Here is a 144,179-nt window from a genome sequence, read left to right on the forward strand (position 1 = left end):
TCACACATCTGACTCACACTCAGCTAGTTGTTCTTTAGGCCTTCCACATAATACACATCATGTTCTTTTTGTTTTCCATCAATGTTTAGAGTACCTTTTCCCTTTATTTTGATGGTTGTGTTGTCTCTTAATCTCACTAAACCACCATTCCAATCTTCAAGCTTGATGAATTTCTTTTTATCACCGGTCATGTGGTTGGAATAACCACTGTCTACAACCCATAAATTTTTCCTTTCATCATGTAGGGCAGTCTGCACTATCAGACTTGATTATGCCCTATCCTTTTCTTTCTCAACCCATACTGGTTTAGTTTTCTTCTTCTTGTCAACTACAATTTTGTGCTTTGGTTTAACTACCAGTTCTTTATCAGGATCTGTCATCTTCTGCTTGATTTTTTTTTTCTTACAAAACTTTAATATATGTCCAAACTCTTGAGAGTTATAGCAATTCACATTTTAATTGAAGGATGGATCTTTGAAACTAATGTAGGACACCAGTTTACTCTTCCTACATTAAAAAATCCTATGACCAAATCCATTACACTGATAATAGATAACATTCATATCCCAGAGTGTATTAAATGGATTTCTACTTTCACAACTCATAGTGGGTTTATTGGTTAATCTACAGTCATCTAGCCTATGTCCAAATTTGTTACACCGGTAACAATAACCATGAAAATTTGGAACATACTGGTTAGGTTGCCTTGGTCTTACAAACGTCTTCCTCATCCGGGGTCTTCCTTTCATGCTGCCGAATCTGGTAAATCCTTCATGATCAACTCTTTCATTTTTCCTAGGATCTGCATGTTGGTACATTGAGTGTGGCCTTTGGTTCATTGATTGTGTGTACCAGTTTGTGTGGCAGTTTCTAACAACATCTGCATGTCTTCTTACTGGTATCCTTGCTTACCGTTAATTTCTTCTTATCTTCACCTTCACTTGAAGAAGTGAACTGTATCTCCTTATTAGATGTGTCTTTGTTGTTTGAACTTTGTCCTTCTTCAAATCCTAAGCCACTGGTATCTTTATATGGCTTATGTTTGCTCAACATCTTGTCTAAGGGTTCAGTGTTGCCTTCATATTTGCTTCTCACTTTCATTTCTTCCTTACTTTTTTCAATCTCCTTTCCGAGCTTCACTATTTCTGCTTCCAGATCTTGATTCTCCTTTTCATTCTTCATCAGATCAGAGGATGTAAGTTCACATATCCTCTTGGCTTCTTCCAACTAGAGTTTCAAGTCAGGTATAACTTTATTGGACTCATCTAGGGATTGCTTCAAGAGACCTTGTTCTTCTACTAAAGCAAGCTTGAACTTCTTGAGTTCTCTTCTTGTTTTTCTCAGCTCCTCAAGAAAACTTATGAGCTCACCTACAAGATCCACTTTGGCCTCAATGTCTTCTTCTTCCTCATCTTCACCAACTGGTTCATCAAGTTCCATAAAGATATTAACTTCTCTTTCATTCTCATGGTAGTCATATTCTCATGTACTTTCTTCATCTATGGCATCATCCTCAATAGTATATTATAGGTTTTTCTGCTTCTGGTATCCTCTTCTTCCTTTCCATAAGACATTTCTTTCTTTGTCTTTACCAGCAGATCTACTAAAACTTCTTTGTTCATCTCCCTATGTTTCATTATAAGGATATTTTTCAAAAAAGTGTCCAACTTTACCACAATTGAAACATTTGAGTGGTAACTTTCCTTTATACTTGCCAGATGCTCTCTTGAGCTTTCTGCAAAAAAAATCTACCTCTACATCTGAGTCCTCATTGGATCCTTAATGAGCAACCTCTTCCTTTCCCTTTTTGGTGGAGTTGAAGGCTAACTCTTTCCTCGAGGATGCTTCACTGGTTGTTCTCATTTCATAGGCTGTTAGAGAGCCAAATAACTCATCTATTGTGAAAGTCTTCATATCCTTGGCTTCCACTATGGAAGAAACCTTAGTATCATACTTAAATATGTGAGAGATCTAAGTACCTTGTTGATAATAATCTAATCTGCAATTTCTTCTCCAAGTCCTCTGATGGTGTTCACAATTTCATCTATTCTATGAAGGCAGTCTGCAATGTTTTCTTCATCCTTCATCTTGATGCCTTCAAGTTGATCCCTTAGTGATTGCATCTTGGCCTCTTTGACTTTGGCATCTCCTTCAAATAACATTTGCATTTTATCCCAAGTCTCCTTAGCGGATGCATAGTGCATGACCTTGACAAACTTATTATCAGACAACTTGATTAAGATAGCATGTTTATCCTTTTCATTATTCTCATACTCCTTAGCATCCAGATCAATGAGAGTAACACTAGGGATAGTATACCCATTCTCGATAGACATCCACACATCAAAACCAAGGGAAGAAATATAGGTCTCCATTCTTCTGCTCCAGAAGTCATAATTAGATCCATCAAACATGGGGGCTTTTGAGGAGGCAAACTCATTTATTGCCATTGTGTTATAAGACTAGAATCTACCCAAGCTTTAATCAACCAAGAACCTAGGCTTTGATACCAATTGTTGAACATAATGTACCACTGAGAGGGGGGTGAATTAGTGGTTCTTGAAATCTTTTATTTTTTAATCAACCTTGGAATATCGATTATCACCCTAAGCACTAAATGATCAAATCGCTAAGATAAATGTGGATACCAAAATATGCAAACACACAAATGCAACCCACAACACTAGATGTATGAGGAAAACCCAATATGGGAAAAACCTCGGTGAGAAATACTGGTGGAGTCTACGACTCCAATACAACCTCACAATGAAACAATGGATTACAATGATTTACGACACCAACCCAAGGAGCACCAACTCCTGCACCCCTGCACCAAACTCCAACTCAGTGTTGTATAATGAAATAAAAATTTTGATACAGTTATAGCACCTGGTTGCAAATGAGTTCTGCAACACCTGATCAATGGATTTCTATCGATTAACAACCTCCTCTTCTTCACTAGTTCTCACCCTGCTGGTTATCAAATTACTCTCTTTGATCACTCATTGGTTACTCTTAGCCTCTCTTCTATCTTCCTCAGCCTCACACAATAATGTGTCACACTTGGATGCCTTCTTGACCAATCACACCTCACCGGTTAGCTTGACTGTTAGAACTACAACAATTTACCAATTACTTTGTCTCTACTGGTTAGACCCTCTCACTGGTTTTCCTGCTAACTCACTCTATAAATTTCTCAGAATAAAATCTAAGGAAGATGATCTTTCTCCTTTCTCAGAATCTCTTCTCTCTCACTCTTTTCATCAAGCATCAACTGATTCCAGTCTCGAGCTCACATATTTATCTTCTAGGGTTCCGCCAAAAAGCATTCAAACAGTGTCGTGTTAGGCTTTTCCTTCACCAACTCAATTTGTATTAGATTTGATCCAATATTGTTTTCCAGAGAGATTATTTGCACATCATTGATCAACACTACCAACACCTCGCATTCCAATGTGCATTTTCTATATTTAGATGTCTACACTATGCTTTTCTGCATTTCTCTATCACAAGCCATTAATAGCTTGACTGTTTCCTTCAGCAAATGGGTTCAAAGATCAGATATTTTTGTAGGATTAGTTCAATCTCTTGCCACCTTGTCTTCCTTGAGCTGTAATCTTCTACCATCCTCCCATGACTTGTAGGTTCTTCATAAAAGTCAACCTACTTGCTGACTGCTACGTCTATGAACACTTCACTACCATGTGCATGATCACTACCTAGCTTCCAGTTGTCATCTTTATCAACATCCACCTCTGCTTGGTTTTTAATGTCAGTTTTACACTCTTCATTGACCAAGATTGACTACTAGTTTGACTCACCTTATCGCTATAACCTAAATTTACCAGTGGGACTTCATACTTGCAAATCGTTTTTCTATCGGTGGATCAACTTGTCCTTCCATCAAACATGCTGGTCCTACTACTCAGTCCATTTACTAGTAACAATAATATTTTTTGAGTATATTGGTTTACATCCTTTAGTTCTTCTCTTTCTTTCTTGCTTTGACTTGTTGGTGGTCCCGCTTTACTGGTAGATGTTGCATTTCATGTGTACCAGTAACCTTCCTTCTATCTTCTTATACACATATGAATTTTCATCATCATGTCTGACTTCTCCCATATCGGTCACCTCTTCTTACTCACCTGTGACCATGCCAAACCAGTTGACATCAATGACAACTTAATACCAATAATTCCAATAATTAACTGATTATCATATGAGCACCATCTCCCGAGCAAAGATTTGACTATTTTCACATGAATACCATCTCTCCCCCTTTGTCATCAATGAAAAAGGATGGATACCATTCCAAAAATACTGAACCAAACAACTGACTACTCCCCCTGAGTAGTAGCATCATCTCATCAACTTGGATCAAAGAAAATATCTTATAAGCTTACCGGTTTGATGTATTCATGCATCTCTAAGTCTCTTCTAGAGGGTTGGTAACCCCCAACTGATCTTTGAGATATTCAAAAGTATCTTTAGGCAATGGTTTTGTTAGAATATCTGCAATCTACTCCTTAGTAGGCACATAAACCAATCTGAATTCCTTTGCTTCAACTTTTTCTTTCAAGAAATTATACCTTATAAAAATGTGTTTTGATTTAGAATGATATACCATATTCTTTGACATATCAATAGCAACAATATTATCACAATGAATAACAATAGGCTCATCATAACTTATCCTTATATCTTTCAACATCTGTTTCATCTATAAAATCCGAGTACAGTTGGTTTCACTAGCTACATATTCCGCTTCAGTAGTAGATAATGAAGTACATGATTGTTTCTTACTAAGCCATGAAACCAATTTATTTCCAAGAAATAATGCACCACCAGTGGTGCTCTTTGGGTCATCTACATCTCCTACCCAATCAAAGTCTGTATAGGCACATAGTCTAAAATCATCATTCTTTGGATACCATAACCCAAGGTCTGTTATACCTTCCAAATATTTGAATATCCTCTTGGCAATAATAACATGAATTCCTCTAGGATCTGACTGAAATCTAGAACTGATACAAACAACATTCATTATATTAGGTCTATTTTGAGTTAAGTACAATTATCCACCAATCATTGATTTGCATATACTTGGATTCACTTTAGGAGATTCATCATACTTTGACAATTTACAATGGGTTATCATAGGAGTACCGACAGGTTTAGAATTCTCAAGTCAAAATTTCTTAATAAATTCCTTCACATACTTAGTTTGACAAATGAAAATACCTTTAAAAGTCTATGTAATCTGCAAACCTAAGAAAAATTTCATCTCACCAATCATAGACATTTCAAATTCATTCTTCATATCATCAGAAAATTTCATGCATAGGCTCTCTTCTCCTCCAAAAATAATATCATCCACAAAGACTTCAATAGTTAGTATGTCATCATGCTAAATTTTATAATATAGGTTATTGTTAGCATTACCTTTGCTAAAACAGAGCTTAGAAAAATATCTATCCAATCTAGCATACCATGATCTAGGGGCATGCTTTAATCCATATAAAGATTTCTTTGATTTGCATACCATGTCCTTGTCTTCTGATAAAGAAAATCCATTAGGTTGCTCAATGTAGACTTCCTCCTCAAGATCTTCATTCAGAAATGCACATTTTACATCCATCTAATATACTTTGTAGTTCTTGGGTGCAACATAGGCAAGAAATAGTCTTACCTCTTCAATTCTTGCAACCGGAGCATAAGTCTCACCATAATCATCTCCTTCTTCTTGTGAATAACCTCTGCAAGCCAATCTAGCCTTGTTTCTTTGACCTTCCTCATTCAATTTATTCCTAAAAACCCATTTAGTTCCAATAATATTCTTATCTTTACGTCTGGGAACTAATTCTTGCGTCTTATTATTTTCTATTTGATCTAATTCTTCTTCCATTGCTTTCATCCAATTTTCATCTTTACTTGCTTCAATAAATGATTTTGGTTCAATTTGAGAAATCAAACATACATCTTCAGTAGCTAGCCTTCTTCTAGTCATCACACCTTTGCTTTATCTCCAATGATTTAGTTTCACATACCTGGGAGTCCTTGAATTTTCTTGATTTACTGACTCTTTTTGCTATTCAACAGTCACAATTAAATTTTCTAATGTTGTCAGAGTCACTGATTCAATGCTTTGAATAGATATAAAACACAAGATGCCATTGAGAGGGGGGTGAATCAATGGTTTCCAAACTTAACTCTTTTTAATTCTAAAAGTGTGTACCGATTAACAGATCTAACACAAAGTGAATATATCAATGAGATAAGGAGAAGACCAAAATGCAAGTACACACAAAGGGCACATCACATAACACCAGATATATGCAGAAAACCCAACATGGGAAAAACTTCGGTGATGATTACTGCTGGAGTCTACTGCTCCAATCTAGCCTCACAATAAACACTATATTATAAAGTTTAGGGCACCAACCTAAGGAGCACCAACCCCTGCACTGAGCACCAACTCAATGATTATAATGTTTGTAAACAATACAAAAGTAATACCCCGATTACAAATGAGTTCTCAATTGGTCTTCCTCTGCTCTATTCTTTGCTGGTTCTCTGCTGACACCAATCCTCCTCTCCTTCACTCACTATTGCAAACTTACCAGTTGAGTTCTCTTTCTATCACTTTGCCTCTTCTCTGTTGGTTCTCTAATCACTCTGACCTACTGCTCACTTTGCTAGTTCTGATTCCTCTTCTGCTCAATCTCTGCCTTGTCTGACCTCCCCCGATTCTCACTTTAAATTGCTTCACACTCTACTGCCTCCTTACTGGTTGAAACACTACTAGTTCAATTGACTGCTACAATTAATTTGGCCTCATTGATTTAACCCTCTGTTAAACCCTCTTATTGGTTTACTCTCCAAGCTCTTCGTCACTTCAATGTTCTTCATTGAATTCTTTGACTGATTGAATCTCTGATGCATTCACACTCCCTACCTCGACCTCCTTCCTCTACCAGCATCAATCCACTTAGATCTTTGGTTTACCTATTTATCTCTGCACGTTCCCGCCAAAACATCACTTCAAATTTGGTGTGATAGGGTTTCTCCACTAACCATGAGGCGCATCATGTCACATCAGATCTTGTTGTAGGGATGAACAACATGCAACAAATCATGCAACTACGCCATATTTTATTCTTACAATGCACGTCTACTATTTTTAACAAACACCAATCTTGCTTTTGTCAATCACATTAAATGGTCTAGCATTTTCCTTCTCCAGGTCGACAAGATGATCAGATGTCCTGCTTTGATCAAGATGTCAAAGAATCAAATCTCTGTCCTTTGAATTCTTTGAGCCACAATCCTCTATAGCTCCTCCATGATTTTTGTAGTCTTTATTTAATGGAGTCTTAATCGGCAACCACCTCACTGATGCAATCTTCACCACTACACATTAGTCACCTGAATCCTATGTGTCATCTTCGTCGGCATCCACCTCAGTCAGTTCAGACTTAGTCACCAAACACAACACACAACCGATATACATCATATTACTAACCTTCTTACCATACTGGTCATGCAGTAACCAGTCAACCTTTGAACCATACAGTCTCTTGTTCTTCCAGGGGGATCATACCAGCCCGATCACCAACGTTGTCAATCCACAATATGCTCATCTTCATCTGATGGGAGCCTTTCACTTCTGCACTTTCTTGCATACCGGTAGTTCTTTTTACCGGTTGCCACTACTCCTGCCTTCATACTGGTAACATGCATGATAACATCATGCTAGAAGCCTTTAACTATCATTGCATCAATTTGCATCTGTATTCCAGTTGACATCAACATCTCGGAGTGAGTTCATGTCTACAAATACCAAACCTTCCTTCTCCTTCATTTGTCCAGACATCATCTCGACCAATTTGTCAAAGTGACAAACTCATCACAACTTACTCTTCCTCTTCTATCCTAGTAGCACATCATGCTTACTCCTGCTGATCTAGTGCACATCTCTGGTTTCACATGCTAGAGGCTTCTGATGTTTTACATTGGTCATCCAGTGTGAGCTCATAATCACCTTCCTTTAACTTCCTGACTAACCTATCCCAAAGAATTATAATGCATTCCATGCATGTTGGGAGATAAGATAATCGTTATCACTTACCGGTGGGAGTGGATAAATAGTTGCACTCAACTTGTCAATCATTCGGTGAGAGAGGATCCTTTTCTCTTGCTAGCCAATATATTGTTCTCTCTGCTTCCAGTATAGCACTGATATGACTTTGTTGTTTGAGCAGATACATCTTCAATCAAAACTCATAACCCGATAAACATCTCTATTGTCTACCTTACTATATGCCAATATTCTCTTCATCTGGTGACACCGTCTTCATTCAATGGGAGTCCTACTGATTGACATCCAACTTCTTACCGGTTGTCTGCACATTCTTTATGGACCATCCTTCCTTTCTTAATGGTCATATGATTACTAGTCTTCAATACTTTCTCACTGGTCAACACTCCATATTGGTTGACATCAATGACACCATTATTGGTTGACATCAATGACAACACAATGCCAACAACAGATTCTTGCATTACCGGTTCTGGTTTGATAAATTCATCTTTCGGTCCACATTCATATGATTTAATCTGATTACTGCCTTGTTCATCCACCTTAACATTTATGCTCTCCATTATCCTATTCAATCTTTTCTTATAACATCTATATACTTTACTCTTATTAGAATAGCCCAAAAATATTCCTTCATCACACCTAGGATTAAATTTTCCTAATGCATCATCTCTTCTAATGTAGCATTTATTTCCAAATTTTTTGAAATATCTAACAGTAGGAGTATGACCAAAAAATAATTCATAAGGATTCTTATCAGTATCACCTTTTATGTGCACTTTGTTGAAAGTGTATACCATGGTATTGATAACTTCTCTCCAATAGATATCAGACAATTCAACTTAAGCCATCATTGTCCTTGCCACATCCAATATGGTTTTATTTTTCCTTTCCACTAATCCATTCTGCTATGGAGTTCTAGGTGCAAAAAGTTGTTTTTTGATTCCATTCTTCTCACAAAATTTGTTGAACTCACCAGATGTAAAATCACCGCCTTGATTTGATCTTAACTATTTTATCTTCAGTCCTGTCTCAGTCTCAACCATAGCTTTTAAGATTCTAAAATTCTCAAGAGCTTTTGATTTTTCTTTTAAAAATGCAACCCACATCATTCTAGAGTAGTCATCAATAAGTAACATAAAATATCTATCACCTTGAAAACTTTTAGTCCTTGCCAGTCCACACATATCAGTATGAATAAGATCAAGAACTTCATTAGATTTATCAGGTATGCTTCTAAAAGAACTTCTATCTTTCTTGCCCATTTGACATTATCTACATACCAGATTATGAGGTTTGACAATCTTGGGCAAATCTCTGACAGCTTGTGTTGAACTGATATTTACTATGCAATCAAAATTTACATGACACATCCTCTTATGCCATAACCAACATTCTTTAATCTGAGCAATCAAACAAACTTTCTCACCAGAGTTCAAATGAAAGATGCTTCCTTTGGTTTGGGTTCTGGAAGCAATTTCCAATCCAGACCTATTGATGATCTTGCATTTTCCATCCTTTAATTGCAAATGAAATCCTCTATCCACCATCTGACCTACACTTAAAAGATTATGCTTCAAGCCTTCAACATAATAAACATTATAAATATCAGTCATACCATCCAATGATATTGTTCCTTTGCCTTTGATCCTAGATGCCTTGTTGTCTCCAAATCTAACTAGTCTGCCATCAAATTCTTATAGTGTTAGAAATTTTCTCTTGTCACTGGTCATGTGATGTGAGCATCCATTGTCTATAACCCATTTATCCCTTTCTTCACTTTTAGCAGCTAAAGCCTTCTCCTCCATATGAGTTTCTTCAATGATAGGCTCCAGAGAATCATCCTTGATAGAAATAAAGACCCAATCTTTACTGGAGCTTCCATTGTTGGCTCCACATACAGGTTCATCATCATCATCATCAGTAATACCAAAATCATCATCACCAACAAAATAGCATGATTTATCATTATTCCTTCTAAATCTAGGTTTGTTATGATATTTCGGATTAGGCTTATAACTCTTCGCAAATCTTTCATGATTCCTAGCAGCTCTTTCAGAGCATCTAGAAGCAAAATGACCAATCTCATTGCATGAAAAACATTTAAAAGACACTTTTCCTTCATACTTACTTCCAGTCGATCCTTTAGGAATTCTTCTAGCTATTAGGGCTTCCAACTCTTCAAGTTATTTGTCTTCCCTTTCAATGTCCTCCAAATCTTTAACATACAATTCCTTCCAATCTATCTTCTGCTTACCAAAAGCAGATGCTTTAAATACAGTTTTAGTTTTAGTAGCACTCCATCTCCGAGTTCATCAAGTTCAAAAGTAGTCAATTTCCCAAGTAATGTATCTCTGGTACCAGGGGTACTTGACATTGTCCAACGTTCATTAATTGCAATAGCCTTCATCTTGTAAGCTGGAGGTAGAACTCTTAGAATCTTTGATACAACCTCATCCTCACTAACTAATCCGCTGCAACATTTGATTCCCATAACAATTTCATTTACTTTGTCCATGAAAGAACTAATCTTCTCATCTTCTTCTATTTTCAAAGTTTCATATCTTACTCGGAAACCTTCAAGTTTTGCAATTTTTACTGCTTGGTTGCCTTTATAAAAAGTTTCAAGGTTTGTCCCGATCTGCTTTGTATTGTCTAGCTCTATAACATCCAATAAATTTTCATTATATAAGGCGCTCAACAATGCTTCCTTCGCTCTAACATCATTTTCATCTCCCTTTTGTTCATCAACAAGTGTCGGTGTTCCAGAATTAGGATCATGAGGTATATACCCTTTCTCCACTATCTCCCAAACTTTAGCTCCAAGACATCTCAAATGAATCTTCATTCACTCCTTCCATATTTTGTAATTTGTACCATCAAATCTAGGAATCTCCTTCCAATAGGGGTTGACTGTAGAACTAGATGCAGTTTCCATCAGATCTCCTCAAGTAGTTAAGTTTTTGTGGAGAGGACCTTTCTCTGATACCAATTATTAGATAGATTTGATACCAAGAGTAAAATGAGAGGGGGGGGGGGGGCTGAATCAATTTACTATCAGAAATTTGAACTATTGCATATCAAAACCTTTAAACCAAAGCACACAGAAACCAACACAATGAGAGATAAAACATGAAAGCACAGTACACAAAACACCAATATTTTTGATGTGGAAAACCCGATAAAGGGAAAAATTATGGCAGGAAACCGTACCCACAATCAGATAATACTTTTGCAACAGTATGTGAAATAATTACAATAAAGATTGCACTTGCAATTAGGGCAAAAACCTAGAGGTCACTTCTCATCCCAAAAGGGAAGTCTCACTTTCTTACAATAGCATCAAACTACAATCCAGAAAGAATGAACTGTGAAAGTAGCATCTCCTAATGCTTGATATAGTTTTAGATAAGCACATATGTCTTCCCTCCAACACCAAAAACCTTCTATGGAATGATATATCACTTGTTCACACATAAACCTTCTTGTGATCATGCAAACATAACCATCGATCCCACATATAACATATTACATGAATAGGTCACTTATAAATACAAATCTGTCATGCCCAAAATTTTGGGCACGAACGGAATAATTTTTTTTTTAATACTCAACTAAGTACGATTAACTTAAATAAAATAATGCAACTAGTTTGGTCTTAACTATGTTTTGAGTGAATCAAACAATTAAATTAATCGTGCGATAAAATTTTCCAAGTTATAAGCGGGCTAATATTTCTCCACACAAGTATTCACTATTCCTCCTTAAATAAATGATTAAACTCTCTTAGCAATTAATCTCAACTTATTTTATGATCTTTAAAATTAATTGTCCATTAATCTCTTATAATTCTTAAATTACCTAGGGACTGACTAAATAATCCTTAGCTTAGTTTAACAATAAAAATAATTTATCTAACACTTGTCTAGAGGGTCAAAAATTAACCCCCATAATAGCATTTGTGCTATGAAATTATTTTAATGAAGACCAAGATAATTTAACTTCTAAAGCTTCCTAATACAAGGGTAGTTATCAATATTTCCCCCTAGCCTTAACTCAAATCAACCTGAGTCTGGCACTTAAATGAAGCTATAAGAAAACTCTGATTAGTTTTACAACTAACTATTTCAATAATAAATATAAGAGTCTAACTAACTATATATATATATATATATATATATATATATATATATATATATATATATATATGTTTACCTATAATTGTTTATATAAATGCTTATAAGTATATTCTAATAGGAAGGGGGGGTATTTTTACTTAATTTAAAATAACAACCCCCTTTTAAACATCCCACACACAATTTTTTTCTTTTAAAATGTAACCAAGTGAATTTGCCCTAACCCAAAATTAGGGTTAGGGTATGTGTTTATTTTTTTTTACATACATGTGTTCTTTATTTTCTCTTTTTTTTATGTGTGGGCTGGGTGTTTGTGTGTGTGCAGGTGAAAGAGTGGCGGTGGCCATGGGAGGCGGCGCGTAAGGCCGAACCGGAAGCGGATTCCCCTTTTTTTTATGGCGGTGGGTGGAGAGCCGAGCGGCCAAAGGAACAGCTGCGAAAATAGGGAATGGCAGCAGAGGTTTTTTTTTTATTGAGCGGAAGTGAGCGGCAGTGGGCGGGGTACTGCGGGCTATGGACAGTGCCGCCCGCAGTCTGCGGCTTCCACAGGCTGCGGACTGCGTCGCCCACAGTTGTGGGCACCGCCGGCCAAGGCTGCGACCCCCAACATAAACTTCGTTGTTTTTTTTAAAGAAAACCCCTTTTTTTTAAAATTTTTTTTTATTTTTTTCTATATATATATATAAAGGTAAGACAATATAGTTTTGTTTGAAATATGCAGATTTTTCACATATAGTTTTATTTCGAATATATACAGATTTCATAAGAAAGAATTATATTTATATATATATATATATATATATATATATATATATATATATATATATATATATATATATATATATATATATATATATATTTGAATGGTTTATTCAACAAGCTTATTAGATTTCTCTTTCTTTTTTTTTATAAACAGAATTATCAAAATAACATTTAAAGAACTAAAATATTTTAAATATATATATATTTTGCTACCCCCTTTTTTTTTCTCTTTTCTATAACCCATATAGGCTTTCTTTTTGAGTTTATTATTATTTCGTGTATCTCTAAAATGCATGCAAGGATTTCCTAATGTGATTTGTAGATTTAATAATGAAGAAAAAATATATTTTTTGTAGGCAAATAACTAAGACTAAATGCTAATTTTTTTTTGAAAAGAAATAGATTACTATAATAAGTTTCATTTTCTGCATTAAATGGGAAAATAAATGACTGTTTTTATTTATTTGCAGCAGCATTAATATAGCTAAATGATCATGTAGAAACAGAAATAAAATTTTCATTTGCCAAATAAACATAAATGCAACAACATTTTTTTTTGAAAATTTAAATACAAACTAATTCATTTCCTCTTCTTTTTGCAAAACTAGCCAAGTAGGAGAAATATTTATATTTCTTTAGCAAGTGTAAATACAAAGTATATTTGAAATACAAATGGGTTTGAAAATAAAACAACCATATCTTCCTTCCATGGAAATATGAATACATTATATGCACTTCTCTTTTTTTTTAAAAATAAATACAACAAAACACTTCTTTTTTTTTCAAGCTAATATTGAATACATATTTTTCTTCAAACTTTTCTGCAACACAAAAATAGCAACTAGGCTCTTTATTCTTTCTTTTCCCATCCAAAGCAACCTGCAATAAAACACAACTTTGACCATGGAGAGCTCACCTCCCAGCCTAGGCTTACTAGAAGCCACCCCCGAGCTTGGGGAACCAATAACTAGATGGGTTACAAACAAGCAAACAACACAACATATAGGCATACACTCAACAAACATCTTCCCATCCCAAGCTACACTTCACCACACTTTGTGATGTTCATTCCACGGGTGGAAGTGGACCAAGTACCATTGGGGAGATTGCAAGCCAAAACACAACTCAAGCCACCTCATGGCAATACAAATGCAACAAAAATACACCTCCCTACCTTATGCCCCCCAAAGGCTCAAAGGCCATATTTTCTCCCCTTATGACCCCCAAATGCATACACAAGGCTATGCAGCAAGGGTCACAAAGGACACCCTTGAGATCACTCTCCATAAGGAGAGCCTCTCACCCAAGGCTGTCATACTCCTTCCACCCCAAGACCATCCTACTCTCCCAAGAGTAGGAGGTCTTGGACACTCCCAAAACAAGAACACAAAACAAAAAGAAACATAGAATGAAAACTTACATTTTCCTCCTACAACAATTTACATGCACACAACTCTTCAACAAGCATTTCTTTCTTTCAAAAAAAAAACAACTTAAACAACATAAGCAAAAGAGAATTATAACCATCCTTAATCTGCCAATAGGTATGTTAGATATAGTTGGGGATGAGTTGCCCAAATCCACACTAACTTTTTTTCCACCAATCTTTCCCAAAAATTCTATCCTACCACTAAATTTTCAAAGCAAGTGCATAATCTCCAACAATGGAGAGTGGGTGATTACTCACTAAGTCTCCAATTCTTGCCTACGAAGGCCTCTCACACACTCCCCAACCCCTTGGGTGAGGTGAGAGTTCCCATTGGTTGCTCTTCCCAAACTCTTACACATTACTAAAACTGGAAAGGGAAACGGTGAGAGGAGGTGGGGAAGAGAGTTTGACATCAAAAGGGAAGGTTGTCTATCCTAGGAGGAACCTTCTAAGTTGAATTTTCGTTCACCTTGGAAACACCACTTTTTGAGGTGACTAAACAGTCACATGGGAGTAGTCACGTGTTTCAAAATACCCCTAACCCATAGGTATACCCTTTGGACCTTTGGAAAAGCCTTAAAACTGACCCTAAGAGTCCATTTAACCCCTTAGAAACCCAACTGAAGTTTACCTACGGGTCAACCTGAGTTGACTACTCCCAAGACTCCCTACCCAAGGCAAATTTGGGACCACAGTCATGTTTTTTGAATGGCTTTGGTAGAAACAAAACTCCCTCCAAGAGACAAGTCAAAATCAATGACACTAATCAACACATGTGTCAAGTGACACAATAAAAATACAATATAAAAATCACACATGGAATTTGTCTCTTGTAGGATTACACATATACATAAAAATTAATTTTAACACTCAAGCATCATACACTTCACAAATAAAATACATTACAAACGGGGTGTTGTCTCTCCAAATAGACAACCCCTGGCTTAACAAACGTACATTGGTCTAGGTTTGGTTCTCAATATGAATTCCATGGTCACATGGATAATTTTCCTGCGCATCTCAATTAACACATTAGTAATTCCAAATAATCACAATTATACATAATTAAATACATGGATTTCATTGCACATCAAACACTCATACATTGTCAACAATAATTCAATATCTCATTCAATTAAATCCAATTTCACATAAGCAATTAACATAATTCACAAAATTGAACCATTGATAAAATAAGCATCATTTTTCTATCATCAAAATGAAGTCCTGCAATTCCAATAATGACATTCACCATTTCAAAATAATTCTATTCTAACAACATATAAAGTTTCATAATCATCATGCATAGAATAAAGCATCAATATATGTCAATGTGTTCCAATCATGATATCATATAGGTTCTAAATCCATAAAGCATAAAATAAAACATCCATAATAGTCTCAATATGCAAATAACTGAAAATATCAAACTAAGTTGGGGTAGGGCCTCACACCCTCCCCCTCTAGGCATGAACTTCCTCCTGGAGTTCATCAAAAAGGTGGGGGTACTGTGATCTCATACATGTTGCATCCTCTCATGAGGCTGTGACCTCATCATAGCAATCCCACTGGACCCTAACCTGGTCCAGCTCTCGACCTCAAAGGCCCAGCGTCCGGCATGCCAAAATGCGAATGGGCTCCAATGCTAGCTGCCCGTCCGACTCCACCTGCAAGGCATCCCAATCTAGAATATGAGACTCATCATAGATATACTTCCTCAAAACTGAAACATGAAACACATCGTGGATGCGTGACGGGCTAGGTGGCAATGCTAGACGGTAGGCAACTGGTCCTATCCTCTCAAGGATCTCAAATGGTCCTACAAATTGAGGTGTGAGCTTAGAACCCTTTCCATATCAGATTGGACTCTTATGCGGTCGCACTCTCAAGAAGACTCTGTCTCTAACCAAGTAGCTACGATCTACCCTCTTTGCATCTGCATATTTCTTCTGTCTATCCTGTGCCTCTCTAAGATGCTGCCTAATCAAATCCACCTACTACTCCATATCCCGAACTATCTCTGGACCAATAGCAACTCTATCCTCTATGCGGTCCCAACTCAATGGTGTCCTACAAGGTCTGCCATATAATGCCTGATAGGGTGGCATCCCTAAGGACGTGTGATGCCCATTGTTATAGGCAAACTCCACTAAGGGAAGGTACTCTTCCCATCGGGTCTGGTGATCCATGACATACATGCGAAGCATATCCTCCAACACCTGATTAACTCTCTCTATCTGGCCATCCATTTCCGGATGATAGGCTGTACTGAAATTGAGCTTGGTACCCATTGCTGCCTATAATGCCTTCCAAAAGGAAGATGTGAAGAGGGAATCCCTGTCGAAAATGATCTTGCATGGAACTCCATGAAGTCGGACAATGTCTCGCAAAAACACCTGTGCTACTGCTGGTGCTGTGAAGGTGGTACGAACTGGTGAAAAGTGGGCCACTTTGGTCAACTTGTCAACCGTCACCAAGATGGCATCATGGCGACGAGATGACATGGGGAGACCAATGATGAAATCCATGGATATAGTATCCCACTTCCACTCTGGTATAGCATGAGATTGGAGCAACCCACCTGGATGGCGGTGCTCCGCCTTGACTCTCTGACACTCAAGGCATCGAGCTACCAACTCGGCAATAAGTTGTTGGATTCCTGGCCAATGGTATAATTCCCTCAAGTCTGCGTGCATTTTCTTGACCCTGGGATGTGTTGCATAAGGAGCTCTATGAGCCTCTATGATAATGAACTCCCGCAATCCCCCGGAAGAAGGTACATAGATGCGCCCTCTATGGCATAATAACCCATCGGACTCTAAGGAATAATCCACATATTTCCCTTCTAAAGTTTCCTGGGATCGTATAGCTTGACAAACCTCTAAATACCATCTGTCCTCTGGCAACTGCTACATGATCCGATCTCTCAAATCCGTGCTCATAGACATGGGGTATACCTCATGACGTCTCCTACTCAAAGAATCTGCAACCACATTTTCTTTCCCTTTGATGTAGTGAATGTCAAAATCATACTCGCACAAGAATTCCATCCATCTCCTCTGATGTGCATTAAGATTCGGCTGAGTGAATATGTACTGAAGGCTCTGATGGTTTGAGTGCAACTCAAAATGATGACCCAAAAGGAAATGTCTCCATCTCACAAGTGCATGCACTACTACTGCAAGCTCAAGGTCATGAGTAGGGTAATTAAGCTCGTGAGTCTTGAGTTTCCTAGACTCAAAAGCTATAGCTCTGCCACTCTGCATAAGTACTGTTCCTAAACCCTCTAGGGAAGCATCTGTGCAAACCATGAAATCAGCTGAAGGATCTGGTACTACAAGGATAGGTGTGGTAGTAAGTGCCTTTTTAAGTTCCTGAAAGGCCTTCTCGCACTTCTCCATCCACTCGAACTTCTTCCCTTTGCGCTGAAGAGAAGTGATAGGATGAGCAACTCTAGAGAATCCCTCAACAAAATGTCAATAATAGCCTGCTAAGCCCATGAAGCTCCTGACCTCTGTCACACTGGTAGGTGCCGGCCAACCCATAATGGCTCTGATCTTTGATGGGTCTACTGAGATCCCATCACCAGATATAACATGACCAAGGTACTTGACCTCTGTTCTAAAGAAAGCACACTTCGACAAACTGCCATACAACTGATTATCCCTCAAACACTGCAAAACCTATCTCAAGTGCTCCTCATGTTCCTCCTCATTTCGTGAATATATCAATATGTCATCGAGAAACACAATCACAAAATGGTCGAGGAATGTACGGAATACTCTATTCATGAGACTCATGAAAACTACTGGGGCATTCGTAAGACTGAATGGGACCACGGTGAACTCATAGTGGCCATATCTAGTGCGAAATGCGGTCTTGTGGATATCACTATCCACTATCCTCAACTGATGGTACCCGGACTTTAGATCAATCTTGGAAAATACTTTGGCACCCTGAAGTTGGTCGAACAGATCATCGATCCTGGGCAACGGATAACGGTTCTTGATAGTTACTTTGTTCAACTGATGGTAATCCATGTATAATCGGAGAGATCCATCCTTCTTCTTCATGAAGATGACTGGTGCACCCCAAGGGGATACACTAGGGCGAATGTGGCCCTTCTCTAGGAGTTCCTCAAGCTGTATCTTGAGCTCATTAAGCTCATTTGTGGTCATTCTATATGGTGCTCTTGAAATTGGTTCGGCTCCTGGAACAAGGTCTATATGAAAATCAATCTCTCTACGGGGGGGCATACCTGGTAACTCTGAAGGAAATACATCTAAAAATTCCTTAAGGATAGGATGGTCGTCAATAGATGTTTCCTTTTCCTCTTCTTCTTCTCTATCACTAAGGGTGATGGCAAATAACTGACATCCCTTTCGCATGCTCCGCTTAAGCTGCATGGCGGAGATCATACGAAGAGATACGGGTCTCTGAATTCCAGTGATCACTATGGGAGAACCATGATCATCCTCACACTCGATCCTTTTCAGGCGACAATCCATCTTGGCTCTGTGGGCATAAAGCCAATCCATGCCAAGTACGATGCCGTATGATCTGAGTGGTGTAACTCTAAGGTCTACTAAGGTGGTGGTGTTACCAATCTGAAGCTGACAACCCTTAACCTCTGATTCCACTGACACTCTAGCCCCTGAAGCTAATTCCACTTCCCAACTGACCTCTTGTCTAATTGCCATTAGCCCGTAATGCTCCACAACCAATGGAGATATAAAAGAGTCAGTAGCTCCTGAATCAAATAATATAGATACACTACTACCTCTGACCATACCTGCTACCTCAATAACCGTGCCTGATGCTCTGCCTGGCGGTTGTCAACCGCTGTGAAGACCCTATGGGACTTGCCCATATCCCCAACTGTCAGCTCTGATGCTTCCATCCTCTGATTCCCTGCCATCTGACCCTGAGGACACACTCTCGCCATGTGTCCCATGGCTCCACATGTGAAGCAAGCGCCACGTGCCTGAAACTGTACTCCCTGTGATCTGGAGAAAGACTGTCCCCCTGTCCTGCTAGAACCACTGTACCCACCTCTGGAGGACTGCTGAGTCCTCGCGGGAGGTGTGTAAGGAGCCTGAGATCTCTGATCTCGCCTCTGACCCTGTGACTGCCACTGCTTGGGCTTCGTGCCCTGCTGACTCTGCGAAGGCCTTTGCCTCTGGTTTTGCTGTGACTGCTGCAGAGGAGGGGGTTTGGAGAACCCTGATGTGTGTCTGTTGTTACCTTTCCAATGGGGTTTTTGAAATCCATAAGTCTGTGGTGTAGGGTTACGATTCTGGAACCGATCCTTCGAGTCCTGTGGTCTGACCTGAATCTCCTCAGCTATCAAAGCCTTCTCCACGGCAACCCGAAGGCTCCCTGGAGCGGCCATTCTCACAGGTCCTACTATGCTGGAATTCAATCCTCTGATAAATCGGTTGACGAGAAGCTTCTCATCTTTTAGGTAGTCTACATAAGGTAAGAGTTCAAAGAACTTGTTCTCGTACTGGGTCACTGAAAGACCCTTCTGCTGGAGGTCATGAAACTCATCCACCCTACGCTGTTTGAAATGCTCTGATAAGTACCTCTCCCTGAATCTCTCTGTGAAAATCTCCCAAGTGAGGGTCTCTATCTCTAAGCCACACTTATATTCTTCCTGTCTCCACCATGTGGAGGCTGTTCCTCGCAATAGGTGAACTGCTGCACGTGCTTTTAGATTGCTCTCATAAGAGCGTAAAGCAAAGCACCTATCTAGGCTTAAAAGCCATGCCTCTGCCTCTACCCCATCAGTAGATCCCCCAAAAGATGGTGGCTGAAGACGCATAACCTCCCTGATTAGATCCCCTGGATCCCGACGTGCCCTCTCAATATACACTGGTGCTACGGCTGGAGGTGGTGCTGGTAGGTGAATGGACTCGGGCTCATGCCCAGCCTGACTCTCTACGGGATTAGGAGGTGGACTCCTACTCCGTTCCCATTCTACTGTTCTACGGCTTCCTGAGTTCTAGTTCTCAACATTATGATCTACTGTCGGAAGCCTATCCTGAACTATGCCAATCAAGTTCTGTAGAGCTACCAAGATATCTCGGTTTGGGTCAATTGATCGTTCAGGAGGAGCTGCTGGGTTCACTTCCTGAACTGATTCCTCCCTAATGACCTCTTCGCGTGCCATGCGTTCACGCCTAGGGCCTCTACCACGTTTGCGAGCTTGTCGCGTAGTTGGAGGCATCTTTTTTAAGAAAATGAAATAAAATGAAATAAATAAATATTCTAGGAGAAATATTTTAGCTAATTTAAAAATAAATATAATAAAATTAAATATAATTTAATTAATCAAATGATTATAGCGAAACGTAATGGAGTAAGGTTCCTAGTGTTGGTAACCTTGCTCTGATACCAAAATGTCATGCCCAAACTTTTGGGCATGAACGGAATAAATTTTTTTTAAGTATGATTAACTTAAATAAAATAATGCAACTAGTTTGGTCTTAACTATGTTTTGAGTGAATCAAACAATTAAATTAATCGGGTGATAAAATTTTCCAGGTTATAAGCGGGCTAATATTTCTCCACACGAGTATTCACTATTCCTCCTTAAATAAATGATTAAACTCTCTTAGCAATTAATCTCAACTTATTTTATGATCTTTAAAATTAATTGTCCATTAATCTCTTATAGTTCTTAAATTACCTAGGGACTGACTAAATAATCCTTAGCTTAGTTTAACAATAAAAATAATTTATCTAACACTTGTCTAGAGGGTCAAAAATTAACCCCCATAATAGCATTTGTGCTATGAAATTATTTTAATGAAGACCAAGATAATTTAACTTCTAAAGCTTCCTAATACAAGGGTAGTTATCAATATTTCCCCCTAGCCTTAACTCAAATCAACCTGAGTCTGGCACTTAAATGAAGCTATAAGAAAACTCTGATTAGTTTTACAACTAACTATTTCAATAATAAATATAAGAGTTTAACTATATATATATATATATATATATACCTATAATTGTTTATATAAATGCTTATAAGTATATTCTAATAGGAGGGGGGGGGGGGGGGGTATTTTTACTTAATTTAAAATAACAACCCCCTTTTAAACATCCCACACACAATTTTTTTCTTTTAAAATGTAACCAAGTGAATTTGCCCTAACCCGAAATTAGGGTTAGGGTATGTGTTTATTTTTTTTTACATACATGTGTTCTTTTTTTTCTCTTTTTTTTATGTGTGGGCTGGGTGTGTGCAGGTGAAAGAGTGGCGGCGGCCATGGGAGGCGGTGCGCAGGGCTGAACCGGAAGCAGATTCCCCTTTTTTTTTATGGCGATGGGTGGAGAGCCGAGCGGCCAAAGGAACGACGGCGAAAATGGGGAATGGCGGCGGAGGTTTTTTTTTTTATTGAGCGGAAGTGAGCGGCAGTGGGCGGGGTACCGCGGGCTGCGGACAGCGCTGCCCGCAGTCTGCGGCTTCCACAGGCTGCGGACTGCGCCGCCCACAGTCTGCGGCTCCCGCAGGCTACGGGCGTCGCCGCCCACAGTCTGCGGGTTCCGCAGCTTGTGGATGGCGCCGCCCACAGCTACGGGCACCCGTAGGCTGTGGGCACCGCCGCCCAAGGCTACGACCCCCAACATAAACTTCGTTGTTTTTTTTAAAGAAAACCCCTTTTTTTAAAAAAAAAAAAAAATTATTTTTTTCTATTTTTATATATATGTATATATACATATATACATATATATTTATATATATGCATATATACATATATATATATATGTATATATGCATATATACATATATATATATATATATATGCATATATATTTATATATATGCATATATATATATATATATATATATATATATATATATATATATATATATATATATATATAAAGGTAAGACAATATAGTTTTGTTTGAAATATGCAAATTTTTCACATATAGTTTTATTTCGAACATATATAGATTTCATAAGAATGAATTTAATATATATATATATATATATATATATATATATATATATATATATATATATATATATATATATATTTGAATGGTTTATTCAACAAGCTTATTAGTTTTCTCTTTATTTTTTTTTATAAACAGAATTATCAGAATAACATTTAAAGAACTAAAATATTTTATATATATATATATATATATATATATATATATATATTTTGCTACCCCTTTTTTTTTTTCTCTTTTCTATAGCTCATATAGGCTTTCTTTTTGAGTTTATTATTATTTTGTGTATCTCTAAAATGCATGCAAGGATTTCCTAATGTGATTTGTAGATTTAATAATGAGGAAAATATATATTTTTTGTAGGCAAATAACTAAGACTAAATGTTTTTTTTTTTTTGAAAAGAAATAGACTACTATAGTAAGTTTCATTTTCTGCATTAAATGGGAAAATAAATGACTGTTTTTATTTATTTGCAGCAGCATTAATATAGCTAAATGATCATGTAGAAACAGAAATAAAATTTTCATTTGCCAAATAAACATAAATGCAACAACATTTTTTTTTGAAAATTTAAATACAAACTAATTCATTTCCTCTTCATTTTGCAAAACTAGCCAAGTAGGAGAAATATTTATATTTCTTTAGCAAGTGTAAATACAAAGTATATTTGAAATACAAATGGGTTTGAAAATAAAACAACCATATCTTCCTTCCATGGAAATATGAATACATTATATTCACTTCTCTTTTTTTTTTAAATAAATACAACAAAACACTTTTTTTTTTTTCAAGCTAATATTGAATACATATTTTTCTTCAAACTTTTCTGCAACACAAAAATAGCAACTAGGCTCTTTATTCTTTCTTTTCCCATCCAAAGCAACCTGCAATAAAACACAACTTTGACCGTGGAGAGCTCACCTCCCAGCCTAGGCTTACTAGAAGCCACCCCCGAGCTTGGGGAACCAAGCACTAGACGGGTTACAAACAAGCAAACAGCACAACATATAGGCATACACTCAACAAACATCTTCCCATCCCAAGCTACACTTCACCACACTTTGTGATGTTCATTCCACGGGTGGAAGTGGACCAAGTACCATTGGGGAGATTGCAAGCCAAAACACAACTCAAGCCACCTCATGGCAATACAAATGCAACAAAAATACACCTCCCTACCTTCTGCCCCCCAAAGGCTCAAAGGCCATATTTTCTCCCCTTATGACCCCCAAATGCATACACAAGGCTATGCAGCAAGGGTCACAAAGGACACCCTTGAGATCACTCTCCATAAGGAGAGCCTCTCACCCAAGGCTGTCATACTCCTTCCACCCCAAGACCATCCTACTCTCCCAAGAGTAGGAGGTCTTGGACACTCCCAAAACAAGAACACAAAACAAAAAGAAACATAGAATGAAAACTTACATTTTCCTCCTACAACAATTTACATGCACACAACTCTTCAACAAGCATTTCTTTCTTTAAAAAAAAAAACAACTTAAACAACATAAGCAAAAGAGAATTATAACCAACCTTAATCTGCCAATAGGTATGTTAGATATAGTTGGGGATGAGCTGCCCAAATCCACACTAACTTTTTTTCCACCAATCTTTCCCAAAAATTCTATCCTACCACTAAATTTTCAAAGCAAGTGCATAATCTCCAACAATGGAGAGTGGGTGATTACTCACTAAGTCTCCAATTCTTGCCTAAGAAGGCCTCTCACACACTCCTCAACCCCTTGGTTGAGGTGAGAGTTCCCATTGGTTGCTCTTCCCAAACTCTTACACATTACTAAAACTGGAAAGGGAAAAGGTGAGAGGAGGTGGGGAAGAGAGTTTGACATCAAAAGGGAAGGTTGTCTATCCTAGGAGGAACCTTCTAAGTTGAATTTTCGTTCACCTTGGAAACACCACTTTTTGAGGTGACTAAACAGTCACATGGGAGTAGTCAAATGTTTCAAAATATCCCTAACCCATAGGTATACCCTTTGGACCTTTGGAAAAGCCTTAAATTTGACCCTAAGAGTCCATTTAACCCCTTAGAAACCCAACTGAAGTTTACCTACGGGTCAACCTGAGTTGACCACTCCCAAGACTCCCTACCCAAGGCAAATTTGGGACCACACTCATGTTTTTTGAATGGCTTTGGTAGAAATAAAACTCCCTCCAAGAGACAAGTCAAAATCAATGACACTAATCAGCACATGTGTCAAGTGACACAATAAAAATACAATATAAAAATTACACATGGAATTTGTCTCTTGTAGGATTACACATATACATAAAAATTAACTTTAACACTCAAGCATCATACACTTCACAAATAAAATACATTACAAACGGAGTGTTGTCTCTCCAAATAGACAACCCCTGGCTTAACAAACATACATTGGTCTAGGTTTGGTTCTCCATATAAATTCCATGGTCACATGGATAATTTTCCTGTGCATCTCAATTAACACATTAGTAATTCCAAATAATCACAATTATACATAATTAAATACATGGATTTCATTGCACATCAAACACTCATACATTGTCAACAATAATTCAATATCTCATTCAATTAAATCCAATTTCACATAAGCAATTAACATAATTCACAAAATTGAACCATTCATAAAATAAGCATCATTTTTCTATCATCAAAATGAAGTCCTGCAATTCCAATAATGACATTCACCATTTCAAAATAATTCTATTCTAACAACATATAAAGTTTCATAATCATCATGCATAGAATAAAGCATCAATATATGTCAATGTGATCCAATCATGAAATCATATAGGTTCTAAATCCATAAAGCATAAAATAAAGCATCCATAATAGTCTCAATATGCAAATAACTGAAAATATCAAACTGAGTTGGGGTAGGGCCTCACAAAATCATCAACCTTTTGATAAGGTCGACTAAAACCTAAACCCAAAAATCATAATTACAAAAATTACATCACATGGTACTGTTAGACGGTTCAAATAACCGAAAGACAACTCAGAGTGGGGTGAATCAGTTATCACAGATTACAAGAACATTTAGTAATTAAAACTTTAATAATGAAACCCAAAACATTAATACCAAAATGCTTAAACCAAATACTGGAATAACAAATAAATCAATTAAGCATAAACAATAATCAAAAAATAAATACCATCCATATGACACCAAGATTTATACATGGAAAACCCAATAAAGAGAAAAACCATGGTGGGAAGCCTACCCACATTCAGATAATACTTCTGTAGTAAGTATGTGAATTAGAATTGAGGGGCCTGCACTTGCAAGAAGGCCAACAACCTAGAGTGTACTGCTCATCACAAAAGGAGTCTCACTGACTACATAAAAATCCATACTACAATCCAAAAGAATGAATGAAGTGCAAAGATAATATCTCCTATGCCTGAATACAGTTCTGGTTAATCTCAATACCGAAGGACTAAATCTTCTTACATACACCCAATTCGATCTCTAATGATCAACCAAAACCTTTGCTTGAATGATATTAGATTATTCACACATTACGTATCCATATGCATTTTTTATATCCTAATATCAACTACAATGAGATCTTATATCATATATATACAAACCCTCGACTAGAAACAATCAGGTCGGCCACCAAACAATAAACTAATTAAATAATTACAAAAAATGCCGGCCTTGGACCAAACAAATAATATCCAACCCATAAGACATCCCAGAAACATATCGAGAGGTTCAATCCACACGTTATATTAAGCCAGTCCATAACCTAGATAACATCGAGACCCAATTTAGGTCCACACACGCTAATGTAATGATCCCAATCAATCAAGTCTTGAACATGATCACCATTAGTATCCTGAATCTCCACTAGAAGCCGCACCAATACAACTTATGCATAACATCAAAGATCTTCAACAAAGCTCTGCCGGTGAAACCCTCACTAGAACCACAATTCAAGCTTCTAAACAAGCAAGATAGCATCCAATCACTAGACCAAAACCAACTGACTGAATATGAACATGAGTAGCATGAATAAGACAATTCCATAACCAAATCATACCAAAGCATACTAAATCAAATCCAACTAGAAACCAAACAACCTACCGGGACTAGAAGGGTTCCGGTAAAACAACCAAAATAGCTAGTGTTGACATCAATGACAAAACATCAATGCAACACCTAATCAAGTCCTACAAATGGCCAACAATCTCCTCATTTGGCATTGATGGCAACACTAGATGTGAAAAATATCTAAGTTCCAAGAAATTCTAAGCAATTCTCTGATGAATAATGATGAACATTAAATACTCAACAGATATTGAGAGGGGGGAGGGGGTGAATCAGTATAGACAAAAAATTCCTTAAACAACTTAAACTGCAAAGACTGTACTAACTGGTAAACAACATCGCTGATCTAAATCAGAGCACTACCAGTAAAACACATTATGACAGAGAAAGACATAAACCAGTAACACTTAGGTCTTCACAATACCGAATATCTCATTTCCACTTCACCCATATGCATAAACAAGTAATACATCAAAAATATAATGACCACTACATCAACATGCTTTACTTCTTAATTAAAAACACTAATCATCACATAAAAAAGCATCACACATGACACACTTATTTTTCACGTGGAAACCCAACTAGGAAAAACCACGGTGGGGATGAATTGTGAGGCCGTACCCCGACCCATCCTAGTATTTCAATGATTTTCATGTTGGAACTATTATGGATGTTCTATTTTATTGCATTATGGATGTAGGACTTTATATGATCACAGGAATTTGATAACATTGATCTATTGGTGCTTCATTTCTATGCTTTGTGGATATAGAATTTTATATGATTCTAGAATAGGGTAAGATTGAGACGTTGTATGTCATTATTTGATTTGCAGGACTTTATTATGATGCTAGAAATATGGTTGCATATCTTATGAATGGATTAGATTATGAAGATTATGATGAATTTCTTATGTGAATTGCCTTGATATGTGGTAAATTGTATTGTATAATGTCAATTCTATGCAGAGTGATTGAATTGTATTCTTAATTATGTGTTTAATGTTATATGAGGCTATTAGAAAGTACTAATGTTTAAATTGAGATGCATAAGAAATTATCCATGTGACCATGAAAATATTATGGAGAATCAAGCCTAGTCCTATGTACGTTCGTAAAACTAGGGGTTGCTATTTGGAGAGACAACACCCCGTATGTATTGTATTTTATTCATAAACGTAATTGTTTGCATGTGTGTAAATTGTATTCATTAAATTTGTTTAAATCATTCAAGGGACAATTGCCATGTGTATAATTGTGATGTGGAATTATTTTTGTAGTGTCACTTGACACATATGTTGTATGTTGTGTTGGCAATTGTCATGTCACTTTTTGGAGAGATTTATTTTTGTTTAATTGGTATAGCTCCTAATTATCCTTGAAGGTTCGAAGAAATCTAGGATAGTGAGCCATAAGGAGGGTCAACTCAGAGTTGACCCATAGGTTAACTTTAGGTGGACTTTCAAAGGGTTAAATCAACTCCTAGAGTCAGTTTTGGGGCATTTTTATTAGGCCTCATGGGGTAACTATGGGTGAAGGCCAAATTTGGCCATGTGTCTTTCCCCTAGGGCTTGTTTAACCAACCAAAAAAGTGGGTTTTATTAGATGGTCAAATTTCATCTTTAGGAGTGCCATCCTTGGTTAGATAACCTTCTTGGTTGGTGTAATTCCTTTTCCCCATTTCATTCCTCTTCTTGAGGTGCCTTCGTTAGGGAGTGCGTAAGACTTAGGGAAGGCCAACCAATGGGAGTCCCTCAATCTATCCAAGAGGTTGGAAGGAATGAGAGAAACCTTCTTAGGCTAGAGATTTAGACTTAGTGAGTTAATCACCCACTCTCCATCTTTGGAGATCTGAAATTTTGAAAAAGAACCAGTTTTGGAATAGGAATTTTGGCTAAGTGTTGCAGAAAAGATTTGTGAATTGGGCTACTCTTCTCCAAGCTTTCCCTAGAAAACCCCTTGGCAGATTCAAGGTTGGTGTTTTTCTTACTTGTTTATTTGAAATCTGTTTGTAGGATGCTTGAATGTAAATGTTGTATCCTTCCTTGCATTGTATTTGTGAAAGTTTTATGTGATTCTTTTCCTATTACTGTTTATGCATTTTGTGTGTTTTGGGAGTATCCAAGACCTTCTTACCCTTGGGAGGGCAAAGTGGTCTTGGGGGTGGAAGGAGTTTGATAGCCTTAGACTGAGAGGCTCTCATTTTGAGAGTGATCACAAGGGTTTGTTTATGTGACCCTTGCTGCATAAGTTTTGTTTATCCATTCGGGGGTCATAAGGGGAGAAAATATGGCATATACGCCTTTGGGGGTCATAAGCATATGGGGGTTAAGATGAGTTTTGTTGTGTTTCTTGGATGCCATGAGTTTGCTGTGAGTTACTATCTAGCAGATCTCCTCAAAGGTACTTGGTCCACTTCCACCCTAGTAAAACATCACAGTATGTGCTGAAGTTTCAGCCTTGGGAATGAGAATGTGTTTGTTGTGTTTTTCCCCTTGCTTGTTTGAGTTTTCTTGAGTGTAACTTGCCTAGGACTTGGTTCTCCAAGCTCGGGGGTGGCTTCTAGTAAGCCTAGGCTGGGAGGTGAGCACCCCATGGTCACAGCCTTATATTTTGTATGCAGGTTGCTTGGAAAGAGGAAGGAAAGCTAGGATGTTGCAGATTTGTTTTTAGTTGAAGAAAGAAATAAGAATGTATTTGATGTAATTATTTTAAAGAAAGAAATGTGTTATTTAGTTAAGTCCTCATTCATTAGGAATGCGAGACTAATTGGGTATTTTTCCCATTTGTAAAAGTTGACAACTTGTGTTCAAACCATTCGTATAAGAAAAATATTTTTATTTAAATCCTGTAAAATATTATGCTGTCGTTATTATTATTTAATTATGTCTTAAAATAAAATCTGTTGTTATTTATCTCTGCAATTTATATATAAAAAAGATGCAGAAAAAGAAATGAAAATGTTTTAAGTATTTCCCTGCAAATATTTAAATGTTGTTGTTTACTATCTTTTTATTTTACTTAGAACAAAAAAAAAAGCTAAAGTAGAACCATGTAAATTTACTTTTCCTATGGATATCTAATTGAAGTTAAAACTGCTACTACAATCATATTTATTACTACCATTTATATTCCTGTTTATTCATTGCAAAAAATTAATCTATAAACAAAACATAAATAATAAATAAACCTATTTAAAGTTTTTTAAGCTTGCTGCTATCATTACTGTCATAAAATGTATTGTTGTTTTAAAAAAAATTATTTATTGCAGATTTAGTCTTAGGCATGAGGATATAAGTTAATCTATTCATGTTAGATATATCATTTCAAAAAAAAAAATTATATAACTATATCTATCTAAGGGTTGCCTGTACTTTTCTAAACATTCCTACATGTTAATGTCTAAATTTATTCTTCGGAAAAAAAAAAGAAATCCTAACCCTAAGAGTTTGATATACATATATGGATTTATATATATATATATATATTTTTAAAAAAATGCACATAAATATAAACAAAGATATATGTTTGAGTCTGTTTATGCATATATATATATATATACATATATACATATATATATATACATATATATATACATATGTATATGTATATATATATATATATACATATACATATGTATATACATACATACATATATGTATGTATATATATATGTATATATATATATATACATATGTATATATATACATAGATATATGTATGTATGTATATATATACATATATGTATGTATGTATATATATATGTATATATATATATATATATATATATATTTACGTTTTAAATACTATAAAAAATAAAAATAAATAAATAAATAAGGGGCATAGGGCCGAACCACTGTGTTTACACACAGTGGACGACACCGCTCGCCATTGTGTTTACGTACAATGGACGACAGCGGCCGCCACTGTGTGTAGGCATAGTGGTGTCCGGAGGAGCCCCTCACTGCAAACTCCCAACCTTCCCTCGACCTTCGCCCCTTCCTTCGGCCGCCGCCTTGCCTCAATTCGGCCACCGCCTCATGGCCATCAAACCTGCACGCCACACACAATACACACACACTCTCAAAATTAAAATAAAATATTATAAACCCTAACCCCATTTCGAGTTAGGGTAAAAACAATAAAAAAAGAGAGTAGAATACTTGATGCAAAGAAATGAAACCCTAACCCAATTTTGGGTTAGGGTTAGCATTTAAATAACAAAGTAAAATCAAAATGCAACCCTAGCCCATATTCGGGTTACGGTTTGCATGTAAAAATATATGAGAGGGAATTTGAATTAAGTTTTTAAATTATAACTTAAAATTTAGGGTTATTATGAGTGGCATTTTAATATTTGATGCGCATAGTTGATTCATTTTATTAAAGAAATATACATGTATAAATAAGTTTAAATATAGATTTGTTCATTCAAATTGCTTATATATATATATATAATTTATAATTTATATATATGCTATATTTTTACATATATATATATATATATATATATATATTTGTTTATTTATTTATTTGAGGTTAAGTGAAAACCTATTTAATTTTATTTTATTAATTTTTATATAGTTCTCATATCGCATAATTGACGTAATTTTATCAAGTGTTTTTTTTAATAAGGATATTTCATGGGTAATTTTTGTATTTAATTAAATAGGGACATCAAGATAAAATTAATTTGGGGAAAATTTGTAAATGAGAAATACTAATTATTCTAAACGAATTTTTAGCCTATAAGGCCAATTTTGGCCAAATGATTTATTAGTCAAAAGTTGACGGTTTGGGGGAGATTAAAATTGGCTATAGTATAATTTAGATTCTTTTGGCAAATAACAGTATTAAATTTGTAACCTTATTGGTTAAATTAAAATAACAAATTTGCATGCACCCAATTAATTAAATTTTAAATTTAGGATAGCATATCCTTGTTTTTGGCCTAGGATGTCTTAAATGCAATTGAGATATTTAAATACCCCTTGACTTTAATTAGCGGCAATTTATTTAAGATAATTAAATTTAACTAATTAAATTTATGAGGACCTTTTAGGGAATAATCAGCCCATCATTATTAATGTCGCCTTTTTGAGTGAGTTCGTTAATCCAATATTAGTGAACAATTCTACTTACATCTTAGTTGAGACAAAACCCTATTGATTCCATTTTAATGTAGACTATGTTATGAGTTTATGTTGTTCAAAAATAAATTTGTTGTTCCGTTTTGTGCCCAAAAGTTTGGGCATGACATTTTGGTATCAGAGCAAGGTCTCCAACACTAGGAACCTTTTTCCATTACTTTTCGCCTTAATTATTTAATTTATTAAATTTTTTCCCAAAAATTATTTATTTATTTGATTTGATTTGATTTTCTCATAAGGATGCCTCCGACTATGCGACAAGCTCGCAAGCGCGGAAGGGGTCCTAAGCATACGCGTATGGCACGTGAAGATGTTGTCAGGGAGGAACTGGTTCCCGAAGGGAACCCAGAGGCCCCTCCCGAACCACCGGTTGATTCAAACCGAGACATCTTATTAGCACTTCAGAACCCGATTGGGATAGTGCAGGATAGACTTCCAACAGTTGACCGTCATGCAGAAAATGAGAACTCAAGGAGCCTTAGATCAGCAGATAGGGAATGAAGTAGGAGTCCACCTCCTAATTCCTTAGGGGGCTAGGCTAAGCATGAGCCTGAGTCCGTTCATCTATCTGGACCACCTCCAGTAGCTGCACCTGTTTATATTGAGAGGACACATTGAGAACTAGGGGATCTGATCAGAGAGGTTTTGCGCCTCCAACCACCATCTTTTGGGGGATTTAGCGACGGGGTAGAAGCTGAGGCTTGGCTTTTGAGCCTAGATTGGTGCTTCCTATTGCATTCTTATGAAAGTAATCTGAAGGCACGAGTTGCAGTCCACCTTTTGAGATCGACGGCCTCCACATGGTGGAGACAGGAGGAATACAAGTGTGGTCTAGCTGCAGACACCCTCACATGAGAGATCTTCACATAGAGGTTCAGGGAGAGATACTTGTCAGAGTACTTCAGGCACCGTAGGATAGATGAGTTCCATGACCTCCAGCAGAAGGGTCTCTTAGTGACCCAGTACGAGAGCAAGGTCATTGAGCTCCTACCTAATGTAGACTACCTAAAGGATGAGAAGCTTCTCGTCAACCGATTTATCAATGGACTTAATGCCGGGATAGCAGGATCGGTGAGGATGGTCACTCTAGGGAGCCTTTGGGTTTCCATGGAGAAGGCCTTGATAGCCGAGGAGATTCAGGTCAGGCCACAGGACACAAGGGGTCAGTTTCAGTACCGAAACCTGACACCCCAGTCTTTCGGGTTTCAGAAACCCCATTGGAAAGGCAACCACAAAAATGCATCGGGGTCCTATAAAACCCCTCCTCCATAGCAGTCACCGTAGAGTCAAAGACAGAGGCCCCCTTAGGGACAACAGGGATTTAAGCCCAAGCAGTGGTAGTCACAGGGTCCTAGATGCAACCAGAGAGCACAGGGTACATACACACCTCTGGCACGGACTCAGCAGTCCTCCAGGGGTGGGTACAGTGGTTCGAGCAGAACAGGTGGGCAACTTTTCTCTAGGCCTTAGGGTGCACAGTTTCAGGCACACGATGCTTGTTTCACATGTGGAGCCATGGGGCACATGGTGAGAGATTGTCTGCAGGGTCAGATGACAGGTAGTTAGAGGATGGCAACATCAGATCCTACATTTGCAGATATGGGCAAGTCCCATAGGGTCTTCGCAGCGGTTGACAACCGCCAAGTAGAGCACCAGGCCACAGTCATTGAGGCTATAGGTATGATCAGAGATATTGGTATTTCTATATTATTTGACTCAGGAGCTACTGACTCCTTTATATCTCCATTGGTTGTGGAGCGTTGCGGGCTAGTGGCAATTAGGCAAGGTGTCAGCTGGGAAGTGGAGTTAGCTTCAGGGGCTAGAGTATCAATGGATTCAGAGGTTAGGAGATGTCCACTCTAGATTGGTAATACCACCACCCTAGTATACCTTAGAGTTACACCACTCAGATCTTGTGGCGTCGTACTTGGCATGGATTGGATTTATGCCACAGAGCCAAGATGGATTTTCGCCTGAAAAAGATCGAGTGTGAGGATGATCATGGTGCTCCCATAGTAATCATTGGGATTCAAAGGCTCATGTCTCTTCATATGATTTCCTCTATGCAGCTTAAGCGGAGCATGCGAAAGGGATGCTAGTTGTTTGCTATCACTATCAGTGATAGAGTGGAAGAAAATGAGACAGAGCCTTCCCTAGATGATCATCCCATCCTTGAGGAGTTTACAGATGTGTTTCCATCCAAGCTACTTGGTATGCCATCTAGTAGAGGGATTGACTTCCACATAGATCTGGTACTAGGAGCCGAGCCAGTTTCGAGAGAACCTTATAGGATGACCACACATGAGCTTAATGAGCTCAGGATGCAGCTAGAGGAACTCTTAGAGAAGGGTCACATTCATCCTAGAGTCTCCCCTTGGGGCGCACCAGTCATCTTCGTGAAGAATAAGGATGGGTCCCTTCGGTTATGCATGGATTACAGGCAACTACATAAAGTAACCATCAAGAACTGCTATCCCTTGCCTAGGATCAATGTTTTGTTTGATCAGCTTCAGGGTGCTAAAGTGTTTTCTAAAATAGATCTGAAGTCAAGGTATCATTAGTTGAGGATTGTGGAGAGTGATATCCACAAGACCGCATTTCACACCAGATATAGCCACTATGAGTTCATTGTGGTCCCATTCGGTCTTACGAATGGTCTAGTTGTATTCATGAGTCTCATGAATGGGTTATTTCGCACTTTCCTCAATCGATTTGTGATTGTGTTCCTCAATAACATATTGATATATTCTCAGAATGAGAAGGAGCATGAGGAGCATTTGAGGCAGGTTTTGCAGTGTTTGAAGGACAACCAGTTGTTTGGTAGTTTGTCAAAGTGTGCTTTCTTTAGATCAGAGGTCAAGTACCTTGGGCATGTTATATCTGGTGATGGGATCTCAGTTGGCACATCAAAGATCAGAGCTATTATGGATTGGCCAGCGCCAACGAGTGTGAAAGAGGTCAGGAGCTTCATGGGTTTAGCAGGATACTACAGACGCTTTGTTGAGAGATTTTCCAGAGTTGCACACCCCATCACATCCCTCCAGCGAAAGGGAAATAAATTCGAGTGGACAAAGAGGTGTGAGAGGGATTTTTAGGATCTAAAAAGGGCACTCACTAGTGCACCTATTCTTATTGTGCCAGACCCCACGGCTGATTTCATGGTATGCACAAATACTTCCTTGGATGGATTAGGAGCAGTCCTTATGTAGGAGGGTCGAGTTATAGCTTACGAGTCTAGGAAACTTAAGACTCATGAGCTTAACTACCCTATGCATGACCTAGAGCTTGCAGAAGTAGTACATGCACTTGTGAGGTGGGGACACTTCCTTTTGGGTCATCACTTCAAGCTTCATTTAGACCATCAGAGTTTGTAGTACATCTTCACCCAGCCTAATCTTAATGCCTGTTAGAGGAGATGGACTGAATTCCTATGCGAGTATGATTTTGATGTCCACTAGATCAAGGGGAAAGAGAACGTAGTTGCAGATGCCTTGAGTAGGAGATGACATGAGGTATACTCCATATCTATGAGCACAGATTTGAGAGACCGTATATTGCAGTGATTGCTAGAGAATGGATGGTATCTAGAGGTTTGTTAGAGGATGCGATCTCAAGAGACCTTGGAGGGGAAGTATGTGGATTACTCTTTAGAGTCCGATGGGCTGTTACGCCATAGAGGGCACATCTATGTACCTTCTCCCAGGGGATTGTGAGAGTTCAGTGTCATGGAGGCTCATAGAGCTCCTCATGCAACACATCCTAAGGTTAAGAAGATGCATGCAAAATTGAGGTAGTTATATCATTGGCCAAGTATGTGGAAGCTTATTGCCAAATTAGTAGCTTGATGCCTTGAGTGTGAGAGAGTCAAGGCAGAGCACCACCATCTAAGTGGGTTGCTCCAGTCTCATGCTATACCAGAGTGGAAGTGGGATACTATATCCATGGATTTCATCATTGGTCTTCCCATGTCATCTCGTTGCCATGATGCTATCTTGGTGACAGTTGACAAGTTGACCAAAGTGGCCCACTTCTCACCAGTCCAAACTACATTCACAGCACCACCAGTGGCATAGGTGTTCTTGCGAGACATTGTCAGGCTTCATGGTGTTCCACGCAAGATTATTTCTGATAGGGATTCCCTCTTCACTTCTTCCTTTTGGAAGGCATTACAGGTAGCAATGGGCACCAAGCTCAATTTTAGCACAACCTATCATCCCGAAATGGATGGATAGATAGAGCAGGTTAACCAAGTGTTAGAGGATATGCTCTGCGTGTACATCATGGATCATCAGACCAGATGGGAGGAGTACCTTTATTTAGTAGATTTTGCCTATAATAATAGGCATCACACTTCTTTGGGGATGCCACCTTTTCAGGCATTGTATGGCAGACCTTGCAAGACACCTCTGAGTTGGGACTGTATTGAGGAAAGAGTGGCCATAGGCCCTGAGATGGTTTGGGATATAGAGGAGTAGGTAATTTTGATTAGACAACACCTTAGAGAGGCACAAGATAGGCAGAAGAAATATACAGATGCAAAGAGGATAGACCAGAGTTACATGGTTGGGGATAGAGTTTTTCTGAGAGTGCGGTCGCATAAAAGTCCAATCCATTATGGAAAGGGTTCTAAGCTCGCACCTCGCTTTGTCGGACCTTTTGAGATCCTTGAGTGGATAGGACCAGTTTCTTATCATCTAGCTTGCTTCCTAGTCTATCACACATCCACGATGTGTTTCATGTATCAGTTTTGAGGAAGTATATCTATGATGAGACTCATATTTTAGATTGGGATGCCTTGCAGGTGGAGTCGGATGGGCAGCTAGCTTTGGAGCCCATTCGCATTTTGGCTCACCGGACGTTGGCCCTTCGAGGTTGAGAGCTGCACCAGGTTAGGGTGCACTGGGATTTCTATGATGAGGTTACGGCTTCATGGGAGGATGCAACATGTATGAGATCATGATACCCTCATCTTTTTGATGAACTCCAGGAGAAAGTTCATGCCTACAGGGGGAGGGTGTGAGGCCCTACCCTAACCCATCCTAGTATTTTAGTGATTTTCATGTTGGAACTATTATGGATGCTCTATTTTATTGCATTATGGATGTAGGACTTTATATGATCACATGAATTTGATAACATTGATATATTGATGATTCATTTCTATGCTTTGTGGATATAGAATTTTATATGATTCTAGAATAGGGTAACATTGAGACGTTGTATGTCATTATTTGATTTGCAGGACTTTATTATGATGCTAGAAATATGGTTGCATATCTTATGAATGGATTAGATTATGTGGATTATGATGAATTGCGTATGTGAATTGCCTTGATATGTGGTAAATTGTATTGTATAATGTCAATTCTATGCAAAGTGATTGAATTGCATTCTTAATTATGTGTTTAATGTTATATGAGGCTATTGGAAAGTACTAATGTTTAAATTGAGATGCGCAGGAAATTATCCATGTGACCATGGAAATATTATGGAGAATCAAGCCTAGTCCTATGTACGTTCGTAAAACCAGGGGTTGTCTACTTGGAGAGACAACACCCTGTATGTATAGTATTTTATTTGTAAACATAATTGTTTGCATGTGTGTAAATTGTATTCATTAAATTTGTTTAAATCATTCAAGGGACAATTGCCATGTGTATAATTGTGATGTGGAATTATTTTTGTTGTGTCACTTGACACATATGTTGTATGTTGTGTTGGCAATTGTCATGTCACTTTTTGGAGAGATTTATTTTCGTTTAATTGGTATAGCTCCTAATTAACCTTGAAGGTTCGAAGAAATCTAGGATAGTGAGCCATAAGGAGGGTCAACTCAAAGTTGACCCGTAGGTTAACTTTAGGTGGACTTTCAAAAGGTTAAATCAACTCCTAGAGTCAGTTTTGGGGCATTTTTATTGGGCCTCATGGGGTACCTATGGGTGAAGGCCAAATTTGGCCATGTGTCTTTCCTCTAGGGCTTGTTTAACCACCCAAAAAAGTGGGTTTTCCTAGATGGTCGAATTTCATCTTTAGGAGTGCCATCCTTGGTTAGATAACCTTCTTGGTAGGTGTAATTTTTTTTCTCCATTTCATTCCTCTTCTTGAGGTGCCTTGGTTAGGGAGTGTGTAAGACCTAGGGAAGACCAACCAATGGGAGTCCCTCACTCTATCCAAGAGGTTGGAAGGAGTGAGAGAAGCCTTATTAGGCTAGAGATTCAAACTTAGTGAGTTAATCACCCACTCTCCATCTTTGGAGATTTGGAATTTTGAAAAAGAACCAGTTTTGGAATAGGAATTTTGGCTAAGTGTTGCAGAAAAAATTAGTGGATTGGGCTACTCTTCTCCAAGTTTTCCCTAGAAAACCCCTTGGTAGATTCAAGGTTGGTGTTTTTCTTACTTGTTTATTTGAAATCTGTTTGTAGGATGCTTGAATGTAAATGTTGTATCCTTCCTTGCATTGTATTTGTGAAAGTTTTATGTGATTCTTTTCATATTTTTGTTTATGCATTTTGTGTTTTTTGGGAGTATCCAAGACCTTCTTACCCTTGGGAGGGCAAAGTGTTCTTGGGGGTGGAAGGAGTTTGACAGCCTTAGAGTGAGAGGCTCTCATTTTGAGAGTGATCACAAGGGTTTGTTTATGTGACCCTTGTTGCATAAGTTTTGTTTATGCATTCGGGGGTCATAAAGGGGAGAAAATATGGCATGTATGCCTTTGGGGGTCATAAGGATATGGGGGTTAAGATGAGTTTTTCTATGTTTCTTGGATGCCATGAGTTGGCTGTGAGTTACTATCTAGCAGATCTCCTCAAAGGTACTTGGTCCACTTCCACCCTAGTAAAACATCACAATATGTGATGAAGTTTTAGCCTTGGGAATGGGAATGTGTTTGTTGTGTTTTTCCCCTTTTGTGTTTGAGTTTTCTTGAGTGTAACCCATCTAGGACTTGGTTCTCCAAGCTCGGGGGTGGCTGGGAGGTGAGCACCCCATGGTCACAACCTTATATTTTGTATGCAGGTTGCTTGGAAAGAGGAAAGAAAGCTAGGATGTTGCAGATTTGTTTTTAGTTGAAGGAAGAAATAAGAATGTATTTGTTGTAATTATTTTAAAGAAAGAAATGTGTTATTTAGTTAAGTGCTCATTCATTAGGAATGAGAGACTAAGTGGGTATTTTACCCATTTGTAAAAGTTGACAACTTGTGTTCAAACCATTCATATCAGAAAAACATTTTTATTTAAATTCTGTAAAATATTATGCTGTTGTTATTCTTATTTAATTCTGTCTTAAACTGAAATATGTTGTTATTTGTCTCTGCAATTTATATATTAAAAAAAAAGATGCAGAAAAAGAAATGAAAATGTTTTAATTATTTTCCTGCAAATATTTAAATGTTGTTGTTTACTGTCATTTTATTTTACTTAGAACAAAAAAAAAAGCTAAAGTAGAACCATGTAAATTTACTTTTCCTATGGATATCTATTTGAAGTTAAAAGTGCTCCTACAGTCATATTTATTACTGTCATTTTTATTCCTGTTTATTCATTGCAGAAAATTAGTCTATAAACAAAACAAAAATAATAAATAAACTTATTTAAAGTTTTTTAAGCTTGCTGCTATCATTACTGTCATAAAATGTATTGTTGTTTAAAAAAAAAGAAATTATTGTAGATTTAGTCTTAGGCATGAGGATATAAGTTAATCTGTTCATGTTAGATAAATCATTTCAAAAAAAAATTATATAACTATATCTATCTAAGGGCTGCCTGTATATCTATCTATGTTAATGTCTAAATTTATTCTTTGAAAAAAAATAAAAATCCTAACCTTAAGAGTTTGATATGCATATATATATATATATATATAAAATGTACATAAATATAAACAAAGATATATGTTTGAATCTGTTTATGCACACACACACACACACACACACACACACACACACACACACACACACACACACACATATATGCATACATCTATATATGTATATGTATGTATACGTTTTAAATACTATAAAAAAAAAAAAGCAAAAAAAATTAAATAAATAAAGGGCATAGGGCCGAACCACTGTGTGTTAACACAGTGGACAGCTCACGGGCCGAACCACTATATTTACACACAGTGGACGATACCACCCGCCACTGTGTTTACACATAGTGGATGGCACTGCCCATCATTATGTGTACGCACAGTGGACTACACCGACCGCCACTGTGTGTACGCATAGTGGCGTCCGTGGGAGCCCATCACTGTGAACTCCCAACCCTCCCTCGACCTCTGCCCCTTCCTTCGGTCGTCGCCTTGCCTCAATTCGGTTGTCGCCTCATGGCCATCAAACCTACACACTACACACAGTACACACAAAAACTCTCATAATTAAAATAAAATATTATAAACCCTAACCCCATTTCGGGTTAAGGTAAAAAGAATAAAAAAAAGATAGTAGAATACTTGATGCAAAGAAATGCAACCCTAACCCAATTACGGGTTAGGGTTAGCATTTAAATAACAAAGTAAAATAAAAATGCAACCCTAGCCCATATTCGGGTTAGGGTTTGCATGTAAAAATATATGAGAGAGAATTTGAATTAAGTTTTTAAATTATAACTTAAAATTTAGGGTTATTTATGAGTTGACTTTTAATATTTAATGGGCATAGTTGGTTCATTTTATTAAAGAAATATACATGTATAAATAAGTTTAAATATAGATTTGTTCATCCAAATTGTTTATATATATATAATTTATATATATGCTATATTTTTACATACATACATACATACACACATACATACATACATATATATATATATATATATATATATATATATTTGAGGTTAAGTGAAAACCTATTTTATTTTATTTTATTAATTTTTATATAGTTCTCATATCGCATAATTGACGTAATTTTATCAAGTGTTTTTTTTAATAAAGATATTTCATAGGTAATTTTTATATTTAATTAAATAGGGACGTCAAGATAAAATTAATTTGGGGAAAATTTGTAAATGAGAAATACTAATTATTCTAAACGAATTTTTAGCCTATATGGCCAATTTTGGCCAAATGATTTATTAGTCGAAAGTTGAAGGTTTGGGGGAGATTAAAATTGGCTATAGTATAATTTAGATTTATTTGGCAAATAACAATATTAAATTTGTAACCTTATTAGTTAAATTTAAATAACGAATTTGCATGCGCCCAATTAATAAATTTTTTAATTTAGGATAGCATATCCTTGTTTTTGGCATGGGATGTCTTATATGCAATCAAGATATTTAAATACCCCTCAACTTTAATTAGCGGCAATTTATTTAAGATAATTAAATTAACTAATTAAATTTGCGAGGACCCTCTTAGGGAATAATCAACCCTCATTATTAATGTCCCCTTTTTGAGTGAGTTAGTTAATCCAATATTAGTGAACAATTCTACTTACATCTTAGTTGAGACAAAACCCTATTGATTCCATTTTAATGTAGACTATGAAAAAAAATTTGTTGTTCTATTTTTTGTCCAAAAGTTTGGGCACAACATGAATACCCACAAGTTGTTCTTGAACTCATCTGAAGTCCGCTCTGTTAGGAGCCTAATCCGGTTAAGGACTTTACAATAGGTTCTGCTAGAAACCGATCCTTCTAGGGATCACCTGGTTAAGGGATGGCTAAATACCTGGTTAAAGGTTAAAACCATTTTAAAGGTTACCCTGTCAAAGGATTTAAAGAACTCAATGATTTTGAGTCACCCTGTTAAAGGATTTACAAAAATCCTGTTAAAGCTACCTGGTAAAGGGATTTTCCAACTGCTGAAATGGTTAGAAGTCAACAGGTAATACACTGATCTGAAAACAACACTCAATGCCAAGGAAGATGCACTTTAGTTCCTTTACATATGCAATCACACTCTACAGATCTCTACTCACTACACCGGTCTGGCAAGAATCAAGTATCTCTTCACTTGGATACACACACAACATTTGCCAACAACTTCAAATGAGAATCATCATCGACCTTATAGACAACAATTAGGTCGGTAGCCAAAACCTAAAACCCTAATCATCTAGGTTAACAATACAGTCGGTCTGATCCTGACCATTCAATCACATTGCATAATGTAAAACAATCTTGAACAAATCTCAAGACGTTCTCCATCATTCGTTCTTTGCCGCTTCTGGAAGTTGATAACCCATCACGCACTCTCCACTATTTACTAAGACTTCGCACATTCCCAAGGTAGATAGAATCAATCTTCTTCATGCAACACGATTTGATCTTCATTTCAATGCTAACCCATCATAGGATGTCATCGGTCGAATCACACAGACTTGGAATGCATCAATCGGTAACCCTAAAGCCAAATCTACCAACCGGTAGTCATATCAAATGAAACCCTGATACAAACTTTGCATATACCAGTTCACATTCCAATATACTGCTTCACCTTTTCACATATACCGGTTCACATCATCATACCAGCTCACTTCATACCATCATACTGGTTCTCTTGCCAGTTTGCTTACTTCAATATACCAGTTCATACTTCAGCATATTGGCATCAATGACAACATACAATATCATCATTTCATCAAACTCTGCACATATGCCAACAATCTCCCCCTTTGGCATTGATGGCAATATACAAAGATATCTTTCTGCTTCACATCTTCTCCCCAATCTCTTCCATATTATGTGTAGCCAATACTGCAGATATCTTCTCTGCTTCACATCTTCTCCCCCTTTGACAACAATGCCAAAGTGGAGGCACAAACATCCATGTTCCACTATGTTGGTCCCCCTAAGGATTAGCATCCTTCAACACACCAATCCTGAAAAGATTTGACAATGCAATACCTGACTGATGTGGAGCACATACCTCTAGTTCACCTCTTGAAGGGGCAACACCCCTAATTCACCTCTTAAATAGGTAAATGTAGCCTTCGGTAGAGGCTTGGTGAATATATATGCTAACTACTCCTTACTGGAAACATGTTCCAATACAACCTCTTTGTTCTAAAATTTCTCCCTCAAGAAATGATACTTGAAAGTGAAGTGCTTGGTTGTAGCATGCAATACTGGATTCTTGGAAATATTAATTGCACTTGTGTTGTCACAAAATATACTCACCGGTTCAGATATAGGGACTTTTAAACCACTTAATACATGCTTCATCCAAATTGTCTGAGTGTAGTTTATAAATGCTGCTACATATTCTGCTTCTGCTGTAAACTGAGAGATACAACTCTTCTTCTTACTCATCGATGAGACTAGTCTACCACCAAGAAAGAATGCACCATCGGTTGTGCTCTTCTAGTCGTCCACATTACCAGCCTAATCGGCATCTGTAAATACTTTGAGAGTGGAATCATTACTATATGGATACCACAATCCATGATCTATAGTTCCCTTCAGATATCTAAGAATCCATTTGACTGCTACCAAGTGAGATTCTCTTGGACTTTTCTGGAAACGTGTAGCAATACCCACTACATGTGCAATGTCCAATCTGCTGTGTAATACATAGTGCAACTTACCAATCATTGACCAATATTCCTTCTCATTCACCAATGTTGAGTCATCTTCTTTTGACAATTTATAACCAGTCATCATTGGTGTACCAACCGGTTTGCTGTCTTCCATGCCAAAGGTCTTCAACACCTCTTTGACATACTTGGACTGAGTGATAAAGATATCATCTTTCATTTTTTGAATCTATAGTCCAATTAAGAACCTAATCTCTCTGATTAGTGACATCTCAAATTCCTTCTTCATCCCATCTGCAAATACATGGCTCATCTTGTCATCTCCACCAAAAATTATGTCATCAACAAACACTTCACAGATCAGAATCTGATCTCCTTTTGACTTCAGATAGATATTGCTATCTTCACTTGTTCTTTCAAATCTGATCTTCAAAAGATGGGAGTGTAAACATTCGTACCATGCTCTAGGTGCTTGCTTCAATCCATATAAGCCTTTATGTAGCCTACATACCATATCACTATCTTCTGATAGGGAAAACCCATCTAGTTGCTCCATATACACTTCATCTTCAAGTATTCCATTCAGGAATGCAGATTTAACATCCATTTGATACACTTTGAATCCCTTGAAGGTTACATATGCAAGTAGAATTCGAACTCCTTCCAATCTAGATACTGGAGCAAAGGTTTCTCCATAGTCGTCTCCTTCTTCTTGAGCATATCCCTTACATACCAATCTTGCTTTGTTTCTTACCACTGTGCCATCTTCATTCAACTTGTTTCTAAAAACCCATTTGGTGCCAATAACATTTTTATACTCAAGTCTGGGTACCAAAGACCATGTACCATTTTTTTCTATCTGGTCAAGTTCCTCTTCCATGGCCTTAATCCAGTCTTCATCTTTATGTGCCTCTTTAAATGTTTTATTCTCAAATTCAGAAATCATGTAAGAATTTTCTTTGACCTTTCTTCTTGTAAGAATTCCTACATCCTTATCTCCTATTATCTACATTGGATCATGATGTAGCTTTACACACCTAGGAATGATCTTAACTGATTCCTCTTGCTTTTCCTCTTCATCCTCATCTTCATCAACATCTACAGGTGTAGGAGCACTATTACTGGTACTTGGTTGTTTTGCAACCGGTTCCTAGAAGGTTACATCTAATTCATCTACTACTCACTCACTCCCAGTTTCCTCAGGTTTCTCAAAGGTTTCATCAACTCTAACATTCATACTTTCAACAATTCTTTGAGTCCTATTGTTAAAACACTTAAGAGCTTTGCTCTTGGTGGAATACCCTAGGAATATTCCCTCATCACATTTTGCATCAAACTTGCTTTGGTGTTCACTTCTCTTAATATAACACTTGCTACCAAACACTCTAAAGTAGCTTACTACAGGAGTCTTACCTATCCAATACTCATAAGGATTTTTATCCTTACCTTTCTTGATGAGTACCTAGTTCATAGTGTAGACTGCAATGCTCACCACTCCTCTCCAAAAAGTGTGAGCAACCTTCCCTTGAATCAGCATTGTTCCGACTGCTTCAACTACAATTCGGTTGTTTCTTTCTGCTAGGCCATTCTACTGTAGAGTCTGAGGGGTAGACAGTTGCCTCTTGATGTCATTCTCTTCATAGTACTTATTGAATTGTCCAGAAGTGAACTCACCTCCTTGGTCGGTTCTAAGGCACTTGATCCTCTTACCGCTTTCCTTTTCACCTAGTACTCTGAAGGCTTTGAACTTTCCAAAAGCTTCAAACTTGTCTTTCAAGAATGTGACCCACATCATTCTTGAGCAATCATCAGTAAGAATCATAAAGTACCTATCTCCCTGAACACTCCTAGTTTTCATAGGACAACACAAATCAGTATGCACAAGATAAAGTAAATTATATGTTGTGAAAGATTTACCTTTGAAGGTTGAGGAAGACATTTTCCCTAGTTGACATTCTCTGCACAAAGGATTCTCTGATTTGTTCATCACAGGCAATCCTCTAACTTCCTTGATCTTACTGGCCTTCACAATATTATCAAAATTTACATGGTAGAGTTTCCTATGCCATATCCAACTGTCATCAAACTTAGCAATTAGACATTGAGTGATATTTGTATTTAACTGAAATAAGTTACCTTTGGTCTGCATATCGGTGGCCATCAGTTCACCACTCTTTCCCTTTATTTTGCATACTCCATCTTTGAATTCCAGAGTGAGCCCTTTATCATTCAGCTGAGCAACACTCAAAAGGTTATGCCTGAGACCTTCTACCCAATACACATTATCAACACTGCTTTTTCCATTTAAAGAGATAGACCCTTTTCCTTTTACCATACATGGTGCATCATTACCAAATTGGACTACACCTTCATCATACTCTTCCAAAGATAAAAACTTTCTCCGGTCACTAGTCATGTGGTGAGAACAACCACTGTCAATAATCCACTCATTATAATTATCAAAGCAGGAGAGAAGAGCCTTCTTATCTGACACATCTTCCTTAACAGCTACAAACACTATGTCTTCACTTTCTTCATCTTCTAATTCATCATCAGTGACACCTTCATCAACTTCAACAAGACAGTTTCTCCTATTTCCTCCTTTGAACATTTTGAACTTCTTCGGTTTGTCCTTGTTATCACTATTAGGATAGTTGACAGCAATGTGTCCTATCCTATTGCAAGAAAAACATTTCAAAGGAAGCTTACCTATGTATTTTCCAGTTCCCTTAGGAAGTCTCTTTGTCAGAAGAGCTTCAAATTCCATCAAGATCTCCTCATCATCCATATCTCTGCTTTGTCTAGGTTCATAGCTGGTACTAGCTTCTTTTCCCTTTCTAGATAGTGCAACAGATGCTCTAAAGGCTGAATCAGTCTTCTAAACACTGCCATCATAACTGTTTAGCTCATATGTGGTCAACTTAGTAATGATGGAATCTAGGACACCATTGTCTTGTCAATAGATCTCAACTCCTGAATAACAACAACCCTTATTGCATAGACCGGTAATAAGGATCTCAAAACTTTGCTAACAATGGTGGAATCATCCATTGTACCTCCTGCACTCTTGATGTCTCCAACAATAGTTTTAATCCTTAGATCCCATATTGTTGAATGGTCTCTCCTTCAACCATCCACATGTCTTCAAAATTTCCTCTAAGGCTTTCTTCCTTAGCTTGCTTCACATGCTCATCACTGCTATAGATAGACTCCAAAGTATCCCATACATCTTTGGGATTGTCTTTTTCCTGAACATCTATAAACTCAACATAAGATAAACTGCTGATAAGAGCTTCCATGACTTTCCCATTCTCCTGAATTTCTCTTCTTTGATCATCGGTGAGAGTACCAGTAGGGACAACATAAGTATTCTCAACATAGTTCCAGTGTTGAGCACCCATGCTTTTAATGTATATCTTCATTCTGTCCTTCCATATCTTAAAGTTATCTCTGTTGAACTTAGGACCTTCCCTCTTCATCATTAGAATAGGATCTTTTCCTCAAGCGGTTAAGCCTGAAACATAGAGGACCTAGAGGACGCTCTGATACCAATTGATGAATAACGATGAACAATAAATACTCAACAAATACTGAGAGGGGGGGGGGCTAAATCAGTATACACAAAAACTTCCTTAAACAACTTAAACAACAAAGACTGCACTAACTGGTAAACAACATCACCGATCTAAATCAGGGCAATACTCGTAAAACACATTACGACTGAGAAAGACATAAACCGGTAACACTTAGATCTTCACAAAACCTAATATCTCATTTTGACTTCACCCATATGCATAAACAAGTAATACATCAGATAAAAAATGACCACTGGATCATCATGCTTTACCACTTAACAGAAAATACTAATCATCACATGAAAAATCATCACACATGACACACTTATTTTTCACATGGAAACCCAACTGGGAAAAACCACGGTGGGGATGAATACCCACAAGTTGTTCTTGAACTCTTCTGAAGTCCGCTTTGTTAGGAGCCTAATCTGGTTAAGGACTTTACAACAAGTTCTTCTAGGAACTAATCTTGCTAGGGATCACCCGGTTAAGGGATGGATAAATACCCGGTTAAAGGTTAAAACCTTGTTAAAGGTTACCTTGTCAGAGGATTTAAAAAAATCAATGATTTTGAGTCACCCTGTTAAAGGATTTATCAAAATCCTGTTAAAGCTACCTGGTAAAGGGATTTTCCAACTATTGAAATGGTTAGAAGTCAACAGGTAATACACTGATCTTGATAACAACACTCAATTCCAAGGCATATCCACTTTAGTTCCTTTACATCTGCAATCACACTCTACAGATCTATACTCACTGCACCGGTCTCACAAGAATCAAGTATCTCTTCACTTGGATACACAAACAACATTTGCCAACAACTTCAAATGAGAATCATCATCGACCTTATAGACAACAATTAGGTTGGTAGCCAAAATCTAAAACCCTAAGCATCTAGGTTAACAATACAATCGGTCCAATCTTGACTGTTCAATCACATTGCATAATGTAAAACAATCTTGAACAAATATCAAGACATTCTCCATCATTCATTCTTTGCCACTTCTGGAAGTTGATAACCCATCACGCGCTCTCCATCGTTTACTGAGACTTCGCACATTCCCAAGGTAGATAGAATCAATCTTCTTCATGCAAGATCCTCAAGGAAATCCTTCACACGCACAAGGCTGACATGGAAACACAATTTGTTCTTCATTTCAATGCTAACCCATCACAGGATGTCATCGATCGAATCACACAGACTTGGAATGCACTATCCAGAAACCCTGAAGCCAAGACTACCAACTAGTAGTCATATCAAATGAAACCCTGATACAAACTTTGCATATACTGGTTCACATTCCAACATACCACTTCACCTTTTCACATATACCGATTCACATCATCATACTGGTTCACTTCATACCATCATACTGGTTCTCTTGCCAATTTGCTTACTTCAATATAGCGGTTCATACTTAAGCATATTGACATCAATGACAACATACAATATCATCATATCATCAAACTCTGCACATATGCCAACAGTTTCCCCCAATGGAAGACAACCAACAATCTCCCACTTAACGATATAGCAATGAAGTATTGAAACAAAGACCAAACTCCCCCTATGAATAATATCTTTGTAAAGCTCTATTTTTTACATATATCACTCCCCCTTTGACATCAATGCCGAAAATCTGACAAAAACACCAAAGTAAAAACTACTCCCTTGAGCAATAGCATCCTCACATCAAGGACATAATGAATAATATAACTGATAATGCATACCAAACTCATAAATAACATCAATCAATTCTCTCTCAGAGGGGCAAAAACCCCTAGTCTCTCAAGTACTCAAATTATTCTTCAGGCAAAGGTTTGCTGAAAATATCTACAATCTTCTCTTTAGTGTTCAGATAAACCAGTCTAACTTCATTTTCTTCCACCTTCTCCTTCAAAAAGTTATACTTGATAGATATGTGCTTTGTATTATAGTGAAATACTGGTTTCTTTGATATGTCAATAGTAACAGAGTTATCACAGTGAATAACTACTAGTTCTGTGCAATGCACTTTGATATCCTTCAACATTTGCTTCATCCATAGAACTTGTGTACAGTTAGTAGAAGCATCAACATACTCATCTTCAGTAGTAGATAAAGAAGTACATGATTGCTTCTTTCTAATCCATGAAACCAATTTCTTTCCAAGAAAGAAAGCTCCACCAGACGTACTTTTTCAGTCATCAATATCACCAACCCAATCTACATCTGTATATGCACATAAAGTAAAGTCATCATCCTTAGGGTACCACAAACCATATTCAGATGTACCTTGCAAGTATCTAAAAATCCTTTTGACCACACTCATGATTTTCTCTAGGATCACTATGAAATCTAGATGCAATACAAACAACATTCATTATGTCACGCCTAATCTGAGTCAAATATAGAAGACCTCCAATCATAGATTTGTATCTTGTAGGCTTTACTGATACAGAAACATCTTTCCTTGTCATTTTATCACATGCAACCATAAGAGTACTTACCGGTTTAGAATCTACCATACAAAATTTCTTCAACAATTCCCTAGCATACTTAGTTTGACAGATGAAAATACCTTTATCAGTCTGAGTAATCTGCAAACCTAAGAAAAATTTCATTTCCCCAATCATAGACATTTCAAATTCCTTCTACATATTTTTAGAAAATTTCATGCATAACTTATCTTCACCTCCAAAAAAATGTCATCAAAAAATACTTGAATAATCAGTATATCATCATCAGTGACCTTATAATATAGATTACTCTAAGCATTACCCTTAGTAAAGCCAAGCTTCAAAAGATATTTATCCAACCTTTCATACCAAGCTCTAGGTGCCTGTTTCAATCCATATAAAGCTTTCCTTAACTTGCAAAACATGTTTGTTTCATATGAAAGTGCAAAACCATCAGGTTGCTCAATCTAAACTTCCTCATGAAGATCCTCATTCAGAAATGCACACTTAACATCCATCTGATAAACCTTGTAGTTTTTATGGGCAACATAGGCAAGAAATAATCTTATAGCTTCAATCCTAGCTACAGGTGCAAAAGTCTCACCATAATCAATTCTTTCCTTCTGAGAATATCCTTTACAAACCAATCTAGCCTTATTCCTTACAACTTGACAATCTTCATTCAATTTATTCCTAAAAACCCATTTAGTTCCAATAACATTCTTATTTTTAGGTCAGGGAACTAAAGTCCATGTGTTATTTTTCTCAATCTGATCTAATTCATCTTCCATAGCTTTCAACCAACATTCATCTTTACATGCTTCAATTACTGATACCGGTTCAACTTGAGAAATTAAACATACCTCATTAGTTTCCATTCTTCTTCTTGTCATCACTACATTGTTTATATCCCCAATGATATGATCTTCAAAACGATTCAATCTCACATACCTAGGGGTCTTATGACTCTCTGTTCCTCTTCCCGGTTCTTTAGTTACCATTGAATTTTCTGATACTGCTAGAGTAACTGGTTGAACAATCTATTCTGGTAAAGGTGCTACTAGTTCAGTTATAATCTTTTCCACCGCCGGTTCTTGCTCATAAAATCTGATTTGACTTCTATTCAGCTCATCCATCTTGACATTAGCACTCTCCACAATTCTCTGCAATCTCTTGTTATAACATCTATATTCTTTGCTTTCATTAGAATAACTAAGAAATATGCCTTCATCACATCTAGATCAAATTTGCCAATGATATCATCTCTCCTGATATAACATTTACTACCAGAGATTCTAAAATACTTAACTATAGGTGTATTGCCAAACCATAATTCATAAGGTGTCTTATCAGTTTCTCCTTTGATATGTACTATGTTGAATGTATAAACCATTGTGCTCACCATCTCTCTCCAGTAGATATGAGGTATACTATCTTCCATCATCATTGTTCCAGTAGCATCTAAGATAGTTTTGTTCTTCCTTTCCACAACTCCATTCTGCTCAGGTGTTTGGGGAGTAAAAAATTGTCTCCTTATACCATGATTCTCATAAAAGTTATTAAACTCACCGGATGTGAATTCTCCACCATGATGTGACCTTAAACATTTAATCTTCAATCCTGTCTCTGTCGCAACTTTATCTTTAAAATTTTTAAAATTTTCAAAAGCCTCAGATTTCTCCCTTAGAAAAGTAACCCACATCATTCTGGAATAATCATCAATGATTAACATAAAATATCTATAAACTTGAAAACTTTTAACTCTACCAGGGCCACACAAATTAGTATGAATAATATCAAGAACATCATTAGATTTATCTTGTATACTCTTAAGAGAGTTTCTGACCTATTATCCATTTGAAATTCTTTACATACCAAATTATAGGGCTTCACAATCTTAGCTATATCTCTAACTGCCTTAGTTGAACTAATCTTTACAATGCAATCAAAATTCACATGACATAGCCTTTTATGCCATAGTGAAATCTCATCAATTTTTGCAATCAAACATGTCTTGTCACCAAAATTTAAATGAAATATATTACCTTTTGTCTGTGTACCGGTTGTAATATCCAAACCAGATTTGTTAATGATTTTTCATTTTCCATCCTTGAACTATAATTGAAATCCCTTATCCACCAATTGACCTACACTCAAAAGATTATGCCTCAAACCTTCAACCTAATAAACATTATCAGTATTGTGCTTACCATCCAATGATATAGTTCCTTTTCCTTTGATCATACATGCTTTGTCATCTCCAAATCTAACTAGTCTGCCATCACATTCTTGCAAAGATAGAAACTTCCCTTTATCTCCAGTCATATGATGTGAAAATCCATTATCAATTACCCATTCATCCTTATCTTCAATTTTAGCAACAAGTGCCTTCTCTTCAGGTACATTCTCTTCCAGTGCCAGAGCATCTTCCTTGATAGCCAAGAACACCCATTCCTTCCCATTTCTGGAACCACAAGCAGAGTCTGATACCTTAGGATCTTCTTCAAGTTGTTAAGCTTTCTGTAGAGAGGACAAGAGCTCTGATACCAATTGTTAGACAGTTTAAATAACTGAAAGATAACTAAGAGTGGGGGATGAATCAGTTGTCACAAATTACCAAAACATTTAGCAATTAAAAATTTAATACTAGAATGCTTAAACCAAATACCGGAATAACGGATAAATCAATTAAGCATAAACAATAATCAGAGAATAAATACCATCCACATGACACCAAGATTTATACGTGGAAAACCCAGTAAAGGGAAAAACCATGGTGGGAAGCCTACCCACAATCAGATAATACTTCTGCAGCAAGTATGTGAATTACAATTGAGGGGCCTACACTTGTAGGAAGGCCAAAAACTTAGAGTGCACTGCTCATCACAAAAGGAGTCTCACTGACTACATAGAAATCCAGACTACAATGCAGAAGAACGAATGAACTCCAAAGATAGCATCTCCTATTCCTGAATATAGTTCTAGTTAAGCTCAATACCGAAGGACTAAATCCTCTTAGATAGAGCCAATTTGATCTCCAATGATTGACCAAAACCTCTTTCTGAATGATATTACATTATTTGCACATTACATATCCATATGCCTTTCCTATATTCTGATATCATCTACAATGAGATCTTGGATCATATATATACATACCCTTGACCATAAGCAATCAAGTCGGCCACCAGACAATAAACCAATTACATAATTACAAAACATGTCGGCCTTAGACCAAAAAATTAGTATCCAAACCATAAGACATCTTGTTAACACATCGAGAGGTCCAATCCACACGTTACATTAAGCCAGTCCATAACATCAAATATCTTCAACTCATGTTCATTATCATGAAAATAGCTAGTGTTGACATCAATGACAAAACATTAATGCAACACATAATCAATTCCTCCAAATGGCCAACAGGTACCACCAGACCAATATTATGATTTACATTACATATCATGGACCTAATTCAAATATCCAAACAATTATTTCCATCGGAAATTCCATTAAGACCAAAATTCAGCACGTTTCACCAACCGGTAGAAACCCTTAGTGTAATAACACAAAAAGTTAAACTGGATCCAAATAGGACCACCATAACAACACACCAACTAATACAAAGTCACCAAACACTCAAGACATGATCAAGAAGAACCTTCAACATGATAGAAACTGATTCCATAAGCCAGACCAAAATCATTTGATCAAAACATCAAATATTGCTAAGCGATAAAGCTAACCAGTACCAAGAAATATCAACCGGGAACATAAGCGATAGTTACTGGAGCACCAAAACATGAACCAATAGAATATGGAAAGCATATAAACATCCTGAATAAGTATCCAAAACCACATCTAAGGATCTGATCATACAGGATCAAAATCAAAGCCAATACCAAGATAAACACCAAGTCTAACTGGGATATGTCCAACCAGGATACAGTGTTGACATCAATAACAACACTTAACCAAATCCAACATATGCCAACACACCTATCTCCTTTCCTAATTGGTGTATATCCAAATGAGAGGGGAAGACCTCTTTATATACTTGTCTGTCGTCAAACATATTAATTTTTGACATAGGCTGACATGGGAAGGAGATTCCTACCCAAATCTTGGATAGGGAAAAGGGTTCGAATTAGCGGCCACCTAAAGAGGACAATGGCATGGCACCATAGTCCCAGTGGGGACCAAGGCACCACACCCTGGTCCTACCACATATTTGGGCTAGGGTTAAGGTGTTATGCAAGTTGAAATGATATAATATGAACAATTTTGCATGGTAGAGGCATAAATAGGTCCGGATCAAGCATGAGGATGAGAACACTAAGGTTAGGGCCCCAAATATAGTCAAAATTGCAAAGGGGTGCAATTTTAGGATGCTACAATCATTTATTTAAAAATATCTTCTTTCAACTTTATTCTTACAAGTTTCCATTTAAGTTCTTTTTGCTATATATTTTTTTTCTTTCTTAATTCTTATATGAAAGTCATTTTCATTCATAAAAAAAATAATAAGAATAGTCTTTCTTTATATATCTAGTGTAGTCTTAAAACAATTTGATAAACAAAAATTTAATTTTTTTTCAAAATAATGTATTGTGTCAAAAAAATTTAATTATTTTCAATCTTATTTCAACAAAGGGGAGAATTATGAAGACTATCTCAGGTCCCTATACTAGGACCAGGAGCTGGAGCAAGGACCAAGGTATCTCTAGATTCATCATTAAGGATCTGGAGAAAATCAACAAGAAGATTATTCAGAAGAATTCTGAACTAGTGCACTCTCTCAATTGAGTTCTTTTTCCTATTTTTGGGGGCTTTTCGTGTTGTTTTTGGCTTTGGGATTGTGTGGCGTTTGTCCCCTATTTCTCTTTTGTTTAATTTTTGTTTGGCTGTTGGCCTTGGTCTATAAAACTTTGGGTTTCGGGTCCTTGTAAAACCTGTTTATCTTTATAAAAAATAAAGGGGATGATTATTATTTTTTCAATCTAATCTATTATTCAAAATTTTGCAAATATGTTAGCATTAACTTAGAAATTACAAAGATATGTACCATATTATTGATCCAAAACCTATAATGTCATTGCTAATGCTATATTATAATTTGCTCAAGTATTATGAGTTTTCTCACAATTTTGCTTTGATGAGTATTATTATTGATTTCTATGATTAGCATGAAATGCTAACAATTTTACCTTTTTGCAAAATTTCTAATATGGTATTATACCATCTCATTGTATGCACATAGATACATGTTTTTTTTGTAAGATGTGTAGGGAGCCCTCTTTTTTTAAGGTTAACCATGGAGGGCACTTCAATTGCATCTCATTCATGGTAACCTTTTTGGGACCCATGGACAATACCTCCATCCAAATTATGGTATGCACTTACATTTATTGATGATTATGAACTTGGATCTCTTTTCTTCATAGTAAGGATCATGTTCTTGAAATTATTTTTGTTGAATTTCTTATATTTTTTGAAAGGCAATATGATTTTAAACTCATAATTCTTATAATGGATTATGATAAGGCATCTGTCAATAATTTTGTCAATGGTTCTTTAAAACAACTTGGTTTTGATCATGAGCTACCCATTCCCTATACACCTCGACACATTGGTGTAATGGAAAGTAAGCATTTGATTTTGGTTTAGCTTATCGATTCATCTCTAAACCTCATAAATCTTATTTTGAGTGACAAAGAGAATTCTAAAATTTATTAAAGGTACTCCTCATGTTGGTCTGTTTTATTATGCAAATTGTGAATTTACAAAAAAATTATATTTTGATTCAAATGTAGGGGGAGATCCCAATGATGGGAGATCTACTTGTGGATATTGTTTTCTTGTTGTATCAAGTGTTATCTCATGGAATAGTAAACAACATCAATCTACTTGTCTTGTCTCTACCGAAGTTGGAATAAAGGTTGTAAAAATATTCAAAGAATCTTTATGGCTAACAAGTTTACTTGAAGATTTGGGGCTACCGCATTACTCTTTGACAATATTTCATTACAGATCAAATTGAAGACAAACACATTTATCTTCTATAATATAAAGGTGTAGATCAAGATTCAAATTTTCTCACCAAACCACTTTTTTACTATTCTTGGATTGCAACCCATTGAAGGTTTTGATGTAAACTCCCTAAGTAAAGCTTAAGGGGGGGTGTTGGGAATTAATATTTACTTGGTAAAGTCAATTTCATTTTAGTTGTTACTTGTAGGAATATTCTTAAGGAATCCCTACAAGTCCTTTGTCTTATTTGAGTTATCACAACTCATTTTATTTATTCTGAATATGTGGATTATTATATTTCCTCCTTAAGAGGATTGTGACATATTGCACACAAATATTATGAATGGTGGAATTCATAGAGTTGGGAGTTATAATGTAAGTCCTCTCCTCATCTCTATTTAAGAGATACTTCTCCTATCTTTTCTTCCATGGAAGCATCTCTATGCTAAGCTCATTCTCTCTTTCTGTCATTTTATTTTATTAGGCTTTATGCCATCTTCATAATCATGGGGATTTTTTCTTATCTTTTTCCCCCTTAAAAATCATGTCTCTTTCTTGGATTATGGTGTGCCTTCTCTTGATTTTGGCTTCTCATTTTTTTGGTAATATTATACCTTCAAACAATTGCTCATTGATTAGCTCTTTCTTGGTACTGCATGTTATTTTCCCTTTCAAAGATATATAGAGAAAGAGAATGGGAGAGGGGAGATAGTGATATGTTGAGAGGGGGAAAATAGAAATAGAGAGATATAAAGGGAAGAAGAGAGATAGAGAGAGGTGAGATAGACAAAAGGGGAGAGGGGAGTTGGAGTGAGGGAGGGAAGGAGAGGTATTGAAAGAGAGGGAGATTAGATAAAGATAAGTAATTAGAGATAGAAAGAGTATGCAAAGTGAAGGAGAGAGAGAGAGAGAGAGAGAGAGAGAGAGAGAGAGAGAGAGAGAGAGAGAGAGATCTTGGTGTGGAGAGGAGAGTGAGATAGAGAGGTAGAGAGGGGTAGTGATAGGGAGAGATATGTATACAACTTTGGGGAGATAAAGAGTGAGATAAAGAGAAATAGAGGAAAGGAGGGAGGGAAAATGAGGGAGAGAGGGAGATTTATGTAGATAAATAAAGGTTGGGAAGGTGGGACAAAGAGAAAGGGAAAGAGAGAGAGAGAGGGAGAGGTATATAGAGAAGTAGAGGTAGGAAGGGAGTGAGGGGAGGTATTTGTAGCATCGTAAATTGTACTCACCTATAATTTTGTCCTCGCTTAGGCCTCACTTTGGCGTATCATCATCTTAGGCCCATTGATTCTAGTCACACCAACTATCAAGCACAACTTTTCACCATCATCATTGTCTCCCCTTGATCTTGGAGCCTTGATTTATAGGACCATGGTGTTGGGCGCCATCCTAAATTAGGACCATGGCAACCAGTACCATGGTCCTCTAAAAAGGGCCCATTTTGGGGCCTCATAACGGTCACCTAATTAGGGCGGGGACCTAGACCCATGTCAGCATGTGTCAGAAATTCAATTAGTTTTTTAACATGGCAAGTATAAAAGGAGGTCTACCCCTCTCATTTGAAACCTAATAAATCAACTAGTGAATTCAAAATCAAGATCTACACTCTAAAAAATTCAAGTAATCAGTCTTCTATCAAGCATTAGAGCAGAAGTGAAGTCAAGATTCAACCATCAGAGATGTTATTCATGTTATATGTTTTATGAAAAATATACTTCAAACCCTAATTCCTTGGTGGAGACAAATGAAACTTCATTAAAGGTATATCGTTAGTGTTTCATTAAATTTTACTATTTCCCTCGAAAGGAAGTTATTTTAATGTAGTACAAGTCATTTACACTTTCAATTCAATTTTATGGTTAATTCCAAAACTGTGGTTTGACCTAAGGAAAACCCCTATTCCCAACAATTTCCCCCTTCTTTCTATGGGCAAGAAAAAGGTACATAGATGCGTTTAGGAGGATCTACAGGATTTGCAAGGATAAACAGGTTCACCTTTTTATAGCGAGAAATCCAGAGGACTGAGATGAATTGGAGCAACACAATCTCGAAATATTAGGTCAAACTTCCTAGAATAGATATGAATCATCTTGATATACTTAGATTGAGTTTGGTGGCTCTGTACAACATTTTTAGCTCACTGTTTCTATTAAAATTCTTCAATAATTAATTATCTTTCCCCAATATTCAACAATTCAATTTAATTCAATCAAAGGAGGATAGAGCCCCATCTAGGAGGTCTGCAATTTCATCAAAATCTAGATTTATCAAGATTAGATCTATTGGATTCGTCTCCTCCTTAATGTATTGGTAAATTAGGTTACTTAGTGGTTTTATTATCTTAATTTAACCCTAACCCTAATTGTTCTCCTCTACAATATGTAGGGAGATGAAGAGAGGAGATAGAGATAAGTAGAGAGAGGGAAGGAGAGAGAGGTGGGGAGGGAGAGAGGTTAAATAGAGAGGAGAGAATTTGTTTGAGTTAGGTAGATAATAAAGGGGAGATACAGAGTAGAAGGGTGAGAGATAGGTTTAGATATGGGTTTGTGCAAGAAGTTGAGTCCACTTTTTAGCTAAAAAGTGGGTATTTTTCTTGTTTTTTAGAATTCATCCCAATTGACCTAAAATTTGAAATTGTTGGAAACCAATAACACTGAGAGGGGGGGGGGGGGGGGGAATCATTGTTATACTAAAATAGTAGATTTTAGCCTTAACAAAACATTCATACAACAACTGATATACCAGTATAAACAGAATTGAAAGAAGTAATGCAACCAATAAGCCAAACACAAAAATGAGAAACATAACACACAAATTTATATGTGGAAAACCTCAAAGAGGAAAAAACATGGTGGGATTTGTGACCCACAATATTAATTCACTAGCCATATGAAGAGATATTACAATATATGATGGGCCTGCACTTGCAGGAAGGCTTACAGCCTAGAGCACACTGCTCATCACAATATGAGCCTTATTGACTACATAACAATCCAGACAACAATCAAGAGAAGTATGAACTACTTAATATAGCATTTCCTATGCTAGAGTACAATTTTGGTTTAACCTCTATCTGTTCCGGTTAAAACCCTAAACCTTAGTACCAGAATAACCCTTATAATGAATTCCTCACATACATAGTCTCTCAGAATGATTTCACATCATATTACATTTTCATGTCCATAACCATATCCATATCTATTACAAAATGATCTATTAAGTTGACCTATATATATACCCTATACAATTTACATGCCTTATTTCAACTTACAAAGGTATACACAATATCATATTACATGTTGGCCATATAAATGAATAAGCATTAAAACAATTTGCTGATGCTGGATCCAAGATATGTTAGCCTCCAATACCGACGACCTTTTCTATACCAAGTCGGCCTGCATTGCTGGTGACCAAAAAAATATTCTATCCTGTCGGTGCCAATGTTGGTGTAGAGTCTGTGAAGTGCCTGTCGGTACACCATATGAAGCCGAAACCCAAAATCATGTTGCCAACATAATGAAACCTAACGAATAGAAAGTCAATTTCCAACAATCTCCCCCTTTGTCATTGATGGCAACACTCATGTAAAAAATGGTCATGGTTTCAACTGTCAGTTTCATCCTACCCTACTCCCCCTAAGCTGAATATGCAAAATGCTTTAATAATTCAAAAATTCTATAAACTCTGTAACTCCCCCTATTGTATGCAACCCTTTATTCTTTTTTACATCTATACTACTCCCCCTTTGACATCAATGTCCAAAAATTGTAAAAAGAATGTCAAAGAATAATAATTGTATACTGAATACCTCCAAAAATGTCTTATTAGAGCTTGACCAATTTCAAGATTTATAGGTAAGCTTTCTCTAATAACTCCATATAGGTATCACAACTAGTTTTGGATGTGCCAGAGATAGATACAAGTCTACTCAATAAATATGCAAGTGATTCTTTCTCATTAACTTCTCCTGGTGTGGGCTTACCAAGCATATCCATGCATTCCCTCTTATGTACACCAAGTGAATCCAATCTTGGACTCACCAAAACTCTGAGACTTCTGGCCCTCTAAATGATCTTATCTCTTTCCTTTTCAAGAGCAGAAATTTGGTTCTCAAAAGTCAAAATTTTTCCATCAATAGATGTTGTCAGTGAAACTAGTCCATCAAAAGAGTTAGCAATACTAGCAATTTTGTCCTGTATCTCTTTTATCTTTTCATCTACTTTTGTTGTAATAATCTTAGTATTGCAACATACCCTGTATATGTTATTACCTTGTTTCAAATAATTTTCTATCAAAATTAGTTTCTCCTCAATCTTTTTCTTCTCTCTCTCAATGATCTGATCAAAAGTGACTCTTTTAGCCAAAGTGAATATTTCAAGTGCTTGCAGGTCAGAGATCTACTTTAATGATTGAAAATCTTTAGAGATGTGCTATATTATTACCTTAAGCTTCCTAGAAGGGCTCACTTCATTCTCAATCTTACATTCTGGGACCAATCTGTGCAAAATAGTTATGGATTGATCTATAATCTCTTTGTTTGTGGTTCCTTCCTTCATTAGTTTCTCAACAACCATCATCATTAGTTATGTGGGACTCATCTCTGTGATGTTTTTATTTTCCACTAGAGAAGTGTCAATTTTCAATAATGATGTGCCAGCAACTAGTTCCCTATCAGATTCCCTTGTTTTCTCTGGTGAATTAAATTTTATTGCCTCCTCACTTGCACTGGTGGCTTTGCCACTTGGTGCAATTTGTGCAACTGTTGGTTCCTCTCTAGGAACAGTATCCTCAACCTGTACATTAGTATCTGGAGGACAAGTGTCCTCAATGTTAGTATCCTATACAATGTTCTCAGTCTTAACCGGTGTCACAATATCTGTTTGTACATTTGTGTTAACCGGTGGCTCAATTTCCACTATCTTGATATTCTTCAAAACTGAGGGTGGAGTACCCATAATCCCTTTACCTTTCCCTTCAACCGATGTATCTATAGTATCAGTCTTTGTCTCCGATGAAGTGAAGAATCCTCTATTCTCTCCCAAAAATTTTATCCAAGCCTTATGTGTTTCCTTTACTATCTTATTCATCCTTCCTAACATCAAGCTATTTATTCTATGTTTTCTATTGAATACCTTCCTATCTGCAACCTCGATTGTGTTTTCCATCTCATTTGGAGTTATAGCAACACATATAGCTAAAAGTTCTTGCATCTTAATGTGTTTGTCTTCTTGCATTGCAGATAAGCTTCTAGCATCTAACATGTTGTATAGCTCTGTCAGTATTTGAATTTCTATTTCAATTAATGCTTTCTTATAGATATCCAAATATAGAAGAATTGCTTCCTCTACCTCTCTCAGTTGATCATCTTCAAATGTATCATAAAAAGACTTAACATTTTTCAGCATCCCATCCTTAGTAATTTCATCAACAATTTCAGCACAAGTATTAGGCGAAATAATTGTTACATTACCAATCTCTAGTGCCAAATCAATGTCAATATTCTTCCTCCTTCTGACAGTACCAGATGTAGCTAATAGTGTAGCCTTGGGTGCCTGATTTTGTGTCGGTAATTTGATGGTGACCTTCCTAACCAGTTGTTTCTTTGCTTCCAATTTAGGTTCTTCCAGTTTCTTCCTCACAACCCTTTTGAATGCTAATGGTGTGTCATCTTCAGGCTTAGATACTACAGTCACAGGTTCAATGTGAACTACCAGATCCTTCCTCTTTCTCCCTTTCTCCGGGACAACATCAATAAGAGTCTTAATGTCCTTAGAAACTTCCTATACAAATTTGGTTGCCTTACCTTCTTGGTTTTTCCTCTTCTTTTAGTTGAAATCAGTTTCAACCTCAAGAGTCTTTTGTTGTGGTATTCCACAAGGTTTTTTCGCTTCATCTATATCTGCATCAAGTAGAATTTTTGCATACGCCTCAAGAATTAATGCATCCACCTCATAGCCCATTTTAGCTATCCAAATCTTTTGGGGCTTGACTGCCTCCATGAGGGTCTCATCTTTCTTGATCATGAAACATATGTCGGTAGAGTATTTCTCTACTATATGCTCAAGTACTCTTATTCTAGACCTCATAGATTTCTAAAAAGCCTTGAAGTAACCCCATACCTTATCATCTCTAAGACTTCCCAATGTAGCAATTGATTGTTTTAGCTGTCTTCCTATCGAGATGTCAAATTCCCATTGCTTCCTTCGATAACCAGGAATATCATGGGCAAGTGCAAGGTAATGAGTCACAAATTTGCGGAAGTCTGCGCGTTGGAAAACACGCTCCTCAAAATGGGGGCCCGTTTAAAAAAATTGGGGGACCGTTTATGCTTCGAGCTCTTGAGCCGAAAGGTGATGGGGCCCGAAGCTAAAATAAACAAGCCCCCGCTTTTAAACAAAACGGGAGCCCGTTTCCAAAAATGGTCCCCCATTTGTAAATTGTATTTTTACCCTTATTTTGGGGAGAATTTTTTCATTTTCACTTTGACAGTGAAGTGAGAACAAGAGATCAAAAATGGGCCCCCGTGCTGTGGATTCCATTTCAAGCCTCCACCACTATCCCAGGTACACATTCAATCATCTATTTTCACATTTCGTAGTTTTCTTGTATATTTTTCCTTTTTTTGTGTAATATTTAGATTTTTTTGGTATTATTTTAGTTTTTTTTAAAGTAGCCTATAAATAAATTTGTTTTTACATTTGTAAATTCTTGATTTTGATCTAAAATATTCTTCAACAGTTAACCCTAAACCCTAATCAACAAATTCACAAATGAAAACCAAACCTAGATAGTTAACAAAACAAAATATCAAATTAGATATCTCAGAAAAATCAAAACGAAAACAAAATCGAAACAAAAACAAAAATGAAAATGAAATCGAAACAAAACTGAACATATGTACCAAAATTGTTCTTAATCCTCATTAGGCAATACAAAAGTTACCACTATTAGTATAACCTTAAAAGTAATTAACATTACTCTTCAAATTTTAGATATCAAAGTTTAGGCTTAGGTTTATGCCATGTAATGGCATAAACTCTTATTGTCCTATTATGTCATGTGATGGTATAAAAGGACCAATTATGGACACATTCTGCCATGTCATGGCATAATAGGACACATTATGCCATGATGACATAATATGTCCTATTATGCCATGACATTGCATAATGGGTCCATAGTTGGTCCTATTATATAATGCCATGGCATAATAGGACCTATTATGCCATAGGTCCTATTATGCCATGACATTTCATAATAGTCCACCTATTATGCCATCATGGCATAACATGTCCATAATAGGACCTATTAAGCCACAACATGACATGATTTTCTTGAATTGCCAACTTCACCATCTAATTCATCTCCAACACTGAAACTATGCTAATTCGACATGTTTACTTAGTATGATAGGACCAATTATGGACCTATTATGTCATGATGGCATAATATGTCCTATTATGCCATGACATTGCATAATAGGTCCATAGTTGGTCCTATTATATCATGTCATTGCATAATAGGACCTATTATGTCATCATGGCATAAATAGGTCCTATTATGCCATCATGGCATAATATTTCCTATTATGCCATGACATTGCATAATAGTCCACCTATTATGCCATCATGGCATAACATGTCCATAATAGGACCTATTAAGCCACAACATGACTTTCTTGAATTGCCAACTTCATCATCTAATTCATCTCCAACACTGAAACTATGCTAATTCGACATGTTTACTTAGTATGACACCATTCTTATGACACCATCGACAACTACCATGATGAAGACCAAATTCTTGCATCATGTATAATCTATTTTTTAAAAGCACCCTACACTTAGGAGTATACCATAATCCATTCAAATTCTCTTTATTCTCAACCATCTTTGTCATCATCCATATCATGTATCTCACATTCCTAGTTTTTGACCTTGATTCAAGTGTTTTAATCATTTTGAGACATGTTTTAGGAAAATTCTAATATATAAAATCCTATTTACAGAGAACTCTTACAAAAAAATTTAGAAGATGAGTAACATATATCCACATCTCTACCAAAGTAGGGAGTATGCATTGAATATGTGATGCCTACCCAAGTAATCTTATCCTATCCTAGGTGCAAATATGCAATACAATAGTTAGCTAAATGCAAGAAAATAATGATGCACCAACAAAGTGAATGTACACATTGAGGTGACACATAACATAAAAGAGAAACCACTAGATTGTTGGTATTTTGGTATGGTTTTGTCATTGATGTCAACACTTGCTAACACACCTACTTTGGAGATCCAGCAACATTCACTGGCAAGCGGTAAACTGTGCAACAGTTACTGGTATATGATTCACCGGCAAGATATAATGTTCACCGGTACATGCAATGACATGGAAGACACTTGGTAATGTCGAAGACATCATGTGGACACTTTTCCTTGAAGTAATATCATTGGTATATTCTTATTCGCATATTTGCCTTTCCCGGCAAATAGGTCCAGGTTATCTAGGGTTACACCAACAGGTTTATCTTTTCTAGATTAGCATGGCACGCTATGGAGATGATTTATTATTGTTGTAAATGAATTAAGCCGACATGTTCAATCGGTTATTGCATCGGATATTGTATTATTTGTAAAAAAAGTTATTGTAATATCTTGTAGAAGCTGACCTACTAAAATTGGTCTTAGGGTATGGTATAAATGTAAGATCTTATTTGTAATATCAAATGGGGAAAGCGAAAAAGGATTGTGTGAAGGTATATGCAAGAATAAGCAGAGCTATACATGCAGACATCATTTGAAGATTGAAGGAGGGTTTTTGTGAAGACAATCAGAACTACACCGGTACTGAATCCAGCATATGAAGATGCTATTTTGTGTAGTACATTCTCATTGGATTTAACCATCCAACTGTAGTCAGTGTGACTCCCATTTGTGTTTGAGAAGTGAGCTCTAGGCTATTGGCCTTTCTGCATGTGTAGACCCCTCTTTGTACACTTACTATCTGTAGTAGTATCATCTGATTGTGGGTAAGGTTTCCCACCGTGGTTTTTCCCCTTACAGGGTTTCCACGTACAAATATTTGTGTCATGTGTTGTGGTTGACTTTGTGCTTATGTTTCATGCATTAATTCTTACCGGTACAACATTTCCTGATAACATTGTTTACCGACACAATTAACTGTCTTACCGGTATTAAGCATTAAGTTGGTTAATAAGATTTTGGTTTGAATTTATTAGACAACTGATTCACCCCCCCCTCTCAGTTGTCCCCGAGACCTACAATTTGTATCAGAGCTTAGTCCTCTTTTTGCAGAAGTTTAACAACTTGAGGAGATCCAATGTCTACTAATTATTTCAGGAAGGATAGTCCTAAACTTGATGGAACCAACTATGTAATATGGAAAATTAGAATGGAGACACATCTGAATTGCATTGGTAAAGACATCTGGGAAGTTACTAAGAATGGTTATACTGCTGCTGTAGCTAGTCAGCCTGCTCCTATTACTTTAGGTAAAGATGAAGAAAATGATTGCAAAGCAAGAGAAGCACTTTTGAGCGCATTATCAGATCAACAAATCATGGGATTATCAGATAGATCTATTGCAAAATCTATCTGGGATCATTTGGAAACACTGAATGAAGGGGATTCCATAGTCAAAATTGCAAAACTTGAAAGCTTCCGAGTCAGGTATGAACATCTGAAAATGGAAGAAGATGAAAGAATTTCTGCCTTTATGGAAAGAGTAAATGAAATTGTTTTAGGTATCAAATGTTGTGGAGGAACCTTGAGTGAAGATGAGATTGTTTCAAAAATCCTAAGAGGTTTTCCACCGGCATATAAAATGAAGGTTACCGCTATTAATGAGCTGAGAATAATGCCTAATACATCAGTAACTAGGGATACATTGATTGGAAAACTTTCAGCTTTTGAAATTGAGGAATATGGTCTTGTTACTATAAAAACTGATTTGGCCTTCAAAGCATCAACATCATCTGCTCCATCTTTTGACAAATCAGACTGGAGAGCCTTTTATGCAAGAGAACTTGAAGAAACCAGGAAGGAGAATGAAGAGCTTGAAGAACTTGAAGCACTATTTGCAAGAAAAATGCCAAAAGGTCCAATTGGAAGTAAGTATGAAGGTAAAGCACCCTTTAAATGTTTCAATTGCAATAAGATTGGTCATATGGCTTCAAGATGCCCTGATAGACATGCTAGACTAAGAGAAGAAGCTAGAAGGACATGCAAACCTAATCATAAATATTAGAGATACAGATTTAAGAAAAACAAAGATAAATCCTATTACATTGCTGATGAAGGTGCGACTGATGATTCTGATGAGGATCCAGCAGACAACGGATGGGTCTTTGTTGCTATAATAGAAGATCAACCGGTACCTATTGCTCCACCGGTAGAACAATCCCTAGCAGCTAAAGTTGAATCAAAGGATGAATGGATTATTGACTCAAGATGCTCACATCACATGATTGGAGACAAAGGCAAATTCTTGAACTTTCAAGAATACAATGGAGGTTTAGTAAGATTCGGAGATGACAAAGCCTGTTCAATCAAAGGTAAGGGTTCAATATCTCTTGATGGAAAAAATAACACTGAAAATGTTTACTATGTTGAAGGATTAAAACATAATCTTTTAAGTGTTGGTCAATTAATTGAGAAAGGTTTTCAGCTACAATTTAAAAATGGAAAATGCAAAATCATGAATAGAACTGGTTTGGAAATTGCAACCGGTAATCAGACTAGAGGTAATATCTTTCATTTGAATAACAGTGAAAAGGCATGCTTAATTGCTCATATAGATGAAAGTTGGCTATGGCATAAAAGACTATGTCATGTAAATTTTGATTGCATGGTAAAAATCAGTACTTCTAAGGCAGTTAGAGATCTACCTAAAATTGTGAAACCTCAGAATACAATTTGCAAGGAATGTCAATTTGGAAAACAGGTTAGAGCTAGTTTCAAAAGTATTCCAGAAAAATCCAATAATGCTCTTGATTTAATTCACACTGATTTATGTGGTCCGGCTAGAACTAAAAGCTTACAAGGTGATAGATATTTTATGCTAATTGTTGATGATTATTCTAGAATGTGTTGGGTTACTTTTCTCAGAGAAAAGTCAGAAGCACTTGGGAAGTTCAAACTATTCAAAGCAATGGTTAAAAATGAAACTGGTAAGAAAATTAAATGTTTAAGATCATATCAAGGAGGAGAATTCACATCTAGAGATTTTAATACATTCAGTGAAGTGAATGGAGTCAAAAGATAGTTATCATCACCTCGGACACCACAACAGAATGGAGTTGTTGAAAGGAAAAATAGAACTATTTTGGATGTAGCAAGAAGTATGTTATCAGAAGCAAATCTACCACATGTGTACTGGAGAGAGGCAGTAAGCACTGCTGTCTATACATTCAACAAAGTTCACATCAAAGGTGAAACCGGTAAGACCCCTCATGAACTATGGTTTGGTAATACTCCTACTCTTAAGTATTTCAAAAATTTTGGAAGTAAATGTTATATTAGAAGAGATGACTATATTGGAAAGTTTGATCCTAGAAGTGATGAAGGAATATTTCTTGGTTATTCACCTAAGAGTAAAGCTTATAGATGTTTTAATAAAAGATTACAGAAAATTGTTGAGAGTACAAATGTAAAGATTGATGAACAATTCAGAGGAACTTCAAGGTATATAGACTCTGAACCAGTAACAAAAATTATGACAAATGAACCAACAGTAAATCCACCGGTACAGAATGATGACCCAGTTACTCCGGTATCATCAGAGGATACCACAGTAATTGAAGAACAACAACATACTAAGACACTCCGGTATGTAAGACTGAATCATTCTGAAGATCAGATAATTGGAAGCAAATTTAAAGGAGTCATGACAAGAGGAAGATTGGCAAATGAAGAGGTATGTCTTATTTCTCAAATTGAACCATTATCTATCAATGAAACATGTGAAGATAAATTTTGGATTAAAGCTATGGAAGAATAATTAGGACAAATTGAGAAAAATAATACTTGGACATTAGTTCCCCGGCCTGAAAATAAAAATGTAATTGGAACCAAATGGGTATTTAGAAACAAACTCAATGAAGATGATAAGGTTGTCAGGAATAAAGCAAGACTAGTGTGTAAGGGATATTCTTAGAAAGAAGGAGTTGATTACAATGAAACCTTTGCACCAGTAGCCAGAATTGAGGCCGTTAGATTATTTTTAGCCTTTGCAGCTCACAAGGATTACAAAGTTTATCAAATGGATATTAATTATGCATTTTTTAATGGAGATCTTGAAGAAGAAGTTTATATTGAACAACCTGATGGATTTTCTTTGACAGATAACAATGATACGGTTTGCAGATTAAGAAAAGCTCTGTATGGACTAAAACAAGCTCCAAGATCCTGGTATGCAAGATTGGATAAGTACCACTTAAAAATTGGTTTTACTAAAGGAAATGCAGATAGCAATTTATATTACAAAGTAACTAATGATGACATTTTGATTATGGAAGTATTTGTTGATGATATAATCTTTGGAGGAGAAGATGGATTATGCAAAGAATTTTCTCTTAAAATGCAACATGAATTTGAAATGTCTATGATTGGAGAAATAAAATTCTTTTTAGGATTGCAGATTTTATAGACTGATAAAGGTATATTTTTGAGTCAATCTAAGTACTTGAAAGAACTACTCAAGAAATTTGGGATGGAGAACTCTAAACCGATAAGCACACCTATGACTACAAATGACAAATTATCTCGAAGGGATGAATCTACACCTGTTAATCCAACTAGATACAAATCTATGATAGGAGGTTTACTGTATTTGACACAAACCAGACCTGATATTATAAATGCAGTATGTATAGTTTCTAGATTTCAGAGTAATCCCAAGGAAAATCATGAATCAATAGTAAAAAGAATTTTCCGGTACTTACAAGGCACAACAAATCTTGGATTATGGTATCCTAAAGATGAAAATTTTGATCTATATGCATACACAGGTACTTTGGCTTAAGCAAATGTTCAAAGACATAAAGGTAAAATGCAAAGAACCTATTACTATATATTGTGATAACACTGCAGCAATTGATATATCTAAGAATCCAGTATTACATTCTAAAACAAAACATGTTTCTATCAAACTGAATTTTCTAAGGGAAAATGTTGAAGAAAAGGAAATAAAACTGGTTTATGTGAATACTAAAGAACAGCTTGCAGATATTTTTACAAAAACTTTGCCTAAGGAAACTTTTGAGTATCTCAGAGATTAGCTCGGAGTCTTACCTCCACCGATAGAGACTTAGACAGTTGATGTTTGTCATCAACTGGCAGAATTAAATGGACAAATCTTTTATTCCGGTATTTGATGAGGAAGCTACTTCTCAAGGGGAGTAGTTGGTATATTGAATTGGTTGGTATTTTGTATGAACTTGACCTTTTTGTGACTTTGGCATTTGATGTCAAAGGGGGAGAGATATATGGAAAAACATTAAAGAAAAATATATGGAAAAATGCATTATCTTTTTGAGGAGAGATTGGTATTGTAAATAAATCCTTGTATAAACACATATTACTCCCAGGGGGAGAATTGGTTTTTGTACTTGGCATTTCTATTTTGGCACTTTGATGGTTTTTCCATCTTGTGTTGCCATCAATGCCAAAGGGGGAGATTGTTGGTATTTTGGTATGGTTTTGTCATTGATGTCAACACCTGCTAACACACCTACTTTGGAGATCCAGCAACATTCACCGGCAAGTGGTAAACTGTGCAACAGTTACTGGTATATGATTCACCGGCAGGATATAATGTTCACCGGTACATGGAATGACATGGAAGACACTTGGTAATGTCGAAGACATCATGTGGACACTTTTCCTTGAAGTAATATCATTGGTATATTCTTATTCACATATTTGCCTTTACCGACAAATAGGTCCAGGTTATCTAGGGTTACACCGGTAGGTTTATCTTTTCCAAATTAGCATGGCACGCTATGGAGATGATTTATTATTGTTGTAAATGCATTAAGCCGACATGTTCAATCGGTTATTGCATTGGATATTGTATTATTTGTAAAATGTTTTATTGTAATATCTTGTAGAAGCCGACCTACTAAAATTGGTCTTAGGGTATGGTATAAATGTAAGATCTTATTTGTAAGATCAAATTGGGAATGCGAAAAAGGATTGTGTGAAGGTATATGCGAGAATAAACAGAGCTATACATGCAGACATCATTTGAAGATTGAAGGAGGGTTTTTGTGAAGACAATCAGAACTACACCGGTACTGAATCTAGCATATGAAGATGCTATTTTGTGCAGTACATTCTCATTGGATTTAACCATCCAATTGTAGTCAGTGTGACTCCCATTTGTGTTTGAGAAGTGAGCTCTAGGCTATTGGCCTTTCTGCATGTGCAAACCCCTCTTTGTACAGTTACTATCTGCAGTAGTATCATCTGATTGTGGGTAAGGTTTCCCACCGTGGTTTTTCCCCTTACAGGGTTTCCACGTACAAATATTTGTGTCATGTGTTGTGGTTGACTTTGTGCTTATGTTTCATGCATTAATTCTTACCGGTACAGCATTTCCTGTTAACATTGTTTACCAGCACAATTAATTGTCTTACCGGTATTAAGCATTAAGTTGGTTAATAAGATTTTGGTTTGAATTTATTAGACAACTGATTCAGCCCCCCACGCTCAGTTGTCCCCAGGACCTACATATATATCACATAATTTAATATTTTATGTTTACTTCATATTCTATTACCCCACTTGTAGGGCATGATTAATATTTTCTCACTTGATTTCCTTTTTTAATCCTACTTTTACTTCATATGTTTTATCTCCTATTTTTACATTATCTAATCTTTATTAATAACTACTAATTTCCCATAATGATTTATGTCTTATACTTTAATCTTTGTTCTATCTTATGATCTTCAAGATTATTTGATTCACATATGTTCATATAGTGTTTTTTTTTTATCTTATTAAAGCATTATCTTATTTGTCTTATAATTTTATTTTTGGAATTTTATTTAAATAGTTCTTGTGATTAGGTAAACTAAAGGTGTACATCATGAACTAAGTATCGAAACATATCTTATAATTATAACATATTTTAAATTAAAAAGTATTAATCATCATAGATAAGCAAAATATATAATCAAATATATAATTACCATTACAATAATAATAATGATAAGAGAAAAGTATCAAAACAAATATGCTGAATAGAACTTGATTAAAACATAATTATCTCATTCTGAACAATAGTCTCTCATTTATGTATATTACACAAAATGTAATCAAGAAGACCTATCTAAAATAAAATAAACAGTCTATTTAAATTATAATACAACATAAAGTATGAACAAACAATAGTAGTCATTGAGGCCAAGTCTACTCTGAGAGACCTGGAAAAAAAAATACATATGATTAGTTTTTATAATCAGGATGCATTGAATTTAAAATACAACATAAAGTATGCACAAACAATAGTAGTCATTAAGGCCATGTCTACTCTGAGAGACCTGGAAAAAATAAATACATATGATTAGTTTTTATAATCAGGATGCATTGAATTTAAAATACAACATAAAGTATGCACAAACAATAGTAGTCATTGAGGTCAAGTCTACTCTGAGAGACCTGGAAAAAAAAAATACATATGATTAGTTTTTATAATCAGGATGCATTGAATTTAAAATACAACATAAAGCATACATCACGACTCTTCAAAGGGATTTGCCTTAAGGGTACAAAAATTTAACTTGTAATTATTCAAAATGAAACATAAAGTATGCACAAATAACTTTGTTTTCATTGATGCCTTCTACTTGTGGTAGACCTGAAACAAAATTACTAGATTAGATTTTATAATTATGATGCATGATTTAAAATGCTATATAAAATATGCATCGTGACTTTTAAAAGGGAGGTGGATTAAGGGTTCAAATTATAACTTACTTGATATTCATTCTGTTACACCATCTGCATCCTCTCTTTTGTGAAGCATCTATACTTGTCTCATGCTCTTCCATTGAGAGAGTCCATAATTGTTTATTAGCAAGCCTGTCATGATATCTATCCAGTTTTATATTAGTTGCCACCACCAAATGCGAGTAATGTATAATCTTCTTCTCTAATTCATAATCTTCAAATGTGGGCATTCCATTCTTTCTTGTTAGATATTTGCATAGCCAAGTTCCAACAACAACCACAGATCCTGTTGGATAGTCATAACCATCATCATCTACTTGAGGAGTTGTTAGCTTATGTTTTGGCTCTACACATCAAGCCAACCAATACTCTGTCCCCTCTTCATTGTCCTCTGGTGCAACAACAACATAGACATGTCCTGTGCACAAAACAATTTTATTTTAATATTTAATGAGAAATAAAAATATACACTGTAAGATTTCATAAATATGTAATATTTAATAAATCAAAACAATTTTACCTTGTTGTATAATATCTAAAATGTGATCATAGTCATTAGATGCAAACATATGATCCATATCTTCATCAATTATTTCATGTGGATCATTTGCATCTATGGGTGTCAATGATCTTTGTTGCCATTCTTCAACCCATTCTTTATTCTCACAAAATTCCCAATCTCCGGAAACACAAAACTGACAAAAGCAAGCAAGCTACCTTGTGAATATAGTCCATGTGTTTGAATTAGTTCTCTCAAACGAATGCCATTTAGCTGATCCAATGATGGTATTACAATCATGCCAAATAGGAATACTATCTTCCTCTATCAACTAGAAGAAATGTCGAATTGCAGAGTTTTCAGTTGATCCTTTTGACAACTTTGAATTGCACCAATCTACAACTGCACGAGCATCTCTGAATTTCAATTTTTCTCTAGAAAGAGCTCTTTTTACATAGGAACTAGCTCCATTGTGTTCCCCCTTACCATGTCCCACTTCAAAAAAACTCCATAAATGTTGGACATTGGTTATCTTGTGAACTTTGCATAGCCAATAAAACATTCTTGCATTTTTGAATTGTCCAGTGCAATTATCTAACCATATCATACGTTGTTTCATGTCAATTTCTCTTTCCTTAAGATTATCATGAAATACCTCGAAGCAATGCTAAACAAACTCTGAAGAGTGTAATCGATTATCACTAACATAGAAATGATACTCCCTCAAAAACTTTCTGTTATCTTCTGTACTGTCATGGTCATGTCTATATATAATGTGCATAAATATGGCCACTTGCACTGAGTTGTACTATTGTGATTGAGTTTACTCTTGTGGTTTTAGAGTATAATTTTCTGCAAAATCCACAACTGATACTATTGTTCCAACTGGAAATGTGTTCTTGCATATGCGAAACTGTCCATCAAGCCATCGAGCATGTTGGAATGTTTCACATATTTTTGAACAATATGACTTTTAAACTCACTGATAAATGCATTCACACTATTCTATTTTGTAATCAATTCTAAACGTTTCCCCATCTTTCCATCCTTTAGAGAGTATTCTATATTTTTAAATCTCCTAACATCAAGCATTTTTTGTCCAAACTCAGATGAAACATGTATTTGCAAACATTCACCTACCAAAGAATAGTTCCCACATAAATTGCAAAGGCCATAAATGCATGAACTGGAAAGAAATAATTGTTCATTAGGTGGTTTACAAAATAAACTTCCAATAAAATCTTTTATAGTTTCAGGTGGAACATAAACACCACAATCCTACACAAGATCATTACCATGCAACATACAACGTATATATCTAAAAACATCATAATAGTAATGAAACTGAACATGAGTTTTACAACAACAAGATATTCTTTGTTTATTGATTTTAACATACCAGGGTTTGCATTTTTCAAATGATCTTTGACTATTTTGTAAATTCATTAACACAGATTCATCGCTAATTTTTTTAAAGAATTCAGTTTGAGTCATGTCAAGAAGATGTTTTGGATGAGGATCATGAATTTTTGATCCCACCCTTAACTTTAAAACATCTCTAGCATTTGATGAAACTCTAGTGTTATCATGCCAAAAATTTTCAATTAATTGTTTAGTTTCATCATTTAATTTCATGTCCGACCTTTGAAGTCTACCACTAAAACTCCAACAATGGTTTAGTGGATCAATTTCAATTGTGTCTCTTCTTTTGGCCTCTCTTGACAAGGTTCTACGATGTAAGTTCAAATAGCCACTTATATCGCTTAACATTCTCTTACTAACAATCATTTTGTCAACTATAGCAGTTGTTATAACTCTACGTGTTGCATTCTTATCTTTAGATCGACTTGTTTTTTCGATAGAATCGATGGCACTGGAAACAATAGATACAACTTGCTTATATGATTCATCTTTTCTTTTTGGTTTTGCATAAATACCTATTTTTTTCATGACTTTACGCATTTTTAACATTTTTATTAATTATAGCATTAATTGACATTGGAATCCTAACTTTTTATTATAGAAAAATTGTTTATATAATCTGTTCGCATGTGTTCTGATTTGTCTCCAAGAAACTAACCCATTAAGATTATCTAGCACATTGATATCAATAGTAAACAAATTACATTCATTTTCTTTCAGAGAGGGTGGTGTAATATTTTCAATTTTTATTTCTTTTCGTATTGGTGTATGAAATTTATATCCAGCTTCATTTAAATCAGCAATTTGATTGGCATCATAGTCATGGGGATTTAAAAACATACCAGGATTCACATCCACATGAAAATTTCCATCAACAGTCATACCCGTGTTTGGTTATACATTTGTTGCATCCATCATGATGTCTTCAATGGTCTCACCTACAATGGGCACTAAACTAGATACTTCAGAAATGTTATTCAATTGTTGTTGTTGTGATGTTCTATCTCTTTGGAGTTTTGCCTCCTTCTCTCTTTGTGCTTGAACTTCATTCGTTGTCATCATCCTCTTTTTTTCTTTTGACATTGCTTAGAACCCATCTTTACAAACTCCTCTTCAAAAAATAATACCTTTTTACTGAGTTCTTCAAAAAATTGTGTAAAAAATATTAAAAAGTACTGCCAAATGATGTAAAAAATCTTTGTCAGTACGGATTTCAATGATGGTAAATTGATGCAATCTGTCTTTTTTTTTACAGTAATGGTTATTTAGGAACAGTTAAATAACGGACCCCCATTTCTAAGACAGGGGCCCGTTAGTAAATCCAACGGGCAAAAAATTGGAACGGGCCCCCGTTTATAAAACAGGGCCCCGTTTTGTGGAATTTGAATCCACAACCCGCCAGTTGGCTCAAGATAGGCCTGGGATGGCCACACCTAAGACATGGACCTGCAAATTCAAATCTCCATGAATGAAAGCACAAATATGAACTTCTGAAATAGTTTACGTGCCTCTAGTTAGAGAATTTTTATATGTAATTAAAACCCATTTCAGATTATACTGTCTAGATTCTAAATATGTAAATTTATTTAAAAATTGAATATTTTAACTATTTTTCATTTAATTTATACTAAATCGGGTCCATAAATTTGAAATATTAACTAATTTTGTTAATTTAATAACTTTTTTATTTTAATGAATTTTGAAAAAAAAAAATTATGTCATCAATCAACACAAAATTCTTTTCTATTTAAAAAAAAAAATCAAAAAATGTTAAGTTGACGTCAAATTATGTTGGTCGTACACGTCAAATTTTTAAAAAGATAATTATGACCATTAAAAAATTAATTAAAAAAAATATTAGAAAAAAATACAGAAAAATATGCTCATCAATCTTCAGTGTGTTACAAACCATTTCCCAAAACGGTTTGAGAAAATAATTTTAATTGTGTCAAAAAGTGTGGGTCGTACACATGCATGGTATGGTCCTGAAACAAGCATTTTTAAAACATAGTTTTTAGAACTCCATTCAAAAAGTTATTTTTATTATGTGGGTATTAAAATAAATTACATATTTGGAAAGTACACTCAGGGGGTTATCTTTTAGATTCTTGACTTTTTCCAAGATTCAATCTCTAAGTGTTTCAAAATTTAAGCTCAAATGAGACAAAATCTGAAAATCAGGGAAAATACTTCCACGTTTTGGCCAAAAAGTGGTTTGAGCAGTGAGCTCTAGGCAGTTGGCCTTCCTGCATGTGCAAGCCCCTCATTGTAAGTAATATTTATTCATTGGCCAGTGAGTAAATATTGTGGGTCACAAATCCCACCGAGGTTTTTCCCACACCGGGTTTCCTCGTTAAACATCTTGTGTTATGGTGTGTTTTCTATGTTGTCTTTATTGTTCCTGTTTATTGCATTAATTCTTATTTACCGGTACACTATTTTGGGATGCAAATTTCTTAATAAGTTTAAATATTCTGCTAGCCGGTTAGATACTGATTCACCCCACCCTCTCAGTATCTTTTGGACTATCATTAACCCTAACACAACTCCATCAACAACAACAACCACATCAACGACACCATTAGCAGTATCAGAACCCCCAGCAGTATCAACAACACTGATAATTCCATCAAAAGAAGTAGATTCAACAACGCTGATACTCCCAGTATCAGATTCACTGATCCCAATAATCCTCCCCGCAGCACCAACCATTCCATCTCCAAAGGTACATTAGTCGATCACACCTGCAGTGTTTAACTCAAATGATATCTCGGTTTGGTATAGTAATCGGATGCTGGAAATAGACTTAGAGACCAACTCACATGAGTGGGAATTTGATTCCGTACATCTCAATACTTTAGATGAGGAAGACGCATCACCACCTCCACCTCACAAAGAAATCCCTGTTTACGGAGAAGCACAGATTAAAACCTCTTGGGTTCCAAAACTGGAAACACCTTCCATAAAGCCTACATCACATCCTACACGTGATTCTGATAGGGAGAGTATCATCAATGACCTTCACCACAACATCTTAACCCTCACTAACACATCTTATGAACTTAACCTGATCGATGAGGTAATGCCCATTATCCATCATGAACTCATCGAATGGAACCAACCTAATCCCCCATACCTTGACCAATTCCAAAACGATGAGGGGATCATTGAATTTTTGGAACTACAGGATAACATACCAAGTAGGGATCACAAAGCTGGATTCGCCATTGAACTTAATAGCGCAACCTACTTCGGGGGGGATGCCAAACCTTTCAGCTGCAAAAATATTACAATAAAACATGGATCTTCTAGTGAAAACCACACTTTGACACTGTTTGATCCCAAAAAAGTAAAAAGAAAGAGCGTATCCAATGGTGAAAACCTCTTTGAGGCACCTATGGATGAAACGTTTGACATTCTCCCTTCTAGTACAAATCAGGAACAATCAATGATCCTTATTGAGGAAACAAAATAATTCAACGTGGGAACTCCTAAGACTCCTCACCACATACATCTGGCATCTCTTTTGACTCCAGAGGAACAACCTAAGTTTGTAGAATCCTTCTAGAAGCATCAGATCAACTTCACATGGTCATATGCAGACATGCCTAGTCTCGACCCTGATTTAGTCATGCATCACCTTACCGTGGCAAAAGGAGCTAACATTGTACCTGTCGGCAAACCAAATGGGGGCATCTGTATCTGTACTGACTTCAAAAATCTAAACAAGGCATGTCCTAAAGATGACTTCCCCTACCAAACATTGACATGATCATGGACCTAATAGCAGGACATGCCATGCTTTCTCTTATGGATGGCTTTTTAGGGTACAACCAGATAAAGATCGCACCAGAGGATCAACATAAGACAACCTTCACATGTCCATGGGGAACATACTATTGGAATGTAATGTGTTTTGGTCTAAAGAATGCATGAGTGACCTATCAAAGAGCAATGACCACCATCTTTCATGATATGATGCATACCATAATGAAGGATTATGTTAATGACTTACTGGCAAAGTCATTAACAAGAGAAGGCCATCTTTCAATATTAGAGAAAATATTTGACAGACTAGAACAATATCATGTTCGACTCAATCCAAATAAATGTGTCTTTGGAGTAACCTCAGGGAAGCTTATAGCATACATTGTCTCAAGCAAAGGCATTGAGGTCGACCTAGCAAAGTTCAAAGCAATCATGGACATGCCACCTCCAAAGAACATCAATCAGCTAAGGACATTACAAGGGCGGCTACAATCTATCCAAAGATTCACTGCACAACTAGCAGATAAGTGCCATTCTTTTACACATTTGTTACACAAAAACATCCACTTTCAATGGGATGCTAGATACTAGCAAGCATTCCAGATGCTTAAGGACTATCTCATGAATACACCATTGTTGATCCCACCAGATCCAAGTAGACCTCTATTAAATAGTTAGATCACATTGCATACAATTCCACATGCTGCAAGTTCTTGGTAGAACAACTTTGGATTCCCGCTTATGATATCCCCAAATCTGAGATGATATGTCGCCTTGTCGGTTCTAAATCCCCATGGTACGGTGAGTTCTACACCTATCTCTGAGATCACACACTTCCTCCTAACCAATCGAATAACCAACGCAAAACCTTTATTCGCCAAACTACTCGATAGACCATCATTGTTGAAACCCTATACCGATGCAGTCTTGATGGTACTCTCCTTCGATGTCTGGAACATGATGAGACAAAATAGGCCTTGGAAGAGGTACATGAAGGAATTTATGGGACTCACTCAAGCGGTCTTTCCTTAGCAAAGAAGATCATGCATGCTGGATACTATTGGCCATCCATGGAAAAAGACACCTACTATTTTGTCAGAAAATGCAAGAAATGCCAAGTTCACAAAGACTTGACACATGCACCAGCATAGGAATTACAACCAATCATAACACCATGGCCCTTTTGTCAATGGGGACTTGACCTTGTGGGTAAAATTCATCCATCTTCATCCAATAGCCATAAATTTATCATTACCGCCACCAAATACTTCACAAAGTAGATCAAAGTTGTTCCACTTACCCAAGTCACTGCCTCATTTATCCTTAATTACAACATCTATCGATATGGTGTACCCATGTCCATCATCATAGATAACAGACTTCCTTTCAAAAATCAGGATGTCTGTGAGCTTTGTGAGAAGTTTCACATCCAACACTGCTTTTCCACTCCCTATTACCCACAAGGCAATGGTCAAGCCAAAGAATCAAACAAGAACATATTGAGAATCCTCAAGAGGATAGTCAATGATGCTAGTCGTGATTGGCACGTTCAATTAAATCCAGCACTATGGGCATATCAAACTAGTATTCAAACCCCTACAGGCGCAGAAGCCATCCTTCCTATTGAGTTTGAGATACCATCTCTATGGGTTTCCTTGCATAATTTGATCAATGATGAAGCATACTGATTCTCCCATCTTCAAGACTTGGAACTACTTGATGAAAGGCGACAAGCTGCATAGAACCATCTCAAGGCCTATGAATAGCGTATGAGCAGAAGCTATAATCACCGGGTTCAACTTCGTGCATTTGAGGTAGGTGATCTTGTTCTTAGAGAGAATCCTTGTAACCAACCAAACAAAGAACATCAGGGAAAGTTTGAATCAAACTGGCTGGGTCCATATGTTATAACTGCTATATTTGGGTCCGGGGCATATCAGTTGGCTACTTCAGAAGGAGAACTGCTAGCAGATCCGATAAACAACATGCACCTCAAACATTCAAAACAACTCACAAAATCCAAAAACATTTAAAACTATCTCACAAAATCCAAAAAAATTCAAAATTGTCTCACAAAATCCAAAAACATAAAAAATCGATCAAAAACATGGCAACACATAAAAATACTTTGTACATACACATCAAAGCAGATATCAAACAAACATTTTTGAAATGATGACCACTTATCAAATCAACCAAACAATCAACATCGACACACAACTATCTTAACAAGGATGCATCCTTCCTTACCAAAACAAAGACATGATAACATTTTTTCTTTGACAAGAAAATTTTGTTTAAGCTATCAAGTACTTGGTCAGTTAGATAAAGTTATTTATTCATTTATATTAGGTTCCTACGCTACTCTGGGATATCCACAAGTGATTAGAGTAGCCGAGATGGTTCCTGCGTATTGTTTATCTTCTGCGAATTGTTTCAATGAAGTTCTGGGGCATGTACTAATGGTGTCTATGTGGGAAGTTCACTAAGCTATGCGATCTTATGCAAAATCTAGTCATGGATCACTATGGCTTACTGACTACATCATATACCTTGACCATATGAGCATGAACCATTATGGAGGGTCCATATTATTTATCTATGCTGCTTGCTTACAGGTACAATGCTCCAGACTTGGTTCCTACTGCCTCATCCAAGATTGATACTACCATTGCTCAATGATGAAAAATAAAGCACTATGGATCATCATTTCATCTCATCTATATATATTGCATTTCATTGCATTCCATCCATCCATACATTCATAATAACTGCATATCCTTCATACATAGTAATGACAATGGATGCATACTCTAATTTTTTCAATCTTCTTCCATAGGAATGGGTCCTAGGTCCTCCATATATTCTATCACAATCCCTTCATCGGTTCCCATCAACCAAATCAAGCCAGTTACTTTGTCTACGCAGGCACATCGACTCACACACACCTAGACTATCAACAAATACTCTGATCAAGTATCTTTGGGTCTCAACAGGTAATCGATCATGGTAAACCTAGACTACAACATGCATTCTCATAATGATCTACTCTCAACGGGGCTGCTATGATTCACCACAACCATCCATCACAACCTAAACACTATCAATTAATCAACCAATCAAACACAATCCAAATGGACAATTACATCAATTGTCTAAGTCTCAACGAGTATTTTGCGTCAGATACCTTGACTTCATCGGACAATTACATCAATTGTCTAAGTCACCAACAGGTCACTTTGATTCACTTACTCAGACTTTATCTTGTCCAAGCAAACAACTGACATCAACTGTCATGCTTTGACTCGATCGGGGCAATTAAATTGATTGCACCAGATTGTCCAACCAATTTTAATCAATTGTATAGCATCAATCAAACACACAAAACACCGCATTTGCACCAAATCTCCTGCATGACCTAAGGGTACTCACTGGCTTGCCATTTCTCCATTTTCACTTTGATTTCTTCCATTCTTTCACCGTTATTGATAATTTCTTATGTTCTACCTCCCCTCCACTTCTCGTTCTTTTTCGAGAGATCGCATGATTTTTCAAAAAAAATTGGCCCATCTCTCGAGGGGGCATACCACCCACTAAATTAACATTTATGTGGTATATTTCTTCACGCCTATTTTTCTTTCTTTGAAACGACATGATAAACTGCACCGTCTCAAAGATGGGCAAATGTAGTCACATAAATCTGTCCATTTGAATTAAATGAATATTTCATATTTATTTGACTAATAAATCCACTAGCCAAGAGTTAATTAAATTAACATTTAATTAATTCCTCTTCAACCATTCTCCTATTAATTAAATAAATTATTTAATTTATTTCAATTAATTCATTAAACCAAATTCACAATCAATTAAATGAATAAATTCTATTTAATTAATTAAATCCCCTTTCCTCTTTTAAATAAATAAATAAAACATTTATTTAAATCATTAAATCCTCTCCCCCCACTTGCATTCTCCTACAAATGCAAGTTGCAACCACAATTGAAATAAATTAATTTTATTTTAATTTAAATCCTATTTTCCCTCACCCACCAAATCCACTTGCAATCCTAAATCCCCTTCTAGACCCTTCTAACCATTTCCTAACCATTCCTAATTAGCCTAATCCATTTCCTAAATATTGTCACATTCCTAAGCAACTTGGAGTCACTTCTCAAAGCCCTCAAAGTCTTTGAAAAGCATTTAATGCTTTATGTGTTCAACAAGCTAACCCCTAAAGTCTTCTAAACCACTAATGGCTCTTACATAACCATTTATGGTTAAATCCACTTGCTCCCATGGTTAGAGACTTTACCTCTAACTCAACCCTCATTTAACCCATGGGTCTCTTCAAGCATTTATTGCTTTGACCATGGTTATCCTCACTAACTCTTGTACAAGAGTTTATCCATTGGATAAAGACATTATTTATTGGATAATGGCTTTATTCTTTCATTATTCTTTCAAACTCAACATTAACCTTACCTCCCAAGTTAACCCTCAAGTCATGTCAAACATTTAATGATTATTCCCTCTCCTCTCAACCAATCTCTTGTTGACATTTGTCATCCTGGGATTGGATTGAAAGCCTTCACATGGATCATAAACCCATCAATCCTGACCCTTGTTGAGATTACTCAATCTCAACCATCCATTGCTCCATTTTACCTATAAATGGAGCTCACATTCCTCATTTTCAAATCCTCAAGCATTCTCAAGAACATCTATGATCCGAAAAACTTGTATGCATCTAACTTATAATGAATTTTAGAGAGCATTTAGCATAATCATTTACATTTACTCTTTTGGACTAAAATCAACACTAGATTAGATAATATCTCATTTTTAGCTTGTTCATGTTTGCATTTTCATGAGCTTTTATTTTATAATCTTGAATCTCCATAAGACATCCAAAAATAGTGCAAAAAGCTACTGAAAGCTACATTCATTTCGGAACTTGGAGAGGAGAGGAACAAGGGAGGAGCCACTATGAATGTTTTGGTCACCATTTGGAGGAGTTTAGTTTACCTCTTTTGTCTTCCATGCTTTCCATTTCTTATTTAGTATCTCTCTTGATATGCTTGCTTAGGATAATATTTGATTTATGATTGCTAACACTAACGTTTGAACTTGTTTCTTGTGTTTTTGTGTTTGGATAACTCTCCTAACCATCCTTTTTGCAAAGCATCAGTCTATGATTGGGGAAATGGAATTTTTCTTAGGTTTGCAGATTACTCAGACTGATAAAGGTATTTTCATCTATCAAACTAAGTATGCTAGAGAAATGTTGAAGAAATTTGGTATTGAAGATTCTAAATCGGTTAGTACTCCTATGGTTACAAGTGAGAAAGTGACAAGAAAAGATGAATCTACACCGATAAATCCTACAAGATACAAGTCTATGATTGGATGTCTGCTATATTTTACTCAGAATAGACCAGATATAATGAATGTTGTTTGCTTTGTATTAAGATATCAAAGTGGTCCTAAAGAAAATCATGAGAGTGCAGTGAAAAAGATTTTTAGATACTTACAAGGAACATCTGAATATAGTTTGTGGTACCCTAAAGATGATGACTTTACTTTATGTGCATATATAGATGTAGATTGGGCAGGTGATGTTGATGACTGGAAAAGTACTTCCGGTGGAGCTTTCTTTCTTGGAAAGAAACCTATTTCATGGATCAAGAAGAAACAATCATGTACTTCTTTATCTACTGTTGGAGCTGAGTATGTTGTTGCTGCTACTAACTGTACACAAGTTCTATGGATGAAGAAACTGTTAAAGGACATAAAAGTGCATTGCAATGGATCAGTAGTTATTCACTATGATAACTCTGCTACTATAGACATATCAAATAATATGGTATTTCACTCTAAGACAAAGCACATATCTATCAAGTATAACTTTTTGAAGGAGAAGGTGGAAGAAAATGAAGATAGATTGGTTTATGTGAACACTAAAGAGAAAATTGCAAGCATCTCCACTAAACCTTTACCTAAAGAATCATTTGAGTACCTCAAAGACAGATTAGGGGTTTTTGCCCCTTCGACAAAAAACTGATTGATGCTATTTGGCATCAGTCCGGTATGCATTATCAAAGATATTATTCATTCCTGATTGATGTGGCGATGCTACTACTCAGGGGGGGCAGTTAGTTTTGTGTTTCAGTGGTTTATAATTTTTCTTTGATATTTATGTTAGATTTAAGGCATTGATGTCAAAGGAGGAGAGATATTCATGTGATAAACTTAAGGAAATATATATACATTAGGGGGAAAAATTCGCAGAACTTAACTGGGATATCATCTACAAGGAGAGTATGGATCAGAACTTCATTTCTATATTCTTGTGTGGGAGATTTGTTTGGCATTTCTTGGCACTTGGATGTTTTTCACATCTAGTGTTTCCATCAATGCCAAAGGGGGAGATTGTTGGCTATTTGGAGGAATTGATTATGTGTTGCATTGATGTTAACACTAGTTGTTTTGGTTGTTTACCGGTATCCTTTGCTCCCGGTAAGTTGTTTGGTTTCTAGTTGGTTAGATCATGATGATCTGGTATACTCCAGTATGGTTTGGCTTTTGGAATTGGCTTAGATCTACTATTCATGCTACTCAGATACATGTTCAGTTAGTTGGTTTTGATTTGGAGATCAGATGCTATATTATATGTTGGTAAGCTTGGTTTGTTGTTTCGGTTAGGGTTTCACCGATAGAGTTTTATTGAAGATCTTTTGATACTATGCATAAGTGGTGTTGGTGCAGCTTCTAGTAAGGATTCATGATGCTTATGGTAATCGTGTTCAAGAATTGGCTGATTGGGATCATTTCTTTAGCATGTGTGGACCTAAATTGGGTCCAGTTCTATCTAGGTTTTGGATCGGCTTAATGTAATGTGTTGTTTGGACTTATCGATGTGTTTTCGGGATGTCTTATGGGTTGAATATTATTTGTTTTGTCTCAGGCCTACAAGTTTTATAATTATGTAATTTCTTTATTGTCTGGTGGCCGACTTTATTGTTTATGGTTGAGGTTTTGTATATATATGATGTAAGATCTCATTGTATATCCTGTAAGGGATAATGTATAGGATGGTATAGGAGCGAATAATATAATAATCAATTATGTAGAGTATTTGGTTAATCATTGGTGATTGAGTTGGGTTTATGCAAGAGGATTAAGTCCTCCGGTATTGAGCTTAACCAGAACTATATTCAGGCATAGGAGATGCTATCATTGCAGTTCATTCTTCCTTCTGGATTGTAGTCTGGATTTTTATGTAGTCAGTGAGACTCCTTTTGTAATGAGCAGTGTGCTCTAGGCTGTTGGCCTTCTTGCAAGTGTAGGCCCCTCAATTTGTAATCACATACTTACTGCAGAGGTATTATCTAACTGTGGGTAGGCTTCCCACCATGGTTTTTCCCTTTACCGAGTTTTTCACGTACAAATCTTGATGTCATGTGGATGGTATCTATTCTTTAATTGTTCCTTGTGCTTAATTGGTATATCTGCTATTTCGGTAATTGGTTTATGCATTCTGGTATTGATCTTATGTGTTCCGTTATTAAACTTTTAATTTCTTAAGGTTCTAGTAATCTGGTGACAACTGATTCACCCCCCATCTCAGTTGTCTTCTGGTTATTTGAACTGTCTAACAGTGGGTCCCATCGGGAGTGCCAAAAAATGTGTGAAGGAAATCGTGCATGAATACAAATGATTGAAAACCTAAATTAAGCAATCTAAGCTACCACATAATTCACTCAAACACCTCAAGATTGAGAACGTTATTAAAAAGGAGATTAGAAAGCATCAAATAAAAACAATTAAAAGCAAACCAGTGTCCTCTTGATTTGATTGTTCTCCGATCGGATGTGTGCTCAATGACATAGTGTGTGCTCGATTGTGCTACATGATGTGGGATTATGTGAATTGGATTTCAGATATGAGGATGGGATGATGAGATGTGAGTACAAAAATTGGCATGATTGTGCAAATGTGGTTCAAAAAGCATAAAATAGATGGATGAAATGGTTGGGATGGAAATTTGGCATTATGAGGGTATGATTGTAATAGCATGGATGAAATTCAACATTATGGGGTTATGGATAATGAGATTGGATCCATTACTTGAAAAAGAGGGGGGCTTAAATAGGAAAAGGAGGGGAGAGGAAGGGATTGTGAAAATGTAACACTTGTCTTCAAGGAGGACAAGTGGCAACCCTAAGGGTGTCATGTGGAATGAGATTCCACACTTGTTCTTAAAGAGGACAAGTGGCTCAACAAGGGAGGGCATGTGTCTCCAAGAGAGACAAATGTCAAGAAGGGGAATGACACATGTCCAATTTGGGAGATGGCCACCCAAAATTGGTTGGAATTTCCTGAATATTAGGAAATTAGGAATTTGCACACACATGTGAGGGGGGAGGTTAGAAAGGATAGGGTTAGTTAGGTGAATAAGGCTGGTTGGAACCCATGAGGTTAGGCTAGGGGTTATGTTATAAGGGTGGTTAAAGTTAGGAGGCATGTGACTCAAATGAAATATTTTAATTAATTAAATTCAAATAAAGGAGGGGAGGAGAAGGGGGATTAATTAATTAAGATATTTAATCAATTATTTGGATATGGAAAAGGGGAATTAATTAATTAAGATATTCAATCAATTGGAGATGGCCTTATTAAGTAAATTAATTTGACTAGAGGGGGACAAGATGCTACATATAATTAAATAATATAGATTATTCAATTAATGTGAGAGGCTAAGGGAATAAAATTTGATTAAATTGATTAGTCAAATTTAAGTGTCTATGTACATAATTCTAAATATAAATAATGTACAAAATGGAATACAAGGATAAAGTATTGGGACTACTTGAGATGATTCTGATAAAATAAAAATAAATAACATAAAATAATTAAATATGCACCTAAATGCCTTAAGAAGTGGCTAAAGAAATATCAATAAAAAATAAGAAACACATGTACTATCTATAGTTTATACATATTTGACATTTCCAAATGTATATTATACATATAAATATACATATACTAAAATAGGTTCTATGATTAATGATTCAATTATATTTAGTTATGGAATTCCTTTTTATGGTTTGATTGGTTCATCTTATGATATTGGTTAAATTATGCCTTACAATGGTTATTAGCTTATTCAAGTTTATTTGTGTGTATTGCTTATTTTTAATCCCATATCAAGCATATACATATGAACATTAAAAAATTAAAAAAGAATATTAGACCTTTTAGTTCACTCCTTTTGAACTATTTTTACATCATAGATTGTGCATGACACAAGATGCACCTCTCCACAATGATCTACCTTTTTCACCATGTCATGGACCTTTTACACATTATACAATTTTCATTTTTCCATGATCGGTTATTCTAATGGTTACTTTATGAAACAATATACATACATTAATGGAATTTTCTTGTAGGATGACACTTAAATCATAAATTAATTACTTTTTGATGGACATAATATTTCTAAGGCATTTTATACAATGACCATTATTTTTCTTTTTTTATTTTAATATAAATAATATTATGAAAAAAAAATTAACTGGCTTAAAATTCAAATGGGTAGAAATTTGTTGGATATTGTTTTTGCTAGGATATGTTGTTGTCAATGATGTCAACATATTCCCGTCTTTGGTGTTCCGCAGACTGAAGAGAGTTTAGGTGGTATTTGATTCGTTGTGCTCCGGTATGATCGTATATTTCGTTACAGATTTGGGAGAGTGTTTGGGATGTCCGTGTGTATCTTCAATTTAGATGGTTCTTGATTTTGTTCTCTGCAAGTTATCTTTCTTGTCCGAGTTGTTTTTGTTAAGTGTTCTTGAGTGTTAGTGTGTTGATCGATGAAGATTTGATTAAGTGGTGCTAGTGCAGCTGTTCCAGATGGTTTTAACATGCTTGTTGGTGTTTCCTAATCATTTCATTTTTGGTGGTTCACATTAATCATTGTGTGATTTATTGAAGATCTTATGGGTCTGGTCATATTCTTTGTGTTATGCGGTATTTTAGATGGCGTAACGTGTTGTGGTTGATCTTGGCGAGATTTCTGGTGGCATTGCATGTTTGAGGATTTTATTTGGGTCCATGCTATGTTGTATACGTCATTGTATTGGTCTGGTGGTTGATTTATGTATCGTGTGATGTAATTTTGTAATTAGGTGTTGAGGGTTGATCCAACCTTGTAGTCAAGGTTGATGATCTATATAAATAGGTGCTATATTCATGTAATTTGTGGATCAGTGGTTGGAAGAGGTTGTGACTGCATTATCAGAGAGTTGTGTATGTGCGAACAAGCGATTCACATTTTGGTGTGGTGTATTGAGTAGAGAATGTTGCAGTGTAGACAAATGTGCTTAACTGGAACTGCCATCAGACATTTGGAGATGTTATTGTTTCAGTTCATGTAAACTAGATTGTAGTTTGAATATTATTGTAAAGTAGTGAACCTTCCCTGAGGGTTGTAGCCTTCTGGGTCATTATATTTGAGCAGTGAGCTCTAGGCAATGTGCATGAATGCATGTGCATTCCCTATTGTAATATATGCACATACTACTGCAAAGTATCATCTTATTGTGGGTAGGTTCGCACCGTGGTTTTTCTCTTAATCGGGTTTTCCACATCAAAATCTTGGTGTTATGTGTGTTCCTATTATTGTGTTCATTTATGTTTTTATTTTTATTGATTAGATCTAAGACTGTGCTTAAATTGTTTAATCCAATGAAAACTGACTCACCCCACCTCTTAGTTTTCCTTCATTATTGTTGCCAACAATCTGTAACAAAGCTAGATCCTTTGGAAGAAGCTTGACTGCTTGAGGAGATCCAGGATGGAAACCTATGTTTTCAAGAAAGAGAGTATGAGATTTTATGGAAATAATTACACTGTATGGAAGGACCGGATAGAGTGTCATTTAAAGTGCCTTGGAGATAATTATTGGAAGATTACAAAGAATACCTACAATGTTCCTTAGAATGGTCTAATTACTGTAGCTAAGATCAAGGATGTTGAACATAACATAAGAGCTAAGGAAGCATTACTGATTGCCTTGACCGATTCAGAGATGACTAATGTGATGGGAATACAGACTGCACATGAGATCTAGGAAAAGCTAGATACCTTGTATGAAGGAGACAAATATGTTAAAGTTGCTAAGTTGTAGAGCTTGAAAGGAAAGTATGAAATGTTGAAGATGGGAGAAGATGAGAACATAACATCCTTTATGGGTAAAGTTAATGAGCTTGTCATGAACATCAAATGTTCTAGTGGAACTCTTGACGAAGATGAGATTGTTGGTAAAGTGTTGAGATCCTTGCCTCCCGCTTACAAATCTAAAGTTGTTTCTATTAATGAGATCTAGACTGTGACTACTATGATAAGAGACATGTTGGTTTGAAATCTTGCTACTTTTGAGCTGAGTGAAATTGGAGAATCACATGGTAAAAATGAGACTACATTTAAAGGCTCTATATCTTGGAAGCAAAAGTATGATCCGGGAAAGAGTTCATCTAGGGTTTACAGATATGAAAGATAAATGGGAGAGATGGAAGAACATGAAAGAGATTTGGATGAGGTTGAAGCACTTGTTTCTCAAAGATTGCCTAAGGGAGTCAGTAAGTATGATGGAAAGTTACCTTTGAAATGTTTCTCTTGTAATAAGATAGGATATTTTGCTTCTAGGTGTCTTGAAAGAATGTCTAGGTATGATAAATATGATAGATCTGGTAAGCAAGATAAATATGAGAAGCATGATAGGCCCTATAAGCCCAACTAGAAGTACAAATATCAAAATAGATGTTATTATTTTGCTGATATTTAGAAGATGAATTTGTATTTATTTCTATCAAGGAAGATGATCTGGTACTAGTGAATTCTACAAGCTGCATTGTTGAGGAGAAAGCTTTGACTACTAAGATTGAAGAAGAATATGAATGGGTGATTGATAGTGGTTGTTCACATCATATGATAGGTGATAAAACAAAATTTATGAATATGAAAAGGTATGATGGTGGTATAGTGAGATTTGGAGATGATAAAGCTTGTGCGATTTGTGGTAGAGGTTCTATTTCTTTTGATGGTAAGCATAATATTGATAATGTCTTATATGTTGAAGGTTTGAAGCATAATCTTTTGAGTGTAGAACAGAGGGTTGACAAGGGATATGATTTGCAATTCAAGAAAGGTAAATGCAAGATTCTAATTTTCCTCCGGTATAGAGATTGCATTATGGACTAGGACTAAAGGTAATAACTTTCACTTGAATGCTGGTGAGAAAAGTTGTTTGATTGCTCAGATAGATGAAAGTTGGTTGTGGCATAGAAGGATGTGTCATGTTAATTTGACTGCATGATAAAGAGAAGTTCTACTCAAGCTGTTAGATATTTGCCTAAGATTATAAAACCTTTTGATCTGGTATATAAAGAATGTCAATTGGGAAAGCAAACAAGAATTTGATTTAAGAGTAAGCAGTATACATCTAATGGATTATTAGATCTTGTGCATACTAATTTGTGTGGTCCTACAAGAGTGAGAAGCATGCAGGGTGACAAATATTTCATGTTATTGATTGATGACTATTCTAAAATGATGTGGGTTACTTTTCTAAGGGAGAAATTAGAAGCACTTGAGAAATTCAAGATATTCAAAGGAAAAGTGAAGACTGAGACAAGGTTGAAACTGAAGTGTCTAAGATCTAAAAAAGGAGGAGAATTCACATCTGATGAGTTTGATTCATTTTGTGAGAGGAATGGAATTAGAAGACAATTATCTGCTGCTAGTTACCCTCAACAGAATATAGTTGTTGAAAGAAAGAACATAACCATTTTGGATGTTGCTAGGACTATGATGATCGAAGGAAATTGTGTACAAACCTTTTGGAGAGAAGTTGTTAGCACTGTTGTTTACACATTTAACCGAGTGCATATAATAGGTGATTCTAATAAGACTCCTTATGAGCTATGGTTTGGTCATGTTCCTACAGTTAGATATTTTAAAATTTTTGGAAGCAAATGTTATATAAAAAGAGATGAGGATATAGGAAAATTTGATGCAAGATGTGATGAAAGAATCTTCTTGGGTTATTCCACTAAGAGCAAGGCTTACTAGTGTTACAATAAGAAGTTGAAGAAGATAGTGGAAAGCACAAATGTGAAGGTTGATGAATGTCATGGAAAGAAAATCAAAGAATGTGGTTATGAGTTTGAAGATCAGGATGTTATTTCAAAATCTATGGAGACTCATATCCTTAAGCAGAATGCTCCGGTAGAGATAGTTAATCTGGATATTACTGCTACCGATGAAGAAGTTCAAGAACCCGAGAATCGGAACAATCAGAAGACTTCGATGTATGTGAAATTGAATCATTTAGAAAATTAGATTTCAAAGATTGAACCTAAAGATGTTGCAGAAGCACGTAAAGATGAGAATTGGATAAAATCTATGAAAGAAGAGTTGAATCAGATTGAGAAGAATAACACATGGGAGCTTGTTCCGAGACCTAAAGACAATAATATGATTGACACTAAATGGGTGTTCCAGAATAAACTGAATGAAGCTGATGAAGTGGTTAGAAACAACTCAAGATTGGTATGTAAGGGATTCTCTCAGATGGAAGGAATTGATTATGAGGAGACTTTTTCTCCGGTAGCTAGAATTTAAGAGTTGTTAGATTAATATCTTCTTGCATATGCTACTATGCAAATTGAAGAAATTACTATATGGACTAAACCAAGCCCCTAGAGCCCGGTATGCTAGATTGGATGGGTATCTGATGAAGTTGGGATTCTATAAAGGTACTGTTGATAGTAATTTATACTTTAAGGTTGATAATGATAACATTTTGATTGTTGAAGTCTTTGTTGATGACATTATTTTTGGAGGAGATGATGATTTGAGTATGGAGTTTGCTGATGATATGCAAAAAGAGTTTGAGATGTCTATGATAAGTGAGATGAAATTCTTCTCAGGATTGCATATTACACAGATTAACAAAGGCATTTTCATTTCTCAATCTAAGTATGTGAAGGAATTGTTCAAATTTTTTGGGTTAAATGATTCTAAACCTGTTGGAACTCCCATGGTGACTGGATGAAAGTTGTCTAAGAATGATGAATCTCAGAAAGTTAATCAGACCTTGTATAGATCTACGGCTGGTGGATTGTTATACTTAACTCAAACTAGGCCAGATATTATGCATGTTGTTTGTCTTTGTGCTATATTTCAAGTTGATCCTAAATAGAGTCATGTTACAGGTGGGAAAAGGATTTTCAGATACTTGAAGGGGATAGTTGACTATGGTTTATGGCATCCAATGAATAATGATTTCTTGTTATGTGATTATACTGATGTTGATTGGGCAAGTGATGTTGATGACCAGAAGAGAACTACAAGTGGAGCTTTCTTTTTTAGGGAATAAGTTGGTTTCATGGTCCAGTTAGAAGCAAGATGTTATATCTCTATCTACTGTAGAAGTTGAATACATTGATGCTGCCAACAACTGTACTCAGGTCGTTTGGATGAAGCAAATGTTGAAGGATATTAGAGTTGTGTATGATGAACCTACTGTTATATAATGGGACAATTCAAGTGGTATCAATATTTCTAAGAATCCAATACTGCACTCTAAGCCAAAACATATATCAATTAAGTATCATTTCTTGAGGGAGAAAGTCAGTGATGAAGAAGTTGAATTGGAGTATGTATCTACTGTTAGGATTCCCAAAGATACTGAGAGGGGGGGGGTGAATCAGTATCTGACCAGTTAAAGAATTTTCTGAACTTATTATATGAAAAGCATTCCAAAACTGTGTACCGGTAAACCAAAATTAATGCAGTAAATAAGAACAATAAGCACAACATGAAAGACACACCATAACACAATATTTAAATGAGGAAACCCAGTGTGGGAAAAACCTCAGTGGGATTTGTGACCCACAATATTCGCTTATTGCCCAATAAGAGAATATTACTATTACAATAGGGACCTGCACATGCAGGAAGGCCAAGTGCCTAGAGCTCACTGCTCAGTTACAAAAGAAGTCTCACTGACTTACAAAAGTGGATTATGAAAATCCAAGGTCATGTATTGGTTCAGATCAACATCTTCTATGCCAGGTTCAGTACCGGTTTAAGCTTTGTAATAATCATAAACCCTTATCCAAAATCTACCTTACAATTCTCACATTAGGTCTTCAATAATCTAACCATATCCCTTCACCTAAATGATCAACAAGATCTCATACTTATATGAGTCTTATTACAATCCGCCATGTCATCTTACGAAAAGATTTTACAATTAAATACAAAATACAATTAAACAAAATTCTTGTCAGCCATGGTGTCGGTAATCAATTTTTTCGGTGCCGGTGAACTGTATGCCGATGTAGAGTCTGCCAGTGTCAGTGCCTACCGATAACATATGATTGTAAGGTTTCCATCAATGACAATACCTTTAATCACCTACAATTTCTCATTGGAGTGTGCATTTGCCAACAATCTCCCCCTTTGGCATTGATGGCAACACTCATGAGAAAAATCCAAAAAAGTGTCCAAAAAAGAATCTGCCAAAACTTGTCAAAACGTGTTACCAAAATGTGTGCTCCCCCTGAGCTGATGATGTCTTTCTTCTGATCATTTTTCTCATCTCCACTACTCCCCCTTTGGAATCAATGACAAAGACTGTCACTCACTGTCAATGGAGTGTGTTTCCTGCCTAGATCCTTATAACTGGTGGGTTACAATCTGATAGATGTCTACCAATGCAAAATTTTGATTGTCGCTGAACCTTTCACTGTCCTTTATTGCTACTTCTATTCTTTGAATTGTACCGGTGAGTATGTGCATTTTCTCTTCCGGTGTCTTAAGTCCTGGAACCAGAGCCTCAGAAATTTATTTTCTCAAAGAAATGAGGTAATCCAGTTTAGGACCTAGTTTGCATTTTAAATCCTTTGCCTTAAACTTTATCTTTTCTTTATCTTTTTCTAACTTTCCAATTTTCTCCTCAAGAACTGCAATATTCTTTTCAACTTCCAAAAATGAATCTGATGTTCCTATTAAGTTGTCAGCAATATTGTTGATTTCTTTTTGTGCTTTGTTGATCTCTGAATCTATGTCTTTTGTCAAAATATCAGTTTTGCAGGTATCTCTATACAGTTTCTTGAAATCCAAAATTATTTCTCCTAATGCCGGTAATAAGGTTTCCATTTGTTCCTTATTATTCTTCACTGTTTCCTCAAAGAATTTTTCTTTTTCCCTATTCATTTTTCTTTGAATGTACCTTCATTTATCTGGTCTAGTGTTATTAGGTTGTCGGTTATATACTTAGACAATGTGTCTAATTGGCTCAAAGAATCCTTACTATCTATGTTACACTTTGGAGCTATCATCTTCAAAATTGGTAAAGTGTCATCTATAGCCTTATAAGCTTGTGCATTACACTCTGTTATTTTCTTTATTGAATCCAAGAGTACCTATATTACATTTGTTGGCCTGAATTCAGTCATTGATGTGCTAGATGACTATCCAACTGTTCTCATAATCTATAGTCCATCGGTTGTAGTGATAGCTTTGCTTTCGTCTTTCTCTGGAGGATTTGTTTGAGTTTGCATTTCCACTACCAAGGGCTTGGGCTTTTAAGATGAAGTGAGTGGTACAATTTGAGTAGGTACCTAAGAAGGAGCCTGTTGCTCAACCTGTTTCTATGTGTTTTCCTCAGCAAGAGCCTATTGCTCTAATGGTTTCTTTGTTTGTGCTTCAGATGATTTCACTGTAGTGTCCACTACCGGTTTTTCTTTGTTTACCTCTATGTTGTCTACTACCGGGTTTTCTGTTGGTTTTTCAGTTTCAGTAGTTATCGGTGGCTCAGTAGATGCAACAGTATGCACAGTTGTGGTTTCTGCCTTACCAGTGTCCAAGGGATCATTTGATCCTTCAGTTTGTTGTTGTTCCTCAATTCCAATGTTTTCAATTCCAATATTTCCTACCCGTGGCTCTGTTGCCACATCTATCTTCTCAGTTGATTCCTTATCCACCACAATATTGACTTCCTGAGTGTCAATGTTCATTGTGTATAACACCTCAGAATCACGATTCGTATCCTCATGTGGAGTCTCCACATTCTCAATAGTCGGTAAACTATCAGTTAGTACCGGTGGAGTATCTGAAGGTGGTGGCAAATTGGCTGTCACTTTTATATTTGGTGGTCCACCTACTTTGCCTTTTCCTTTGTCCTTATCCTTCTGGTATACCATAAAGGGTTTTGGTCCTTTTAGTTCTTCTTGTTTTTCTTTCTCCACAAAGAATATGTCCCATTTATTAGTTGTTTCTTTAGAGATTTCATTCATTTTGCCTGCCATTAGACTTACATGTCAGTGACCACTAGAAAAGACTGTCCTATTTTCTTTACTAATCAGTTCATCAATTTCCTCAATTGATTTCACTGGATGAATAGCTAGCAATTTCTCAATCTTGATTTTCTTGTCTAGTTCCATAATGGCTAACCTTTTAGCATCAAGCCGCCTATATAGATCACTAGGCAAATAATCTACAACCTCTATCAAAATTTTCTTATAAATATCTAAGTGTAAGATGATACTATTTTCTATGCTTTCTTTCTCCTCATTTGTAAAAGTATCATACAATTTACTTACATTTGATAAGTTTCCATCATCTATTTATTTCATTCAATAGTTTGTCAAGTGGAGGAATAACCTATTTTTTCTATCTCTTCTTTGGTGTCAATTTCTTAGCTAGAGGCCCAACTGCTTGTTGTTTTTGGCTTGTCTTTCTGGGTCTAGGTGAGGATGTCGGTGAGGGTTTTCTTTTTCTTTCTACCCTTTTGAATACAACCGGTATCTCACTGTCAGAAGAAGTTGCAACCGGTGAAAGATGTGTTTCCGATTGTAGTCCTTCCAATTCACTTTCCTTAATACCAATTTTATTCAAAACATCTTCCTTTATTTCTTTTGCATGCCTTGAACCTCTCCTAAGTATTTGCTCAGTTTTCTTAACTCTTTTCTAAGATTGAATGCCACTTTCAATTGTTTCAGCATTGCCAAATACTTTTTCTGTCGGTTCCTTAGGGGCTTCTAAGAGGGCTTTTGCATAAGTTTCAATTATGTTGTCATTAGCCTCATATCCCATCTTTGTAACCCAAACAATCCTAGGGATAACTACCTCCATCCAGATTTCATCTTTCTTGATCACAAAGCATATCTCTTTTTGGTACTTATCAACAATTTCTTGAGATAGCCTTATTCTTGTCTTCATTCTTTATTTCAAAGTTTGAATATACTCATTTATGTTTTTCTCTCTGTCATCTCCCACACTATTTAGTATGTCTAACAGATGCTTTCCTACCGGTATATCAAAACCAAAGTCTTTCCTACCAATACCGGGTACTTCCTTGGTAATGTATAACGTTAAGCACACAAGCAAGTTACCAAATCTGAAATTTCCCTTCTTATCATCTTTGATTTTCTTCAAGTTGTCTATCAGTTCATCTTTAAGCCATTCACATACCTCAATTCTTGCATTGTCATTCACCATGTCATATGCACTTTTAATACATAAGCTAGAGACAAAGTTTAGTCTGTTTGCATGTGTAGCCTTATAACCAAGAATCATACTAACAAATCTAACATTTATATCTTTCACATCCTTGACTCTTAGGGATCTTTTGTCAAATGTTGTGCCGGTTAAGGTCATCACAGTGTCATTTGAAACTTTCTTAGTTCTGTCAGGCCTGCTACCGATGGAAGGTAAGCCCGTTACTGCCCTAACTGCCTCTTTAGTGATCTTATGGATGGAATCCAACCAAAAGAACTCACCATGGACTCTGCTCAGGACTATCCTTATCACATCTTTCAGAAAATCAGGGATACTAAGAATGTCCACAAAACCTAGGGTTTCCACTACCTTGTGTTCTGGTTTAACATTACCATTTGCATCACAAATTATAGTCCTATACATGTTCTTAATTTCATCATCTCCTAGTTCCTCAATATGACAATGTATATACATTCTAGGATCCTCTGCATAAACTACTCCCTTAGGTATTTTCGAAAATGCTCCGAGGGTATCATCTTTCTTCGCAATTTCGACAATAAGTTTGAACACAGGTCTAGGGCGCTTGATAACTTCAATCACAGTATGGTTTGTAATAAATTCAGGTGTAGATGAAGAAGCCATAGTTATAAATACCTTAATCTGCCTTTAGGATGAGTTCCTGAATGAACTGCTTCACTTTTCGCTAAGGATGCCTTCGCTCGGGATTTTCGCGCTCTCTGAAGATTTGAATGCTTGGTGAATGAAAAAGGAGCTAAAAAACTTTCTTTATAATGCTATTTCCTTCAATTACCACATGTAATGCCTATCGGTTAAGTCAAAAACTTAACTCATCTGCCGGTAAGGAATTAATTCAACTTCTCACCATCAACCGAGGGTAAATTAGCATGTTTTCAACATGTTGCCATACCCCCAAGGGATTATTTCTCAGTTAGATGAAGAATCTCCTATCGGTGGAGTGATACTCTGTTCTGCCGGTCGAGGAGTATTCCCATCAACATTCTGATTTGACTTTCTAATCCATTGCTTTGAAAATTCTTGCTTTACCTCTTCAACTTTTTGTTTACCTTTCAAGTTGGGTCCTTTGTTGTTTGTCGGTGACGTCTTACTTCTACAAAATTTTGCAATATGTCCAATATTGTTGCAAGCATAACAAGTCACATTGTTTTTCTGAATAGCTTTCCCATATCCTATACTGGTATGTGTTCTGCATTGATTAGATAGATGTCCAAATCTTCCACAAACATAACATCTTACATTCATTCTGCAATTTTTTGAATTATGACCAACTTTGTTGCATTTAGAACATTGACCGGCGGGTGTATTAGTGTTCTGATAATTTCTAGATCTACACTAATTTTCTCTATGACCATACTTGTTACAATTAAAGTATTTCCCATTAAATTTGTAAGAATTAGGTTGTCTTACCGGTTTGCTGTGATCATGATTGTTTGTAGTACCAGAGCTTTCACCAACTTCAAAGCCAAGGCCATTTGTATCACCATTAGGTTTTTGATTCTTCAGCATGTCATCAAGTTCTTCTGAACTTTTCTTGAATTTATCCTTGTGTTGATTTGCAGTAGCCAATTCATTTTCCAAGAAATCTTTCTGTCTCATGAGTTCAGTTTTGTCATGTTCTAAGTGAATTAGATCTGTTTTTAGCATATCATTCTAATGACTGAGTCTTAGATTTTCATTTGCAGCATCATTGATTCTTCTGGTCAAGTCATCTTCATTCTTCTTCCAATTTTCAGTCTTGTTACAAAATCTCATAGTCGTATCCTGCATCTCATTCTTCATTGTACCGTTTTCTTGTCTTAGTTTGTTCACCAGATCATTAAGAGTTTCCTTTTCATCATCATCATTCTACATCTTTTCACAAAGTTCTCTTCTTTTGTTTCTTGCAATAGTGAGATTCTCTTGAAGTCCTTGAATGATATCCTGTGCAGCCTTCAGATCATCTTCAAGTTTGATATTCTTTACTTTTTCTGCATCATAGTCTAAAAGAGTTGTTTCCAATTGCTTTCTCAAGTTTTCCATCTCTATCGATGTCAGAATATTCCTCAAGTTATTAGGCTTTTGAAAATAGAGGACCAGGCTCTGATACCAATTGTCAGGATTCCCAAAGATACTAAGAGGGGGGGGTGGTGAATCAGTGTCTGACCGGTTAAAGAATTTTCTGAACTTATTATATGAAAAGCATTCCAAAATTATGTACCAGTAAAACAAAATCAATGCAGTAAATAAGAACAATAAGCACAACATGAAAGACACACCATAACACAACATTTTAACGAGGAAACCCGATGTGGGAAAAACCTCGGTGGGATTTGTGACCCACAATATTCGCTTACTGACCAATAAGAGAATATTATTGTTACGATAGGGGCCTGCACATGCAGGAAGGCCAAGTGCCTAGAGCTCACTACTCAATTACAAAAGAAGTCTCCCTGACTTACAAAAGTGGATTATGAAAATCCAATGTCATGTACTGCTTCAAATCAGCATCTGTTATGCGAGGTTCAGTACCGGTTTAAGCTCTGTAATAATCATAAAACCTTATCCAAAATCTGCCTTACAATTCACACACTAGGTCTGCAATAATCTAACCATATCCCCTCACCTAAATGATCTACAAGATCTCATACTTATATGAGTCTTATTACAATCTGCCATGTCGGCTTACAAAAAGATTTTACAATTAAATACAAAATACAATTAAACAAAATTCCTGTTGGCCATGGTGCTGGTAATCAATTTTTTCGGTGCCGGTGAACTATATGTCGGTACATAGAGTCTTCCAGTGTCGGTGCCTGCTAGTAACATATGATTGTAAGGTTGCCATCAATGACAATACCTTCGATCACCTACAATTTCTCATTGGAGTGTGCATTTGCCAACATCTACAAGGGATTAGATTGCAAATATTTTTACTATGCCTTTGCCTGCAAATACATTTGTATATTTGAGAGACAAGTTAGGGGTCTTTGCCCCTCCTGATGAGAACTAGATGCACTATGATGCATCAATATGATGGACTTCAGAGTCTTATCTTCTTATTTGAATTGATGAGTTGGTGTTGCTACTCAACCGAAGTAGTCTGTGTTTTGGGGAGAGAAATTCATGTTTCATATTCTAAGGGGGAGAGTAAGTTTGTTTATCTATTTTGAGATCTTTCGCATTGTTGTCAAAGGGGGAGAGAGATCATGTGAAAAACTACTTCATATGTCCTGATCTTAGGGGGAGTTTGCTGGAGATATCTTGTATGGTTCAAATGTTCATATTTATGAGTTTATTCTAAGGGAGAGAGATTATCTAGTAAAGGGGGAGAGAATAATCATTTGTATTTTGTCTGGCATTGTTGTCAAAAGGGAAGAGAAGCATGTGAAAAATTGCCTTATATTTGAAGCTTTGTGTGCATCATGTCTTAGGGAGAGATTGTTAGAGATTCCTGATACTGATCTATTCCTTTGCATTGATTGTTTTTCACATTCACATGTTGCCTTCAATTCCAAAGGGGTAGATTGTTGGATATTATTGCTGCTAGGATATGTTGTTGTCATTGATGTCAACATATTCTTGTGTTTTGGTGTTCCGGTGATTGTAGAGAGTTAAGTTTGTATTTGATCCATTGTGCTCTAGTATGATCATATCTTTGGTTGCAGATTTGGGAGAGTGTTTGGGATGTTCGTGTGTATCTTCAATTCAGATGGTTCATGATTTGATGCTCTGAAATTTATCTTTCTTGTCCGAGTTTTTGTTGTTAAGTGTTCTTGAGTGTTAGCATGATGATCGATGAAGATTTGATTAAGTGGTGGTGCAGCTATTGCGGATGGTTTTAACGTGCTTGTTGGTGTTTCCTAATCATGCCCTATTTGTTTTGGTTGTTCACATTGATCATTGTGTGCTTTATTGAAGATTTGAAGGGTCCAGTGATATTCTTCGTGTTATGTGGTATTTCCAACGGTGTAACATGTTGTGGTTGATCTTGGCAAGATTTCTAGTGGTGTTGCATGTTCGAGGATTTGATTTGGGTCCATGCTATGTTTTCTATGCCATTGTATTGGTCCAGTGGTTGATTTATGTATCATGTGATGTAATTTTGTAATTAGGTGTTGAGGGTTGAGTCGACCTTGTAGTCAAGGTTGATGATTTGTATAAATAGGTGCTATATTCATGTAATTTATGGATCGGTGGTTGGAAGAGGTTGTGTTTGCATTATCAAAGAGTGGTGTATGTGAGAACAAGTGAATTCATCTTTCGGTGTGGTGTATTGAACAAAGAGTGTCGCAGAGCAGACAAATGTGCTTAACTGGAGCCATCATAACGCATTTGGAGATACTATTCTTTTAGTTCATGTAAACCAGATTATAGTCCGAATATTATTGTAAGGCAGTGAACCTTCGTTGAGGGTTGTAGCCTTCCGGGTCATTATATTTGAGAAATGATCTCTAGGGAGTGTGCCTGAATGCATGTACATTCCCCATTGTAATATATATACATACTACTGCAGAGTATCATCTTATTGTGGGTAGGTTCCCACCGTGGTTTTTCCCTTAACCGAGTTTTCCACGTCAAAATCTTGGTGTTATGTGTGTTGCTATTATTGTATTCTTTTATGTTCTTATTGTTGCTAATTAGATCTGAGATTGTGCTTAAATCGTTTAATCTAGTGAAAACTAATTCACACACCCCCTCTCGTCTCAGTTTTCCTTCATTGTTGTTGCCAACAAAATTATCAAACCATTTATAGATTTAACATCAATTATTTATAGATTCAAACATGTTTAATATTAAATGGTTTCAGATTCAACTAATCTTAGCTTCAAGTGTTTTAATTTTTGATACATATAAACATCAGGTGTATTTAATTTTGAAAGGATTTTAACTTTCACATTATTGTAACATTCTAATTATTTTGATAATATTAATCTTAAGATTATTATAATTCAAACAATTAGAATATTAATCTATTTTTATTTTACAATATATTATGACCCATTGTTTCTCTTTCAGCAGTTCTCAGGTTTTCCTACTTTGGTGGTCCTAGACGACTCTGTTTTTGCATATAAGAAGATTTGCTTCTTTTTTTATGTTTAAGTCATGGCAACTTCAGCTAACATAGCAAGTATAATGTATGCAGCTTCTAACTACAAGGTTAAGTTTTTCATTGGATGTTGGGAAATTCTAGTTTCTAGAGCTTTCTCATCAGTTCAACTTTCAAAGATCTTCAATTTCAAAAAATCATTCATGGGAGATGCAATTCGAGAGATGATAGGTGGTTGCACCCTCTCTCCACAATCTCCTTGTGCTCTATTTCCCTCTTAGTTAATTTATGTTTTTGTTTTATATTGCTTTGATTTGTGTCAATATTATAGAACCCTGTCACAAATACTACATGAATTTGGGAATGAAGATTATACTATTAATCATGATTTTGAGATAGTGGCAAGGGGATATGATTTTCATGAGGGTCAAGCAGGCATTGGAGGATTATTTCTCAAAGATGACCTCTAAAGCAAATCTAAAATTGCTTCAATGTATGATTCTTTTAAAATAGCAATAGAGGATAATAATAAGGAAACTTTGGGTAGAACTTTATTTGCATATGCAGATAATAGTGGACCAGTACAACCAAAAGTAATTCAAAACAGATTTAGGGCTCTTTCCCTCTTCATTAACTATGAGGGTTTTGTTTCTTCACCAAGACCAAACAAGAAGTGGTCCTTCACATTCATGGCCCATCCAAGAATTCACCATTGTCATCCAAGAATTCATCACTATCAGTGCCAGTTGAATGTGCAAGCACTGAATTGCAATTACACTCAGTTTCATGATGTGGAAAGAGCGGATGATTTGGTATCTAAAAGAATCAAATTAGGAAATAAGGAGTAAGCTTTTTGGATTCATCTAACTTATGGTTTGATTATCTTCATAGTTATACCCTAAATTTTTTGTATTATTGGGTGGATTTGTATAGTCTTAGTTATATGATTACACAACTATTACAAATCTCCTTGGCCAGTCTCAGGGGTTTTTTCGTCATCAGAATGAGTGATTACCCACTCTTATATTTTGATATCCTCTCTATTGTATTCAAATATTTTCTCTATAATATATATATATACACACACTTTACGTTTTGTTCAAAAAAAAAAATATTATAACCCATTATTGTTATCATCTAATCTCAAATATATGATATTATTTCTCTATATTTTAGATAATTTTTAATCATCACATGATTTGAGTTTTCAAATATTTTGTAATAATCTTAATCTAAAAATATTATAATTCAAAAATTAAAACATTAAGATTTCTGTACAAGAAATAGATTCAGATTCAGATGCTTTTACATCATATTATGACCCATTATGGTTATATGACATTATTCCTCCATACTTTAACACTAGATGATCTCATTCACATATTCCGTGTGCCTTGGTAATTACATTAGAATTACAACTTGTGCCTTATAGTATCATACGTAATATTATATATTACACAATTACTTGATCTCTAATTCCAATGGGAAAGCATCTCTCTTTTACAATACATATTTATGCTTGCATTTTGCATTTTAGAGTAATATCTATTGCCTCTTATACGAGTCATCTATATTACTACTTTATCCTCACCATTGAAGACATCATATGAGACATCCTCTGACTCTTTGAAGACGCTTTTGCATTCGTGGTAATAGTTCTAATAAGTATAAACAATTGAGAGAGCTTTGATTTAATGGCAAAATTGTAAGGAATGAGAAGACACCCCATCATAAATTCAAAAATTTAAATGGAAAGTTGCGACATGTAAGTGTGAAGGACGAGATGAGCTATGATCTTATTCATTTTCTCGCTTGGATGGATGGCATCCCAAAATACGTAGTTGGAGGCATCATCACAAGTCCCTACACTTTTTTCATTACAAGTAAATCCAACCTCTACCAGTCCCGTTCCACAGCATCCCCTCGTTGATTCCTCAAAACCTTCACACACATCAAACAAATGCACAATTCAAGCTTTGTCTTCAAATGCTACAAACAATTAAAATCAAAACCTTGCCATAAAACCATATGCTCTAATACCATATTTTGCAGGATCTTGAATGGCATCAAAGATCACGTTGTAAATATCTATGTATACCATCATCATTCCAGGAAGTTTAGGCTTCAAGTTACTGATAACAGCTTGAAGCTTTTCATTGTAGGTCATGGCCACCTGGTTTAATTTCTCAACACAGGGGCGGACATCTGTTGTCTGTAGTCTTACAGATCGTTCTACAGGCAAGCAACCAAGAGGAGGCAGCCCAAATACTCCAAGCTTACGCGCACCTAAATGATAAAGCTCCTACAGCACCACCCAACAAATACTCAAAGTCAATAGCCCATCATTTTGTTCATGAGATTCTCTTTATATTCTTCGTCCTACCTTTGTGAAATCTTCTGCCTTTTTTACAAGAAAGTCTTGGTATTGTTCCACTGAAAACTCTTTTCTTCGAATTGGCAGAAGAAAATAGTTGTCCAAAATATCGTTGGACCCAATGCTGATTCCGTACAGTGCATTGCGGACTATGTCTGAGGCGTTCTTTTCTCCTACCACTTTCTTCAACTTCTCTACGTGGGCTTTGAAATATTCCACTTGTTGCCATATTGGCACTGCCTTCTGCAAAATTAGTACCAGTTCTCAGAGAGTGTACAATAATTCGAGCTGTAAGGAATTGTTAGATTTTAATTAGTACTGGCACGACAAAGAATAGAATAAGATGCAAATCACTAGTATTACCTTCAATGTATATTTGATATAAAATCCATAATGATCGAAGCTTAATAACTTCATTGATTTATGCTCCACCCAACTTAAAATCTCTATTCGACCATGAATCAGAAAACTAAAGAAAAAGATATAAAGATTCTGATGGGTGAGATCTCCCTTATTGATGTATGGGGCAAACTTTAGTTCCTATTTGCTATTGCTTTAGCTTTTTAACATCTTTTATTTGTTTCTTTATTTTTATGTTATGAGTAACTTTTTCTATCCGCTTTTATAAATAAATGATAATCCAGACATCATCATACAAAATTTCCAGATCTAGTCTTTATCCAGAAGAAATATATAATTTGTCCGTTCACACTAAAGCTCATATCACTTAGCAGATAAGAAAAGATTTAACTGAGTTATGACTGGAAGAATTTAAAAAGAAGGTCACCTACATTATTATGAGCAGTGAGGTCGTCGTATCCAGCAGCAGAAGACGCATAACTGACGCCTGTTAGCAAATCTTGGGTTTTGAGCTGGGGATCTAAATAAGCTGGCACGGTTTCTTTCAATCCCAATTCTTCAGCTGCAATCGTTTATTCCCATTAATCACTAGCTAAGTAAGTTTCGAATAACAGAAAATATTTCCATTTCCACAAATATCTAATGTCATAAACTATTTATACCTATAAAATCTGTGACCAATCTTCCATTGCAAAACCTTCCCGTGGGCTGGTGAGTGGGAAAATCTCTACCATATGGAAGAAAATTACATTTAAAAATGGTGTTGAGACCATTATTGTTGCCTGGATCTGCCGTAGAATCCCCGAAGATAAAGATAGCCGACACTGAACGAGCCCTTTCTGCTTTTACTAAAAATACTATCACAGATAAGGAAAGAAGCGTTCCAAAAATGGAGGACATCAACGACATGGCATTGGATTGATTTGAACCGACTACTGAAATTGGTATATTTCTTTTTATGGAAGGGAACAGGAGACCACATCTTTGGGAATGTAATTAACACCACCTAATTCCGGGCGACAATAGTAATTGCACTGCACATCTTGAAATCGGAAGACAGAGAATATATGGTTCTACATAACATCCATTCATTTAAAAGAACGTATTCATTTATGTCCGTATCATCAATATGTGGACAAGATTTAATTTAGATCAGCAAGTTGTTTGACTGTGTTAGATGGACTCTGCTAGGGAATATAGATAGGTATGTGGCCTGTAGGTTTCACGTATACCTCAAGGCAGTGTCGCTTTCAATTCATGAATGTTTACTCTTACAGACCGCACAATAAATCCTTGTCTTTGCTATTTATAGGGTGCTGCAGAACATTTATGGAATCATGTAGATTGCAGGGGCTAGATCTACTACACTTCTAACCAAAAGTAGCTACAATCAAATGGCTCTAATGTGGACTCACTCGTTCCAGTTAGTCACTAACAAATAGGAAATGTTATACCGACGGTGATGGATACAATAGGTAGTATAGGGTAATAAAATGCTTATGGTATACTAGGCTATTTCTACCAATAATGGGTATGTTGAAGGATATTTTAATTTTTTTTTTGGAGTGCAATTTGATATTTTGCAAATAGAAACGAGAGATACCTAATAGCTGTTATGTTGCATACATATCAAAAAGAGAAATAATTACTATATATATTTCAATTTTTATATTGACGATTGGTGGAGTCGTTGTTAATTTTACTATTTTGGCTAACATCATGATTGATAAGTAGGAGATATCTTCCACAACAAGTCAAACTATGAAATTGCTATTAGAATTCAATTTTGTAGTTTTTAAGTCAATTTATTGACCCATGTTTCATAAGTAGTGGTTCACAAGATCCCAACTCTCATGAGAATGAATGATGCACTTAGTGGCTCATTGCATCTAGGTGATGTTCACATAGGCGAAGCATTAGGCCTTACTACAAGGTCACCCATGCCAGTACTACTCCAACTCATGCACACTTAACCATCGAGTTTTTCCCCAAGGTTAAGCCTACTTTGCTTGCTACTCCATTTGCAATTTAACCTCCAACAAGTGTTGTAACTTATGAACCATTCATTATAGAGCCATTTTAGCTTATCCATTGATAAGTAAGAGATATTTTCCAAAGCAAGTCAAATTATGATATTGCTATTAGGATTCAATTGTGTATTTTTGAAGTCAAATTCATTGACCCATATTTCATGAGTAGTAGTTCACAAGAACCCATCTCTCATGAGAATGAATGGTACACTTAGCACTCATTACATCTAAAAGATGTTCAGAGGTGAAGCATTACACCTGCTTAGGGTCACCCATTCTAGTACTATTCCAACTCAATAGTGCTTAACCATGGAGTTTTCCCAGAATATTACTTGTTGCTACCCCATTTGCAAAACCTTCAACAAATGTTGTTCCTTATCAACCATTCATTATTCAGTGCCCAAGTTAGCTCATCAATTGATAAGTAGGAGATATTTTTCACAACAAGTCAAATTATGATATTGCTATCAAGAATCAACTATGTAGTTTTTTTATTCAAACTCATTGACCCATGTTTCATGAGTAGTGGTTTACAAGAACCCATCTCTCATGAGAATGAATGGTACAATTAGCACTCATTGCACCTAGGTGATGCTCATAGATGTTTAGAATTGGGCCTAACTAGGAAATCACCCATCCCAATACCACTCCAACTCAAGCATGATTAACCATGAAATTTCCCCCCAAGGTTATGCCCACTTAAGTTGCTACCCCATTTACAAAACCTTCAACAAGTGTTGTGCCTTATGAACCATTCATTATAGAAACCCTTTATTTCATCAGTTGAAAAGTAGGAGATATTTTTCATGGCAAAACTTATGATCTATTGCAATCAAGATTCAGTTGTCTAGTTTTTAGGTCAAACTCATCGACCCATGTTTCATGAGTATTGCATCTAATATGATGCAATGAACAAAGAGTGTGCCATTCATTCTCATGAGAGATGGGTTCTTGTGAACCGCTACAAATGAAACAAGGGTTCATGAGTTTGACTCAAAAGCTACACAATTGAATCTTAATATCAATATCATAACATCATGATTGTTGAACCTAATGCATACATTGCATTTGTAAGTAAAATAATTATTGAGCATACATTAAATCATATAGTAGATGATGAAGATCAAATTATTGATTCTTTATTTGATTTTGGAATGTGTTGATAGCATGCTTCCATAATCTCTTTTAAAATATGTTTGAATTTTCAATTGAAATGTACATGTATAGTGATTGAAAAGTCACATAATTTCATTTCATTTTATTATAAGATTTCAAAAAATAAGTCTTGATTCTTTAGGAATTTATTTTTAGGGATCAAACTTATATGTAAAGTTTTAATAATTTTATGTAGAGTTTTTTTTTATTCTTTAGTATAAATGTACTTGTATTACAACTATAGTATTTGTATTTGTTACATTATATACTTTGTAAATTAAATATGCTTATACTATAGAATAGTACAAAAAAATGTTTTATATCTAAACAAGAAAAAAAGATTTCATTTACATGCAACAAAAAAATATAACAAATTCAAAAATTACATAGGAAATTTTACTTTAAAGAATAGAATAGATAATGTAGTGTCGTAAATTGTAACCCTGTATAATTTACACCACCTTTTGTGCTCTTGCCTTAGTGTGACCCATTTAGCTCTCATCTAAGCCTATTTTTGAACTCTCACCTCAAAACTAATGTCATATTTTCACATGGTGATTTGAACCTTTGTCCTCAACTATGTGGACCCTATCTCTGGCTCTTCCACTTTATTTTGGATGGACAATGACACAAGGCATGCCATTGTCCTCCCAAAATGGGGCTAAATTTGAATATGTCAGGACACATTTCTTGCTCATTGGTTCTGGATCACAATGTCTCAATTTGACCATTGTAGGTCAGCCTAATCTATGAAATACCTTAAGAACCTTATATAAGAGAATTATTCTAGTTCATTTACACATCACAAGCATTCATTATCATCCACCTACATCAATAATTAATAGAGCATCAAGACAAAATTTCATCCCGCCATATCCTTCAAGCATTCTTCAAGATCTACACATCATGGAGCAAGTAAATTACATCAATCATCATACAAGAATGTGTTTATGATTATCTCATTCATGTCTTGTCATTTATTGCATCAACACTTGTGATCACTTTCAAAGAGAATTGCATCATCAACCTTCAATCATCTACAACAAATCTAACATGTATATCATTTAGCATTTACTTCAATGTTTTAATTCATTTCAAGGGTTAATTCCAAACTTGAGGTTTGACCATGACAAACCCATATTCCCAATATATTTCTTCTCTTTATGTGTGCAAGTAACATGTTCAAGAGTTGTAAAGCTTGAATTAGGTAGAGTAGATAGAGACAATCAAAGTCAGATTTTGTAGGCACAAAATGCAAAGGACAAGGTCTTTCCACACTCAGTTGTCTAATGAATTTCTCCTAAAAATTTTGGGGTAGATTCTGAGCAACATTCTGGTTCCAACTCAATTAATTTTGTTAGTATTTGATATTCAGAAGATAGGGTCATTTGGAGCTACTTTATCCTGCCTTTTTAGGCTCGTCTTCAACTCGCAGGTTATATTTATCCCCCTCATCTCAAATTTGTAGTTACAACTTCATATAAAATTTCCAAATACAATCCTATTTATGTTCATTTCTATCAATTTTTCATCTTTAACCCTAGATCTATCATTCACTTTACATCCTTTTAGTAGCCAATTCAACCCCCACAAAGGGAAACACCTAAAATCAATCAACAACTTCCCTTGGGAGGTGAATCTATTGATTTAACATTACATCTCCCTTTAATGTAAGTTTTGTGTGAAATAGGTTCAGTCTTTGTTTAGATAGTTAAACCGGTGAATCACTATTTCACCACCTGACATTTTGGTGAACCCAATGCTTTTAGCATCTTATATATTCTTTATTTGTTGGTTTTAGATCTGATTTTTTATAATTTCATTGCATATATCAAGTGAATATTGCTTTGATTATTGATAAAACATATCAATGTAAGATAAATGGAGTTTTTATCTTTCTTTGCTAGTTCAATTTAAAATTTTATCCAAGATTTTCATGATGTTCTCTTTTATGCATATGATGGTAGCTCATGTTCTCCTTTCATCCATAGCCATGATTTACCCTCTCCCACAATTGGTCCCACCCATGAGGATCATTCAGTGTAAGAAAATCTTATTGTGGCTACCTTTCCTAGTGATACCATACCTACTTTTAATTTCAATGGAATTCCCTCTAGAGAGGAAGCATTGATGAATTTGTGTACCTCTCCTAAAGTATATTTTATTCATGACAAATGAATCAATACTCCTATCAATGATCTCTCTAATGGAGATGCAACATTGAAGAGAAACATTGAACCATCTTCTTCTCACAAAGATAATTTGGTGCAAGAGGGACAAAGTAAACCTATTAATCTTAGTACATATATCACTCTATATCCTCCTTATTCTCCTAGACATTATCTTAATCACCATCATATTTTGAAATAAGATGATGTTATATTTTATTCATGACCTATCTCCTAACATTACATTAAGTAGAGATGAATCTTTATAGGATGAGAATACTTCTCCTAACAAAGTGGATATAAAAAATGGTGATAGAAATGAGAATCTTCCTACAAAGGATATCCATTTTTCATCTATCCATCCCCTTTTACCTTCAACAACAAATTTAAAAAACCATGATAAAAATCCTTCCCCCACTTTATCAGCTCTTTTACCTAGTCCTTCTAATAAAAGTGTTCTTTCCATAGCATAATAGGTCTTTTTTAAAGTTATAAGTGATACCAAAATTTCCTTTCCTAATATCAAACATAGGAAACTCTCTCAACCAAGCTCGATTGCACTAAATTTTCTCTCTTAATTTTAGAGCTTGTGGATTTGACTGTGTATTATTTTTGCATCAACATCTCAAATCAGACTCTATGATTCATCATCAAGATGGAGAGCTAAAGAAGACAAAGTGAATATATTTGCAGATGACAATAATGTATATTGGCCAGATGGACGTGAGAAACTTTAAGAATTCCACATGCATCTTAACAACATAGCTCATAGCATCACTTTCACCAATCAACTTGAAACCAATAACCAACTTTCTTTCCTTGATAGCTTGATCATTAGGAAGCCAAATGGTGTCTTAGCTCATCATGTCTTTCATATATCCACCCACACCAACCTTTACCTTCATTCTTCCTCTCATCACCACCTAGTACAAAAAGCAAGCATCCTCAAAACCTTAGCTATCAGGGCTCTCTATATTTATGATCAAGCATACTTGTCATGGCCCATTTTAAACAAATAAGTTTTTAGACTAAGTTTCAGACTAAGTTGTTGATGCTTGATGATATTAGTTATATTCGACATTTGATATTTTGATGATATTTGTAGTGTTTGAGAACATCATAGTTCTACTTAATGATATTAATAATATTTTTAATATGATGTTAATTATGTAATGATGTTATTAAAAACAATATTTTTGTGTGATATTATTTATATGGTGAAATGTTATGAAAATTTATAAATGTTTATATGATCTGACTTTTTCGTCGAGTGTGAAGTGGGTGTAGGGTCGACCATCGAAGGTGTTGGTGCCTGAAAACGGGTTTACACTGCCACAAAGCAGAGACCAAGATGATTCCTCTGAATACCTATGGAAAGCCACTTCCAATTGTCAATATCCTTCAGGCTTGGACCAACTGCTACAAGGATTTTCTACAAATCCTTCTACACTAGAAAATCCTTCTACACTTTGGGCTCTAGAAGACCCGAGAGGGTAATCCCTTCAGTGAACTTCCTGATCTCTGCACCACACTTAGGGATTCATTGAAACAAAGTAGATTATCTCATAAAAGGGGCTCAACAAAAAGGGAGAAGGCTTAACGATGGAAAATCCTTCAGTGATCCTCGACCTAACTGGAGCATGAGATGGGCGGGACAACTCAGAAAAAATATGAAAACTTAGCAAACATGTTCTGATATTTAGAAGATTTATGACAAGTCACAAATAAAATAGACAAGAAATTAAAAACCTAACGACATCTGCTAGCAAATACTAGTGCCTTATCCATTGGGCTACACAGTCTATGCAATATTACTGAATTCTGATAGAAACTTGTCTAACAGTTGATTTAATCTTAAACAATAATGCCTTACAATATTGTTCTATCTGCAATTTATTACCCAAACTACTTTTCAAATCCTTTACAAGCATTATCTCTCTGTAACTTCATTCAAGCATTTTAATTAACCCCTTGAACTAAAACATACATCATAACAATGCAATAAGTAAATGAAACCCTAGATTCCATTAACTCAAAAGAGAATAAAGTTACACACGGGAGAGTAAAGATTTGAAAATGTATCTATATTAATCTCATAAGCTATCTTCTATCAAGCAACAGACAACATTTCATTTACAGAATAACCCACTTGAAATATGAAACTAGGTAGCTATTTCATACTTTTTGCTCTGCAAAATGACATTACAGTTCCTCCTATTTTCCCATGACTTCCCAAAACTATTGGAACCTAATCTTGTAGACCAGACCTACCTAAAGAGACCCTTTTTAGAGATTTGGAACCATTTCTTATGGCCTTGATTTCCCTTTTATAGAGAACAAGGGAGCAATAAGCTTATGGCCTAAGGACACATGTCACCAAAAAATTAAGCCAAAGAGGTTGTACACAATTCTATTACAAAATATTCCTTTATCCATATGTTGGTACTCGTGATGAGGTGGAACCAAAATATTCAACTAATCATCGATAGAAACAAAAATACTTCAGTTGTGTCGATATCACCTGACACCTTCGGATGGGCCCTGAGATGCTCAATTTGTTCTACAAAACGTTTCCCTTCTTGGAAAGGAAACCAAATCCTGGCAAGAAGTAAAATCAACCCCAAACTAGAGGAAGATCTCCAACCTTTATGCCTTGAATCAGAGGAAGTGGAAAGAGGAGCTTGAGGGTAAACATAATATGTTGAGAAGGCATTGCAACTTCCATGTCATTGCAGAGACGACTAGCTTCCACTCCTTACTCGAACAAATCCTTCTTTCAGTTCCCTACGAGCTCCTTCCTCAAACACTCTACCAAAAATTGGCAGAGTAAGAACAGAGAATATGTCATGGGTGGTTTTTTCTGATAAGAAAAGGTTTTCACGCCCCCTCTCACAATCCTCCAAACTTTCACAACCCTTCTGACAATGAGAAAACTCATACCAGAGAAAAAAACATCCATCCAATATCAAAAAATATGCAACAACTCCATGCATAATCCTGTTCAAACACCATCTTCTTTACTGATGAAAAACCGCTCTCAAAAAGTGAAGAGTTTTGTATCCTTTTCTACCCATTTATCACCATCCTACTAAATTTTTAATTGAAATTCAACTCAAAATGGTGGTGCTTATTCATGTGAAGAATCATCATCCCGATATTTTTTGCTCATCGTGCCAGCTATGGATTCCAGCAATCATGCTTACAACCCAAGTTATTGACATCTCTAGGCCATCAATCCACTACCTCCTACATATGTTCACCTTGCGTGAATGATTTTGTTTTGATCTTATTCCTCCTTGAGTGTACAATCTTCTGCTTCAAAATCTCTATTGACAAGAAATCTCTGACTTCATCGAGGAACCTGCGATCCTCCATATCCAACTCAAAAGTTATTCTAATCCTTTCACACCTCTGGGACATCGTCCTTACTTGTCTAATTAGTCCTTTACCCAACAAAGACCTTCCACAAGCTCCTTCAGGGATGAGTCGGCATTCAAAAGCTTCAAACTTGTCGCTATCTATCTTAAGTCGACAATCTTGTATTCTTCTCATCTTATCTTTCCAACGCGAGTGACAATCAATACCTTTAGTGAGCCCTCTTAAAATCAATTTGAAACTCAGTTGCAGATCCTGCCCAGCCTGGCAAATCAAACGATCATTAATGGTCAATGTGGCAATTGACCTTCCATCGGTGCTTGCGGACCCATTAAACTCGTGACAAATAAGTGCCATACTATCTCTTAACTGAATGTTGTCACCGGCCCCACTGTTGATCTTCCTGGTCAGCCTGAGACACGTGGCATCATCTTGTGATGTCATGGTCCATAACCTTCTTGTAACTTTTATCCCGGGGATATGAGGGCCATCAGACATGTTCGCGCTTTACCGTTCAAAAACAATGCCCGCTAACCTTTATGAATTAAAAATTGAGCACCTTTTCGCCTAGATCATAACATCACCATCCATTTGAAATATGCGCCAATTGATAGGGTCATCAGTAAACTGGTCTTTACCTCCTAAGAACCGGTGACATGACGTCTTTGAAAATTCAAATTGCTAGCTTGCCCCTCTCCGCCGAAGGCACATGGCATCATCTCATGATGTCCCAGTCTTTATCTTCCCTGCACTTTCGATCACAGGGAAGCGTGGGCCGTTAGATCTAACCTACCTTTATATACTGACTGAAATACTTAGAATTTTTAGGCTTAGGAAAATTTGATGGGTGCGGGCACAAATATTAAAATGAAACCGACTACAGGGAAATTTTTTGTGCAACTTAGGAAAATCATTAGATGGAGTGATCAAACATAACTTAGCACTTAGGAAATAAAATGGCCCTGCCAACGGTAACCAACCCTAAGCTTAAGTGGGAAAAGGTAACGACAAAATATAACAAGGTTAGGGTTTTTTATTTACAAAACATAGTCATATATTCACAAACCCTAAACCCTAGACCTTGAACTTTGATAGAGGACAAAATAAAACCAAAATGATCATTATTTAGGCTCAAAAATTAAAATTCTTGTTCAGTCATTTTTAGGACTATCAGTGGCTCTAGTTGGGGATGAGATGAGAATTCCAAAATCTTTGGTGAAGTAGACCACTTGCCGAGTAGACCCAAAAAGAAGTTACTTGGACAAAGCAACTTCAACAGAAAGGAAACTAAACTAGCAAAGAAAACTAACTAACGCTCATGGATAACAACTACTTTAAGAAAAGTAGAGCCTCAAGAAATGTCCATGAACAGGCAATTGAAGAGAGAGCTGATGATTATTCCATTAGGCATAGAGTCAGAAAAGATTACTCTACCCCAAATTTCCTATGGCCTGAAGGTCAAACCACATGTGATGGCCCAATGCCATTTGTCAAAATCAACCAATGTTTCCCTCGGTCAAAAATGTAATTATGATCGCATTGCATCTTGAACAATCTAGAGACATCACTATCATATAGTTGTTCATCCCTCAGCATGTCATAAATACCTTTTATCTTAGTGCACCCTCCACTAGTTTGAACCTTATCACCAGGCATTGCTTGAAAGAAACCAGACCCGTGCTCAATGTCTGAAATAAAAACATATTGATAACAACATTCAACAAGTTTCATGATATCCCCATCAAGCTAAAAAGGGAAGTGAAAGACTTCATACTTTGTTTTGCAACCGGCATCATGAAAATTTGTCTCCATCTATGTGCATCTCCATAACATATTCATTATTGAAGTATTCTTGCAAACATAATACAAATTCATTACAAATATCAAAGGAAATGCTCTCATATGTTGGTCCATCCAACATAAAAACTGGTTTACAAACATTTATAACTGAACAGTCAATATTTGAAAACCATTCTAATTCACTTTTGTCTCCTATTGACATAGTCACTGATTCTTGATCAACATTTTGTACATTTGGATCAATGTATGATGAAGAAGCATCATCATTCATCTTCTCAACAAAACTATCCTCATGCACAATAAAATATTCCAATTCTGGTTTCAAAATGTCATGTGGAGCAACAAGGAAACAATCTTCTTCATCCATTTCATAGCCTTGGTCAATATCACAATGAACTCCACACTCTCATATTCAATGTCATCATTTGTAACATCAAAAGACAAACCACCCTTATATTCAGTAATCACAAATATTTCTAAATTAGATTTAAAGAAATCCTCAAAATCATCAGGATAACAGGTTTCAACATAACCTATTTCATCTTCTTCAATCCCCAATTTTTCATATGAATCGAACTCCTCACGCAAAGCAGATACACTATATGGCTAATCCATATATTTGTCTGATGTAATTTCCTTATTATTAATTAACTTTTGAGTCTGTTCATACACAATTGTTTGTAATGGAACAATTGGTTTGTAACTATTCAAAACATTGTTTTCAAGGACACACACCTCAACCAACTCTTCACGCACATTACTTTGGATGAATTCATGTGGCATAGACATAAGATGCAACATGCTTTCATCATTTAAAAACACCACGCAACTTTCCATCTCACAAACATTATAAGCCAAAAATGGTAGCATCTCATCATCTGAATTTTCATTATATACAACTGATTTTTGAGAGACCACATTCATATCAATAAAATCCTGCATACTTGCATTTTCATCGAACATACAACTCTCCAATTCTTCATACTCACTTTTGGATTTACCTGAAACACAAGACTGCAAATGAATCCCTTGTGGGATCTCCTTCTTGGAATAGCTACTGTTGTTGTCATTTAGTGAAGTGACTGACATTATCCCCATCTTTGTATCAACTGTATCACAAAATCTCTCACTAACCTTCTCTTCACTAATATGAGGAATGACTATTGTCTAAGAAAGTTTCTCTTCACTCATATTTTTGTTCAAATCATAAGTCATAACAGGGTTAATGTGATCAACAGGGATGTAGATGCTTTGACATTAATCTTTATCTTTTGGCTCATACCTCTCTTCGACATCTAATGTCTTGGGATAGCATACCCTTGTAGATAGATAACCCTTAGGGATTCCATACTTCAAGTTGTTCTCAATGTCCATTGCTATCCTAGAAGTCTGATGCAAGGTTTTAGGATCCTTGTCTCACAGCAAATAACTCTCTTCCTCATCAAATGTAGCTAAGTAAACAACTAAACATACTGCATCATTTGGCCTATAACAAATAGGAATGTCATCCAATGTTTAGAAATTCTAAGGTTGAGAACAAGAACTAGCTCATCCTCTTCCTTTTCAATACCCATGAATCTTTTCATAACTAAACTTGGACTAATTCTCTCACCAAATTGTTCCATGAATGCTACCTTTAGTTCATCCCATAAAGAGACAATACATGATGGTAGATAAGAAAACCAAACCCTGGCATTTTCGATCAAAGATTGGACAAAAATCTTCATGAAGACATCTTCCTGACTTATCTCAAAATCTCCCATTAATTCAGACTAATCCTACAGATGTTGACATGTTGATTCTGATCTTTTCCCACTGAATTCTGGTAGATGTTCTCTAACCTTAATAGGAAAAAGGTTTGGGAAACCTTGGATACATTAAAACTTAATGGCTTATATCTTTCCATAAATAAATCTCTATTGTGATTTGACAGAGGTTGCACATTTACACTTAACATTTCATAGAGAAGTACAGGCACATAATACATATTTTCATTCATTTCCCTACTTCTTTCCTTTATCACAATCTTAAACTATTACAATGCATAGCTCAAAACATACCTCATCTAACTTAATACAAAATGTGAGAATTGTGTCACAGAAATATGTAAAATAATCACTACCATTCCCTTCCTAAAATACTTGGAAATGTTGAAGTTGTTGCTACCTTCTTTAACTTGTGATTCAAAAAATCACCCTCAATTTTTCAAATGTTTAACACTAATCTTTGACAGAGTCGCCACCTCCTTGTGGAGGACAAATATTATGTAAACATCTAGAATTTCTTCACAGGTCAGATTTGTTTCAAACCAACACTGCCTCCTTATCATCATATGGCATCATATGGATTCTATCCTCAATTTGTCAGGGTACTTCATCATAAGAGCTCAAATCCGCTTCATCTCTACTGCAAATTCTTTGGTTCTTCTTGCTTCTTCTCCAAATAATGCACACTGGTGCAGAGATCTCAGAATCGCCACTCACAACTTGTGAGGTATTACGAAATAATCTTGAAACATGGAAAGATCTAGACAGACTTGCATTGAAAGATAAAATAGAACAAATTCTCAGACAACATTCATGAGAATTGACTCAAACTGACAAACCACAAAAGAACCCAAAAAACTTTATGCAATATTTCCCCAACAGAGTTGCCATTTTTGTTGGTGACTCGAATGGGACAATCTCAACCATATATTAAGCCAATCTTTTCTAACCAAAGATTCTCCACAGTTCATTCCCCAGCAGAGTCGCTAATTTTTTTGGTGCTCGAAAACGGGTTTACACTACCACAAGGAAGAGACCAAGATGATTCCTACAAATACCTATGGAAAGCCACTTCCAACTTTCAATATTCTTCAGGATTGCACCAACTTCTACAAGGATTTTCTGCAAATCCTTCTACACTTTGGGCTCTGCAAGACCTGAGAGGGTAATCCCTTCAGTGAACTTCCTAATCTCTGCACCACACTCAGGAATTCATTGACAGAAAGAAGATCATCTCATAAAAGGGGCTCGACAAAAAGGGAGAAATCTCAAGGATGGCAAATCCTTTAGTGATCCTCGACCTAACTGGAGCATGAGATGGGCGGGACAACTCAGAAAAAAACATGAAAACTTAGCAAACATGTTCTGATATTTAGAAGATTTATGACAAGTCACAAAAAAATAGACAAGAAACTGAAAACCTAACGACATCTGCTAGCAAATACCAGTGCCTTATCCATTGGGCTACAGAGTCTCTGCAATATACTGAAATTTGATAGAAACTTGTCTAACAACTGATTTAATCTGAAACAATAATGTCTTACAATATTGTTCTATGTGCAATTTCTTGCTCGAACTACTTATCAAATCCTAGTACAAGCATTATCTCTTTTTAACTTCATTCAAGCATTTTAATTAACCCCTTGGATTAAAGCATAAAATAGAAAATCACATACATCATAACAATGCAATAAGTAAATGAAACCCTTGATTCCATTAACTCAAAAGAGAATAAAGTTACACACACGAGAGTAAAGATTTGAAAATGTATCTATATTAATCTCATAAGCTATCTTCTATCAGGCAACAAACAACATTTCATTTATAGAATAACCCACTTGAAATATGAAACTAGGTAACTATTTTGTACTTTTTTCTCTGCAAAATGACATTAAAGTTCTTCCTATTTTCTCATGACTTCCCAAAACTACTGGAACCTAATCCTGCAAACCAGACCTACCTAAAGAGACCCTCTTCAGAGATTTGGAACCCTTTCTTATGGCCTTGATTTCCCTTTTATAGAGAACAAGGGAGCAACAAGCTTCAAGCCTAAGGACACATGTCACCAAGAAATTAAGCCAAAGAGGTTGTACACAATTCTATTATAAAATATTCCTTTATTCATATGCTGGTACCCGTGATGAGGTGGAACCAAAATCTTCAACTGACTATCAGTAGACACAAAAATACTTGAGTCATGCTGATATCACCCTGACACCTTCAGATGGACCTTGAGATGCTCAGTCTCTTCTACACAACATTTCCCTTCTGGGAAAGGAAACCAGATCCTAGCAAGAAGTGAAATAGGCCCCAAACTAGAGGAAGATCTCCAACCTTTATGCCTTGGATCAGAGGAAGTGGAAAGAGGAGCTTGAGGGTAAACATAATATGTTGAGAAGGCATTGCAGTTTCCATGTGGTTGCAGAGACGACTAGCTTCCACTCCTTACTCAAACAAATCCTTCTTTCAGTTCCTTGCAAGCTCCTTCCTCAAACACTCTGCCAACAATTAGCAGAGTAAGATCAGAGAATATGTCATGGGTAGATTTTTTTGATAAGATAAGGTTTTCACGCCCCCTCTAACAATCCTTCCAACTTTCACAACCCCTCTGACAATGAGAAACCTCATACTAGAGAAAAAACATCCATCTAGTGTGAAAAAATATGCAACGACTCCATGAATAATCTTGTTTAAACACCAATTTCTTTACTGATGAAAAACCCCTCTCGGGAAAATGAAGAATTTTGTATCCTTTTCTACCCATTTATCACCATCCTACTAAATTTATAATCAAAATTCATCTCAAAATGGCGGTGCTTATTCATGTGAAGAATCATCATCCCGATATTTTATGCTCATCGTGTCTGCTATGGATTCCAGTAATCATGCCGACAACCCAGGTCACTATCATCTCTAGGCCATCAATCCACTGCCTCCTGCATATGTTCACCTTGCATGAATGATTTTGTTATGATCTTATTCCTCCTTGAGTGTACAGTCTTCTACTTCGGAATCTCTGTCGACAAGAAATCTTTGACTTCATCAGGGAATCCGCGATCCTCCATATCCAACTCAAAAGTTATTTTAATCCTTTCACACCTATGGGACATCGTCCTTACTTGTCTAATCAGTACTTTACCCAACAAAGACCTTCCACAAGCTCCTTCAGAGATGAGTCGTCATTCAAAAGCTTCAAACTTGTTGCTATCTATCCTAAGTCGACAAGCCTATATTCTACTCATCCTATCCTTCCCGCACAGGCAACAATCAATACCTTTAGTGACCCCTCTTAAAATCAATTTTAAACTCAGCCCCAAATCCTACCCAACCTGGCAAATCAAACGGTCATTAATGGCCAATGTGGCAATTGACCTTCCATCGGTGCTTGTGAACCCATTAAACTCGTGACAAATCAGTGCCATATCAACTCTTTACCCAATCCTGTCAGCGGCCCCACCGTCGGTCTTCCTGGTCAGCCCAGGACACGTGGCATTATCTCGTGATGTCGTGGTCCATAACCTTCTTGTAACTTTTATCTCGAGGATGCAAGGGCCATCAGATATGTTCGCGCTTTACCGTTCAAAAACAATGCCCGCTAACCTTTGCGAATTAAAAATCGAGCACCTTTTTCACCAGATCATAACATCACCATCCATTTGAAACATGTGCCAATTGATAGGGCCATCAGTAAACCGGTCTTTACCTCCTGAGAACCGGTAACATGAGGTCTTTGAAAAGTCAAATCGCCAGCTTGCCCCTCTCCACCGAAGGCACGTGACATCATCTCATGATGCTGCAGTCTTTATCTTCCCTGCACTTTCGATCACGGGGAAGCGCGGGCCGTTAGATCTAACCTACCTTTATCCACCGACCGAAATACTTAGAATTTTTAGGCTTAGGAAAATTTGATGGGCGTGGGCACAAATATTAAAATTAGACCGATTGCACAGAAATTTTTCGTGCAACTTAAAAAAATCATTAGATGGACCGGTCAAACATAACTTAGCGCTTAGGAAATAAAATGGCCTCGCCAACGGTAACCAACCCTTGACTTACGTGGGAAAAGGTAACGACAAAATATAACAAGGTTACGTTTTTTTCTTCACAAGACATAATCGGATATTCACAAACCCTAAACCCTAGACCTTGAACTTTGAGAGAGGACAAAATAAAAGCAGAATGATCAATATTTAGGCTGGAAAATGAAAATTCTTGTGCAGTCATTTTTAGGACTATCAGAAGGCGGACATATGACTAAGGAGGGGTCTCCTAGCTCGTTGGCAACAAGTCACGAAATGTAACCTGTGCACAAACACACACAAATAATAATAATTAAATAAAATTATAATATAATTGAGCATAAGATTTGTGAATATTAAATGTTAAATTAAAACAAATTATAATTAAATTTGAATTTTAGGATTTTTTTAAAATATTTAAATCTAAATATTAAGCATGTTTAAATTTATTCGGGAGTTTCAAATCTAATTAATGAGTTGAACTAACCGTCACACTCTTGATTTCATAATTTTTGCTCGCTAATCAATTCAGTCCAACTTTTGATCAATTTTATCAACTAGCAAATAAAAATCAGCTCTCCTCACTTCAACTCTCCTTTTATCCATGATTTCATCAAATCAAATCCAGACTTTATGGATCGAACTGCTCAGCCTGTGCAAGTTTTTAACCAGCTGAGGAATGATTTGATGCACATAGGCGTGGGAGAAATCGATATGTTTGAATTTTGGGAGGCAATGAGTTGTTGACAGGATGAAATCAATACATTAGTGGGGGCTCCTTCCAAGCCACACCCCTCCCCAATTGTCCCACAGTGATTCTGTTTGGTCTGCAAGAGTAAATTGGGATAGATCGAACTGTCTGCAAGTGATTGGAAAGTTGAAGACTCCCAACATCGCCTCCCTTTCTCCTCACTACGTAGCTGGGTAATTTTTTTTTTTGGTAAATGATTGTTTCTATTTCATTGACTTTTCTATAGATTTTCTGAAGCATTGAATAGATATTAACTAACGATTTGATTAATTTGCCTTAATTTTGACTGTCCTCTGAACTTCAAATGAGCCACCCCTTCTCCTCCCTCACCACGTACTCTCTGTTGAATATTTTTTTTCACTGAGTGATTGCTAGCCGGAACGATCTTGGAGGAAATAGTTTTTATCGATCTGCAAGGGGGAAGTGAGCAGATCAAACTGCCTGAGCCAGGGAGTGGGTGAGCCGATTTGGGAATCGGCTGGAACAATTAACCGCCCCCCCCCCGCGTTTGTTTTAAGCCTGCATAGAGGTTGGGAGGAACGAACTACCTGCCACGTTTTGTTTGGTAGGAGATTTGATTGTTATCGCCTTACCCCGTCCCCCAACCCACTAAATCTCCATCTCCAAATTTAAGTAGCTGTCTTTGAAAAGTTTAAATGCTGATGGAAGAATAGTCAATACCAGAAAGCAAATCTACCCCTGCAGAATTCTCTAAGCATTTGTTACTGTGTGGATTTGATTCTTCCCCACCAATTCTTCTTTTCCCTCTATGATATTCTTCTGATTGGTCGATCTGATTCAAATGTTTAAATTTGATTTGCTGATTTTGATCTCTGTCTGAACATCAGATACAGTTTGAAGGTAAATCATAGACTGTGACTTCATTTCGCACCTCTTTCCCTCTGTACTTCTTTTTAGTTACAATAGAATGACTCCCTTATCATCGATTTTGCTTTTCATTCTTTTTACCAAGATATCACTTAAAGATTGACGTGGTAATGTTCGATATAACAATCTCCCCAGCTCAAGTAAGTGGTTTGAACCTGTGATCAAGCTTTGACACCACTTGTTACAAGTGTGGTTGTCATTGCACCAAAAGATCAACCTGTTAATGCCCGATACAACCACTTGACTTATAGAATCCACAAGGCGGTTAAGCCATGTCACAAACCTGAGCGTTGCGCTACACAACACAAAGAAACCAAGGGTGCACACCTTGCAACATAGTTGATCTATTTTTTTAACCTTAATTCCACTTATTTGATTATTGGGATCAACTAATATAATTATATATTCAATAGTTCGAAAAATAGAGCGATTGAACCATTATTTCTGGCATTTTCTCCAACTTGATGAATGCTGGGTAATTGTATCTTGCGTTACATTATTCAATTTCATCCAATTTGTTCGAATTGGATCTTTTAAATTGCAACTTAATGTTTTGATTAAATAGATTCTTTTTAATATTTTTCGTAATTCAAAATTGAATTCCAAATCGTATTTATTCCATACTTTTGTCAATTGAAAAGAATATCTATTTAATGTTTTTACGAATTCAATATAGAATCTTTTCAATACTTTTTTCCATTCCAAATAATACTTCTGAAACGATTTTTTAAAAACATACTCATCCAATATAGTACTCTTTATTAGTATTAATTTAGATATTGAAATTTTTAGGTTAAAATGGAATTTTAATTTTCATTATTATGAAGGGAGAGAACAATATCTTAAAAGTAAATGGTAACTAATTTGGATGAGTTTTATGACTTGTTTCTTGGTGGTGTCTTTTTTGATAAGTTGGGTTTAAGATTAGAATTTAACATAGATCAATTGATTTTAGAGTTGTCAACATATTTACATAAATTAATCAATTATAATGATAATGAAATTTAGTAGAATGGATGTGATCAAGTAGACAAATATTAATAATTAATGAGTTTTATATGGGAGGGGTAATTAAATTTTTTTGTCTATGATGGATGCATTGGAAAGGTGTGCTTGATTATGGGATTAAACATAGAAGGGTATTTACACCTGTTCCAATAGAGTTAAAACTTGACCAAGTAATTAAATTTTCTCCCTGCCATAACACATGTATCTAAGTTCAACAATTTGATTGTTAGATACTACATGCACGCATAGGTTCCATTCCTGACATTGATGTCGGTTTGTTAGGATACTCTGTCGAGAGGGACAAGAGCTTATCTTGAGCACCGGGAAACATAAGCTTTATTTGGTTGGGTGAATAAAATGCCTCGGTCATATGTTCGTCTTCCATTTGCAGATGGAGGTGAGCCCGATGACAATGGAGACTCATATCCAAAGACAAAGATTCCTATTATATTATTTTAAAATCCTATGTAACAAAAGTATGTTGTATCATTGAATCATTGTAGTAGACCAATGAGGTCTCTTGATTATAGGCTAAGTAAAATGAGAAAATGACCTATGGGGTCTAATGATGTAAATGGGACAGGAAGTTGCCATGTGAGATGTAACTAACTGAAAAGTAAGGAAACGCTAACCCGCTAACCTACTAACATGTGCATGACTCATGGATTATGTGTTTTCATGCGTAGTTTCTATCCTTCATTTCATGAATGTGTGGTTATGATTATGTTTATTTAAGTTTTCTAAGTTACTTCGATCATATGCGTGAATCATTGCTTATGTGCTTCTTGATTAGTTTTCCTACCATTTCATTTATGAATGCTAAATGTTAGGGATAAAGGGTAATAATGTGATTTTTGGTAAGTTTTTGATTAAGGAAAAAGCAATTTTTGAAGGGGCCTTGAAACCCTTTACAAGTAGAACTTAAACAACAAAACTACGAGAAACAAAAAAGAACATAATCCACAAAAAACCAACGGAAAACTAAAGAAAACCCAAAAAAGCCCCATAAAGTCAGCAGGCCTTCCAACATTCAGATTTTTTCCAGGGCTTTAGCCAGGGTGTTGCTGATTTCATACAGCTCTTTGATGTTGTCTTTGAAGTTAGGGGGATCCTTTGCTGAAGCAGCCACAACTTTCTTGATACTGGCCCTGGTTCTCTTCACAGTACCGCCCACTGGGGTAGCATCACCGCTTCCAGTCTGGATGGTCTCTTCCTCTAGGTCAAGATCCACGACCGGTTTAGGAGCGCAAATACGATCAATGACCTTGGAGGTGTCCTCTAGGTTTTTAGTGACAACAGAGAAGATACTTGGGATAACTCCCATCAGATTTTTCATCGCTTCTTTTCCCTCTTCTAGCGATTTTACCTTATTCTCCATTTCCTGCTTCCAATTAATCTGCTCTCTATTTTCATCCTCCCTCTTTTCATCTGTTTTTATTCCTTTCTTATCCAGGTTTTTCAGGGTCTAGTAGGTCCATCTATCGAAATCCATTCTAGCCTCAGATAGCTTCTTGAGGTTATCCAAGATAAGCCCTTTACTAGCACTTTCCTTATTCTTGCTATCCCTATCCTTAGTTAGGTCCTTTTCAGAGTATTTGTTCATTTCCTTCTCGTAGTTCACTCTAGTTTCCTCGTTATCCTTGGGTTCCGCTTCTTCCATTAGATGGTTGTTGTTCTTACCAGGGCATTCGCTGAGGGTAGGGCTTTCTTGACCAGGTTAATTATTGCCACTTTCTTCCTCGTTACCCAGCTCCTCGTCTTTCCAGTTGTCTTCACCGTTGGAGTCATCTGTCTCCATTCTGCTACTTTCCTTAACAATTTCCTCTATTTCCAACACAAGGACGCTTTTCCTTTTTTTGTTGGAGGACACCTTCTCCTTGCTAGTTTCTCCCTCTTCCATCTTTCTCTTGCCCGGAGAGGCAGAAATCCTCTTATTTTCTAGTAGGGTGAGGGTTTTGCAATGCTCATAGATGAGCAACAGAAGCCCACAGTGGAGAATTGGGCTGGTAGTCCTGTGTTTGTTGAGGGACCTGGAGAGGGACTGAAAAAAGGTAGTAGGGCAGGGATACCTTTTTGTCATGTCTGAAATGGTTTAAGAGCACGAAGTGGTAGGTGTGGGCCCTGGAGAAATGGCCTTCAACTGTGATGTACTCCATAATTGTGTTCAGAACCCAGCCCCACAACTTCTTGATGTTTGCAGCTTCGCAGTAGCCCTCAGTAGCCTTAAATATCCCCCATAATTGATAAGTTGTCCTTACTCATATGCTCATTAAATAGTCATCAAGTTGACATTGTATTTCGTAGTTTTCATGTACATTAACCTTTGATTATATTTAATTTATCTTATCCATATGATCGCTATCTCATTGGTTGAAATATTTATCCATGATGCTCCTACTTCTTTATACTTGTTAGCATATAGTTCTTACTTTACTTATAATTCCTTCAAATCAATATTATATCTTGTACTTATATTGAAGGAATTTTCTATTCATATATGTAGACTTTAATAAATGTTGTTAGATTCTAATTATATTAGTTATTCTAAGGTTAGGACTAGCGTGTCCTTATAGTACTTGGACCAAGAACTTTCCCATCTCACTCATGTGTTCAAATTGAATGGTTATAAAAGCAAGTACATCAGGAGAGCCTTCAACCAAGTCAAATCTTGTTGCTCCTTCCCTAAAGGCAAAGAATCTCATCTTTCCAGCACCCATATATTGCATGTCTTTTGTATATTGAAGGAATTTCCAACAAAATCTCCAAGATCCTTTAGAGAAGAGGTCTTAAATGCACCTTCAAGCCCATCCTACCCTTAAGGAACCTTATCCCCTCCCTCAAAGACCAAGTAGAACCTTTACTTAATGCAAGAGTCTACAAGGTGCCTTGGTCTCGTGGTAGCATGTACATTGCTGAAACGGGTCACTCCATTAGCATTAGGATTAAGGAGCATTGTGCTGACATCAAGCACGATAGGCTCTTAAAATTTGCCTTAGTTGAGTGCTCATCCAAAACCAACACCATATTTTCCTTGAAGACACACAACTCCTAGCTAAAGAGGATAACTATTTTAAGAGGAAACTTAAAGAGGCTATAGAAATTAATAAGAACCCTTGCAACCTAAATCTTGATGAAGGTTTCACTTTGAGTTTCTCTTGGCACCCTTTACTCTCTAGCCTTAGGAATCGATATCTCATGACCCCTTGACCCTTTCCTTTTTCCCTTCCAATCAATCTCTCCACCCCTCCCCTCCTTTCATTTTTTTTTTGCCTTCCCTTTTTGTCCTTATTCCTTGTACCTTTGCATCCATCTCTTCCTTTTCCTCCCCACTTTCTATCTTGTATTGTTTCCTTTTCTTTCTTATCCTTTTGTCTTTGTAGACCATTTTTCTTGTCTTACTTATTATTCTTTTTTAAATTTTTGTTCAGAGGTATTGATATTTATGCTTTCATTTGTATATATATGTATGTTTAGGTATATGTATATATTGTATATATGTTTACATACATATGCATACTCATTCATTTTCATGTTTAATCTTGTTTTTTACTTTCTTCATATATTTATGCTTAGATTTTTGTGTTTTCTTGATTGCCTTGTATAGTTTTTCAATGTTTTTTATTAAGCTTTTTTGCTTTTTTATATTTATTGTTTCCTTTGTTAATGTTTTTCTTTTATAGGGTTTTATTTCTTTTTGGTACTTTTACATTTAGTTTTGTATTTTTTAATTGTTTTAATTTACTTTTGTTATATAATTTTGGGTTTTCTTTTATTTTAGGGTGTTTTTTATGCTAATTATTTCTTTTTTTTTTCTTTTTTAATTTTAATATGTTTTTCATTTTTTTTATGATTGTGGGGCTATTATTTTCTTATTATTTTTGTTTATTTTATTTTTTATAATTTTGTATTCATTCTTATGCCCATTTCTTTACTTTCAAGATTATTTGTTCATTTTTATTATATTTTGTTCTTTCACTTTTTTTTTCTCAATTTTTTCTTAATTTTTCTCCTCTTAGTTTTTGATTATTTACTTTATATTTTCCTTGCTTTACTTCTTTTTTACTTTTGGTCTCTATTTTCTATGTGTTCATTTTTTACTCTTTTTTATTGGTTTTTGTGTCTTTCCCTTAACTACCCCTTACTCTAGATTATTGGGTTTTGGTCTACAAATACATTCATTTTCTCTTCTCTAGCTCTCCATCATGATGATGAATCATAGAGTATGATTCAAAATGTTGATGCAAAAACAATACACAATTAAATGTAGAGGCTCCGAAATTAATAAACATGGACTGTGAAAATTTAATGTCTTTAAATTTTGTCTCTATCATGATGTAAATGGTCATACTATTGATGATTGTATTTAAACAATATGTTAGAGAACTTCATATCTTATCTATCACAAACAAAATGTAAATCTTTCTTTCAAAACATAATGTAGTGAATTAGCACTCCCTTCACCTAATATGTTGCTCCTCACGATGTAACATTAGTAGCTTACCTTTTGGGGCTCTTTGTCATTCGTGGTGGTACAATTTCATGTGTAATCGTACTTGGTTAGCAACATAATAATATTTCTTATTAGATTATCTCCATGCTTGGGGGGCAAGAATAATGTTTCAATCATCTTCTCTCTTTTCAAGGATTTCCTTTTCCTTCATTTAATTGCATCTTTTATATATTGGTGTCTTTTATTGAATATAATCATCCTCCATGTGTGTACATGTTTGTCCCTTGGTGAGGATTTATTCCTTGCTTGAAATAGTTCATCTGTTATGACTAATTTCTCCTTAGTGATTGTATTGCTTGCCTTAGTTTGTCTTTCTTGTTTTCTTTGTTTCTTATTATATTTTAAATACAAGAGGGATGAAAAATTATTAAAACATGGAAAGAGATACAAAACAAGAAGGGCCACAAGCCCAAGAGAAAACAAACTATACAACTCTATCAGTCTCCACTAAGTGATCCAGGTGAAGAGCCATATCCAGAGATAATTGCTTTATATCCACAATATTCGAGTCCTGCCCATGATCAAAAGCCCATAAGGCCAAACAATCAGCAACGCCATTCCACTCCCTAGGAATGTGACTAAAAGTAACAAATTCCAAGGAGCCACACAACCAAAGAATCTATCTAATCACCAAAACCAAGTGCCAACTAACCTCATCTAGTTGATGCTCATTGAGAAGAACCACCACCACCTGAGAATTTAATTCACAAACAATATGATTCTAATCGAGAACACAAGTACACTCCATCACATACAAAATGGTAAGAGCCTCCATAAGATTATTGGTATGAAAACCCTTATAAATATGATTATGTGTAACTTCAATTATACACATATTGTAATCTCTATCTTGGTGGCCCTTCTTCTTGTTTTTCTTCATTTATCATGTTTATTTCTTTTATATTATGTATTTTAATTGATTTTCCAATTTCTTGGTCCCTCTCTTGGTTTGTTTTTTTCCTTCTTTTTTTCTCTTTGTTCCTTTTGCCCTACCTTTGATATCTTGGATTCTTTGTCTCTCCCCACCCCGTCTCATTTTAGTCACCCGTTTTCTTCATTTATCTTTTCAAGCTTTCATATCTTGATGATGGATCATGGAGAATGATCTAAAATGTTGATGAAAAAATAATCACATAGTTAAATCCAAAAACTATCAAAATAATAAATCTTAGACTATGAAAATTTCATGCATTCAATTTACACACTTCATGAGAGGGAACTTCTCTTTAAATCTAAAAAGCTTGAAAAGTTAAGAATCAAACTCTCCAAGAAGCTAGTAGATCTCGCATCTCTAAAAAGGTGTGGGGATGCATGTGTTATTCCTTCCTATGCTAAATTTTTTCACTATCTTTCCAGCCACAGGTGTATGCACTTCTTCCAATAGGTTGGCCTCTCTCTCCTTAGAGAAATTATCCAATCCACCAGGGTTGACATCGACCAGATTTCTCACTAGTTGTTTTCTCTTTACTTGGAACTTTTCGCCTCTCTGCACCTAGACTTGTGGATTCTCCTAGACATGACTGCATACACCACAGCCATGGGATTCAAACTCAACTATGAAAGAAGGCAGAAAAAGAAGTTCATGGAGTTAGTTCGCATACCCCAACCACTTCCCTCTTTTCACAAACCTATTTGGTGGAATTTGTATCATGAAAACCAATCCATTGGCCTTATAAGAGGGTTGTTCCTCAAAAACTTGGTGCAATAAAGGCATTAAAAAAATTTCTCATATTTTTTATAATCACCAATTGAGATCTTGGTCCAATATTGGCATATAGTTTGGACTTCCAGAGTCACATGGGAGGACTTACTTTGTTATCAAAGAAGCTTGTAAAATTTTTCTCTCCCCTATCCATCATACCACTGAAATTAAGATGTTTACAATACTAGGTGGTGATGGTTCTCTACTTTGTAAACTAGTCTATTGCAGCCAAACACCTCAATGCTTGCTGGAATCTAAGTCTTAGTCTTGCGTAATGGTCAAAAGTGTTTATGTCAGCTTGATGATGATTGCAATGAATTCATCATATGTTGTCATTGATGAAACACATACACACACATATATTCATATTGCCTACCAGTGTAACTTCAAAGTTGTTTACACTACAACCGGTATAATAGAGGTTTATTTCTAACTGGTACTTGGTGACAACTGGTATATGCATAGGAGACAACCAATGGATCAACATGACTTAGTAGCAATAGGGAGATCCAACCGAGATTATCACAGGAGCATCAAGGATAACGGTTTATATGTTTTAACTCCAATCAGTATTGATTGTTCCAACCGGTATTTGTTTATTATGTGATGAGTTATCACAAGTCGAGATGAGTTATCCTCATTGACAAGATTTGGCAGTATTTTTGTGATGAATTATGATCACTTGACCAGATACACTGCACCTAGGTAATTTTGTTATGATTTCTAGAGGCCGACATGAAATCTAAATGTCTATTTATTGACATCACAAATTAGTTATTTTTTGAATGAGTGAAAGTGATATGCTATGTGTAAAGGCAAAAGTGTTAAGTCATAGAGTATGTTGGTGAAAAGGAGTTAAGTGCGCAGAACAGGATCTATACAAGCAATTTGTGCTATCACTAGATCACATCACCTGTTAATTTCTAACCACTACAACAATCAAATCCCCTAACTGGGTAAGCTCTAGCAAGGTGATACATTAGTTTGGATTTAGAAATCCTCCACCGAGGTTACTCCTTATAGGGTACTACCTTTTATAAGGTATATCTTTTAACTAAGCTTCGGGATCTTTAACAGGATTTGCTCCTAGCAGAGCATTTTTGTAGACCCTAACTGGTCAGTTATCTATTACTCCAGATAGTTAACTTGTGAGTCCCATCTCACCATGGTTTTTACCTATTTGAGTTTTCCATGTATAAACACTTGTGTTATGGTGTATGCTTTACTTATTGTGGATGTTGTTATATCATTTATGATTGTATGCATATTATTTAACAAACTTGTTAAGTTTATCTATCGGTCAGTGTTTAAAGTAGTATCATTTTTGGTGTCACTGATTCACCCCCTCCCTCTCAGTGCTTTACAAGTCTATAAATTAGTATCAGAGGCTAACTTCCTTAAAGCCTAATCGCTTGGAAGAAAACCCTAAAGCTATCATGGGGGATAGGAGCTACTTTGAGATGGCTAGAGAGCTTGAGGCTAGTAGGAATGAGCTTGAAACCCTAAGGGTCAAACCGAAAGCTTCTCAAGTTAAAAGAAGAGAGCTAACTAGACAACTATTAGAAATATCTGATAATAGTTCTTCAGATGAGGCCAATATTGATGTTTTGGTTGAGGAAGTTGAAAAACTAAATGATGAAAAGCTAAATCTGAGGAGAGAGCTAGAAGGTCTTACTATCCGCATGACTCGGGAATTGGAAGCTAGGAGAACTGCTGAGGATCTCACAAAAGAAAGAGATCATGAGATTGGCAAGATCAAGCGAGATAATTCTACCTTTCATGAGCATTTGGATGCAAAAAGAGAAGAAAAAGAGAACCTACAGCTAGATCTTGAATTAGCATCATCTCTGAGAGAGAACCTGTCAAAACATAATGAAGATCTCACCAGACAACTTACTAAAGAAAATGAGAAATTGGAGAAGTTCAACAGAAGTTCCATCTTGCTGGAAGAAGAAATTCAATTACAAAGAATGAAGGGTGATACCTCTGGACTTGGTTTTCACACATCTGAAAAAGGTGAATCCTCTGGTACCAAGAGCAACACTCTTAAGAACAAATCTGCTTTCAAGATAAAAAAGCCTACCAGTAAGAAGGTCTTTAAACCTATTTGTTTTGTTTGTCTTAAACTTGGTCACCCTACAAATGTTTGTAGAAACAAACCTTACAAAAATACAAGCTACAATACTAATGATAGGTATGTATCCAAAAAATTTGAAGGTCATTGTTTCACATGCAGAATGTATGGACATAGATCTGTTGATTGCAGATATGGAGCAAATAATCTTGTACCGCATATGCATCCAAGACCAAATGGTATCTGGATGAGAAATTTTGACAACCAGGTCAACATGAACTGGCAAAGATCCTATGACAATCGGTTTAGTCCATTTGAGATGGGAAAGGTAACAAATGTCATTTGCACCATCTATAACAACTTTGGTCATGTGGCTATGAATTGCAGAAGAAGAATCGAGAGAGGTAATGCAGGACCTTGGAAATCATCTGGTATGGCCTGCTATCAATGTCACAAACCGGGACACTTGGCAAAATTTTGTAGATCCAGAAATAGCAAACCGGTCAATCCTTCTAAGAATCAGAAAGGAAAGCAAAAAGTTAATGTTAAAGAAACCAGAGAAGAAATGAATTGGATATGGAAGAAAAAGAGTGATCGCTCACCTGGAGAGGAAACTATTCCTTCACCAAGTGTGGAGAATCCTACACCAGTAAATTAAGCCTTTTCAATATGGCGAAGGGGAGCTTAATGGTAAATCCACCTCTAGACCCCTTGAAATGAATGAGCGGTAAGAGGGTTTGAATGCATGAAATTTTGATAACTTTTTGTCAATCGGTTATCAACCGGTTTCACATCTATGTATCTTTAAGCAGTGAAATTAGGGTTTGCAACCCTAACGGGCGAGCATTTAATGCAATAGGTAAAATGGATAAAAGCGAGTTTTCACTTTGTTATTTTTATCCTAATGCATTTGAGAAAGAATTGTTGGCTGATATTTGTCGAAGCTACATTGCGATTTGTGTAAACAAATTGATTTGAAGGTTGCAGAAGACTGAACTAGTGTGCACTTGGGATCAACTGGTAAACAAGGCAGTGTGCGAGAAATAAGGTATTTCTTTGAATAATCCTTCTTCGAATCTAGTATATCTAAAATGGCATTGTCTTCTAGACTAGTAGAGAGATTAATGATTATATCTGAACCTATGGAAGTTGTCGAAGTGGAACAAATTATGTCATATAATACATTGTCACAAGTTCCTAGTGGTGTTATAGTAAAAGAAGATTTGTCTAGTTACATTGATTGCAAGATTGAGGATCTAGGATCGTTGTCTATTTACACTTAGTTAAAATCCCTTTGCGGTGAGAACAGGAAGATTCAATCAAAATATACTAGGGTTTATGAAAAAGGTTTTCATAACGTTGCATACTTTCTTGAAGATTTTGAAGAAGAGCATATCTGAATTATTTTGAGTCAAGTTCATGGAGAAAACATGTATTTAGAAAGGACTCATACTATAACCAAGGAAGCTCTTCAGGCTATAACTTGTTTTTATGCAACCAGTGAAGTACTTATGCTGAGGTGTATTTCAAAAGAGACATTATACAATCTAATCGGATCAACATCTGATAAGTGTGCCTTTTCTATCAATAACATCAGGGACCTAGAGGCAAAGTTGGTAGCTATGGTTATAGGCTACTGGGTATTTTATTCTAGCAGATTAAATAGTGTTCCATTAGCAGCAGTGCATACTGCTTACAAGATGATAGCTGAAAATGCTAATTATGACCTATGTGAGGCCATAAAGAGCCAATTAATGTTAAACCTTCAGTCTATCAAGAAGGACAGTAGTCTAAAGTTCAAATTTGGACACTTACTGATCGATCTATTCTTTTATTTTTAAAATTTCCTATCGGGAATAGGTGATATTGAGTGGTCTAAAGATCTACCGGTATCTGCCCAGATCAAGAACAGTGTTAAGGCTATGAAGAACACATTTTCTACTGCAATGAACAAATACTTCAATGATTTTCAGAAGAAAATGAGCATGAGATTAAGATTGCCTGAGGATGTGGTAAAACAATTTTCCAAGGACATTGTTTTCAGAGTTACCACTGATTATTGTTTAATGGAGGCAATTGAGCCTAGAGAAGAAGAAATGGAAGATATGAGCTATGAGGTCAACTATGACTTACTGATTGGTTATGCTAATAACCTGTTACCATCTCCAAAGGATAAAAAGAAGGCAGAATTGGATATTGTTGTAGTTCAGACTGCACAACATGAAACCAATATTGTTCCTACCACAAGTGGTAAAGGTAAGAAAAGGAAGGCTAGGCAAGCACCTCCAGTGTTGAAAAATACAAGAGTGACACAAAGTGTCCAAACCAAAAAGGAATCGGCACCAAAAGTTTATGCAAAGAAAGAGAATGCATCTAAGAAAAACGGTTAGAGACTAATTCTCCAAGCAGAATCTGAAGGCACTGACACCAAGGAAGAACCCAAGAAGATGAAAGCTACTGGTAGAGTAGAAAAGGAAATAAAGGAAGTGCCAAAGGAAACTATGCCTTTTGATATTTCAACTTACAAGCCTGAGACCCACTTTGAAAGAATGGTGAAAACATTGGGAAGAAATAGATTTGACAATGTCAAAGAACATTTTGATTCTTTCACTGTAGAAGAAAAGGAGCAAATCATTCAACAGATAATCGATCATTTGTTCCATTATAGTAGATTACCACATGATCTTTAAATAAATGGGAGGAAGCTATAAAGAAAGAAAAATGAATCATAGATGATGTACTTGTGCAATATTTTCCTGAATTGTCAAAAGATGAGTTCAATGAATTGGTTGATAAGTATAAAGTTCATTTTCCTTGCAAATCAAGAAGATTGAAGCTGATCAATGAAAAAGTGCAAACTGTTGAGACTGAGACTCATCAGATTGCTTGAAGTATCAAACACTCAAAAGATCTTGTACATTCTTCTAAGGATGAACAAGATACTATTGATAGACCTGAAATGGATGAAGAAGAGATTGTGCAAGCTGATGTTGTCTATCCTGTCAAGAAGAAGGATGACACTATTATTCAAGTTGTTGATGATATTCAGGATACAATTGATCTATCTGGAGACATCATTGCACCAGATATGGAGCCACTTGAAATCACTAACTTACAAGTTACTTTAGTTGAGAAATCGACAACTCAACCAAGAGTAGATATTCCACCTGCAAAGGAACAACCTAAGAAACTCCAATCTCTACCGATTACAAAAAATACTTAGAAGGAATCTAATGAAAATGTTGACACACAGACTTCTAAACAGGAAATGGAGAAAGGCCAAGAGAAAGCAATTGTTAAGGTAACATCTTCTGAACCGGCAAAAACTTTAGTCTTACAGCAGACTGATGATGATGATGATGACTCATTAGGCATCTCAAGGCCTATAAATGTTGATAATATGAGTGCATCTAAAATGCTAAAAATTGCAACTATCATGCAATCTAGAGAACATAAGAAGAGACTCAAAAAGAAAAGAATGGATGCTGAAACAATTTAGAATGCAATAGATATTCTATCTAGTCTACTACTAAAAACTTCTACAGCACATCTGACAACCCCTATTAGCAAACTTGGTCAATTGGTTGCTGATGCATCTGACCAGATTAAGTCACTTGAAGAAGTAGCACAAACTTATGCTGAGAAAAGTTACAAGAAGAAGTATGGAGAGCAACTTACAAAAGCAATTGATAGAGGGAAACTTGCTCTATCTTTGAATAAAGATTTCTTAAGTAAAGCTATTGAAACATGAGGCAGATATCTTGCTTCTACTTCTAATATTTCATTCTTTTATTCAGATATCACTAAAAGGTAAATTGACACAGAGAAAGAGCTAGAAAAGATATGGAATGCATATGTACCACTCCAAGACTCTATTTTTTCTTCTAGAAAATCTGTGGATGGTTTGCACAACAGGTTGGATACCTTTGATCTTGAGAAAGCAAATTGATGGAGTTGTAAAGAAAAGAGACTTTGATCACTAAAGGAATTGAAGAGTCTACGTTCATCCCAAGTGGACATACTACAGAGAGCCTACACAAATGCAGAAGCTATCTTAGCAACTCTAGAAACCTATACATTGGATTCCATGGAAGATTTCAATACACAGATTATGTATACACTTGAATACATTGAGAATGTGTTGGAAACATGGAACAATGCTCTATCATAGTTGAAGAACTTTAATGTTATTTTCATGAGACTTGTGAATGCATGAATCTTGATTCAGTTTTTCAAGTTTTTATGTAACCCATTTTGATAAAAACTTTTCGATATATATATATATATATATATTTCTTTTCAATTTGGCAATGTTGTCAAAGGGGGAGTATGTGTATATGTGTATATTTTTTTTATATACACATTTTGTTATGATGTATGTAGTAAGAGGGAGTATGTGTATATGTGTATATTTTTTTTGTAAGAACACTTAGCAGTATTACTATAAAATTTTCTAAGTGTTGCCATAAATGCCAAAGGGGGATATTGTTGGCTTGATGATGATTGTAATGAATTCATCATATGTTGTCATTGATGAAACACATACACACACACATATATTCATATTGTCTACTGGTGTAACTTCAAAGTTGTTTACACTACAACTAGTATATTAGAGGTTTATTTCTAACCGGTACTTGGTGACAACTGGTATATGCATAGGAGACAACCAGTGGATCAACATGACTCGGCAGCAACATGGAGATCGAGTGGAGATTATCACAGAACCATCAAGGATAACGGTTTATATGTTTTAACTCCAACCAGTATTGATTATTTCAACCAGTATTTACTGATTATGTGATGAGTTATCACAAGTCATGATGAGTTATCCTCACCGACAAGATTTGGTGATATTTTTGTGATGAGTTATGATCACTTGACCAGATACACTGCACCTAGATAATTGTGTTATGATTTCTAGAGGCTGACATGAAATCTAAATGTCTATGTCTATTTATTGACATCACAATTAGTTATTTTTTGAATGAGCGAAAGTGATATGTTATGTGTAAAGGCAGAAGTATTAAGTCGCAGAGTATGTTGGTGAAAAGGAGTTAAGTGCGTAGAACAAGATCTATACAAGCAATTTGTGCTATCACTAGATTACATCACCTGTTGTTTTCTAACCACTGCAATAGTCAAATCCCCTAATCGGGTAAGCTCTAACAAGCTTCATTGTTCAAATCCTCTAACAAGGTGATCCATTAGTTTGGATTTAGAAATCCTCCATTGAGGTTACTCCTTATAGGGTACTACCTTTTACATGGTATAGCTTTTAACTAAGCTTTGGGATCTTTAACAGGATTTGCTCCTAGTAGAGCATTTTTGTAGACCCTAACCAGTTAGTTATCTATTACTGTAGATAGTTAACTTGTGAGTCCCATCTCACCATGGTTTTTACCTATTTGTTTTATGGTGGATGTTTTACTTATTTTGGATGTTGTTATATCATTTCTCATTGTATGCATATTGTTTAACAAACTTGTTAAGTTTATCTACCGGTTAGTGTTTAAAGTAGTATCATTTTTGGGTGTGACTGATTCAACCCCCCTCCCCGCTCTCTTAGTGCTTTACAAGTCCATCAGTTTATCCACCTATGGTCTAGTGCCTTAGAACCAAATAAACCCTGCTTTAGATGGCTTCAATTGTTGAAGATGTTCTCTCTCTCTAAATCAGATGTTAATATTTGTCCTATGTGTAGAGTCCTTGAGGGTGTTGATCATATATTTTTTAATTGCCTTTTGCAAAAGAAGTCTATATTCTATTTTCCTTTCTAGTTTGAATTCTTGGAGTCCAGATGAGAGTCAGTGCATTTTTAATATTATTGTGGGTTGCATTAAAGGCCTTGGTAAAGCTTATAACTTCTAGTTATTTTGGCCAACTCAATCTATTGGTTGAGGATACTTACTGAGTCTTCTAGAAGATGTTGAGCCCCGATCATAAGTAAGATAATAAATAAAAGTAAATAAAATAAAACATACATGTATGAAGATCGACCTTATTATGAATAATCCAACAAAGAACCACATCATCTGGTCGATGATTTTTTTCTAGAGCATAATGATGATTATGCTTAAACAATCTTAATCAGTAGTGATTTTAAGAAGCAAAGGGGTAGTGATTAATATATAGAAGAGATGACTCATTTATGAAGAATGGTATTCTTAATGAGAGTTGTGACTCTTCTTCCTCTCTTGAGTACTATATAAGGTGGACATCCTCTTTGGGAAGAGGCATCAAATGGAATAGACACTTGATTGGGAATCAGGAAATAGAAAATAAAAAGCAGAAATCTGATTTATGGTTATTAGTCTTGAATTAGTACTTGTTTGTATATGATATAAATTTAGGAATGAAATAATTATTCCTTGCTGAAATTACATATTGATAATTTGTAAGTAATTGTATTGTTTTTTAATTTGAGTATTTCTTTCTAAATTGGGTAGTAATGGTTGCAAAATGAGAAAGTTAATCAATTTTTTGAGTTCATGAGGGGTGAATACCTAACATACTCGCCATCAAGTATGCCACCCATAGGGGGTTAAGCCTCGTGGGCTGGGAGGTGTAGGTGTGCATAATCCTAAGCATATTCCAAAGCATTGCTTCTTGGAATCGCTACTAATTAAGGTTGTTTAAAAATAATTATCATTATGCTCTAAAAAAAATCACTATTGATTCCTAATATGGTTACTATAAGAATATGCTTTGGAAGAATATTAATACTATTGATTATATAAGCATTTAAGTGTTATTGGATTACAAACACTTATTAAAAATAGTTGGCCTCATTAATTACATTTCAAATGTTGACTAACATGAATTGCAAGACCTAAACTAGTATTTATCTTGTTAAGGACATTCCAATTAGTATACTCTTAATTGCTAAATTTTGGTATTTTGATAGTTTGGGATTTTTTTGTGATCCATTTTTTGAATTTTTCTCTGTACCAAAGGCTTTTGATGATAATATGGAGGTTCCTAGATTTGTTCATTGGTATGTTCTAGATATTTTCTATGTATTTAGCTCTGGTAGGAGGGATTTATACCTTGTTGTTGAGGTTTATGTTATATTTGCTCCAACAAGATGAGTGTTCCTTGTTGTCAAGGATATATGTGTTGCTCAAGTGAGAGGACCAATGCCTCGTTGTAGAGGTGATTTACAATTAGGTTGTGCAAGAGGATTTATACCTTTCCTTGTTTATATGTGTATTTAGTTTCATGAGGCTCTTGATTTATATGTTGGCTTTATGGTTCTTGTTAAGTTTCAGATTTGTATATGGCATGATTGATGTTGTTGGTGGATTTGTTTCATATGTCTCCTTGCTATTATTGTGATTTAAGTTACCCTGGGGTCTTGGAGCATAGTTAGGGAGAGTGGGATTTCATGTGATGACCAAGGTCATGGGAGATAGGCTACTAAGAGGTTTCTCATAAAGATTCTTAGAGTCTAGAACACCAAGGCAGATTGAAAGGTTTCCTTGTTTAAATAAATGATAACATTAATAATTCATCAAATGGGTTGGGTAATTAAGATTCATCTAAACAAGATAATAATGGTTGGTTGTGAGCCCCAAGACTTAGTCCTAGGCAGGATGTTTTAGGATAAGTTTGGGAAGGCCATTGAGATGGCAAACTGAACTCCCTTGATCTCTAATAGGTTGAGAAAGTTCCACATGTCTATCACAGTTGATATTCCCCTTCTTTGTGAGGATAGCATGCAACGACATGTCTATTAGGGTGTAGTTTCCCCCTCTATGTGAGGATAGCATGTGATGACACTCCACTCCTACATGTGCCCTTTTTCCTTATGCCATGGTTGTCAGTATTGTTGGAATCAGGGATCACTAAGAGGGAGGGTGAATCAATGATCTATTGGTTGTTGTATTTTCAAATTTAACTTTAATCCATCAGAAGAAAATAGATGAAACTGAAATGCAAAAACAATTGCTTGATCAACTACTCATTTGCCTTGATCAACCTTAATGACCTTAGCCTCTGCACCCTCAGCATCCATTTCCTCTTCTACATCCCCTTTATCTTGTGCATCGATGTTGCCAATTGGTGCAGTATCATCCTTTTGGATCTCAGGGGCTATTGATTTTTCCACCACCAGAGGATTATCATCAGTCTCAACATCAAGTGATGTGTTACCTTGACCTTCTGGATGTCCATCAGTCTAAGTTTCACCCTTTTGAATACCGAAAACACCTTGATTTTTTGTCCACTAAGAAGACTTGAATGCATCTTTATACAGAGGATCATTCACAATTATCTTTTTCCATATGCCCTTTGTCTCCTTCCTCACCTCTTCCACTTGACCAATCATTAATTTGTTTACCCCATTTTTTCTTTTGAATTCTTTCTTGTTATCTTCTTCAATAAGTCTTTTGATTTTATCATGAGTAACATAGGTGCAAACATTTATTAGCTCTCTTTCTATCATTTCGATTTCAATCTTGCTAGTTATTAGCCTCCTTGCATAAATAATGTTATACAGATCCTTATGGATACTATGCCCTAAATTAATCAAAGCCTTTCTAAAGTTATGCAAGTATAAAACTACTGCTTCTTCAACCTTTCTCTGATCTCCCTCATCTAGATGTTCATAATAGGCTCCAAGATTCTTCAAATTCCCATCAATAATTATTTCATTTATCAGTTGATCTATTGAAAATGGAGGAACAATTGTTTACTTACCTTGTAGGTCACCAGACTCAAGATCTTTGTCAAGTTGACTTCTGACTTCTGACTAGGTCACCAGACTTCGGACTACGACTTCCTCACCACTTTGACAAATTCACCTTTCTTCTTCATCTTGCTAGCTTCTTCCTTAGATTTTGTCTCAGTGACCACCAGAGACACAACAACATAAACCCTCTTGGGCTTCTCCTTTTGCTTCAATACACCTTTCTGGAATGAGCTAGGTCCTGAAGATGATACCATCGGAGTAGGGGTAGACTTGGTCTCTTTAGGTTTGACCTTGGAGGGAACTATATCAACCTTGGGCTTCTTGGTTTCCTCTTTGGCCTCCTTCTGAGCATATTTTTACCTTGCCTACTTCACCTCCTCATGGGTTAATCCCATCTGTACTGCCACCTCCTTTTCCATCCTTGTAACCTTCCTTTTCTTGGTAGGTGTAGTGAATTGTTTATGCAATTCAAGGTCTTTCTCCTTGAATGTTCCAAGTCTTCCTTCTTTAGGATCCACCAGTTGACCTAATAAGTGCTAAGCATATGCCTCGAGAGTGATAGAGTCAACTTCATACCCCATGGGCATGATCCATACTATCCTAGGCTCCATCGCTTCCATTTAACATTGATCTTTGTCTACCATGAAGAAAATGATTTGCTCATACTTCTCAACAATCTCCTTAGGGATCCTCTCTCTATTTTTCATTGCAACTTGGAAGGATTTGAAGTATCCATAGAGAGAAGATATTCTCATTATAGCATCTCCAATTATCCATAAACCCGCTTTAATCTACATCGCCATCGGTCTATCATAGGACCATTGGACCTTTCCTTTCACACCAAGTATCTCATTCAAGAAATATAAGGCCAAGAAAATAAGAAGAGTTCCATATTTGAAAGTGTGCTTCTTATCTTGCTTAATCTTCTTAAAATTGCTTATTAACTCATTCAAGAGGACTGTACATAGATCATACCTTTTCTCATCTTTCAAAATCTGATAGGTTGAGTATATAGTAGTACCGGAAATAGAGTTGTGTCTTCTTGATTGGTAAACGTTGTATCCGACCACCATAGATGAAAACTTCACATCATTCTCTAAAATCTCATTTATGGTCATTGCTCTACTGTCAAATTTGGAACCAGTAGTAGCTATCAATGTGTCATTCGATACTTTTCTCAAGCTAGGTACTTCACCGGTTTCACTGAGGCATGTCATGGCTTGGCTTGCCTATTTGGCAATCTTGTGGGGCCTATCAAGACATATAAACTCATCATGAACTTGACTGAGAATGTACTGAATCCACTCTACTTCATCAAATAGTGGAAAATGAACAAATTGTGAAAAACCCTTATCCTGAAGAATTTTGTACTCAGGTTTGAGGTTTCCCAAACTGTCTGCCAAGTGATCATTATACAAGTTTAACATATTTGCGTTACCAAGCTCCTCTAGATCATAGTGGATGTATGCCCTAATATCTTCATTGTGAAGCATGTTGTAGGGTACCGATGAAAATGCACCTTCCGAATTGTCAACAGACTTAAAAGGGTGTTTCTTGAATACAGGTCTGGCCCTGTCCTTAATCTCTATGACCGATAGGGTAGAAATACCAAAAGCTTAAGCCATTTTGAATTTAGGGTTTGCAAAAACTGACTGATTGAATAAAAAAATACCCTGATTTGCAACTAGGCTCTAAAATTCACTTTAGAATCACTGAAATCGCTAAATCACTTTGCTCTTCTTCTCTACACTATTCACTTGATCGAATTGTGACAAATGAAGCTATCAAATGCCCCTTTTAACCTTCAAAAACCTAATTTTCTATTGCAATAAATGCTACAATTGGTTACCATGATTTTTACAGAGTCGCTTATCAGAGCATCAATTCTTCTCTGAAACTTCCAAATAACATCTGCACATATGATTTAAGCCTTCTGCAACCTTTCGGAATCGATTGCAGATCACCGAAGAGGGGGTTCTTAGAATATGAATGAAAAGTTCCCCCTAAGGCATAAAGTTCTAGTTACCAGATGAAGATCATGTACCGAATTCAGGTGCAGATCCATTTTTTGCTTTAGATTCATCTTGTTTGACCCACATCTTCTCATTCTTGTCTCTGATCTCTTCCACCTTTGCCTTTCCCTTCTCATTTTATTTGTTCTTGTCTACTGGGCCACCATTCTTGATTCTACAATACTTTGCAATATGGTCAGTTTCATTACATGCATGACAAACAACATTTCTCTCCATAGGTTTGAAGTTCATCTAATTTGGTCTCATCTTGCACTGGTTAGAGATATGTCCAAACATACCACAAGCATACAACCTCTTGTTTTGGAAGTTATTCATTACTTCTCTACACATATTTAACTTGTGACCAAAATTATTGCATATGAAACACTGACTGGTAAAGGTAGGAGTATTATTCATGTTGTTCATTCCATTATTCATCCTACTTCTACATTGATTCACCATATGACTGAATTTATTGCGAGTAAAGCATCTACCATTGAATTTATGAGCATTAGGTTGTCTCACCGAAGGATTCTTGCTCTTCTTTTGATCAGGTTTTGCATTTCCTTCTTCAGATCTAGAGGATTCACCTTTCTCAAATCCAAGTCCTCACATGTCCTTTCCATGTCTTTGACTTTCTAGCATCTCATCAAGTCTTGTTGAGCTAGCTTTAAATTTGTCTTTGTAGTCATTAGCAGTAGAAAGTTCATCCCTTAAGGTAGCAATCTATCTTTCAATTTCTTAACCATTATTCCTTGGTTGTATCAACTCAATCTTCAACTGATCATTCTCATAGGTAATTTTGAAGCATTCATCAGTTCTTTCCTTCAATGATTATGCTAGGTTCTCTTCAGTTTTCTTCTGGCCCTCAATCTCCTTAGTCAACCTCATCACAATGGATTGCATCTCATTCTTCAAGGCAACATTCTCTCTTTCAAGCTTGTTAACTTCATCATCTTTATCCTAGTATTGTTGATCTGATCTTCTTTCTCCTTTAGCTTGTCCATCAATTCTTTCCTCTTGTCTCTTGAAATGTTTGCTTGATCCTTCAAGTCATTAATGAAATCATCAACAGAATTTTGGTTTTCCTTCAAAGTATAGATATCATTTCTTGTTGCATCAAGATCCTCAAGTGCCACACTAAGTTGTCTCTAAAAACTAGAATCCATTGATTCGATCTCCCAGACCTTCCTCAAGCAGTTAAGCTTCCTCAGAAGAACTAGGCTCTAATACCAATTGTTGGAATCAAGGATCACTGAGAAGGGGGGTGAATCAGTGATCTACTGGTTGATGTATTTTTAAATAATACTTTAAACCACCAGAAGCAAATAGATGAAACTGAAATGCAGAAACATAGAACAAACAACCACAAAAGCATAAAACTGGATTTCTACATGGAAACCCAAATGGGAAAAACCACGGTGGGATTTAAACCCACAATATTATTCCACTATGGCCAATAGCAAAACAATATTACAATATGGGAATGCATAGGCATTCAGACACACTACCTAGAGCTCAATTCTCAATTACAATAACCCGGAAGGATACAACCCTTAGGGAAGGCTCATTGCCTTACAAATTAGTTGTAGTGATGAATTATAGTGAATGAACTCTGAAATAGCACCTACAATGCCTAGTTGAGTTCTGGTTGAGTGCTTTGTTCTACCCTATTCACAGTCTCAGTCAGCTATCGGAGCAAGAATGCACATGTGAAATTGTGCTACAAATGATTCTTGACCACCACTCGCTCATATACAATCACATCATACACCAAAAATATCATCCACACCAAACTTATATACCGGCAATCACAAAATAGGTCATTTACCATATCGGCTTGCTAGTGTAACATGTAGTCACATGTTGGCCTGACCAGATCACAAAAGATAAGTGTGGATCACCAAAATAATAATTAAATGATGTGTCTATGTCAGCCCAATCAATTCCAACACGATACAATGCACCGCAATCACCAGAAAGATTATGACCCCAAAATTTCTCGGTTCTTCCTGAAATACCGGTTAACAGGCTACCGGTTAACACTTGCTTCTGGATAAGAAGAATTATGACCACCGAATTGAATCTCTAAGAAGAGTTTCCATCAATGACAACCCTAAACCAATAATCAGCCATGGAAAACTACCATAAACCACCAGATTAGTGTGAATTGCCAACAAGTATGCCTCTAGGAGTTTCTATGTTTATGATTAGCCTTGTAATGTGATTTGGCTTATTGCATTTGGTTGATTCTTGGTAGTGGTTCTTGATTTGTTGAGTTCTCTTTGGTTGTTAGGTGTTAACATTGGTCTAGAGTGTATGTGGGACCTTGTGTCATCTCCTAGCATAGGGAGTGGTTCCTTTGGTTCCACATGGCTGGGTGGTTTGATGTCTTCTTCCATTGGGATGTTCTTTGTCAGATGCTTTTATGTGTGGATGTGGATTCTCATCTCTTCAGCTTGTGGATAGATATTGTAGCAGATATATGTACATGATTCTTATGGCATATATATTTGTAGGTTTCATGGGATTATTGTATTCTCTTTAATATGAGAGCTATGTTGATCCTTGAAGTAAATTGGATAATGTATATGTAATGGTAGTTGAATTTTTATAATATGGTTATGACTCTTGTAAGGAGAACACATTGTTGTATCTTGGATATTGTTTGGTTAATGAAAATAATGTAATTGGATCCATTGTTGATCATATGGTATTATGTGTATGTTTGTTCTGTTAAGAGATGTATTAGTAATGTGTTAGATCATATGGGAAAAGAATTAATGATGCTTAGATAATGAATGAGTAATTGGGTTTAGAAACATTTGGATTGGTATTTTAAAATGAACCTTAAGGGGATTAATGGTATGTATAGCATTAACAATTTGCATTCATGATAGATGGGTTAGAAAATGATCATAAGTTTATGCATGAAAAGAGTAGATGATAATTGTGTTAGATTGAATTGGATTATAGTAGTGATCACGATGATATTATATATGGTGATGTTGTAAGTAATGACGTTGAGATACCCTGGGGAAGATAGTTAGTCATTGA

At 35.9% G+C, this 144,179-nt stretch overlaps 1 protein-coding gene across 1 annotated transcript; it reads right to left on the reverse strand.

Moving 5' to 3' along the window:
* Positions 1-29,530: 29,530 nt before the first annotated feature.
* Positions 29,531-104,081, reverse strand: LOC131856884 (GDSL esterase/lipase At2g42990-like). The gene is made up of 8 exons (XM_059208840.1): positions 103,835-104,081; positions 103,604-103,734; positions 102,822-103,055; positions 102,479-102,740; positions 102,320-102,379; positions 39,809-39,947; positions 30,322-30,504; positions 29,531-29,585 (listed from the first exon to the last, which is right to left on the reverse strand). The coding sequence occupies exons 1-8, from the start codon at positions 104,079-104,081 to the stop codon at positions 29,531-29,533; spliced, it is 1,311 nt and encodes a 436-aa protein (XP_059064823.1).
* Positions 104,082-144,179: the final 40,098 nt, after the last annotated feature.

Source organism: Cryptomeria japonica, chromosome 7, assembly GCF_030272615.1.
Source record: "Cryptomeria japonica chromosome 7, Sugi_1.0, whole genome shotgun sequence".
NCBI classification, from domain to species: Eukaryota; Viridiplantae; Streptophyta; class Pinopsida; order Cupressales; family Cupressaceae; genus Cryptomeria; species Cryptomeria japonica.

Coding starts and splice junctions, on each gene's coding strand:
- LOC131856884 (XM_059208840.1), bottom strand. CDS start 104,081: ATGTCGTTGATGTCCTCCATTTTTGGAACGCTTCTTTCCTTATCTGTG. Junction 102,380..102,478: donor TCAAGATCCTGCAAAATATG/GTATTAGAGCAT, acceptor ATGTGTGTGAAG/GTTTTGAGGAATCAACGAGG. Junction 39,948..102,319: donor GGTAGAGGTTGGATTTACTT/GTAATGAAAAAA, acceptor TACTGTGTGTAG/TGTGTAGGTTTGATGGCCAT.